The 135,878-nt window shown below is 40.0% G+C and overlaps 1 protein-coding gene across 4 annotated transcripts; it reads right to left on the bottom strand.

The window, feature by feature from the left end:
* Positions 1–36,017: 36,017 nt before the first annotated feature.
* On the bottom strand, positions 36,018–135,068 carry LOC140200154 (mitochondrial intermediate peptidase-like). 4 transcript variants are annotated; one of them, XM_072263036.1, is made up of 20 exons: positions 134,861–135,068; positions 130,489–130,662; positions 127,788–127,876; positions 111,718–111,804; positions 110,725–110,788; positions 108,644–108,826; positions 104,723–104,879; positions 104,591–104,639; positions 101,216–101,276; positions 97,995–98,047; positions 92,969–93,122; positions 91,283–91,360; positions 89,847–90,051; positions 88,430–88,539; positions 84,895–84,969; positions 80,662–80,781; positions 69,305–69,426; positions 66,799–66,872; positions 61,923–62,053; positions 36,503–36,579 (listed from the first exon to the last, which is right to left on the bottom strand). In XM_072263036.1, the coding sequence occupies exons 1-19, from the start codon at positions 135,008–135,010 to the stop codon at positions 61,965–61,967; spliced, it is 2,094 nt and encodes a 697-aa protein (XP_072119137.1). In that variant the 5' UTR covers positions 135,011–135,068; the 3' UTR covers positions 36,503–36,579; positions 61,923–61,964. The 4 variants fall into 4 exon arrangements, with proteins under 4 accessions (XP_072119135.1, XP_072119138.1, XP_072119137.1 ...); XM_072263034.1 differs by lacking the exon at positions 61,923–62,053 and having other exon boundaries at positions 36,018–36,579; XM_072263035.1 differs by lacking the exons at positions 36,503–36,579; positions 61,923–62,053 and adding an exon at positions 53,176–53,352.
* Between the last annotated feature and the right edge of the window lie 810 nt (positions 135,069–135,878).

The raw sequence follows: 135,878 nt of genomic DNA, 5'->3' as shown, positions 1-135,878 counted from the left end.
AACGTGTCCAGGCATATGTCCTGGCAACAGCAGAGGCCTAACCAGCAGCCTTCAAAGGGATGATCAACTGTTTATAATTAAGCTACTGGCTGATTTCTACTGTCTGTTGCCACAATTCAATAAATGTTTGGTGTTTTCTACATACTTGTTCCAACTTGCAAATTCGACAAGGAATGCTGTGGTAAATCCGAAGTATTTTCTACAAGCATTAAGGATTCAGTAAAAACTAGCTGTTCACACTCAATGATGCACAGGTGAGGCAAAGTGAGCAGATGCTGTAGAACAGACGAAGAAGAAGAAGATGGAAAGGCTCACAGAAAGAGCCATAAATGCCCAGAGTTGGGTTGTGGTGAGGGGAGAGAGAAAAATACAAAGCCTACTGAGAGAGGCCTCCTGCAGCCTTAGAGACATAGAAACATTGAAAACCTACAGCACAATACAAGCCCTTTGGCCCACAATGCTGTGCCAAACATGTACTTTCTTTAGAAATTACCTAGGGTTACCCATAGCCCTCTATTTTTCAAAGCTTCATGTACATATCCAGGAGTCTCTTAAAAGACCCTGTCGTATCCACCTCCACCACCATCGCCAGCAGCCCACTCATCACTCTCTGCATAAAAAACTTATCCCTGACATCTTCCCTGTACTTACTTCCAAGCACATTAAAACTGTGCTCTGTCTGTTAGCTACTTCAGCCCTGGGAAAAAGCCTCTGACTATCCACAAAATCAATGCCTCTCATCATCTTATACACCTCTATCAGGTCACCTCTCATACTCCGTCACTCCAAGGAGAAAAGGCCAAGTTCACTCAACCTATTCTCATAAGGCATGCTCCCCAATCCAGGCAACATAATTTGAAATCTCCTCTGCACCCTTTCTATAGTTTCCACATCCTTCCTGTAGTGAGGTGACTAGTACTCCAAGTGTGGTCTGACCAGAGTCCTATATAGTTGTAACATTACCTCTCGGCTCTTGAACTCATACCATGATTGATGAAGGCCAATGCACCGTATGCCTTCTTAACCACAGAGTCAACTGCACGGCAACTTTGAGTGTCCCCAAGACTCAGACCTCAAGATCCCTCTGATCCTCCACACTGCCAAGAGTCTTAATATTAATGCTATATTCTGCCATCGTATTTGACCTTCCAAAATGAACCACTTTACATTTATCTGGGTTGAACTCCATCTGCCACTTCTGAGCCCAGTTTTGCATCCTATCAGTGTCCCGCTGTAACCTCTGACAGCCCTCCACACTATCCACAACACCTCCAACCTTTGTGTCATCAGCAAATTTACTAACCCATCCCTCTACTTTCTCATCCAGGTAATTTATAAAAATCACCAAGATAAGGGGTCCCAGAACAGATCCCTGAGGCACACCACTGGTCACCGAACTCCATGCAGAATATGACCCATATACAACCACACTTTGCCTTCTGTGGGCAAGCCAATTCTGGATCCACAAAGCAAGGTCCCCTTGGATTCCATGCCTCCTAACTTTCTCAATAAGCCTTGCATGGGGTACCTTATCAAATGCCGTGCTGAAATCCATACATCTACTGCTCTACCATCATCAATGTGTTTAGTCACATCCTCAAAAAATTCAATCAGACTCATAAGGCACGACCTGCCTTTCACAAAGCCATACTGACTATTCCTAATCATATTACATCTCTCCAAATGTTCATAAATCCTGCCTCTCAGGATCTTTTCCATCAACTTACTAACCACTGAAGTAAGACTCACTGGTCTATAATTTCCTGGGCTATCCCTACTCCCTTTCTTGAATAAGGGAACAACCCTCCATTCCTCTGGAACTTCTCCTATCCCCATTGATTATGCAAAGATCATTGCCAGAGGCTCAGTGATCTCCTCCCTCACCTCCCACAGTAGCCTGGGGTTCATCTTGTCCAGTCCCGGACACTTATCCACCTTGATGCTTTCAAAAAGTTCAAGCACATCCTCTTCCTTAATATCTACATGCTTAAGCTTTTCAGTCCTCTGTAAGTCATCCCTACAATCACCAAGACCCTTTTCCATAGTGAATACTGAAGCAAAGTATTCATTAAGTATCTCTGCTTTCTCCTCTGGTTCCATACACACTTTTCCACTGTCACACTTGATTGGTCCTATTCTCTCACATCTTATTCTCTTGCTCTTCACATACTTGTAGAATGTCTTGGCGTTTTCCTTAATCCTGTCTGCCAAGGCCTTCTCATGGTCCATTCTGGCTCTCCTAATTTCATTCCTAAGCTCCTTCCTGCTAGCCTTATAATTTTCTAAATTCCTAGTTTCTTGAACCTTTCGTAAGCTTTTCTTTTCTTCTTGACTAGACAAGAGGTTACTGGATGCAGGAGTAATAGACAGGAGGGGGAGGGTTGCATATGCAGATATTATGATCATTAAAGATTTTTCCACCGCCAATAGTATATGCTTCTGTGGCACACATCCCTGTCTTTGGGAGTTGATAGATGTAATCATTTTGGCTCTTCTAGGGTGCTTCCTGTGTGCACCACCACGCTGGGGAAGAAAGAGTGATGAGTTTCCATGAGTTTGAATAATGGAGCTCTCATGTATGAACAAGTGTGAGAGCAAGCAAGAGAGAAGAGAGCGAGGGGGAGTGTGCGAGAGCAGAGGAGAGTGCGCAAGAGCGAGGGGGAGCGTGCGAGAGCGGAGGAGAGTGCGCGAGAGCAAGGGGGAGCATGCGAGAGCAGGGGGGAGAGCGCGAGAGCGGTAGGAGGGTGTGAGTGTGGGGAGGGAGGGAAAGCGGGAGGGAGACAGACACTTGATCACTAAGCTTTACAAAGTGCAGCTGTGTGTTGATGATGCAAAGATCTGAATTGAAGTCTGATGACCGACTTATTGAGTTGGGCGATGGGATGTAGTGAATGAGGAGTGGGTGAGGTTACTGGCGCAGTCAGTAAGATGTGGTGCTCATAGACCCGTCATTATATGTTCTACATTCCCTCAAGTCAAGTTGAGTTTATTGTCATGTGCATGTGCACAAGCAGAAGTACAATAAAAAGTTTACTTGAAGTTGCAACTCAGACACATGGAACACTGAGAATATAAATGTACATGAATTATGCAAGACAGTGAAGAGAGAAAGGAAAGCCTGTAAAAATGAGAGACAGAGACAAGTCCAGAGGAATGGAATAAGTGGTCCATAGTGCTCCATTGCTGACGAGGGATTAGAGTTGTGCCGCTCAGTTAAAGGACCTGAAGATTGTAGGAAAGCAGCTCCTCCTGAACCTAGTGGGGTGGGGTTTTTAGGCTTCTGTCCTTCCTGTCTGAAGGTAGCAGCACGAAGATTGGGAAACCTTGATGACAGCTGCCACCTTGATGAGGAAGCACCTCTTGTAGATGCTGTCAATGGTAAGTAGGGCGATGTCCTCTCCTCTTTGCAGCCTCTTGCCCCGGAATATCTGTACCAGGCTATGATGCAAACAGTCAGGATGCTTCTAACAATGCGTCTGTAGAAGTTTGTGACAGTGCCAAATCTCTTTAAACTTTGAAGAAAGTGAAGGAGTTGTCGCAGCCACTTCAAGAAGGAATCTCTTTGCTGGACCCAGGGTAATCAATCCGAGATTTAAATGTGCAGGAATTTGAAGTTGCTTACTTTCTCCACTTCTGACCTACCAATAATATCTGGTATGCAGTCTCCCAAATTCCTCGTTTCTGAAATCAACAATTAGCTCCTTGGTTTTGTTGATGTTGAGCTTGAGGTTGTTATTGTGACATTTTTCAACCATATGTTCTCTCTCACTCCTGTACACTGACTCATCAGTTCCTGTAATTCAGACAACAGTGGGTGTCAACAGTAAATTTGTAGTTTGCACTTCAGCTGTGTTTAGCCACACGGTTGTGGGTGTAATGAGATTAGAGCAGGGGGCTGAGCAGGCAGCCTTGAGCTGCACCCATGGTGATGATCAGCAAGGAGGAGATGTTGTTACTGACATCCAGAATACTGCAGGACTGTCCAAGAGTTAAACTAACAAAGTATTTCATCAACTGAACAATTTACACAGAGCTTAAATAGCATTTCTATTTGTGCTTACACCAGGTTGGTCACATAATATAATTATTTAAGTAATAGCAACCAATACTTTGCAGTATCAAATTGTCAAACGTCTTTCTGTATTGCATCCATATTCTCAAAGGAACACTCTGGTGTCTATCACTGCCATAATCTGTGTTCACTGTGTTCTGATCCTGACTCTGCAGGACCTCCTGAAGTTATAAGGTACCTCTCCATTTTTCCACTTCTTCCATCAGGACTTAGTTCAGTGGCTGAATGTTCCAATTGGTCCCATTCATCTGTTCTTTCTATATAACATTGCAAATGCTTCCTTTTGAACTAGTTATCTAGCTTCCTTTCGAAAGTTGTGATGAAATTTGCTCTCTCCACTCCTCTACTCGCTGCAGATCATAACCCATCACTACGAAATATTGTCGTCATCTAACTGTTATGTTTTGTAACTCTAGAACATAATCAAAGAAAAAAAACACGAGCTGGGATATTTACCTACGTGGTTTTTCTTTTTCTTTAGCAAGGTGCCCACATATAACGGTGTAATGACATACGTCATTCATGTAGTTCTTACATATAATCCATAATAAATTATGTAAATAAACTAAGAATGTTTAATGAAACAATATATTTACAATATTCCTCAAATATTACTGAATTACTAAATCCCTACACTAGCCGTTGTTTCTTTTCATGGTTGCATTACATACTGCTGCTCCTGCCTATTAAAGCAATATCCATCTGTTAATAAACCTCAATTCAGAATGTTCCTAATAAATCCTTCCTTAATTTTATCTGCCTTCAGAGAACAAACACAGTTTCTCAAATCTTGCCATACAACTGAATCTCCTATCCACAAATATTGGAGACAACAGCAACCAACTGGAGATTATAAGTGTGCCCCATGAAAACTATTTGATGCTATGCAATCTAATTTCTAGCCCTGCGTATTTTTTTTAAAATTGGAATTCATGTCAGAATCACAATCGCTTCATTGGCAGTATGGGAAACATAGCAGAATTGATTATGGTTCAGAGCTAAGCATAAGACACAGGACAATACCATAATAGCAACCAACAATTTACAAGACGATGGTACAAACAGCCATGAGCAATAACAATCAGCAGAACGGTCACATGTGCAATCATCAATAATCAAACTTAAATAAATTTGAACATATGAACATAATAATTCAATAATTATTAGTAAAACAAGGAGAGCAGGAAAGATCATTTAACAAATGTTGTGCAGAGACAGTTAAGGTATTACACCTGAGTGAGTTTTGTTAAGAAGTTGGATAACTACAAGAAAGAAGCTCCAGAGATGACGTGTAGTGAAGGCTCTGGTGGAAGACTTTGTCAAATGGTGAGAGCTGAATCATCTGCAGCTCAACATTGGTAAGACAAAGGGGCAGGTGATGGACTTTAGGAAGACTAAGCCTGCACTGCTCCCTGTTATTATTAATGATGAGGGCGTGGATGTGCTGAGGACCTACAAGTTCCTGGGGATGCACCTGGATGACAGAGTTGAGCGGAACATCAACGCAGAGGGTGTGTACAAGAAGGGCCAGAGTTGCCTGTACTTCCTGAGGAGACTGAGGTCCTTTGGAGTATTCAGGCCTCTCCTTTACATATTCTAGCAGTCTGCTGTCACCAGTACAGTCTTCTATGAGGTGGTGTGCTGGGGCAAAAGGCATTAACACAGGTGATGCCAACAGGTTCAATAAACTGATAGAAAGGCTGGCTCTGTTATAGGAGTCAAACTGGACACACTGGGGGGCTGTGGTAGAACAAAGCACCCTCCCGAAAATCCTGGCAATTCTAGAACATAGAGCATAGAACATAGAATAGTACAGCACAGTACAGGCCCTTCGGTCCACAATGTTGTGCCGACCCTCAAACCCTGCCTCCCATATAAGCCCCCACCTTAAATTCCTCCATATACCTGTCTAGTAGTCTCTTAAACTTCACGAGTGTATCTGCCTCCACCACTGACTCAGGCAGTGCATTCCATGCACCAACCACCCTCTGAGTAAAAAACCTTCCTCTAATATCCCCCCTTGAACTTCCCACCCCTTACCTTAAAGCCATGTCCTCTTGTATTGAGCAGTGGTGCCCTGGGGAAGAGGCGCTGGCTATCCACTCTATCTATTCCTCTTATTATCTTGTACACCTCTATCATGTCTCCTGTCATCCTCCTTCTCTCCAAAGAGTAAAGCCCTAGCTCCCTTAATCTCTGATCATAATGCATACCTTCTAAACCAGGCAGCATCCTAGTAAATCTCTTCTGTACTCTTTCCAATGCTTCCATATCCTTTCTATAGTGAGGTGACCAGAACTGGACAATGTTTCTCACCCTTTGCATCCCACCTTGGCTGAATAAAAGAGCAGTTTTAGTAATAGACTAAGACGGCTGTGCTGTTCCGAAGAGCGCTATATGAGGTCATTCTTTCCCTCGGCCATTAGGCTCTATAATGAGTCAACCTATAGCTGAGGAAGTGTTAGACTGTTTGTGGTAACTTATTTTTTTTTATTTTTTCTACTTCTCTTCTAATATTTATACCTGTGCACTTGTAATGCTACTGTAACACTGTAATTTCCTTTGGGATCAATAAAGCATCTATCTATACATCTATCTGGTCCTGGTGGTGATGGACTTGTAGCATCTCCCTGATGGCAATTTGGTGGAGTCAGCAGTAATTTTTTCCGGCTCTTTTCTTTGCTCTAGCGATGAACATGTCCTTTAATGTCAGTAGCTGACAGCCAGCGATCTTCTCCTTTGTGTGGACCACTCACTACAACCTGTACTTGGAGAGGGAGGAGGCAGCAGGAAACCAAATGGTGATAGAGTGACCACAACACTTTCAATGAGTAAAAATTCATCAGGGTACGTGCTGAGATGTTAAGTTTCCTAAGCTGTGGTAGGAAGAATTATTTCTGCTGTGCTTTCCTGGTGATGAGGTAACTCAATTTATTAGTAATAGTAGTCACCAGGAATTTGAATGACTCGACCACAGGCACAGCCTGACCATTAATTTCCAAGGTGTGAAGGGAGCAGTTAAGGGGTTGTCAGCGGAAGTCCGTTTTTATTTCCACTGTCTTGATAGCATTAAGGTCCAAGTTATTATAAGCACACCATGCTGCAAGATGGTCTACCTCTCTTTGACAGCAGGTCACATCATTATCAGTGATGAGACCAAATGCACTTGTGTCCTCTGTAAATTTTTGGATTTTAATTGATTTGTCTAGTTGGTCATTGGTATGAAGTGAGAACAGGAGAGGTGAAAGAACACAGCCCTGGGGAGAGCCTGTGCTTATAGACATTGGATTGGACAAGTAGCAGCCCAGCCTTATATACTGATTCCTTCCTGTCAGGAAGTTCATCATCCACTGACGAACACTGTAGGGTACAGCCAGCTGGGTTAACTCTGGAACAATAGTGTTGAGGGTGGAGCTAAGATCCACAAAGATCCTCACACAGGTGTTGAGGGAGTCCAAACTTTGAAGAATGTGTTGAAGGCACAAGTTAACTGCATCCTGGACTGAGCAATTTGATCTATAAGCAAGCTGCAGCGGGTCAAGGAGAGGATTGGTAATGGACTTAAGCCAGAAGTTTTTTTTTATGTGGTGATGGAAGAATTTGATACAAATGTTTTGTCTGACAAAGTTCAAATCTAAACTGAAATGATATTCAGCCTACTGAGCCTGCCCTATACAGAATCCATGTGAGATTACTTCTTTCACTGACATCTCTCTCACATCATGTTCAGGCCCCTTACATTTCTAGTGTTAGGAGGGTGTGATCATTCTTCAGAAATCATCCACTGAAACCACATCTAGTTGGATGCCAGACTCCTCCATGCAACATGACTCCCATCTCATCCTTATCCAATCAGTGAAATCACTTAAACATTGGTCAGTGATGTTTCAACCATTAAAAATTAGGATGAGAACTGTGTGCAATATCATCAACTGTGTGTGAGGCATGAACCCCAAAAAGATTAAATCCAGCATCTTTAAGGTTTATGATTAATGTTAACCCAGTCTTGAATGAAGCCCAGAAAATCCATCTGGATCCTATACATTCCCACCCATGGCGTGAAAAATACAGTCACAGACAGATTTTTATTGCAAGCAACTTTTCAGTGGTTTATTTATAATCATGTTTAAAACGTACTGTTTTACTAATATACGTTTAACACCCATAATGGATTATGAACCAGTTAATGAATATTTTTAGTTTTTACCCTTTATTATAACTTAAAATGTTTACTTAAACAAAACACAATCAGATACCCCTTGTGCAACTGCATATGAACATTTTCAACGTGATTCTTAACTTTCTTTGAATTGGAGTGATATGTAGCAGGTTTGTTTTGCTCATACGGTAATCTGTCCAGGAGCCCTGTTAATGCACACTGTGCGTAACATGTTAAAATCTGCCCTGAAATCATAAAGCTGTAGCCTAAAAGATGATTACCAACATTTAATTCTGGTGCCATCACTTGCATTGTAAATAAAGAAGAGCTTCAGAAATATGAGACCCTGAAGTCAGAATGAATGATTTTGATGATGTTGCTGTGGCAGAGGCCGACCTGCTGTGCCAGTTTTTGAGCTGTGTTTACCCTGTTCCACCCCCAGTCCCAGTCTGAAAACCTTCAGGTTAAGGTTGAGGACATTCCTTGCAATTAGCTGAAGATGGCAAGAGAGCAACACATTCATTGCCCATTTTGAAGCACAGCATTATCTAAGGCATCTTTCTTCAAAGCTTAATTGACAGCAGGTGAAAATGAATAAAAGTCAGTTAGAAAGGAAAAGTCACAAAACATGAAGAATTCAAGCCTAATTAACTTTGAACATATCCTTCTGAATGTAATAATGCAATTGCTAGCTATGTGTTGACATCAAATAATGTCTTCTTTGTTATACATTTCTTCTTTGAAGTTAACAGTTGGAAAGTGTTGACGAGTAACAGCAGTTTTCATGTGTTTACAGATTCCTGAACAAAGAATGAAGGGCAGGGTGGAGCAGTGTGTTAAAGCACTTTCATCTCTCAGTTCCTAATTTAAATCCAGCAGAAATTAAAGGAATTTCTTGAACCAAAGCTCTCCCTATATTGACTGAATCTTCATAGAATAGTCATTGTTTTTAAGCATGTATAAGCACTATACAGTTATACTAGGTACTTGCATTAAGAGAGGATTTATATTTAATAATATAGGGATAATATAGATATATTTAATAATATAGAGAGATGAGACTTAATGCTGAACAATTATTATACATTAATGTATGTTCTGTGTACAGGAGCGATAAAGCGGGAAAAGAAAAAAACACAGATATTCTTTCATTACAACACCAAAATATACTAACACTTGGAATTGTACTGGGGCCAAGCTCTCCCAGAACGTATCCTGTATAAATCTCAGAGAGCTGGAGAGTGAATTAGTGCTCAGTGTTAACAGATCCTAGCCTGACTTGCAGTTGGCCTGAGATTGCTGATCTGCAGCAGGGAGGAGAAATTATTACCCAAGTTGTTTCAGAATAATTTTTTCTGCAACATGCATGCATGTAGTCAGCCTGTAAGAGTGAGACTGGGACTAGGCCATACTCTTCACGTGCTGAATAATGAAGGCTGGTTTTCCTCTGTGGAACTTCTCTCAACAGACACAGCTTTTAGTTCCCATCCAAATTCCATTGGTTCCTGGTTCAGCGGGTCGTTTGCTGCAGAGTTTGGGCACCTGAAATTAATATCGCTCTCAGTAGGAAGCAGAGACCTGACCATGATTGTGACCTGAAACAGATTCAAAAGGAACATTTCAAAGAGAAATTTAAAAGAGACTAAGGACAGAACAGGGCTGTGAACAAATTCATCACCCCCTTCGGAAAGCTGGGACAGTTATCAGGGTCAGTTAGCCACCTTCACCACTGTGTCATTCTATGCGAATCCAGGTTGGTGTGTCAGCACTGCCTGGCCAGAGGTGTTTCCCCGGATGACCATCATTACCAGCTGAAGGGAATGAAGAGAAAGGAGGAGCCGTCCAAAAAATCAGGTCACTAAAGCCCAGCTGCAGAACTCAGGATGAAGTTTCTCTCATTAAGCCTCTTACTGTTGATACTGGATCTGTCAGCTAACTATTGCATATTTTCCCAAATGCAACGTTCCGTTTCTTACTTTTTCCTTGTTATTTTTGCCCATCTGTTATACAACTGATCAGAATTTTGACAAAATATCTAATCCCAAAACCCAAACCATTCTGTAATGTGTGGATCTATTTCAATTTCTTTTGACACCCACCCCCCAACTTTTTAGCACTACATAGTGATCTGTTCTCTGCGCTTGTTTTTCCCTCTCTCTCTCTCTCACTAACCTTAGAACAGGCATTGACCATTGCAGTATTGTTAGAGACTGCGTCAAAGGGTGCAGCAGAACTACAGAAAAGGAGGTTTGAATGTGAAATGCACAAAGTATCCCAGAATGGTGCAATAAGGCAAAATGTTATTGATGTTGCAAATCTTCCCGTGATGCAAATGACAGGTTCAAAGAAAAAGTCTGAAGAAAGTGTCACAGACAAGGTCACATATAGAGAACATGCAATGCAGACAAAAAGCACAACTGAGTGAAAAGTCTCAAACACAAAACTAGGCAAACTAGGCAAATGCATAAAGTAAAACAGAATCAGACAACATAGAGTTTGACAAAGGTGAACTGTCATGTCTAGAACTGCATGGTACAACTGAAGCAGATCACAGAATCATCTGGATCACAATAGATGTGTCCGGTGTAAAACTGAAAATGGAGATGGATATAGGGTCAGCTTTGTCCATAATTCCAGAGGCTGACTACACAGGCTGTTTTCTAAGGTACCATGAGAGCTGCTGAAGACTTACACAGGTGACAAAGTGTCTCCCAAAAGCAAACTGAAAGTAAATGTAACTAAAGGAGGTCAAGCACAACAGTTAGATTTTTTTGTATTGGAAAGTGGAGGGCCATCACTTTTTGGACATGAATGGTTGAGGAAAATCCAGCTAGATTTGCACTCAATCAAAGCTCTCACTATGGCAACAACAGGCAATGGCAGCCCAAATGGTGGCACTAAACAGAGTCTGTCACAGCTGCTTAATGTTAATCAGAAACTGTTTGAGAAGGGAATAGATAAACAGATTGAAGATGGCTAAAAGCTGTTCAGATGCCAAAAAGTTCAAAGTGCACCTCCACAGGCACCGTTACCCCTGTGGGAGAGGCCATCTTCGCCATGGCAAAGAGTACATACTGACTTTGCTGGGTCATTCATGGACTCCATGTTTCTGAATGCTGTGGATGCTCATTCAAAGTGGCTGGAGGTTAAACCAATGAAGTCAACCACCTCAGGAAAGACCGTCTCTGACCGAGGACTATCTTCACCAGAAATGGCTTACCAGAACAAATTGCGAGTGACAGCAGACCACAATACATGTCAGAAGAATTCTGACAGTTCATGAAGAAAAATGGCAGCAGACATTTCAGTTCAGCTCCTCACCACCCAGCAATGAATATGTTAGCTGAAAGGTTTATCCAAACCTTCAAGAAATCCATTAAAGTGATGGACAAGGAGCACATTCCTCTACAGCACAAGCTGAACAACTTCCTTTTTGTATATCAGAACTCTGTTCCTGCAACAACAAATCAAACACCTGCAATGCTGTTCAGGAGCAGGAACCTGAGATCTTGCATAGACATCCTGAAACCAGGTCTACAGAGGGAAGTGCAGAATAAATAGTTCAGCCAGTGGCCAAGTGAAGCAGCAAGGAGCTTCACAATTGGACAGGAAGTCCTGGTGTGTGATTTCCAAGGAGGCAAGTGGACATCCGGTAGGATAGCTACGAGAACTGGACCACCGATGTACACAGTGAATGTTGGAGATCAGACAGGGAGACGTCATGTGGAGCAGGTACTGGATGCTCAACCGAAGTAGACACCTGAGTCGACTTACATTTAACAAGACTGACACATTACAGTCACTGGACTTGCCTCTCAGTGATGATATCTCTGACAGTAATGTGACACCGGAAACCAAGAATGTTGTCTTAGACAAGACACCTACCAACCTGATGTCACTCCACAAGTCCAGAAGTTCTATCCTGAAAGAAACAGAGCACCTCCCAAGAGACTGAATCTTTAGAACTGTGAAGTTAGTTATGGACTGTTATTGTAAAGCATGTTTATTTGGAATATGGGTTTATGAAAAGGAAATTGAATGTTTTGTACATATACATTTTTATGTTCCATTAATCTAAAGGGGTTAAGTTTATAGCCGGGGGTGGTAATGGAGACAAGCTTCCACTACCTTTTAAATGCTCCCAAAGGCATGTGCCTCAAATAGCCTCTGACAACCAAGTCCAGCTCTGGGCCTTCATGTGCAGCTTAGCTACTGAGCCTGGTGGAACCATTTCTATGACAGGAGAAGACGCGAAGGCAAGTTACTGCTGCCTTAAAACCAGTCACTTCAGGTAGATGGGGCTCGACAGCTGTGGTTGGCAGCTTACCTTGGAGAAGGAAAGCTCTGATCTCAAACCTCCACTGCCTTGCGGCTATACCCACTCATGGGGAAGGCTTCAGGAGTAAACCCTGAGGGGAGAATCCAGAGCTGGAGTCCCCAAGGCAGTCCCACATTGAGTTCAATGCTGACTGGCAACTCCTGCGATACTGCGGGTACCAAACTGCATTGATCTCTGCTGTTCCTTTGGGTTTATCAGATGCGTGGAGAGGGGGAGCTTGCTACATGGGCAACAGCTTGCTCTCCATATTGTACAGCCCAGGCTTGCATCTCTAGACAGCTAGGACACAATATGCATGGTCAACTCTGATTGACAGAGGCCTCAGACAGCTCAGAATCTAAAGGGGGGAGAAGTGTGCTGTATGGATCTATTTGTTTTAGAGCAATGACCTCCCTCTTTTGCACTACGTATTGATCTGTCGTCTGTGCATGCTCTGTTGTCTATGCATGGGCATTGTACTCTCTCTCTCTCTCTGCAGTGTGAATACACCAGGTAAAACCATCCTCTGCATGCATGCTTTTATTTAATCGATACGTAGTTGTGCACAGACACAACACATTCCATCGCTCCACTGATGCTCTCTGACATTATTTCCAACATCTGTACTTGCTGGCTGTTTACTCAATTTAATGTAATATTTATTAAATGTTGGCTTTATTAGATGTTTACATAACCTTAATGGCATTACTATCAAATGAATATCAAAATGAAGTATTACTCCAAAAGCCTGCTCTCAGAGCGTCATAGAAAACTGGAATTCATTGCCCCAGAGGGTTTGAAAGGCAATACCAGTGCAGATATGTCTATATAAGAGGAGTTAAATCAATTGCAAAAGATGAGGGAATTGAGGGCTGTGGGAAAGTGATACAGAAGGGGAGATCATATTGAAAGTGGGGGTGGGGGCAGAGGTGTTTGAGGGTCCCAGTGACCAATGCGTCATTATTATGTCCCATGTTGTATGACGTAGGCAACCATGGTCTTTTGACCATGATTGCTTTTGGCAAATTTTCTACAGAAGTGGTATGCTTTTGCCTTCTTCTGGGCAGTGTCGTTACAAGATGGATTACCTCAGCCATTACGAATACTCTTCAGAGATTGTCTACCTGGTGTCAATGGTCACATAACTAGTATTTGTGATATGCACCAGCTACTCATATGACTTATACTCATACGACCTGCTCCCATGGTTTCACTTGACTGATTGATGGGGGCTAAGCAGGTGCTACACCTTGCCCAGGCTGTATATCACAGCCCTGGTCATGCGACCACTGATGCCAGGCAGACAATCTCCGAAGAGTATTGGTAATGGCTGGGGTCCCCAGTCTCGTAAAGACTCTGCCCAGAAGAAGACAGGTGAGCAGAGGGAAGGAGTGCCTGACACCTCCTTTGGTAAAGATGAATCCCTACCCCCCAACTATCGGCATTTTCTCAGGTACTACATTCTAAATTAAAGAATCATGCTTTTTGCATTTGTACACTTTGCCTTAAATATCTAAGGGTTCTGTGCGAAAACTTTGATTTCCAATTGACAAAAGAGGTTACTTATACACAACTATGTTACAAGGATTCCTCCAATGTTTCCTCATCGTGCTGTTCTGGATTTTCTTCTGCTTATCGCCATGGCATCAAACGCATATTGATGTGCAAGAGGAAACGTTAGGCATTGAGGATTCCTCCTCCCTTTTTTTCCACAAGGATATGACTCACCTATCACTTGGCATCACCACATTCTCCTCCATGGCCTTTAAATGGAAGCTGGGAAGCCAGGCAAGCTAGACCTTTGCTGCTGTCTTCTTTGTGTCATCTGACAAAACAAGGCAGTAGGGACTTGTGAAGTGTGTAAAAAAAATGTCACGCGTAAAGCATCTACCATCATTTCACAAGTCTTAACTATTTGACAGTCAATAGGCTAGCACAGTGGTGAAGCTAGTAGAGCCTCACAATGCAGAGACCCTAAGATATTGTCAGTGTGGTGTTTGCAAGTTCTTCCTGTGACTGTTAGGGTTTCTCCGAGGTACTCTGGTTTTATTCCACATCCCAAAGATGGTGGGTTAATAAGTAATTTGTTCACTGTAAATTGCCCTTGGCGAGGTGACTAAACTCTGGGGAGCTGATGAGGTGGATTAATGTCTGATAGCTGGTGGCTAGAATGGTCTTGGTGGGCTGAAGGGCCTACTCCCTTGTCATATTTCTCTACAATTCTAAAGTAATTTCAAATATTGCCGCTTTCACAACACAGAGAAAGGGAGCAGTTAACTTGTGCAAGGCACAGAACAGTGTTGAGATAACCAGCCAGTGACCCAGAGCATCCACACTCCGTCCGCCAGAACAAATGGGATCTCCCAGTGGCCACCCATTTTCCATTCCCAATCCGATACATCCATCCACTATCGTGATAAGGCCACACTTAGCTTGGAAGAACAGCACCTTATATTCCATCTGGGTAGCCTCCAACCTGATAGCATGAACATCGATTTCTCAAACTTCTGGTAATGCCCCCCTGCCCCCTTCACCATTTCCCATCCCCTTTTCCATCTCTCACCTTATCTCCTTGCCCGCCCATCTCCTCCCTCTGGTGCTCTTCCCCCTTTTCTTTCTTCCATGGTCTTCTGTTTCTTTCACCAATCAATTTCCAAGCTCTTTACTTCACCCCTCCCTCTTCAGGTTTCACCTTTCACCTGGTGTTTCTCTCTCACCTCCCCTCACCTTTCAAATCTACTCCTCAGCATTTTTTCCTCCAGTCCTGCTGAAGGGTCTCGGCCCGAAACATCGAATGTACTTTTTTCCATCGACACTGCCTGGCCTGCTGAGTTCCTCCAGCACTTTGTGTGCGTTGCTCAGATCTCCAGCATCTGCAGGTTTTCTCCTGTTACTGACACAGAGTGAAAGGATAACTGCAAGTTGGGGCAGCAGGATTACCCTGTTCAGGGGATCTTTTGGATTCATCTGGAGGGCAAATGGAGCCTAGGTTTACTGATCATTCAAAAAAGCTACAATGAGAAAATTATTCAAAACACTGAGGTGAGAATTAAAACAGAAGTCTGATAATATTGAAGGCTGTAAAGGATATTTTGTGCACAAGACTAGTGACCCCTCTCCTTCACAATAAAATAAAGAAATTGTGGAGGGGGTGAAATGGAGATGGCCTCCTCCTGTACTGCCCCTTCACGGATGCACATGTATTATAGTGACATTCAGATTCTTTCCTGCTGTGGCACTCTTGTTGTCCCACTACAAATGGTCCAGTGCCAGGATTTAGAATTGGTCTGTATTGGAACAGAATGATAAATGGAACCATTGCTCATGTACAGTTTAATTAGCACAATGATACCAGTATGATTTCTTATAAGGTATGATCTTATTGATGTTTTTGGAGCTCACCAAATGGATTGCTGTGTTTACTATATTACAACATGAACTACTTACAAATGTTGGAAGCTGCATTGAGACAACCCAAGGCCAGGAACATTACTATAGAAATGTGAGCTTTTCTTTCAACATTCTTCATGTGCTTGACAGAAAAGTAATTTTACTACAAAATAATTTATTTTAAGTAAACACTGTTACCAACAGGGCTTTAAGTGTCATTTCTATTATTCATGAGTGTTGAATTCGGGCTCAGCGATGATTAATCAACAAAAGAGTATCTGTGAAACTATTTGGTTCATGCCCATTTTGTTGCCTTGTTGAGTGATCAAACTGAAATTTTCCTGAAGGAAAAATAGTTCTTTGCGTTTAGCTTTAACCAGGCTGCTGTAAGTAACAGCTCTCTGTCAGAAGTTCCTCTCTGTTAAACAGCTACAGAGAAAGTTACAAATGAAGTGCAATGAATCAGATTGTTGAATTATTTTACATCGCTTCAACAGAAAGTGGGAAAACTAATTGAAAATGTAAACATTTTTAAAAAAGCCATGGCATTTTTGTTAACATATTCTGGAAAATAGAACAAAGAAACATGTACGGGAATCAAACGCCAAGTGGGTAGTAATGTTTTTTTTCAGCCTGCATGTCTAATCCTAATCAAAAGCAACAAGAATGAAAATACATTCCATAACCCCAGAGTTCAAAATTCCAATAGGAATCCTGCCAGTAGCTGGATAATATTACAATACCCACTCAAGCAGAGAGAACCTTTCAAATAAAAATATAAACCCTCAGCTATCAAAAGTAGACTGACCCCAATCATCAGGCAGATGAAAGTGCTCTTAGCATGGTCTGTGATATGAAGATCTGTTACTTTGTTGTGGGCTTTTTCAGAGTGCATAGATGCAAATTACGCCTATGATCTGCCTCCAAGAAACAAAAACCTACCAGTGAGTTAATGCTCAGCTAGGACTACAATGACAGAAGTGTAGATTACTACCTGCAGCACATTCCAATTCATAGGCCACTTCAGTCAGAGACAAAACAAAGGGCCTTTATATTTCATGACTAGGTACATGCGACTTCTCATGGCAAGAGAATCAGAACTGTATATGGCACATAGTCCATGGGCAAAACACCATAATGTGCTCTTTGTTTCAGGGACATGCGATCCAACCATTATTAGCTGCTGTATGAGCATCAGCAGCAGCTTTCTGGCACCTGCAGTCCAGGTTTTTCCATTTCCAGCCATTTATTTAGTTATCTTTCTATTCCCCAATTTCTTTCAATGTTTCAAGAAAGAAATATTGTTGGTTATACAATAAACCCCATGCAATTATGTTTTGTTGGTGAAATATAAATTTAATTAGTCTTCACTTACATCATCAAATGTAGTGAAAAAATTCTCTGTATAACCACACCCTTTACTCCTCCTTTGACATTGTAAGTAAAAACCTTACCCTGCCTGAAATCTGTTATAGTTCAGTTCTACATCGGCCTATCACTTCAGACCCCCCAAGCAACTCAGTTTTGCTAATAAGTCTCTTTATGTTGTTGCCCCCAATTCTGTGTCATACAATCTCTTTTGACCTTATGGACACACAATTCCTTTAAAAACCTTCCTCTCCTATCACACTTCCCACAATCTATAGTTATTCACTCCTTAGCATAACTGCACTGGGATTTTCCTTCCTGTTTTCATTTGTTATGACAGACCCTCCTCGTGTGCTTTTGTTCTTCCCATCTTCCCCTAGACTCATTGTCAATTCATTATCTGCACTCAGTGAAGAGCTCTGGGATCTGCCTTGCACTCTGCATGAACTGGCACATGCAAACTTGGGGGAGTGTTTAAACTAAGTTGGCTGGTGGATGGGAAGTGGAGTGATAGGGTTGTGGACGGGGTAGTTGGTATACAAGTCGTGAGACTGGAAGGAATGGCAGGCGGATGACAGGGCAAAACTGTAGTCACTGGGATAAGGCAGTGTAACAAGTGGGAAAAAATTAAAAATCGTGATAAATACAGGACTGAAGGTGTTGTATTTGAATCCATGCAGTATACGGAATAAGGTAGATGATCTTGCAGTGCAGTTGGAGATTGGCAGAGATGATTGTAAGCATCACTGAATCATGGCTGAAAGAAGATCATAGTTGGGACCTTAACATCCAAAGATACACCTTGTATCAAAAGAGCAAGCAGATAAACAGAGGGGGTTGATAGCTCTGTGGCTAAAAAATTAAATTAAATCCTTAGAAAGAGATAACATAGGATTGGAAGATGTAGAATCCTTGTGGGTAGAGTTAAGAAACAGCAAGGGTAAAAAGACCCTGATGGGAGTTATATACAGGCCACAGAACAGTAGCCAGGTGTGAGATACAAATTTCAATGGGAAATAGAAAAAGCTTGTACTTATGGTAGTGTTACAATAGTCATAGAGAATTTTTAAATATGCAAGTAGATTAGGAAAATCAAGTTGATGCTGGATCTCAAGAGAGGGAAGTTGTAGAATGCCTACAAGATTGCTTTTTAGAGCAGGATGTTGTTGAGCACATCAAGGGAAAGGCAATTCTGGACAGTGTGCTTTGTAATGAACCAGATTTAATTAGTGACCTTAAGGTAAAGGAACCCTTAGGACACAGTGATAATAATATGATAGAATTCGCCCTGCAGTTTGAAAGGGAGAAGATAAAGTCAGATGTATCGGTACTACAGTGGAGTAAAGAGACTTAAAGAGGCTTGTGAGAGGAGCTGGCCATAGCTGATTGGAAGAGGACACTAGCACAGATAATGACAGAATGGCAATGATCTTGTGAAAGATCATTACTAATGCCTCCACAATCTCTACTGCTACCATTTTCAGAATCCTAGGGTGCAGTTCACCTGGGCTGAGTGACTTAATTACAGTTAGGTCTTTCATTTTTTTGAGCATGTTTTCCCTTGCAATAGTAACTGCATTCACTTCTCTTCCCTCACACCCTTCAATATCTGGCACACTGCTAATGTCTTCCAAAGTGAGGACTGATGCAAAATACTCATTTAGTTCATCTGCCATCTCCTTGTCCCCCGTTATTATTTCTCCAGCCTCATTTTCTAGCAGTCCTGTATCCATTCTCATCTGTCTTATTGTTTACGTAATTGAAAAAGCGTTTGCTATCCACTTTGGTATTGTTTGAAGGATGAGGGGGGACGTGATTGAAAACTTTCAAATGTTGAAAGGCCTAGACAGAGTTGATGTGGAAAGGATGCTTCTCGTGGTGGAAGAGTCTAGAACAAGAGGGGACAACCTCAGGATAGAGGGGCATCCATTTAAAACAGAGATGCGGAGAAATTTCTTTAGCCAGAGGGTGGTGAATTTGTGGAATTTGTTACCACAGGTATTTGCTACCCTTTTGATTCTACATCCCAAATGCATTGATACTCACCCTGCTGACTGCAATTTTGTCCCATTATCTGCCTGCCCTTCCTGACAGTCTGACTGCACGCTATCTTTGCTTTTTTACCATCCATCCTGTCCTGAGTTCCTTCACTCCAGTTCCATCCCCCTGCCAAATTAGTTTTAACCCTCCCCAACAGCTCTAACAAACCTGCCCACGAGATATTGGTCTGCCTCAGGTTCAGGGGCAACCCATCATTTTTTAACATGTCATATCTCCCCCAGAAGAGATCCCAAAGATCCAAGAATCTGAAGCCCTTCCCCATGCACTGACTTCTCAGCCACACATCAGTCTGCCAGATCATCCTATTTCTACCCTCACTGCCATGTGGCACAGGCAGCAATCCAGAAATTATTACCCTGGAGATCCTGCTTCTCAGTTTTCTGCCTAGCTCTCTAAATTCTCTTTTCAGGATCTCTTTGCTTTTCCTTTCTATGTCATTGGTTCCAATACGTACCGAGACATCTGGCTGCTCTTCCTCCCTCTCCAAAATATTGTGGATGTGATCCGAGATGTCCCTGAATCTAGGAGGCATCATACCATTTGGGTGTCCTATTCACGTCCACAGAATCTCCTGTCTGTTCCTCTGACAATTGAGTCCCCTATCACTACCACTTTCCTCTTCTCCCTCTTTCCCTTCTGCATCATGGACCCATGTTCAGTGCCAGTACCCTGGTCTCTGTGGCATTCCCCTGCGAGGTCATTCCCCCACAACAGTGTCCAAAACGATATACTTATTATTGAGGGTAATGACAGCAGGGGTGCTCTGTGCTAACTGCCTATTAACATTTCCATTTCTCCTGACAGTCACCCAGCTACTCGCCTCCTGCAACTTCAGGTTGACTACTTCCCTGCAACTCTGATCAATTATCTCTTCACTCTCCTGTACAAGCTAAAGATCATCCAGCTGCTGCTCCAAGTCCCTAACACGGTCTTCAAAGAGCTTCAGCCCGATGCACTTCATGCAGATGTAGTTCCCTCAGAGACTGTCTCCCAGGACTCCAACATCTGGCAAGAAGAACACACAATGGCCATTTACTACTACTGCAAGAGAGAAAAAAAGGGAACCATAACAGAAACTTACCCAGTGCAAACATCTCTTTCAAGCCAAAGCCTGACACTCCTACTCTCACCACTGACCCACTCCCAACTATGGCCGCCCCGCTTGTCCCTTCTGCATTTTTAAACAAGCACCACTGACCTACGAGAAACCTCATCAGTGTGACCTGCTCCTGTCACTGGCTGGACCGTTGGAATAAGCCTGAACACCCACGAAGCTCTCCTTTTAAACAAGCGTTGCCGACCTGCGAGAAACCTCATTGCTGTGGCCTGCTCCTGCCACTGATTGGGTCTCTGGAAATAAGGCATTGGTCAGACCACACCTGGAGTATCTTGGCAGCTTTGGGCTCTTTATCCAAGAAGAGCTGTGCTGGCATTGGAGAGAGTCCAGAGGAGTTTCACGAGAAGGCGTCTGGGAAGAAATGGATTAACCTGTGAGGAGCGTTTGATGGCTCTGGGCCTGTATTCACTGGAGTTTAGAAGAATGAGGGCGGGATCTCATCGAAACCTATCGAATATTGAAAGGCCTCGACAGAGTGAATATAGTGAGGATGTTTCCTGTTGTGGGTGAGTCTAGAACCAGAGGGCACAGCCTCAGAATAGAAGGATGTCTATTTAGAACAGAGGTGAGAAGGAACTTCTTTAGCCAGAGGTTAGTGAAGCTGTGAAATTCATTGCCACAAATGGCTGTGGAAGCTAAGTCATTGAGTATATTTAAAGTAGAGGTTGATAGGTCTTGGATAGTCATGGTGTCAAAGTTTATGGGGAGAAGGCGGGAGAATAGGATTGCGAGCGATAATAAAGCAGCCGTAATGGAATAGCATAGCTGACTCAAAGGGCCAAATGGCCTGATCTGACTCCTCTGTCTTCTGATCTTGCAGCCTTATGCAGGCAACCAGCCTCTCAGATGTTGTGCAAATTTAAAAAATCACAGGATCAAAGACCACATTATTTCAATGCTAATTAAATAACTGTGAATTACTTTTCAAAATTTATTTCACTTCAGTTTCTAGTTTTCACTTCAAGTGTTTTAATAAACCTCTTCCGCCAAAACTCAAATGAATTTTACATTTTAAAATCATTTTCTTGAAGGTTAATGTTTTAAAATATCCTGAATGTTGAAGATATTGTAAAAACTATTGGAAATCATACAACTTTTACAATTTGGAAAACTCACAGATGGGTTATTTATGCCAGGGGAGTTTTGGGTCGCTTCATGACACCACTACACCACTGGCTTGTTTGCATCCAGACCATACCATTGGTATCAGGTCAGTGAGGTAGACCTCCAGAGTATAGCCAAACCATGAGGGAAACATGGGCAGTAGATCCAAGCAGTGGCACCAGTTGGCAGTCATCGCAGAAAGAGATTCAGGCACTGAACCTACAAGTAATTTATTTACATTACACAGATTTATTGGAGGACACCATTTGGCCCATACAGTTAGTACCAGCTCTAAGAGCATTCTCCTCAGCCCTTCTCTTCCCCAAATTACTTATAACTTACCATCAACTTTTTCCAGCTTCCCTGCCAGCCAACCACACAAGGGGTATTTTACACTGGCCACTGACTCTAATGTTCAACACAGTTTTGGGGTGTGAGAGGAAACTGGTGGTAACATGCAGTCACGGGGAGAATATACAAACAGCGTAATGGCACAGGAGGTCAGGATAGAATGTAGATGGTGAATCACGTTCTTATGAGACTCCTTGCTAACTAAAATAATAAATCGATTCATTTAATCAAAATATGACGTAGAGGTGTTTCAAGTTACCAGGCAATTCCAAGCCACAGGCTTTAGATAATAAATTACCTCCTTATGGTCCATAGCTCATCCATCTCTCAAAATGACCGAGCCACTCTATTGTTCAGCCAATAAACACAGGCCCAGTTCTTCAACTGCTGCCTGAAGTAGTAAAAAAGAAAATCACTGCCTTTAGCATTATCCTTTAATGAGATGCTGTCTAATATGTCTGAGATGGCTGGAAACATGTTTTCAACAATGTAACAAAAAAAAATCATCTTTGTCTGCTCTGATGTCCCTGATACAGAAGTCAATCAAGCTTCCTGTCCCCAATTTCGTACCAGTTTCTAATCTGAAGCAACTTGATACTGGGCACTTCTGAGATATACTGAAACAGAACCACATCTCTCGTTAGATGAAACAGTCATGACACAGCATCGAATGGATAATTAATCTTTGACAATAAATACGTTTAAAAAAGTGTACAGATTAAAGTGAATCTGAAACATTGATTTAAAATGTGTCAACAAACTTAAATTTTATTTAAGTATACAGATTAAAGTGAATCTGAAGCATTGATATTAGTAAAGGCGTCGAAGGTTACAGAGAGAAGGCAGGAAAATGGGGTTGACAGCAATAATAAATAAGCCATTATGGAATGGCAGAGAGGACTTGATGGGCTGAATGGCATAATTCTGTTCCTATGTCTTATAATGAGTAAATCTATCACCTTCATCTGACCTACATGTGGTTCAATATGGTCAACTAGTAACCACTCTCTGAGGTGGTCAAGCAAATCACCAAAGGCTCAAGAAGACCTGAAACACTGGCATTCCCCACCACCATAGATGCTGCTCAGCCTCCAGCAGATTGTTCGTTGCTCTAAATTCCAGCATCTGCATTCCCTCTGGTCTCCACTCAAGTAGAGAGATTCTGCGATTCACTCTCTGCAAAGGATTTGTGTTCAGCCAGGACCTTTTCCATGCACTTAATTATGATGGGTTAGAGAACCATGCATTCGAGTTTGCCATTGTCATAAAATCAGGAATATTATAAACAGTAAAATTGACAAAGAAAATTGCAGAAATGCAAATGGATCAAGTTCATTGGCAAAACTATGGCAAAAAGAGTTCAAATATGAAGTCATCAAATTTGGTTTTAAACATCGATCAGAACTTAAGTCTTTAAGTTTGGGTATTAGCAGTGAAGGGATGCTTACTCTGTCAATATCTTTCATCTTGAACGCTAACTGAACTCACTCCTTTTATATAAAGAAATACAATTAGATGGGGTGATTAACATATTTGTGATTCAGTTTTAATATTGCCTTTATAAAATGTGAGGCACTCTTTAATATTTGAACTTGTCCCTACACCATGTAATCTATTTGACAGCTTTTGAATTTGCAAGTGAGGCTGATGCAACAGAAAGAGAGCAAAATTAATTTGGTTGAAACCACACAAATTTAGAAGCAGGAGTTGGCCATTTAACACTTTGAGCCTCTTTTAATGCTTAAGGTGATCATAGCTGATCTAATCCTCCACGTATATCTGCCTTTGTCTGATTTTTTGGCAAAACCATTTGCCACAGATTTGCCATTAACATTAATGCTATTTTATTCCTCAATGTAATCTGATTACAATGTCTTACTTTTTTGTGTCAGTGGCAAATCCACTTACATTGCTTTCAACCTCATTTTGTATACTGTTTCTAAATACTAGCTATCACACTAAAACTGATCTTATTTTCTATTTCCCACTCCTCTGCCAAATTCCTAACTTGGTTATAATTTTTTTAAGCTGATAAAGGATTATATCAAATGTCTTCTGAAGTTCCATATAAATGATATTCATAGATGATGCCATAATGACCAATTCTGAAAATTAATTTGGGTATTCTGCTGATTCAGCCATTATTTTCTTTATTGCTGTTACTGTGCTTGCAATAAGTTTGGTGAAGATCCTCTCCCAGAGACACAAGGTTCAGTGGGAAACAAGAATTTTATTTCTGTTGAAGGGTCATTGACTTGAAACATTCACTCTGTTTCTCTCCATAGGTGTAGCCTAGCCAAAGCATCTCCAGCGGTTTCTGTTTTTATTGGTATATTATTGTCACTTGTATCAATCATGATGGTGAAAAGTTTCCATTTGTGTTGGTGATCTAAACAGAGCATGCCATATATAATTACATTGCCGTTGTACAGTGCCTACAAAAAGTGTTCACATCCTCCCTCCCCGCCTTGGAAGTTTTCATGTTTTATTGTTTTGCAACATTAGATCACAGTGGATTTAATTTGACTTGCTGGACACAGATCAACAGAAAAGACCCTTTTGTGTCAAAGTGAAAACAAATCTCTACAAGTTGTTCTAAATTTATTACAATTATTAAACACAAAATAATTGATTGCATTATTACTCATCCCCTTCATGTCAGTATTTAGCAGATGCTCACAATGCTCTTTTCCTTCCTAACCTTATAACCTTCAGTAATTTTGATATCCCCTCCACATGACCTTGCGGGATCAATCTTTGTAACTAGCTCTATAAAAAGAAAAAGTCTACTATATTTTATCACTTCAATAAGAAATGCTTACTTTACTCTCTTTAGTAAGATGCTAGTCTATTACTAAATTAAAAGTTTTCTATAAGGGCCGTTCCTATAATTATCTTAAGTGCCTGCAAAATTGCATTAGCAATTAACAAATGATTTAAAGAAACCTGAGATATTTAATGTGTATTCCAGCCTTTGGCGTTCTTTTTGATTTACTAGTGGAGAATAAAACACAGCCTTTTCATTATGAAATGCAAGTGCACATGATAGAAGTGTGGCACCGAGACATGAGGGAGGCGGAACGAAAGGCCTTTAATATATGGTTTTTAACTTACTAAAGTGGAATTTGTTTTATGTTGTTTGTTTTCTAAGCTCAACAGTAACAATGACGAAACTGGTTGGTTTGGATCCTGTGAGCATGCAAGTGGCTGACAAGGCCAATTCTTGCATCGGGAGATGCCTGCTTCAGTTGGATGATTAACAGCTACATACTACTCTCATGACCGGAACACTGTCCACAACTCTGCTCTGCTTCAATAGCTCAGTTCTACTATCCAATGGTAGCTTCTGTATGGGTGGAGATTCATCAGATGGAATGATTATGAGGGAGATACTGCCATACTCTGTCAGACTGGAAAAAGATGGCACTAGTGAACAACACAACCGAAAGCAACGGGCAGTTCACAAAGCTAGTACTTTTACTAGCTTTCGGTCGACGTTTCGGGCCAGAACCCTTCGTCAGGACTGCCCCAGCCTCTGCCCCTTCCCCCTACAGTCCTGACAAAGGGTTCCGGCCCGAAACGTCGACCAATCTTTTCCACTGATGCTGCCCGACCTGCTGAGTTCCTCCAGCGTGTTGTGAGTGTTGCTTTGACCCCAGCATCTGCAGATTATTTTGTGTGAACATTCCTAGACTGTTTCAATGATTCTGTGCTTTGAAGTTTTATATTCTCCGCTTTTTGTTCCTTTTTTGCCATTTATGCAATTTGGTTTTTTTTTGTGCATTGGGGGTTTGATGTTTTTTTTGTTCCATGGCTGTCTGTGAGAAGATGAGTCTCAGGGTTGTATGCTGCATACATACTTTGATCATAAATATACTTTGAAATGCTTCAAGGGTGACTTATGGTGGTTTCTGAAGCATTTCTTCAGGCTTCCCTGAGAATGCTTTCCTACTTCAGCCTGTCATGGAACATTTTGTGGGAATTGTTTGTCTGAAGTCCTGGTGATGTGACCTGGGACCTTATTGGCAAAAATTGTCAACTCATCTGAGAACCCCAGTGACAAAGCCTTATAATGGCTTCTTGTCCTCAACAGTTTCCTCAGACAGTTCATATGTAAGTTGTCCATTTTAATGAAATGTGGTTTCTACACTGTTTGGATGGCTTACACAATGGCTTTGTACACCTCCAGCTTTCTTTGTTGACAAAAGTCTCTTCCACCTCCATAACATTAATATGCTAATTCCAGTACAATTTCAACATTGCTTCCTCAACACCACCTGCCCCTTTACCCATCTTCATATCGTTCGCAAACGTGGCCACAATGCCATCAATTCCATCATCCAGGGTAAGAAGAAGCAGTCTCAACACCAACCTCTGTGGAGCTTCACCAATGACTGCAGCCAGTCAAACAAGACTCCCTTTATTCCCACTCTCTGCCTCCTGCTAATTAGCTAATGCTCTATCCACACTAGTTACTTTCCGGTAATACCATGGGCTCCTATTTGCTAAGCTGCCACCTTGTCAAAGGTCTTCTGAAAATCCAAGTACACAACATCCACTGACTCTCCTTTGTCTGTTCCACTTGTTATTTTCAACAGATTTGTCAGGCAAGATTTCCCCTAAAGGAAACCACGCTGACTACAGTCAATTTAATCATGTGCCTCCAAGTACCCTGAAACCTCATCTTTAACAATCAACTCCAACATTTTCCCAACCACTTAATTCAGGCTAACTGGCCTATAATTTCTTTTCTTCATCCTCCCTCCCTTCTTGAAGAGTGGAATGACATTTACAATTTTTCAGTCCTCTGGAACCATGCCAGAATCTATTAATTCTTGAAAGATCAATCCTAATAGCTCCACAGTCTCTTCAGCTACCTCTTTCAGAACCTGGGATGTAGTCCATCCGGTCCAGGTGACTTATCTACCTTCAGACTTTTCAGCTTCCCAAGCACCCCCCCCCCTAGAAATAGAAACCACACTCGCTTCTGCCCCCTGACACTCTCGAACTTCTGGCATACTACAAGTGTCTTCAACAGCAAAGACTGATGCAAAATACTTATTCATTTTGCTCACCATTTTCATGTCCCCCATTACCACCTCTCCAACGTCATTTTCTAATGGCCCAATATCTATTCTCACAACTCTTTTACTTTTTATATATATGAAAAAAAATTTGGTATCCTCTTTGATATTATTGGCTAGCTTACTTTCATATTTCATCTTTTCCCTCCTCATGGCTTTTTTATTTGCCTTCTGTTGGTTTTTAAAACTCCCCAATCCTTGAACTTCCCATTAATTTTTCCTCTATTATGTTACCTTTCTTTTGCTTTTATGTAGCCTATGACTTCCCTTGTCAGCCACAGTTGTGTCATCCTGCCTTTAGAACACTTCCTCATCTTTGGAATGTACAGTACCTATCCTGCGCCTTCCAAATTTCTTCCAGATCTCCAGTTCCTTTACCCTTGTCAAATCTGGTTCATTACACAACACCCAATCCAAAATAGTTTATCCCCTAGTGGGCTCAACCACAACCTGCTCTAAAAAGTGGTCTCATATGCATTGTAAAAATTCTCTTTCTTGGGCTCCAGCACCAATCACATTTCCCCAGTCTACCTGCATACTGAAATCCCTTATGACTATCATAACATTGGCCCTATTACTTGCCTTTTCTATCTCCCGTTGCAATTTGTAGCCCAAATCCTGGCTACTGTTCAGAGGTCTGTATATAACTCCTCTCAGGGTCTTTTTACCCTTGCAGTTTCTTAACTCTACCCACAACAATCCTTCTGACCTTACATCACCTCTTTCTAAGGTTTGATTTCACTTTTTAGCAACAGAGCCACATCACTCCCTCGGCTTACCTGCCTGCCCTTTCGATATAATGTGTATCCATGAATATTAAACTCCCTTCTTTCAGCTATGACTCAGTGACACCCACAACATCACACCTACCAATCTCTAGTTGCGCTACAAGATCATCTGCCTTATCCTGTATATGCATAGTCAAATAGAACATATAAATCCTCAACACATTACAGGCCCTTCAGCCCACAATGTTGTGCCAATCATGTAACCTACTCTAGAAACTGCCTAGAATTTCCCTACCGCATAGTTCTCTATTTTTCTAAGCTCCAGGTACCTATCTAAGAGTCTCTTAAAATACCCTATTGTATATGCCTCCACCACCATTGCCAGCAGTGCATTCCACACACCCACCACTCTCTGTGTGAAAAACATGCCCCTGACATCCTTTCTGTACCTACTTCCAAGCACCCTAAAACGATGCCCCCTCATGTTAGCCATTTCAGCCCTGGAAAAAGCCTCTGGCTATCAACACAATCAATGCCCGTCATCATCTTATACACCTCTATCAGGTCACCTCTCATCCTCCGCCACTCCAAGGAGAAAAGGCCAAGTTCTTTCCACCTATTCTCAGAAGGCATGCTTTGCAATCCAAGCAACGTCTTTGTAAATTTCCTCTGCACTCTTTCTATAGTATCCAAATCCTTCCTGTAATGGGGTGACCAGAACTGAACACAGTACTCCAAGCGGGGTCTAACTAAGGCCTTATATAGCTGTAATATTACCTCAATGGCTCTTAAACTCAATCCCACAATTGATGAATGCCACAACACCATACACCTTAATAACACTCAAACTGTGCAGCAGCCTTGAGTGTCCTATGGACACGGACCCCAAGATCTCCCAGATCCTTCACACTGCCAAGTGTCTTACCATTGATATTATATTCTGTCTTCAAATTTGACCTACCAAAATGAACCACTTCATCTTTTGTCCTGTATTCAACACCCTTTTAGATTTTGTTCCCATATTACACTACAACTCATCCCACTAACTGCAATTTTGCCCTATCATCTCCCTGATAGTTTGACTGTACACTGCATCTAGCTGTATATCAACTGCCCACCCTCAGCCCTATTGCTCTGGTTTCCATACCCCTGCCAAATTAGTTTAAACCCTCCCTAACATTTCCAGCAAACCTGCCCGCAAGGATATTATGCCCCCTCAGGTTCAAGTGTAACCCATCCCTTTGTACAGGTCATACCTTCCCCAGAGGAGATCCCAATGATCCATAAATCTGAAGCCCTGCCTCCTGCACCAATTCCTCAGCCATGCACCCATCTGCCAAATCATCCTGTTCTTACCCTCACTGTCATGTGCCAAAAGCAGCAATCCAGAGATTACTAACCTGGAGGTCCTTCTTTTCAGTTTGCCACCTAGCTCTCTAAATTCTCTCTTCAGGACCTCTTTATGGGAATTTTCCTTTTTCCCCTCTTTAGGGGAATTAAGGATTATGGGGAAAAGGTAGGTAGCTGGAGATGAGTAAATGGCCAGATCAGCCATGATCTTATTGAATGGCAGACCAGGCTCGACAGGCCAGCCAGATGGCCTACTCCTGCTCCTATTTCCTATGTTCTTACAACCTCCTCCCTATGTCATTAGTGCCAATATGTACCAAGACTTCTGGCTGCTCGCCCTCCCCCCTTAGAATGTCGTGAACCGATCTGAGGCATCTCTGACCCTGGCACAGAAATAGTCCACAGAATCTCTTGTCTACTCCTCGAACTATGGAGTCACCTGTCACTACTGCAGTCCTTTTCTCCCCCCTTTCCTTCTGAGCCACAGCTCCGGACAGAGTTCACAGCCAGAGCCAGAGTTCCGGTTGCTGCAGTCCTTCATCCCCCTCCCCCCCACCCCAACAGTAGGTTGTTCCCCTCAACAGTATCCAAAATTGTACACTTATTATTGAGAGGAATGGCCACAGGGGTACTCTGTATTGGCTGCCCATTTCCTTTCCCTCTCCTGACAGTCTCCCAGGTACCTGCCTGCAACTTAGGGGTAACTACCTCCCTATTGTTTCCATCTATCATCTCCTCAGTTTCCTGTATGAGCCGAAGGTCATTGAGTTGCAGCTCCAGTTCCTTAGCACATTCTCTGAGGAGCTGCAGCTCGGTGCACCTGGTGGAGATATGGTCATCCAGGAGGCTGGAGGTTCCCCAGAATTCTCACACCTCACACACAGAACACAACCCAATCAATGCCTGGAACCAATCTGACTGTACTAACTATATGCTAACAGATGAAAAATGAAGAGTGAGTAAGAAAAAAGTAACCAGGTATTTACTGCACTCAAGCCTATTAATGAACAAAACACACAACTAATTATTAATTTCGTATAAAATCATAGAAATGCGATCTTTACAGCCCATCTTTACCAGAATTGCTTCTGAGAATTTCATTCATTTTAGGTAGGATTTTTGTATATCATAAAACATTGGAAAGGCAACAAAGTTGAATGTGAGACCCTCAATATGGATACTGACTGAGCAATCTTTGGGCTGCTTATGGTACGGAATCATTTCAATCTCCAGCATGTTATGCCCATGTACAATTAGTTCCAAAATGATTTTTAGGTAAGTAGTGATAAATACAGCAGCCACCGAATATTTGATGTAACATGGGTGAGGAAGGGTAGAGATAATCGTCTGGGACAATATATATTGACATTTGGATAAGTACAGGATAATAAATGAATGACAGCTCATATTTATTAAAGGCAAATAGTATATAATTAACAATTGAATTCCTCAATGAAATAACAGAGAAGCTAGAGAAGGAATGTTGTCCCCATATGCTTTCAAAAGACTTGATAAAATATCAGAGTGGAAACATTAATAAATTTAAAGCCCATGAATTGTAAGAAGCCATAACAGCATTGTTGCAAAGTTGTCTTAGTGACAGATACCAGTGGATAGAAGTGGAGACCAGAAGTAAATAAACAGTGATATACCTCAAGAGTTTTAGAATCAGGCAGTTGTTCCTACTTATATAGCATGACCTAGGGAGGTGGTAGAACCATTTAAAGTTTGCTGATGATAGAAAACTCATAGATAGTACAGAATGAGTTGGATAATCGAATGATATGTTGTGAAATATATAAATGTGTAATAAATGAATTTCAATGCAAGTATGTACTAAGTGATATCCTTTAATATGAATGATAACAAGCAAAATAAAATAATAGGCACAATTCTGACATGACTGTAGAAATGCAGACATCCTACATCTCCCGGAAGTTCCGGGAGTCTCCCGCATATAAATAGTGGCTCCCTGATGCCGGCAAATTATACACAATATCACAGAAATCAATTTTTTGAGAGCGAGCAAGCAAGAGCGCGAGAGTGACGAGAGAGCGCGTGCGTGAGGAAGTGAGAGTGCGTGAGCGAGAGAGCGTGAGACAGAAAGCGAGAGAGCGACAGCGCGCCATGGCAGTGTTCCAAAAAAATATAAAACGTACGTCACCCCAGACTACACTAAAGTGTACCCCTGCCTAATAGGGGTCAAGATAATGACAGTGTTGTTCGCTGCACTGTTTGCAACAATGACTTTCCTATTGCCCGTGGTGGGTTAAGACTGTAAAAGACACGTTGAGGTCAGTATAACAGGTGTCATTCGTTCATTAGCATAGCTAACGTTATTTAAACTAGCTGGGTAGCTGCTAAGGAGCTACTCTATTGTAGACATTCCACCTCTCCCGGAAGTCTCCCGCAAATTGATGGTGCTTCCTCCCTGAAATGAGTTTTTGCAGGGTGGGATGTCTGGAAATGTGAAAGGTATGAACGCAGTGTGTCTGGACATGTATCTATATAATTGGATGTACTATGGCTTGAGACAGGAAAGTCATGTTATGTGTCTGCTTTCTGACATTTTTATCAGTCTGTAACTGCAAATTAAAGATTCTGCCTGGTGGAATATTGACAGTACCTCTTTTGCTACATTAAGTTGTGACTGCAAGATAGAAGGGAGAAATTAGTAAGTACATGCCTTTTCTTTTGTTGGTGTCTTATGTGTATAGACTGGAGGTTGAACCATGGTGATGCCACACTCTGGTTGGTGGAGCAATACTGCGTATTCCATTTGGGTAGCCTTCAACCTGATGACATGAACATCGGAAACATCTCAAACTTCTGGTAGTTTCTCCTCCCAGCGGTCCAGTATCTACTCTCACCTCTCTTTTACACTCATGTATCTAAAGAAACTTTTGATATCCCTTTTAATATTATTGGCCAGTTTACGTTCATATTCCATCTTTACCTTCTTAATGACTTTTTACTTGCCTTCTGTTGGTTTTTAAAACCTTCTCAATCCTCTAACTTCCCACTAATTTTTGCTCTATTATATGCCATCTCGTTGGCCTTGACTTCTCTTGTTAGCCATGGTTGTGCCATCTTTCCTTAAGAATACTTCTTCCTCTTTGGGATGCTTCCAGAAATTCCAGCCATTGCTGCTCTGCCATCAACCCTGCCAATGTTCTTTTCCAATTAATTCTAGCTAATTCCTCACTCATGTCATTGTAATTTCCTTTACTTCACTGTAATACTGATGCATCTGACTTTAGCTTCTCCTTCTCAAACTTCAGGGTGAGTTGGATCATATTATGACTACTTTCCCCTAAAGGTTCTTTTACCTTAAGCTTTATTCAATTCTGGTTCATTGCACAACATCCATCCAGAATAACTGATCATCTAGTGGGCTCAACCACCAGCTGCAGTAAAATGCCATCGCATGGGCACTCTAGAAATTCTCCCACCTGAAATCCACCACCAACCTGATTTTCCCAATCTACCTGCATATTGAAGTCCCCCATGACTATTGAAACACTGCCCCTTTGGCATGCTTTTTTTAAATCTCTTATTGTAATTTGTAGGCCATATCCTTACTACTATCTGGGGGTTTGCATACAACTCCCATCAGGGTCTATTTTTTACCCTTGCAGTTCCTCAGGTCACTCTACAATGATTCAACATCTTCCAAACCCATGTCACCTACTTCTAATGATTTCATTTCATTCGTTACCAACAGAGCAATGCCACTCCCTCTGCCTTCCTGCCTGTCCTTTCGATACAATGTGTATCCTTGGACGTTAAGCTCTCAGCTATGATCTTTTTTCAGCCATGATTCAGTGATCCCTACAGCATCATACCTGCAAATCTGCAGCTATGCTGCAAGTTCATCTACCTTATTCCGTATACTGCACACATTCAAATACAACACCGTTAGTTCTGTATTCATACTTTTCGATTTCGTCCGCCTTTTATGTTGTTACTTACCCTGTTGACTGCAAATTTGCCTTATCAACAGCCTCTCCTCACTACACATTGCATCTGTTTGTAAACTAGCTACCTCATCTTCAGCACTATTATCTGCCTTTCTTATGCTACTTCTTGCATTGAAATATATGCAGCTCAGGACACTAGTCACACCATGCTCAACCTATTGATCCCTAAATTTGTCTGAGGTCTTAACACATCTGCTTCCACAACCTCTCCACTATCTGTTCAGGCATTCTGGTTCCCATCCCCCTGCAACTTTAGTTTAAACTCCACCGTGAAGCATTAACAAACCTTCTCGCTAAGATAGAGTCCCCCTCCAGTTCAGGTGCAACCATCCCTTCTGAGCAGGTCCCATCTTCCCAGAAGAGAGCCCAATGATCCAAAAATCTAACGCCCTCCCTCCTACACCAACTCCTTAGCCATGTATTAAACTATATAATCTTCCTAGTTCTAGCCTCACCAGCACGTGGTAGGGTAGCAATCCTGTCCTTACAACCCTGTAAGTCCTGCCCTTTAACTCAGCACCTAACTCCCTGAACTCTATGCAGAACCTCATCGTTCATCCTAACATGTCATTGGTACCTACATGGACAATGACTTCTGGCTCTTCACCTTCCCACTTAAGAATGCTAAGGACTCAATCCGAGATACCCCAGACTCTGTACCTAGGAGGCTACATACCATCCAGAAATCTTGTTCTTGCGCACAGAACCTCCTGTCCGTTCCCCTAATGAATCCCCTATCACTACAGCATGTCTCTCTTCCCACACCTTACCTTCTGAGTCACAGAGGCTGACTAAGTGCAAAGACCCTACCACTGTAACTTTCCTCTGTTAGGTCAACCCCCCGAGAGTTGTTGAGTGGGATGGTCACAGGGGTTCTCTGCATTGACTCCTTAACCCTTTTCCGTTCCCTCTCCTGTGTCCTGCACCTTGGGTGTAACTACCTCTCTATATGTCCTATCTATCACGCCCTCAGACTCCCGAATGATCTGGATTTCATCCAGTTCAAGCTCTGACTCATTAACACGGATTGTTAGATGCTGCAACTGGATGCACTTCTTGCAGTTGCAGTCCTCAGGGACACTGGAGGTCTCCCTGCCTTCCCACCTCCCAAGAGGAACAGTTCACTATCCTGCATCTCCACTATCCTAGCTGAGCAGATTTAAAAGAAGGGAAGGAGGGAAAAAAAACATAACCTGGAGCTTTCCTTTTCTACTGCTGACTCTGACTCTGTCCACTCCAATGACGGCCACTGTTCTTGCCCCTGCCTTACTTTAATTTGCTCTTGCTAATCAATCCCAAACGCCAATTGGCCACTTGTCAAAGCTCTCTTTCACCATAGTGACCCGTTGTTGCCTTTTGTACTCGGGCAGCGGACCTGATTGAAGTCCACTCCTCTCAAAACTTCCAAAGTCCAGATTGGCCACTGGTCAAAGCTTTTTTTGACCCCAGAACATTCTCTTTAAGAAATACTTGCTTCTCTCTCTGATTTCTCTTTGTCTGTTTTACCATTCATCCTGAATCATTTCTATTTTTCTCCCTATTTTAGAAAACATAGGTCAAAAACTCAGTTCCACAGTCATACCTCCTTCCTTAGCAGATGTATCTGGCTCTAATCCTTCCCTTCCTGAAATACTACGCTTCACATTTTGGATCCACCTGTTAGAAAAATTATCCAGCATTTCTCAAATTATTGATCACACCACAATGTGAAATCCATGCTTAATGCCCTATATTGTATAGTATATGTTCCTGACCACTTTACAGAACCACAGTATTTACATATTCTCTTCAAAACCTCTGTGTGTTCCCATTTCCTTGCACATCCGTAGTGTAGAATAATAGCAAAAGCTATCAAAGAGGTGAATGGGAGAGACGGGATTGCTCCCTGGGAGCCAGCACAACACTGTCTCCTGTGTTATACATAAAAAGCATACAATGTTTCAACAAGAGTTTCTTTCCTTTCTCTCAGAAATCAGAGAATACAAGCTTTTAACAACTTTTGAACTCCACTTACCCCTCTCACCCACCTTCAATTTCTTCACCCAACAACTGCAGCCCCACCTAATGCTGTTTTCCCTATCCCTTTGACTCCCAAAAAGGGGAGACTTGCATTTCAGCTTCCTATGTCCCTATCTTAACAAAACTTCCAGACTGATGATACACTGGTTCCCCCAGGGCCTGCATCTCTATCCCCACTTCTTTGGCCAGATATCTTCACACAAAATGTGGATTCCTAATGCCATTACCAGAATTCTCAGTCTAACCCACTATCTCCTAGTCTCCGAATCTATTCACTGCTAACTATTGCTATTGCATTGTCTATCCTGATTTTGACATCATCCTTTCTCAGTCTAGTCTGCCTGTTTCTAAACATGCAGCCATCTGCTCAATGTCTTCAAACCTGCCTCCAGAGGCTGATTATCAGCTCTCACACATCTCCTTGTATTATCTCCCACCCACTCAGTTGCATACTTTGTTGTCTTTTGCACACTGGTTGAATGCCCAAGTTGCGATCTTTCATTGACTCTATTATGGTCAATATTCCATTGATTTATTGAGTATGCCCTCCAGAAAATGAATCTCAGGGTTGAATATGGTGACGTTAATGTACTTTGATATTTACTTTGAACTGAAAAACCTTTTATCCTTTCCAACCAGCTCATCTTGGCCATGGATGTTGAAATGTCTACACTCCATCTCACATCCAGATAATCTGAGGGGGACTTTGCTCTATCATTGAAAAATGAATGTTCCACCACCATGCTCATTCACCTGACAACTTGTATATATACTGAACAACATCTCCTTCAAGTTCACTCAAGTCAAAGGTGTAATGATGAGAATCTGTGTGGGTCGAAGTTATGCTCATCCTTTTGTGGGATACATGGAATTCTACTTGTTTCAGTCCTCACCCTCCCCACCCCCACACCAACCCACATCTCGCAAGCTCTTCTTTCCTGGATATCAATGACTATACTGGTGCTCTTCAGGTGTCATCATCTCTTCTGCCAATTTCTACTCCACTCTCATCTTCACCAAATGCATATCTGACTCTTCATTCCCTTTCCTGATATTGATGGATATCAACAGAGGAGGAGCTGGTGTGACAGATGGGTGTCCAACAATAAGCTGTCCAACATGCAAATATACTGGGCCACAGACAGCCACAGTTAGGTGATGTAAAACACTTTTTTACAACTATTTAAGCATAATAAACTTTTGAAGTGTGTTCAAAATAGCACATATTTTAATGAAAACTGAAATTAAATAAGGTTGCAATTAATATAAAATATGTTAATAACATTGAAATTAGTTTTTATAAATCACATTATATACACAAGTGCATGTATAAATTCTATAACAAATGTAATTCAAACATCCTGGAGGTATCATTTTTAATTATTCAGAATCAAGAAAGAATGTTTCAAAGTTTAAATCCAGATCTGACACCAAAGCATCAACAAAGTCATCCATTGAAGGTTTCTTCTGAAGCATATCTGCAAATAAAAGATTGCAATTACAAATTCATTCCAGCATTGTTCATTAAGTCTATTAAATATTCTCTAACATAAATCATTTCCTTTGAAGATCAGCTCTAGTTGTACTCTGTTCTACTTAACAAGTGCAATTTGATCCCAGATTAATCACCTTTTTGTTTGCATTAAGCTTTTGTCCTTTTTTGGCAGATCTTGTTTGGTTCTTTTGATTTTATTGGGATCTGATTAAAAGGAATAAGAATGACGACCAGTGTATCATATTGAAATCTAAAATGAAAATAACAGAACTTATTTTCAGGCTCTGGAAAATAAAATGCTACTGCCATAAAACTTGCACCCCCACAATGGCTCCTTCCACTTGAAAACAGAAAATTCTTTAGGTAAAAAATACAAGGTACTTTAAAGTAATAGTGTGGGGAAATGCTTTTCATTTAAAATTCATTCTTTCTTTCAGCTACCCTTTTTCCACAAGTGTCAGGAAGGAAATGTAAAAAAAACCTGACCAAACTTGTACCTAGTTGCTCACATCACTGAACAGTCAATATGCTTCAGTCATTCTGATAGCCATTATCTTATTCCATACAATTTACAGCAAATGAGCAATTAGGCAGGAAATATCCAAGGCAGATTTATCACACACTAAGGAAAAACAAACAGTTTCATTTTGTGCTATTCAAAATCCACTTTATATGAACCATTATAGCAACCAATTATAAAGCAGGTCATACTGTCAATAGATAAATCTATCATAGTTTACTCAAAAAGCTTTCAGAGAGTTTACATTAATATGAAACCTTGACTTGCTGAAATGTTTATAGTGCTGATTAATATACTCTAAGTATATAAACACTGCAGCAATTTCCATGAGACAGTAAATATTAATTATATTTTGCACCCATTATGAACAAGACAAATATGGACGATAGCTTTAAAAGGATTCAATATTTTATGTTTTTAAATCTTCAGATTCTATCGCAATGATTAATGGAAGCTATAAATATGACAACTAAGAATGTGCTTATGACTTTGCCTCAAAAATAAAAACATTTGTAGGGATAGAATTAGTGCACTGCCATACGGTTCCATACATCTTATTTTTGATAGCTCTGTATATACACTTATGGTTCCCACTGTACATAACAATCACATTCGATTTAAAACAACTAACTCTCTTATAGGTCTAGGATCTTTCTTGCTAATGTGGCACTGAGTTACGAAGATAGCACAGACTCTCACAAAATATATCTCTATTTGCTTCTTCATAGGAGTTGTGATTAACCATGTAACAATTACAGCACGGAAACAGGCCATCTCAGCCCTTCTAGTCCGTGCCGAACTCTTACTCTCACCTAGTCCCACCGACCTGCACTCAGCCCATAACCCTCCATTCCTTTCCTGTCCATATAACTGTCCACTTTAACTTTAAACGACCTCAACCACTTCTGCTGGAAGCTCGTTCCACACAGCCACCACTCTCTGAGTAAAGAAGTTCCCCCTCATGTTACCCCTAAACTTTTGCCCTTTAACTCCCAACTCGTGTCCTCTTGTTTGAATCTCCCCCACTCTCAATGGAAAAAGCCTATCCACATCAACTCTATCTATCGCTCTCATAATTTTAAATACCTCTATCAAGTCTCCCCTCAACCTTCTACATTCTAAAGAATAAATACCCCACTTGTTACAACCTTTCTGTGTAACTTAGATGATGAAACCCAGGTAACATTCTAGTAAACCTTATCTGTACTCTATATTGTTGACATCTTTCCTATAATTCAGTGACCAGAACTGTACACAATACTCCAAATTTGGCTTCACCAATGCCTTGTGCAATTTCAACATCACATCCCAACTCCTATACTCAATGCTCTGATTATAAAGGCCAGCATACCAAAAGCTTTCTTCACCACCCTATCCACGAGATTCCACCTTCAGGGAACTATGCACCATTGTTCGTAGATCCCTCTGTTCTACTACATTCTTCAATGCTCTACCATTTACCATGTATGTCCTATTTTGATTAGTCCTACCAAAATGTCGCACCTCACATTTATCAGCATTAAACTCCATCTGCCATCTTTCAGCCCACTCTTCTAACTGGCCTAAATCTCTCTGCAAGCTTTGAAAACCTACTTCATTATCCACAACTCCACCTATCTTAGTATCATCTGCATACTTACTCATCCAATTTACCACCCCATCATCCAGATAATTAATGTATATGATTCATGATCGTACTGAATGGCGGTGCAGGCTCGAAGGGCCAAATGGTCTACTCCTGCACCTATTTTCTATGTTTCTATGACAAATAACATTGGACCCAGTATAGATCCCTGAGGCACACCACTAGTCACCGGCTTCCAATCTGACAAACAGTTTTCCACCACCACTCTCTGGCGTCTCCCATCCAGCCACTGCTGAATCCATTTTACAACTTCAATATTAATACCTAGATTAGATTAGATTATGAAGACATGCAGTCCTCTTTTATTGTCATTTAGTAATGCATGCATTAGGAAATGATACAATATTTCCTCCGGTGTGATATCACAAAACACAGGACAGACCAAGACTGAAAAAACTAACCAAACCACATAATTGTAACATATAGTTACAACAGTGCAACAACACCATAACTTAATGAAGAACAGTCCATGAGCACAGTAAAAAGTTCAAAGTCTCTCAAATGTCCCACATCTCATGCAGACGGGAGAAGGAAGGAAAAACCTAACGATCGAACCTTCCTAAACTAAACTAAAACTAACTTCTGCTAGTTTACAAGCTCAGTAAGACATCTTCTAGTCTGCCCAAAACTTGCTGGTCTTCCAGTGTCTTTCACTGATTCTGTTATGCTTATTATTCTACAGATTTATTGAGTGTGCCCACAGGGTAATGAAACCCAGTGTTGTTATGGTGACATACATGTACTTTGATAATAAATTTACTTTGAACTTTGAGCTGCCACAAATGAATGTTGCTGACTGGTCCAACGGTATACAATGGTACAAAGGCACTATGGAGAAGACCAGACAAAGGGCCACCCGCTTCTGCTCAACGAGGAACTCATTAAAAAAAATCCTCAGTTTGTTTGCTCAGGAATGGAAAAGAAAGATGTCATGCTGACATAATGTAAATGAAATGATATGCTTTGCATGGAGAAGGGCAATATATTAAAGTATATGAATGTATTACATATTTGCAAGTTCTGAGTAAAATGCTATTTTTGAAGTTAAAAAAACAAGTATCTACGGCAGCAGCATTTCTGTCCCTCATGGTGCCACTAAGGAATTTACTTTTAACTTCAGCAGTCTCAATGGTTTTCAAGTTTTAGCAGCACCATGCTGAGGAATGGGTTAAAATGTCATTGGAATCCCATGAATGTCACGACCCTGATTTACATTTACTAATGAGGCTACCCTAGTACCATTCCACCACCCATAAGACCATGAGGAGGTTGTCGACTGCCATGTAAATTGGCAGGAACACAGCGAAGAACCTGCTCCATTTCAATTTTCCTGCACTTTTCTTACCAACCAGAGTTAACATTCCTAGGTTGTTTAAAGAAGCACTTACAATCACAAAAAGCCTTTAAACATGCAATACAATATCGTAAGTATGCAGCATTGCCTTTGTACAGATCAACAGTGAGACCATATTGAATTCATTTCAACTTCCCCGTATGTTTCTCTAGATCTTTCCTAAAGTGTACAGGTACTTGTGCCCTGAAATTCCAATAAAAGAAAGGTTAAAATATTATACTTGAGGTATTTCTTTTTAACACCAACATGACCAAAATGAATTGAATAAAACTGACCCTTGCCTTAGAACCAAACTAAGGAGATCTGTACTATAACCAAGCATAATACTAACCTCTTCACATCAGTTTGTTGTTTTATAATACAACAGGATGCAGACTGGCTGAAAGATGAAAACTACATGAGTTTTTAGCTTTTTGATAACTACAAATATTAGACTTACAATTAGCAATTGAATAAGGTGAAACTAACTTACTCTGGTTAAGTAAGGCACACGCTCAGTGATTCAGGAACAGCTTCTTCCCCTCTGTCATCTGATTCCTAAATGGACATTGAGTCTTTGGACACTACCTCACTTTTAAAAAAATATATACAGCATTTCTGTTTTTACATGTTTTTAAAAATCTATTCAATATACGTAATTGATTTATTTGTTTATTTATTTTTTTTCTTTCTGCTAGATTATGTATTGCATTGAACTGCTGCTACTAAGTTAACAAATTTCAAGTCGCATGTCGGTGATGATAAACCTGATTCTGATTATAATGGAACATTAAAGCTTTAATCAGTTGAATAGAATGCAACCAAGCTCAAGACGCCAGCATCAATTGCATTGTTATATTCTTCCTAACCATTTAACACAAATTAACATGAAACTATGTGTCAATGTTGAGTTTACTGTCAAATGCTCAAGTACGTGTATGCACAGGTGCAAGAAAAAAAAACTTACTTGCACACATAGCACCAGATTAGCTGCATTCACAAGAACAGACAATAAACATGATTACACACAAATTTTACAAGAAAACACAATTTAAACAGAATAAAAAGTTCTGGTGCAGAGTTATCAAGGTGATTGAACTTTTGCAAATGATAGTGATTAGGCTTTTGCCAGTTGAATCAAGAACCAAATGTTTGAAGGAAAGTAGCTGTATGTTGTCCCAATATCTAACTATATACTCCAAGGTGATCTACATCTGTTTAATCAAAAACACTTACTTTCTTATCTAGCAGTTCCTTTATAGCAGGGGTCCCCAACCTTTTTTGCACTGCGGACCGGTCTCATATTGACAATATTCTTGCGGACCGGCCGACCCTGTGGGGAGGGGGGCGGGAGGGGTGGTTGCCAACGGACAAGAGTAGCAGTCAAATACATTGCCTTTGCCCCGAGAAAGACTACAATGACCATGAAGCCTTGCGCGGGCATCAATGCGCATGCGTGACTTGCACATGCTGATTTTTTTTACAAATCGTTTTTGGCGATTCTGTTCGCGGGGGTGGGTGTTAATCACGACTGGAATATCGGTGATAAGTGGCTAATACACTCAATTTTGTTTCTAAAAGGGTTTATCTAACAAATTTAATATTAAACACACAACACATATTTTCCTCGCATGAATATAGCAATAAGTCAATTATCAGGGGAGCTTGAAGTCAGTGTTGAATGAACGTCCAGTAGAAGTGGTAGAGGCAGGTTTGATATTATAATTTAAAGAAAAATTGGATAGCTATATGGACAGGAAAGGAATGGAGGGTTATGGGCTGAGTGCAGGTCGGTGGGACGAGGTGAGAGTAGCGTTCGGCATGGACTAGAAGTGCAGAGGTGGCCTGTTTCCGTGCTGTAATTGTTATATGGTTATATAAGTAAGTCAATAGCATCATAACATTTTAAGTAACGTTTGGATATTAAACACACGGCACATATTTTCCCCGTATGAATATATAAAATCATTGCAACACACCAATATCGCTGAATCAGTGGGAGCCCTGGGCTTGTTTTCCTGCAACAAGACGGTCCTATCGAGGGGTGAGGGGAGACAGCGATACTCGAAGGGGGTTCCTTATGTCCAGTCTATTCCGCAATTTAGTTTTTGTTACATTCATTGCAGAGCTAGGTTGGAAATGGAAGCAACGTTTTCAGTGCTTCCGTGGCTATCTCAGGATATTCACCCTTGACTTTGATCCAGAATGCCGGCAGAGATGTTATGTCAAACATACTTTTCAGCCCGCCGTCATTTGCAAGCTTGAGGAGTTGATCTCCTTCCCGTGTTGACATGGATGTCGTGTGCGTTCAAGCTCAACAGTGGGCGTGACAGGGAATGAGGAAAGGTGCAGCTGACTCATATCACCAAATCATATTGTTTCCTCGCAGCCCGGTAGCGCATGCCTTGCAGCCCGGTACCAGTCTGCAGCCTGGTGGTTGGGGACCGCTGCTTTATAGTATTTAGATGGAGGGCATTACTGAATTCTGCACTATGTTATCGTTGCAATGAATTGATTGGTATGAATGTAATGCAAGACAAGTTTTTCCACTGTACCTTGGTACATGTGATGATAATAAACAAATTTACTTATTATTTATTCATTCTTATGAACATATACAATGAACGTTCAATACAGATGATGCTGACTAAAACCCTTTAAGGAAAGAGACATAGCACCAAACCATTGGGAGAGTTAAGACAATAAATAGTTAGGAATAGAATGTGGAGGATGTTTCTGATTTCATGAATAAAAAATGAAATTACAGGGCAGGTGAGGTTTCTTCATTCTTTGTTAGAAAAAAAACAAAGTACTGAAATTTAGAGACGATTGATATTCTTACTGGTAGAAGAAAAAGCTACTATGCTTGAAATGCAAAAAAAAATCAAGACGTACATTTCAATGATGTTGACTATTCAAGACATTTTTGAAGATCACTTGCACAAACAGTAGCAAGGGAACTTTGAATGTTGGAAGAGGTGGTGAATTTAATCAAGAAAGAGGAAGCAAATGTTAAGTTTAGGAAGCTAAAATCAAACACAGCACTTGAGAAGCTGGAAAACTCAAGAACAGAATTAGGAGAGATAGGAGAGGCTATGATAACTTTGGGAAGTAGGATTAAAGAGAATTCAAAAACATCCTGTACAAACATCAAGAGCAAGAGGATGACTAGGCAGCAGGTAGGATAACTCAAGGATTAAGGAGGGAACATATGCTTAGATGTGGGTGAGGTCCTAAATGAGTACATTGCATCAGTATTTACCAAGGACATGAAGATAGAGATGTCATTATGGAGCATTTTGAAATAAAGGAGGTTGTATTGGATATCATAAACTACATCGAAGTGAACTAAGTTCTCAGGACCTGATGGGATATACCACAGGTTATTGAGAAGGCCAAGAAATGAGTGTACTGGGGCCTTGACCAGGATCTTCGTACCCTATCTAGCCACAGGCAAGGTTCCAGAACACTGGCGATTAGCTAATATTATTCTATAGTTCAAGAAAGGAAACAGGAATGATCTTTAAACTAAAGACAAGCAACTCTCACATCAGTGGTAGGGAAGTTACTAGAGAGGATTCTTAGGGACAAGATATAAGAGTGTTTAGAAAACCATGGCCTAATTAGGGATGGTCAGCATGGCTTTCCAGGAGTCATAGTTTACTAAGATTTACTAACTTGAGTTAGTCTACTTCACTACCTTGAGTCAAGAAGACTAAAGTTGACTTACTAACTTGATAGAGTTTTTTGAGAAGATATCAAAGGTGATTGATGACTGTGGGTGCTATCTACATGGATTTTTACGAAAGTGTTTGACAAGGTTTCTCCTGGCAAGCTCATCCAGAAGTATAAAATGCATGTGATCCATGGTGAATTGGCCATTTGGATTCAGAATTGGCTTCCCTATAGAAGACAGAGGGTAGTGATCGATGGAATTTTTTCTGGCCAGAAGTTTTAGAGTAAGTAGTATTCTGCAGGAATCTGTACTGTGACCTCCGTTGTTTGTGATATATTATATATAAAATGTAAATGAGCACACAAACAATACTGGTGGTGGTGTGGATAGTGTGGAAAACTGCCAAAGGACACAGCAGGATGTAGATCAGCTGCAGATATTGATGGAGGAATCTCAGATGAAATTTAACCCAACCAAGGTTGAAGAGTTGTACTTTGTGAGATCAATTGCAAAGGGATAGTACAATGGTAAAGGCAGGCATTGATGTGCAGAGGGATCCTGGGGTCTAAGATCATAATTCATAGAAAGTGGCTATACAGGTTGGTAGGGTGATAAAGAAGGCATAGGGCTGCTTGCTTTTATTAGTTGAGGAAATGAGCTCAAGAGTCAGAATATTACATTGTATCTTTATAAAACTCTAATTTGGCAGCATCTGGAGTATTACATTCAATTCTGGTTGCTCCATTATAGAAAGGATGTTAAGGATATGGAGAGTGTGCAGAAGAGGTTTACCAGGATGGTGCCTAGATTAGAGGCTATGTGCTATAAGGAAAGACTGGACAAATTTGGATTATTTTCTGTGAAGCTGAGGAGGCTGATGGAGAGCAAGCAGGTGGTACCGAAGCATTAGGACAAGAACTGTTAAGATGGAAAACAGCTTCTTCTCCCAGGCCATAAGACTGACCTGCTGAGTACCTCCATTAGTTTGCGAGTGTTAAACTTGCTGCCTTATCTGCTCAGTTCCTCCAGCATTTTGTCTGTGTTAAACATAAGATTTCTAGTATATGCAGAATCTCTTGTGTCACTTTTACGTGGCTCTTTTGAAGCACCAGTAGTGTTATACTGCTTACTTTTTAAACTTATGTCATAAATACACCTTGTTATTTGTTAATTTATCTGTGGTAATAGTACTTTCTGTGTTGTGTAGTAATCTGAAACAGAGCAAGGAAGTCTTCCATATCATTGTGGGGTTAGGTAACAATTTCAGTATCCTACAAATTAAAGAGTTTCCTCAATATATTATTTCACCATGTTGTTTCTCAGAGTTCTTTTTTTCCCCAATGAATTTTTGCAGTAATTGACCCAACATGGCAATTGTGTGAACTGGGATGACTGTAGCTCACTTTATGCAGCAAAATGCAGTTAGATCAGAGCAGGAGAGACACACCCTAGCCTGGAGCTACTATGCAGCTGACTTTCCTCTCTTTGAAGTGTAGCACTTAGTATAATCAAGTATAAGCTATTTACATTTAAATGACGCAAATTCAACAATTTATCATTTACATGGGAAAATCTATTTAATAAAATGGAGGACCATCTGCAAAATGCATAGTTAATACGTGTGTTGAAATTGTGGAATGTCTCTTATGTCTCTTGAAATTCTGGAAATAATGCAAAGCATATTTTCACCACCAGTAATTACATTTTGATGTAAATGAAACCAAATGTCAGGAGCCAAAAACAAACCAATGATGAATAATCTTGAAACTAATTCATATCATAACTATTCACAACCTCTATAACTCTTTTATAGACATATATTTTTCACAAATCATTAGATGCAAGGTTATTGGACTGTTTTGAATATAATTATTGGTACTGTAAACGTTTCAGTGGATGCATATAAAGCAACTAAAATATAAGAGATGCACAAGAGATCCTGCAGATGCTAGAAATTTTATGTTTAACACAGACAAAATGCTGGAAAAACTCAGCACATCAGGCAGCAAGATTAACATCTTCATAGATGCTGCCTGGCCTGTTGAGACCCTCCAGAATTTGCAAGTGTTAAACACAAGATCTCATTTCATGAAAAAATAACAAAGTAAGAATATATCTTAATCCATTTTTTTTCAAATGTGGTTTCAGATATTACAAAAGGGAGAAGTAAATACTATTGTTGGAATGTCAAATACATCTTCTGGATGGTACTATTTGCTTTCAAGATGGTCAACAACGCATGTCATGATAGCTTAAGGTTGAGTATATGAAATATGAGCGTATTTCATCAAAACAATTCACAAACATTTGAATAAGTGGTGTTAGTATATTATTTGTGCACTTCAAAGCAGATATGTTCAGATAAAGGATGCCCATGAAGTTGAGGAGAACGAGAAAAGTTAATGCAAAAGGCAGAGAAGTATTCCTCCTCAAATATTGTTATGTAATTATGCTGCAGTTACCGAAGGATAAACCTGGACCCAGTTGTCATGTTGATCTAGATATGGATTGCTTTCATTTTTAACTTTTGAATTTCTGATTCAAAATTGAAAACACAAATTTTTAACTAGAAAAATTTTGAGTGCTGCCAAAGCACTAAAGTAAATAAATTCAAACTGATTTAAGACTACCAACAGTTACATTAATTCTTTAATCTCTACGAAAGCTAAAATAATTTACTAGAATTTTAGCTTTGGGATTTTTAAAATTGCAATCTTCAAAACAAGTTTCAGATGATCATAATCATTGGCAGACAAGCATTACTTAAACTACCTTTCAATAAATGTTTCCGTTTATGGATTCAGCAGACAGTTAAAACAGAAATTTAACAATTTACTATATATCTGCAAATATTCAAGTTTTGTACAGTGTTACAAAAACTGGTCATGAATTTATTGATTCAGAGTACTGTAAACCATGGGAGTGCTTTAAAATCTAACATGGATGATAAAATTGAATATTTGTATGCTAATAGTCCACAAAATAACATTTATGTACAAGTTTAAAACAAAATTCTGGAACATAATTCAGTTGATTAAGCACTATCAAAATGTGTACTTGACAGTTAAACGTTAGAAGTTGTTCCCAGTGAAGCTTTGCAGTTATTAAAGATAGAAGATTGTTGCTATAGCAGCAGATTGCAAAGGCTGCCATTTTCCACTTTGTTGCTCTTAGCAATGAGGATCTCTGATCCAAGTAGATAATGACAAATGATCCAAAGGTCAAGAGAGAGGCCAACCCTAACCCACCACCCACTCCTCTGTAAACATGAAACTTTCACTGTTGGTTTCCTTGGGTAACCAATAAGGTCACACCTTTATTTTCTACAGACTCAGAAATTTAACCCATTTCTGCCTGAACAGCAGTATTTTTGTTAAGAGTTACAATAATTGAATAGAAAACATTTTTTTTACTCCAAGGAACATAAAAGTTTTGCTAATTAACCCCAGATAACTGTTTCAGTAGCTTCTTTTAAACTCAGGATTCCAAAACCCCAATCAATATCTACTCATGCCACAAGTTCCACAAATCAGTTAATGTCAGACATCTGAATAACCTTCCAAAAGCTAAATATCCACTGTAAATTATTGTATTACATTAGTTAAATATTCATAAATATAAAACATTAGCAATACATATTATATATATTAGTAAAAATCTAATACCTGTAGTGCACACCCCTAACAGTTATCAGTGCAGCCCACTCAATTCAGACTGCTGAGCAGATGGTGGGTGTGCAGTGAGAGGGGCAAGGACTGGAGGGCCAGGTGCAAGGACTTTGGTGGGGGGGGCGCAGAAGGTGTGGGCAAGGACTGAGGAGGCGAGAAACCAGGTGGGGCAGAGGCACTTGGGGTAGGTGAGCGACAGCAGGGGCAAGGTGGGCGAGAGCAAGGGAAAGAGAGTGGAAGAATGGGGGGAGAACAGGGGAGGGCGAGATGAATATCCCCTTCTGTGAATACATAGCTCCTTTGTAGAGAGAGTTAAGTGCACCAAGTTCCTGAGAGTTCACATCGTGGATGACCTCACCTGGTCCCTTAGTATCACCTCCCTGAACAAGTTGGCACAGCAGTGCCTCCACTTCCTAAGAAGATTGAGGCAAGCGAGGCTCCCCCCCCATCTTAACTGCATTTTACAGGAGCATCATTAAGAGCATCCTGACAAGTTGTATCTCAATCCAGTATGGAAGTAGCCAAGCATCGAACCGAAAGTCCCTATAAAGGACTGTAAGAACAGCTGAGAGGATCATATGGGGTCTCCCTACCATCCATTGGGATATTTATCAGGAGTGCTGTGTACGCAGGGCCCTTAGTATTATTAAGGATCCCATCCATCTATCCAGCATTCTCTGACTTTCTACCATCTGGAAGAAGACTACGATGCGTAAAAACAAGAATGGTCAGGATGAGAAACAGTTTCTTCAGGCCATTAGGCTTCTGAAATCCTGGCTGCATTATATTCGAAGAGTCACTGGCTAATCTGTTTCACGCCTTACAAAATTTAATATTAATGCACTTTAGTTTGTTATTTAAGTATGATTCACCTGTAAATTTTACCTTTATCTTCAAAAGTTATCATGTGTTATGTGTGTTTTGTGCTTTGCACCTGGCCAAAAAAATGTTTAGTTCTATATACATTATATGGTGATATACATTATTTACAAATATGCAGTTAAATGACAATAAACTTCACTTGACCTGAGTGTGGAGAGGGACCTGAGAAGGGCAGGGGAGAGATACATCACAAATTTACACCCAAAGCTGGGGGGTGAGGCGAGAGATGGCTTGGGGCAGAGGGATTAGAGTTAGGTGGACGAGAGCAGTGTTCAGGAAAAGTGGGGAGAGAGCAGGAGATAGTGAGGGTGGTAAAGAGAGACCAGAAAAGGGCAGGGGAAGAGATACACCCAAAGATCTGCGATGAGCTTTCCAATATAAAAAAATCATTAGAAACCATATACTTTAATATGAATCATTAGTATGTTAACGCATTTGTTAATACAGTATTTCTAAAATTATAATGTCGCAGCAGCTAAGTGTAATGCTGTCAATTTTGACAAAAGCTAAATTCAAATTCATAATGATTATACTGAAGTTTGCATCGCTTCTACCTGGCAGAACTCACTACAGTTATGATCAATTACTGCAACTTAAAAAAAATATAAAATAATAGTACTGACAAAGAATTGTGAGAAACATCTCAATAAATTAATTCCTTTAAAAAGGAATTTTCAGAACTTTAGACATATATGAAATACCAAATGGCTTGGAACTATAGATTTAATGATGGTAATACAGCCACCATTTCCTGTTATTTATGTAATTAAAAACAGAAATCCACATGTTGCTGCCAGAATATTCTTCTTTGCAGTCCGCATAATTGCAACATTTGTTGTTTCAAGTAGAATTAGTAATTTGATTTGAACTTCCAACATGTGCTTTCTTGCTATAAAAAGAACACTTTAAATATTACGTCTCATTAGACAAGGCATATATGAAATGTTAAGGCTAGATTAAGCTATAACATTTGTCAGTAACCTCTGTGGCTGGCTCTGCAAACATTTTTATTTGTGTGGAATCAAATTCACTCAAATCATTGATTTGAAAATTCCACAGATTTTACATAAAATATTTTGATATTTTATCTATTTATCTATCATGTGCAATTCCCATTTCTGCTTTGTGCTCTTTAGAGTATAAGAAATTTAAGACAGATACATTTTTATAGTTGGCTTAATACTTGTAAGCAGCTTTCCTTATTGTTCATATCAAGTAATACTGTATTTCTTCACCTGACTCAATACTTTGAGTAATTTGAACTGGCCCAACAGATTACTAAGAATCTGCTTACTGCATCCATCAGAGTAATCAGAATCACAAGCAATCTTATAGGTCAAAAGACAGAGTTATAGCCTTGTATTCCCATGCTCCATATGCATCCTTCTAATTTTAATTATTTATATTTAAATCTAATAGCAGCTATTATGATTTGAACGAGAAATCAAGACAATTTAGCCTTCGTTATCAAATAGTTGCTATAGACTTTTTAAAAAAACAATTCTTATAGGATATATGTGTTACTGCACAGAACTTTCTTGTTCCTGAGAAAGTGTTGGTAACTAACTCTCCCGAATATTTAGCCTCTCTAGTCAAAGTACTTTGAGTGTTGTAGGGTTGCTGGGGGAAAAGCTCTATTCAATGCAGGTTGGCAATTCCATTGTATCCTGAATAATGGACTACCTGACTGGCAGACCACAGTTTGTGTGGCTTCAGAGCTGTGTGTCAGACATGGCTATAAGCAGCACTGGGGACCCACAGGGGACTGCACAGGCTCCCTTCCTGTTTACCCTGTCTACCTCGGACTAGGTGTAACACTGAGTCACGCCATCTGCAGAAATCCTCTGATGATTCAGCAATAGTTGGGTGTATAAAGAGAGGACAGGAGGATGAATACAGGGCCCTGGTGGAGGACTTTGTCAAATGGTGCAAGCTGAATCATCTGCAGCTTAACATCAGTAAGACAAAACAGATGGTGATAGACTTTAGGAAGACCAAACCTACACTGCTCCCTGTTACTATTGATGATGAGGAAGTGATGTGGTGAGGACCTACAATTACCTGGCGGTGCACCAGGATGACAGACTTGAGTGGAGCACCAACACAGAGGCTGTGTACAAGAAGGGCCAGAGTTGCCTCTAACCTCCAAAGGAGACTGAGTTCCTTTGGAGCATGCAGCCTTTCCTTCATATGTTCTACCAGTCTGTTGTCGCCAGTACAATCTTCTATGTGGAGGTGTGCTGGGGCAATGGCATCAACATGGGTGATGCCAACAGGCTCAATAAACTGATTAGAAAGGCTGGTTCCGTTATAGGAGTCAAACTGGACGCACTGGAGACAGTGGTAGGACAAAGGACCCTACGGAAAATCCTGGCAATTCTGGACAATGCTTCTCACCCTCTGTACGCCTCTTTGGCTGAACAAAGGAGCATTTCTGATACTAAACTAAGATAACTGTGTTGCTCCAAAAAACGCTCGCTATATGAGGTCATTCTTACCCTCAGCTATTAGGCGCTATGAGTCAACCTAAAGCCACGGAAGTGATGATTCCACCTCCCCCCCACCTCCTGTTAGACTGTTTGAGGTAACGTAGTTTTTTTAAAATTCTTTCTTACTTCTCTTCTAGTATTTTTATCTGTGCACTTGTAATTACTGTGACACTAATCTCCTTTGGGATCAATACAGAATCTATCTATCCATCCATACATGCAGATAAAAGAGAATTCTATGAAACAAGTAATTCACTGCATGATACCCAGAAGCTAATCAGTTCTTATGTGACTGGCCCAAGAAGTGACTGGCGAGGAATTTGGTGACAGTAGCTCTGTGAAATGTCAAGAAGAGACAGTCAGACAGTCACTAACCGGTACTTGTTCAGTGCAGATGTCAATTATTAGACTATGCCTGAATGTAATCTAGGTTTTTCAGCGTGGAAGCCTGGACTGCTTCATTTGTAGAGGGATTATGAATAGAATTGATTGTTGTGCAATCACCCATGTTTACTCCCATTTCTGACTTATAATTAAGAGAGGGATTAATAATATATAATTAATTAAAACAGTTGAAGATAGTTGGGTCTATGACAAAGCTCAGAAAAAATTCCTACTAACTAGCTGTGCTGGAGGTGCTTGATCTTCAACAACCACAGCCATCTTTCTTTGTGTAGATTTTTTCCAAAGTATCACAGAGAAAATACAAAATCCATCACTGAATCATCGATTAAGAAAATATCTATGCCATACCTGTGGGATTCTTTAGCAAACAGATAGGTAGAGCTATGAACAGAATATCTTTTTAAGGCAATAAGCTCATCTAAACTGCTGTATCTCCATAAATCAATGCACCCAGAGCTAAACCATATGATGAAAACTACCCTAATGATTGCTAAAGCTACTCTACACATACATAGGTACAATATACTTCTTACAATGCATTACATTACTAGAAAAAGAAACATTCAAAGCTGCGGACTGTATATTCCCTTAGTGCCTCAAGGTACTACACCGATAGACAGAAATTTGTAAACAGTTAGCAATGGTTATTTTAATAATTAGGATAAGTTAGTCATAGAACAATACAGCACAGATACAGGCCCTTTGGCCCAACAACTTCAAGCCAACCACAATGCCCACCCAACAAGTTCCAATTTCCTGTGTTTGCGTCTCTAAGCACCATCCCTGCCTTAACCACTTCCTCTAATAGTTTGCTCCATTTGCGCATTGACCTCTGCTTGAAAAGGTGTCCCTCAGGTCCTTTATAAGCCTTTTCCCTCTCACCCTAAACCAATAACCTGAGTTTTGGATGCTCCTGCTCTGAGGAAAGACCGTTACCATCCACCTCAACTATGTCTAATATAATTTTAAACATTTCTTTAGGATTGCCTTTCATTTCCCTAATTCCCAAGAAATGAAGACCTAGCCTGGCTAACCTTTCCATGTAACTCAGGTCCCAAAGTCCTGGCAACATCTCCCTAAATCTTTTTTGTACTCTTTCCAGTTTAATCACTTCATTCCTATAACAGAGTGATCAAAACTGTGCACAAAACCCCAAGTTTGGCCTCACTAAAATTTATACAACTGCAACATACTATCTCAATTCCTTTAACTCAATGGCCTGACTGATGAAAGTCAGTATGCTTAATATCCTTTTCACCACTCTATCTACCTGTGACACCACTTTCAATGAACTTGTACTCCTATGTCCCTCACATTACATTCCTTAGAGTCGTACCAGAGCCTTTCTAAAATGTCCTTGGGAAAAAGTAAGTCCTAACACAGATCTCTGTGAACACCACTAGACACTGCAGTACTAGAAAAGGTTCCCTTTATTCACACTCTTTGCCTCCTGCCAATCAGCCACTGCTTTATCCATGCTAGAATTGTTCCTGTAATACCACGGGCTCGTAGCTTGTTAAGCAGCCGTGTGTGTGGCACCTTGTCAAAGGCCTTCTGAAAATCCAAGTACACAACATCAACCGATTCTCTTTTGTCTGTCCTGATTGTTATTTCCTCAAAGAATTCCAATGGGTTGGTCAGGCAAGATTTTCCCTTGATGATTATGGCCTATTTTATCATGTGCCTCCAAGAACCCCAAGACCGCATCCTTAATAATCAACCCCAACATCTTCCCAACCAATGAGGTCAAGCTAACTAGCCTATAGTTTCCTTTCTTCTGCTCTTCTCCCTTCTTGAAGAGTGGAGTGACATTTGCAATTGTCCATTCTTCCAGCACTATTACAGAATCTAGTGATTCTTGAAAGATCATTACTAATGCCTTCACAATCTCTTCAGCCACCTCTATCAGAAACTTGGTGTGTACACCATCTGGTTCAGGTGACTTACCTACCTTCAGACCTTCCAGTTTCCCGAAGAACCCTCTCTCTAGTAATGGTAACTTCACACATTTCATGACCCCTGATACCTGGAACTTCCACCATACTGCTAGTGCCTTCCGCGGTGAAGACTGATGTAAAATATTTCCTTGTCCCCCAAACCACTTCTCCAACATAGTTTTCCAGCTGTGTAACAGTTATCTGCAAAAGGCAAGTCATCCTGCTTATCCAACCAGAACAAAATACAACTACAAAGCTCCAAACATATAGAATTATTTGTTAATTCTATTCTAACAATGTTTATTAACTTAGAATACATACTTAAAGTTGCTGCTGGCTAAAATGATTGCACTTCATAAGACTTTATGACTGTAAAGTATTTCCAGGTGCTTATAACCATACTTGTTTTGTTCCTCATTCAGGCTCTTCTTTCTTGCCAGGGCAAGTACAGGTCAAGAGTTTAAAATGTATAAGTAACTCAGCTGTATTTTTAATATAAAATGAAATAAAAACTATTTAGAGAACAGATTATCTACAAAGATAATTGTAGATTACTGTATTTTAGAAAGGAAAAGGGGCTTCCCAATTAAATTTAATTAGATACTCTTCTAAAGTTATTTTCATTCCTTCCTTAATGGTTCAGCCCGAAGGGATGCAGGAATTTACAAATTCCATTTTACAACTGACTACGGATAGTGTATAAATGCTGCTTGAGGCAGTTTTTTTTTTTTGCTCAAAGTTCACTCAGATCTTACAGTTGCACAGCTAAGACCAGGGGAAGATTTAAATATTGAAGCCTTGGAACAATGCTATGTTTGATATGGAAAATAAAAACAACTTGCACCATGTGAACTCTTTCACAACATGACCGTACTCTAAAAGAACATAGAGCAGAGAACAATGCGGCATGGGAAAAGGCCCTTGGCCCAAGATGTTGTACAAAACTAATCAAATTATTAATTAGGTTTCGCACTAAACTCATCCCATCTGCGTACACAAAGTCCATATACCTCAATTCTCTGCACATTCATATGCCTATCTATGAGCTTAAATTCACATTTATTGAATTTGCTTCTACTACCAAAGGACGAAGAGACAACTTTGAATGAGGGTGGAGGCAGCATCGTATGTACAACAACTTTGGCAGGGTTTGCAAGACAAAACTTCATACAAAGCAAAACCCAGTATCATGAATGGCAGCAATGCTTCACTAGCAGATGCCCGCTTTAAAAGGGAGAATATAACTACAACTGTGAAGATCCCTGATGCAACTGATGACCCCATGATCTCTGTCTCAGAGGCCGATGTTAGGCTGTCTTTAAAGAGAGTAAACCCTCATAAGGCGGAAGGTCCCGATGCAGTACCTGGTAAGGCTCTGAAAACCTCTGCCAATCAACTGGTGGGAGTATTCAAAGACATTTTCAACCTCTCACTGCTACGGGGGAGGGGGAGCAAGTTCCTACTTGCTTCAAAAAGGCAATAATTATACTAGTGCCTAAGAAGAATAATGTGAGCTGCCTTAATGACTATCACTCAGTAGCACTCACATTTACAGTGATGAAATGCTTTGAGAGGTTGGTCATGACTAGACTGAACTCCTGCCTCAGCAAGGGCTTGGACTCATTGCAATTTGCCTATCGCCACAATAGTCCAATGACAAGTGCAATCTCAATGGCTCTTCACACGGCTTTAGACTACCTGGACACCACAAACACCTATATCAGGATGCTGTTCATCGACCGTAGCTCAGCATTTAATACCATCATTCCCATTATCCTGATTGAGAAATTGAAGAACTTGGGTGTCTGTACTCTCTCTGCAATTGGATCCTCGACTTCCAAACCAGAAGACCACAATCTGTGCAGATTGGTGACAACATCTCCTCCTTGCTGACGATCAACACTGGTGCACCTCAGGGGTGTGTGCTTAGCCCACTGCTCTACTCTCTCTATACCCATGACTGTGCTTAAATACCTTCTATGATGATACAACCATTGTCGGTAGAATCTCAGGTGGTGACAAGAGGGTGTACAGGAATAAGATATGTCAACCAGTGGAGTGGTGTCGCAGCCACAACCTGACACTCAACGTCACAAGTTAGGACAGGTGACGGAAGTGTGTGTAGGGGAACACTTTGGTTCCAGTGATCATAACAACATTAGTTTCAACTTGATCATGGATAAAGATAGACCTGGTCCTCAGGTTGAGGTTCTAAACTAGAAAAAGCTCAAATTTGAAGAAATGAGAAAGGATCTAAAAAGTGTGGATTGGGACAGGTTGTTCTCTGGCAAGGATGTGATTGGTAGGTAAGTGGGAGGATTTCAAAGGAGAAATTTTGAGAGTGCAGAGTTTGTGTGTTCCTGTCAGGATTAAAGGCAAAGTGAATAAGAATAAGGAACCTTGGTTCTCAAGGGATATTAGAACTCTGATAAAGAAGAAAACAGAGATGTATGACATGTATAGGAAACAGGGAGCAAATAAGGTGCTTGAGGAGTATAAAAAGTGCAAAAAAGAGAAATCAGGAGGGCTAAAAGAAAACATGAGGTTGCTTTAGCAGTCAAGGAGAAGGATAATCTAAAGAGCTTCTACAGGTATATTAAGAGCAAAAGGATAGTAAGGGATAAAATTGGTCCTCTTGAAGATCAGAGTGGTCGGTTATGTATGAAACCAAAAGAAAAGGGGGAGATCTTAAATGGGCTTTTTGCGTCTGTATTTACAGGAAACTGGCATGGAGTCTATGGAAATAAGGCAAACAAGTAGTGAGGTCATGGAACCTATACAGATTGAGGAGGAGGAGGTGCTTGCTATCTTGAGACAAATCAGAGTAGATACATCCCCAGGGCCTGACAGTGTATTCCCTCAGACCCTGAAGCAGACTAGTGCTGAAATTGCAGGGGCCCTGGCAGATACATTTAAAATGTCAGTATCTACGGGTGAGGTGCTGGAGGATTGGCGGATAGCTCACGTTGTTCCGTTATTTAAAATAGGCTCTAAAAGTAATCCGGGAAATTATAGGCTGATAAGTTTGACATCGGTAGTAGGTAAATTATTGGAAGGAGTACTGAGATAGGATCTACAAGTATTTGGATAGACGGACTTATGAGGGAGAGTCAACATGGCTTTGTGCATGGTAGGTCATGTTTAATCAATCTATTAGAGTTTTTCAAGGAGGTTACCAGGAAAGTGGATGAAGGGAAGGCAGTGGATATTGTCTACATGGACTTCAGTAAGGCCTTTGACAAGGTCCCGCATGGGAGGTTAGTTAGAAAGATTCAGTCGCTAGGTATACATGGAGAGGTAGTAAATTGGATTAGACATTGGGTCAATGGAAGAAGCCAGAAAGTGGTAGTGGAGGATTGCCTCTCTGAGTGGAGGCCTGTGACTAGTGGTGTGCCACAGGGATCAGTGCTGAGTCCATTGTTATTTGTCATCTATATCAATGATCTGGATGATAATGTGGTAAATTGGATCAGCAAATTTGCTGGTGATACAAAGATTGGAGGTGTAGTGGACAGTGAGGAAGGTTTTTAGAGTTTGCAGAGGGATTTGGAACAGCTGGAAAAATGGGCGGAAAAATGGCAGATGGAGTTTAATACAGATAAGTGTGAGGTATTGCACTTTGGAAGGACAAACTAAGGTAGAACATACAAGGTAAATGGTAGGGCACTGAGGAGTGCAGTAGAACAGAAGGATCTGGGAATACAGATACAAAGTTCCCTAAAAGTGGTGTCACTGGTAGATAGGGTCGTAAAGAGAGCTTTTGGTACATTGGCCTTTATAAATCAAAGTATTGAGTATAAGAGTTGGAATGTTATGGTGAGGTTGTATACGGCATTGGTGAGGCTGAATTTGGAGTATTCTGTTCAGTTTTGGTCACCAAATTACAGGAAGGATATTAATAAGGTTGAAAGAGTACAGAGAAGGTTTACAAGGATGTTGCCGGGACTTGAGAAACTCAGTTACATAGAAAGGTTGAATAGGTTAGGACTTTATTTCTTGGAGCGTAGAAGAATGAGGGGAGATTTGATACAGGTATATAAAATTATGATGGGTATAAATAGAGTGAATACAAGCAGGCTTTTTCCACTGAGGCTAGGGGAGAAAGGTGAGAGGTGTATGGAGGGATATGGTCCAAGTGCAGGTCAGTGGACTAGGCAGAAAAATGGTTTGGCACAGCCAAGAAGGGCCAAAAGGCCTGTTTCTGTGCTGTAATGTTCTATGGTTCAGTAAAATGAAAGGCTGACTGGACTTCCGGAACTGTAAGATGAAGAAACACATACCAATCCTCGTAGAGGGATTAGAAGTGGAGAGAATGAGTAGTTTCAAATTCCTGGATGTCAAGATCTCTGAGGATCTAGCCTGGTCCCAACAGATCGATGTAGTTATAAAGAAGGCAAGGCAGCAGTTATACTTCATAGGAGTTTGAAGAGATTTGGTGTCTGATATTGGGGGGGGGGGGGGGGAAGGGGGTGGCTACTGCACAGGACCAAAAGAAGCTGCAAAGGGTTATAAATTTAGTCGGCTCCATCTTGGGTACGAGCCTACGAAGTACCCAAGACCGAGTGGTGTCTTAGAAAGGCAGCATCCATTATAAAGGACCTCCAGTACCCAGGGTATGCCCTTTTCACACCGTTTTCATCAGGTAGGAGGTACAGAAGCACACACTCAGCAATTCAGGAACAGCTTCTTCCCCTCTGCTACCCGATTCCTAAATGGACATTGAACCCTTGACCATGACCTCACTTTTTTAAATATATATTATTTCTGTTTTTTTGCACGATTTTTATCTATTCAATATACATATACTGTAATTGATTCACTTATTTTTTTTTCTTCTAGATTATGTATTGCATTGAACTGCTGCTGCTAAGTTAACAAATTTCACGTCACATGCCCATGATAATAAACCTGATGCTGACCTCTGAAACTGCATTCCAAACATCCACCACTCTCTAAGTCTAAGAACGTGACCTGCACATCTCCTTTGAACTTACCTCTTCTCAACTTAAATACATGTTCTCTATATCCATAATTTTTTTAAATAGATCATTGGGCAGTTTTCCAGGGAAGGTGGGACCCTGTTCCAGTGGGACGGTTTACATCTGAAATGGAGGGGGACAAATATTCTTGCAGGGAGGTTTGCTAGGGAGGCTCCAGTGGATTTAAACTAGATACAAGGTGGGGGGGAGGGGAACCAGAGTGCAGGAACGGATGTGGGGGAGAAGGAAGAAAAAGAAAATAGTAAAGTTGTTTGCACCGTTAGTGATAAACAGAGAGTAAGAGGTGCAAAATTTCTTAAATGCATTTACTTTAATGCTAGGAGCATTATAAGAAAGGTGGATAAGCTTAAAGCATGGATTGATACCTGGAAGTATGATGTGGTGGCTATTAGTGAAACATGGTTACAGGAGGGGTGAGATTGGCAACTAAATACTCCTGGATTTAATTGCTTCAGGTGTGATAGAATCGGAGGGACAAGAGGGGAAGGAAAATATTACAGCGGTGCTCTGGCAGGATAGATTGGAGGCCTCATCTAGGGAGGCTGCTTGGGTGGAATTGAGGAATGGGAAAGGTGTAGTAATACCTATGGGGATGTATTATAGACCACCAAATGGGGAGCGAGAATTGGAGGAGCAAATTTGTAAGGAGATAGCAGATATTTGTAGTAAGCACAAGGTTGTGATTGTGAGAGATTTTAATTTTCCACACATAGACTGGAAAGCCCATACTGTAAAAGGGCTGGATGGTTTGGAGTTTGTAAAATGTGTGCAGGATAGTTTTTTGCAGCAATACGTAGAGGTACCAACTAGAGAAGGGGCAGTGATGGATCTCCTGTTAGGGAATGAGATAGGTCAGGTGACGGAGGTTTGTGTTGGGGAGCACTTTAGGTCCTGTGATCACAATGCCATTAGTTTCAATATAATTATGGAGAAGGATAGGTCTGGACGCAGGGTTGAGATTTTTGATTGGAGAAAGACCAACTTTGAGGAGATGCGAAAGGATTTAGAAGGAGTGGATTGGGACAATTTGTTTTATGGGAAAGATGTAATAGAGAAATGGAGGTCATTTAAAGGTGAAATTTTGAGGGTACAGAATCTTTACGTTCCTGTTAGGTTGAAAGGAAAGGTTAAAAGTTTGAGAGAGCCATGGTTTTCAAGAGATACTGGAAACTTGGTTCAGAAAATGAGAGATATCTACAATAAATATAGGCAGCATGGAGTAAATGAGGTGCACGAGGAATATAAAGAATGTAAAAAGAATCTTAAGCAAGAAATTAGAAAAGTTAAAAGAAGATATGAGGTTGCTTTGGCAAGTAAGGTGAAAATGAATCCCAAGGGTTTCTACAGTTATATTAATAGCAAAAGGATAGTGAGGGATAAAATTGGTCCCTTAGAGAATCAGAGTGGACAGCTATGTGTGGAGCCAAAAGAGATGGGGGAGATTCTGAATAATTTCTTTTCTTCGGTATTCACTAAGGAGAAGGATATTGAATTGTGTAAGATAAGGGAAACAGGTAGGGAAGTTATGGAAACTATGATGATTAAAGAAGAGGAAGTACTGGCACTTTTAGGAATATAAAAGTGGGTAAGTCTCTGGGTCCTGACAGTATATTCCCTAGGACCTTCAGGGAATTTAGTGTGGAAATAGCAGAGGCTCTGACAGAAATATTTCAAATGTCATTAGAAACGGGGATGGCGCCAGAGGATTGGCGTATTGCTCATGTTGTTCCATTGTTTAAAAAGGGTTCCAAGAGTAAACCTAGCAATTATCGGCCTGTGAGTTTGACATCAGTGGTGGGTAAATTGATGGAAAGTATTCTTAGAGATGGTATATATAATTATCTGGATAGACAGGGTCTGATTAGGAACAGCCAACATGGATTTGCGTGTGGAAGGTCATGTTTGACAAATCTTATTGAATTTTTTGAACAGGTTACTAGGAAAGTTGACGAGGGTAAAGTGGTGGATGTTGTCTATATGGGCTTCAGTAAGGCCTTTGACAAGGTTCCACACGTAAGGTTAGTTAGGAAGGTTCAATCGTTAGGTATTAATATTGAAGTTGTAAAATGGATTCAGCAGTGGCTGGATGGGAGATGCCAGAGAGTAGTGGTGGATAACTGTTTGTCAGGTTGGAGGCCGGTGACTAGTGGTGTGCCTCAGGGATCTGTACTGGGTACAATGTTGTTTGTCATATACATTAATGATTTGGATGATGGGGTGGTAAATTGGAATAGTAAGTATGCAGATGATACTAAGATAGGTGGAGTTGTGGATAATGAAGTAGGTTTTCAAAGCTTGCCGAGAGATTTAGGCCAGTGAGAAGAATGGGCTGAAAGATGGCAGATGGAGTTTAATGCTGATAAATGTGAGGTGCTACATTTTGGAAGGACTAATCAAAATAGGACATACCTGGTAAATGGTAGGCATTGAAGAATGCAGTATAGAACAGAGGGATCTAGGAATAATGCTGCATAGTTCCCTAAAGGTGGAATCTCATGTGGACGGGGTGGTGAAGAAAGCTTTTGGTATGCTGGCCTTTATAAATCACAGCATTGAGTATAGAAGTTGAGATGTAATGTTGAAATTGTACAAGGCATTGGTAAGGCCAAATTTGGAGTATTGTGTACAGTTTTGGTCACCGAATTATAGGAAAATTTTAACAAAATAGAGAGAGTACAGAGAAGATTTACTAGAATGTTACCTGGGTTTCATCTCCTACGTTACAGAGAAAGGTTGAACAAGTTGGATCTTTATTCTTTGGAGCATAGAAGGTTGAGGGGGAACTTGATGGAGGTATTTAAAATTATGAGGGGGATAGATAAAGAGTTGATGTGGATAGGCTTTTTCCATTGAGAGTGGGGGAGATTCAAACAAGAGGATACGAGTTGAGAGAGGGCAAAAGTTTAGGGGTAACATGAGGGGGAACTTCTTTACTCAGCGAGTTGAGGCAGGTTCAATGTTGTCATTTAAAGTTAAATTGGATAGCTACATGGACAGGAAAGGAATGGAGGGTTATGGGCTGAGTGCAGGTCAGTGGGACTAGGTGAGAGTAAGAGTTCAGCATGGACTAGAAGGGCCGAGATGGCCTGTTTCAGTGCTGTAATTATATGGTTATATATCGATACCAGTTGTTTACATCTATACCACTCAATCTTATAAACTTCAATCAGATCTTCCCTCAGTCACTTCAGAGAAAACAACCCATGTTTGTCCAACCTCTCCTGGTAGCACATGCCCTCTAATCCAGGCAGCATCCTGGTAAACCTTTTCTGCATCCTCTCCAAAACCTCCACAACATTTTTATAAAGGAATGACCAGAATTAAATACAGTACTCCAGATGTGGTCTTAATATAATGAGTTTTATCAAAATGCAATACAACTCCTTGACTCTTGAACTTGGTTCCCTGACTAATAAAGGCAAACATGCCATACACCTTCTTTCACATCCACAACGCATCCTGCCGTTTCCAGGAGTTACCAAGTTGGACTCCAAGATCCCTTTGTACATTAGCACTGGTAAGGGTCCTGCCATTAACATTAAAGGAAGTCCCTTTACATTTGATCTCCAATTGACACTTGGCCTGATTGAACTCCGTCTGCAATTTTTCCACACATATCTACAACTGATCTATATCCCACTATACCATTTGGCAATCTACTACATTATTCGCAATGCCACCAATCTTTGTATCATCTGCAAGCTTATTAACCCACCCATCAACGTTTTGATGCAACCAACAGAAATCCCAGGAAGAGTCACTTCAGGTTACCTGTAGTCATGGAATTCCAGTCAGAATAATTCCTATCTGCCGCTATCCTCTGTCTTCCATGGGCAAGCTAATTCTGAATCCAAACAGCCAAGTCACCATGGATTCCATGCATCTTCTTCTTCTGGATGGACCTAACATGAGATGAGGTAATGTAGTACACTAATGTAGGCAGAGAATTAGATGTGTGGTTTACAAGGACTTCAGGAAGGCTCTCAACAAGGAAGACTAGTTCAAAAAGGTTAGGGCCCGCTGGATTCAGGCTGTTGGCAATTTAGATCCGATAGTGGCTTGATAGTAGGAGACAGAGGGTGAAGATAGGGGGTTGCTTTTGTGAATGAATGCCATGACTTGTGTTTTAAAGGGATCCGTGCTGAGACCCTTGATATTATATGTGAATGATCTGATATAGATGGAAGTGACATGATCAGCAAGTTCTCACAATTGGAGAATTATTGACAGTATGGAAGGTAATCTTAGGGTACGAGTGCTATTGATCCAATAGTGAAGTCAGTCAAGAAATGGCAGATGGAGTTTAATCCTGTTAAATATGAGGTGATGAGTTTTGGGAATGTGGGCAGGGCATACATCATGAAGAGCAAGATCCTAGAAACTATAGAAGAACAAAGGAGCGCGTGCAAGGAGCAAAGATCCTTGAAAGGGCAGTGCTGGTCTTCATTAGTCAGGGTATAGAAAATAAAAGCAGGAGTGTTATGCTTCATCTTTATAAAACATTGGTCAAATCTCAGTTGAAGTATTATGTACAATTCTGGATACCACTTTATCTGAAAGATACAGTAGTGTGGTGGTTAGCGCAACCACTTTACAGCGCCAGCAATCACAGATAGGGGTTCAATTCCTGCTGCTGCCTGTAAGGAGTTTGTTCATTCTTCTTGTGACCAAGTGGGTTTTGTCTGGGTGCTCTAATTTCCTCCCTTGTTACAAAGACATACAGTTAAGGTTTGGGTTAATGAGTTGTAAGTATGTTGTGTTGACAAATAAAGCTAACCTCATTACACTGGAGAGTATGCAGAGGGGATTCATTAGGACAGGGGTCCCCAACCTTTTTGGCACTGTGGACCGGTTTAATATTGACAATATTCCTGCTGACCGGCCGACCCGGTGGGGGGTGCGGGGGTAGGGTTGCCAACGGATAAAAGTAGCAGTCAAATACATTGTGTTTACCCAAAGAAAGACTACAATGACCATGAAGCCTTGCGCGGGCACCAGTGCGCATGCGTGTACGTGCCGATTTTTTCCTATAAATCGTTTTTGGTGATTCTGTTCGGGGGGGGGTGTTAATCATGACCAGAATATCGGTGACAAGTGGCTAATACACTCAATTTCATTTCTAAAAGGGTTTATCTAACGAATTTAATATTAAACACACAGCGCATGAATATGCATGAATATAGTGATAAGTCAATTATCAGGGGAGGACAGGGGAGCTTAAAGTAAGTGTTGAACGAATTTCAAGTAGAAGTGGCAGAAGCAGGTTCGATATTATCATTTAAAGAAAAATTGGACAGGTATATGGACAGGAAAGGAATGGAGGGTTATGGGCTGAGTGCAGGTCGGTGGGACTAGGTGAGAGTAGCGTTCGGCACAGACTAGAAGGGCAGAGATGGCCTGCTTCCGTGCTGTACGGTTATATAAGTTACTTAAAAGTCAATAGCATCATAACATTTTAAGTAACGTTTGGATATTAAACACACAGCACATATCTTCCCCGTATGAACATATAACATCATTGCAACACACCAATATCGCTGAATCAGTGGGAGCCCTGGGCCTTTTGTCCTGCAACACGACGGTCCCATCAAGGGGTGATGGGAGACAGCGATACTCGAAGGGGGTTCCTTATGCCCAGTCTATTCTGCAACTTAGTTTTCGTTGCATTCATTGCAGAAAACGCCACTTCGCAGAAAAATGTTGGAAATGGAAGCAACGTTTTCAGTGCTTTCATGGCTATCTCAGGATATTTAGCCTTGACTTAGATCCAGAATGCCGGCAGAGATGTTATGTCAAACATACTTTTCAGCCCGCTGTCATTTGCAAGCTCGAGGAGTTGATCTCCTTCCGGCGCTGACACGGACGACGCGCAGGTAATTACCTCGCGTGCGTTCAAGTTCAACAGTGGGCGTGACAGGGAATGAGGAAAGGTGCAGCTGACTTGTATCGCCAAATCATATCGTTTCCTCGCGGTCTGGTAGCACAAGCTTTGCGGCATGGTGGTTGGGGACCGCTGCATTAGGATGTTGCTTAAGATGAAGCCTTCCCGTTATGAGTAGTAACTGGAGAGGCTACATCTGTTTTCCCTGGAGCAGATTAGATGAAGAGAGGATGTGATTGAGACGTATAGAAAGGGTAGATTTTTCCCCTTTGAATAAAGCCAAAGGACAAGGAAAGGGGTAGGAAATTTACAGGGGATCTGAGGGGAAACTCAAAAAAGTGGCAAGTACAAATGCGCACCCAGAGAAAGTTGTAGAAAAGTGCCTTTTTCTTAAAAAATCTAGGCACTGAGTGCCAGGGCCAAATGCTGGAAGATGAGAGTCATAGGAATGGGTTTTCATTTATTGGCATGGATGTGGTGGGTTAAAGGATCTGTTTCCATGCTGTATGGCTTTACAACTCTCTATCAAAATGAGCTCTTTTATAGTAAATAACATGAGATCTTTTACATCCTGAGATGGCAATTGGGCCTCGAGCTTTATTCTGAATAATGCACAATTGGCAATATAGCAGTGTATTATTCTACTCTGTCAGCCTAGTTTTAAAATGTTTGATTACGTGCCTTCATGTGTTAAACTACAGTTCTTACAATTCTAAATACATGCCTTCAACATATTCCTATAAAAGAAGTTTGAAGAATTCAGATCTGGGGATTACACTTCATAACTGTGAACCCTCATTCCATCATAAAGTTACTAATTTTAAGTATACACTTGACTTGATACAGAGGAAAGAAAATCCGAAGCTTAAAAAAAAGTTCCAGTTATTACCTTAAGATAACACAAATGACATGTTTGCATTACAATTCAAAGATTTTCCAATCCAAACTTTTTCTGAGATTTAATACCATCCTTTAGAGACTAACTTGAACACAAAAATTTTCTGGGATTTTACAACAGATGTCAATTTTGCAATTCCATTTACTGAGATTTTGTGGTAACAGCAATAAATACCAATCAGAACCATCTCTCCACTAATGTATGTATATATAATTACTATTGTGCAGCCGAATTTCCAGTTTTAGTTACTGATTACAGCTTCAATTTGCCACTTTCCTGAATTTACCATTAATGCTTCTATCTTTATAGGGCATAACTATAGTCTCATCCTAGAACGGGGCCCTTCAGAAAATATGGAAGGATTTCCTACTTGAAACTTAGCTTCACCTTCAGCAGAAAATTAGAGATTTCTACCAGTCCTTCTCAATATACATGAATTCAAAATAAGGCTCACTGATGCAATTCAAAGCATGGCAAAAAGTCATTTATCAGTCTTTTAAACGTGATTTCATCTATCTATCCATAACACCCACAGTTGACTTATTAAACAATGTCAAGGTCAATGTTACAAACTGTAGTTTGTGATACACATCTACCTGCAACCAGTGACAGAGTCTTTTGTAAGTGAGCTGTAGTACATTTGTGGTGACTATTTACTCATCTGTGCATTTCACCATATGTATACTTCTTGTAATCTGCTGAATGAGGTGTATAATGGTATACTAAGCAATTATTTCTGCTCAACAGAACTACCTGACACTAAAAAAAAATTTAACTATTGCCATTCTGTCAAAATACTATTAAAATTATTATAATTATTTTTAAATACAAGGTAAACTTTAAAAGTATATTTATATTTCAGCTTTCTCCATAACCACATGTGTGCTTAAAACATCATCGAGCACGCCACAAAATATTTCACCATTAATTAAGCTTGAGCATTAGCTTCTTCTTATACAGTCTGTTGGAAATTTATGATCTGATACGCTGCTTAGCTGGCCTGATGACATCATGGTTTTTGGAAGTCAGATCTCTTTGAACTAACACATCAGCGCATCATTCTTCAGAAAAAAGAACAATTCTTGCCAGAAGGGCAGAGACAAAGGGAAAGGCAGACACACACAAACATACTAATAACATCTGAGAAAAAGAGCTGGAGAGATAGGCAAAACCTGTACAGTTCTATAAATGGACAGTAGGCTCAGATCAAAGTTGACTTCTTTAGTCAAAACTCTTTTCCAACAGGTTTGTTTGAAGTGCCTCTTCATTGAATGGAAACTATTGTATTAGGAGGCAAACAGCCATGAAATTAGAGATGGCAAACTGATTTATAAGAGCTCCCTCATTTGATGGCTCTGCTTTCATGTACTTTGCCTCACTTCCAAAATTTGAAAAGGTTCCTGATTTGGATTTGCTCTCTTCTTTAAACTAACTTTGACCTTAACAAAATATGAAATTTATAAAATAAAATACTGTCAGTTAAAATTCCAAAATGTTAGTGCTATAAATGTGCAAAATATTACTACTGTTGATCAGCATAGAAATTTGAAAAATAAGCAGTAGAACAGAAATCATTACACATTCTGGATGTGGTAGCACAATTAAGACTGTGCCAGTCATTCTGTCACATACAGAGTCTAATCTAAGAGCTCCCAAGATGTCTTTGTCAATCTGACTAATGTATACTTTCCGCTAACATCATGGAAGATCCATCGTTAGTAAAGTCATTCTGATTGTGTCTTTTCAACAACTGCGCATAGTTTCATTCAATACAAACTGGGTGGAATCCTGAAAACCAAGAGCCTTGATACTGTAATGTAAGATAACATAATGAAGTGGAAAGCAACTTAAACTAGATTTTATTTTACCTTCCACCATGAACATAGGTACTTTTCCACCACCATGAGCCAACATCTCTTTGCGGTAGCGCTCTCCCATAGCCCTGAGGGAACAAAAGGTAATATTACACTATCTGCATTCATAGCTTGTTCGGAAACAAATGTCCTGAACAGTATTTTCAGAGGGGTGCAATCTGGCAACAGATGATTAAGACAGACCTAGGCCTCAATACCTCCTTGTACTACTGGATGCTCAAATTCCTCACTTGCAAACCCCAGTTAGTCTGGATTGCCAACATCTCCTCTGTAATCACCAGCAGCACAGGGTCACCATAAGGCTGTGTGCCTAGGCCCCGTTCTACTCACTTTACACTTATAGCTGAGGTTAACTACAGTTTCAATACCATATTTAAGTTTGTTGATGACACCACTGCCATTGGCTGAATCAAAGGTGCTCTCTTCTTGCTGCTGCTATCCAGGAGGAGGTAAAAGAACCTCAGGACCCACACTACTAGGTTCAGGGACAATTATTACCTCTGAACCATCAGGCTCTTGAACTAGAAAGGATAACTTCACTCACTCCAACACTTACAACTGTTCCCACAAACTATGGACTCACTTTCAAGCACTGTTCATCTAATTTTCTTGATATTTATTGCTTATTTATTATTAATATTTTGTTTTCTTTTTGTATTTGAACAGTGTATTGTCTTTGCACACTGGTTGTTTGTCTGTCTTGCTGTGTGCAGTGTTTCACTGATTTGATTGTGCTTCTTTGTATTTACTGTGAATGCCTGCAAAAAAAATTCCCAGATTAGTACATAGTTACATATATCCTGACCCTTGATTTCAACATCATTGAGGCTGCCTGGGATTACCTAGAAAGACAGAAACAAGCAAGACAGCCAAAGTCAACAGAAAAATTGTAGCAAGTTCTCCAAGATGCATTGAACAAACTACCAACTGATTTTCTTATAAAACTGCACAACAGTGTATTTATAGGAATTGATGCAGTTTTAAAGGCAAAGGGTGATCACGCTGAATATTGATTTGATTTAGTTTTTTTCCCACTGCTTACTGCTCTTTATAGTAATTTTTTTGATATTTAGAAACTTATTATTTCATTATGTTTGGAAGTATCTTAAGCTGGTGGTAGACCTAAGGAGGGCTAAGGTACTGGTGACCCCTGTTTCCATCCAGGGGGTCAGTGTGGACATGGTGGAGGATTACAAATACCTGGGGATACGAATTGACAATAAACTGGAGTGGTCAAAGAACACTGAGGCTGTCTACAAGAAGGGTCAGAGCCATCTCTATTTCCTGAGGAGACTGAGGTCCGTTAACATCTGCCGGACGATGCTGAGGATGTTCTACAAGTCTGTGGTGGCTAGTGCTATCACGTTTGCTGTTGTGTGCTAGGGCAGCAGGCTGAGGGTAGCAGACACCAACAGAATCAACAAACTCATTCGTAAGGCCAGTGATGTTGTGGGGATGGAACTGGACTCTGACAGTGGTGTCTGAAAAGAGGATGCTGTCCAAGTTGCATGCCATCGTGGACAATGTCTCCCATCCACTACATAATGTACTGTTTGGGCACAGGAGTACATTCAGCCAGAGACTCATTCCACCGAGATGCAACACAGAGAGTCATAGGAAGTCATTCCTGCCTGTGGCCATCAAACTGTACAACTCCTCCCTTGGAGGATCAGACACCCTGAGCCAATAGACTGGTCCTGGACTTATTTCCTGGTATAATTTACATATTATTATTTAATTATTTATGGTTTTATATTGCTATATTTATATTCTATTCTTGGTTGGTGCAACTGTAAAGAAACTAAATTTCCCTCGGGATCAATAAAGTATGACTATGACTATACTATTTACAGAATTGTTTTTACATGTACCCAAGACATTTGCACAGTACTGTACTTTTTGAACTTTTTTCATTTTTATATGATAGATTTATATTACAAGTTAGTTGTTTAAAAGCATATCCCTTTTTATCTAAAAATGCAAAATGCTCACCATAGTAACTTTTTTTTCCTAACCTTGATTGGCAAACACCATATTTCCTTAAAGCACATATCTGGAGAAGGGTTAAAGATCATCGCAAAGGCACTGAACATACCTTGGAGCTCAGTGCAATATTTTCTTAAAATTTGGAAAAAATATGAAAACACAGCCACACTTGCCTCGGTCAGGCTGCCACTCTAAACATCTAGAATGAACTGCCACAGCAAGTAGCTGAGAGAGGTGTAGTAACAACTTTTAAAAGACATTTGGAGAAGTACATGGATAAGAGGGGTTTAAAAGGATACAGTAGGTGCCAAATGTAGCAAAAACGATGAACATTGTGGGTACTGTAGCAGACAAGTTGAGCAAAGGATTGTTTCCATGGTATTTTAATATATGGATCTATTACATTTACGATCGTCTGAATCTGAATCCCCAATTCTTCCTCATAATTCTTTATTTCTTCGCAATTGATCAAACAAAGAATGCAACATAATTTAGTTCAATTTTCTTTATTAACCTGTTAAGTGGGTCCTTCATGAAGCACTGCTTCCACACCATAGAGGCTACAGCTCTTGACATGAGGTAGGAATAATATTTGGCACCATATCCAACAAGGTGACTAAAACGCAGCTGCCATGCCTGAAAAAGAAAACAAAACTTCTGAATTTTCTGAATTCATCTTCTGAATTATCAATATACAATACATACATATTGTATATGTATGTATACATATACAATATGTATGTATATGAATGAAGTTAACACAGTAAAATATTTCAGACTAAACATCTTGCTTCAAATCTAAATAATTATAATTTGAAAAAGTGAAATAATTTCTGACTTGTACCTGGGTACCTAGAGAAACTTAAATGTTTCCCCTAATATGCAGGAGAAGTGAATCACCAGAATGATTTCACAAAATGAAGGGAATGAAGTGAGGAACGATTATGTAAATTCATTGCCTATTGGGCATGTTTTTACTGAAGAAAGAGACAGCTGAGAGATGATATAATTGCTATTGGCAGTATTTTAAATAATGAACAGAGAATGTAAACCACAAAATCAAAGGCAAGTTACTTCACCCTGAGCAGAATTGTGAAAAATAAAACAACTGAGCATGAAACAATCCATGTATTAGGTTTCCTAAGGAGATAACGTCAATAATTCAAATTGACTCACTCAAAAACAAAGTGTGTGTATGATTGTGTGTATGTACTTGTATGCAATGAAACATGTATAAATACATAATACTGGCATGTATTTACAATGTGAACACTGATCACCAGCGTGGGCAGTGAGAAAGCAAAGAAGGTCCAAGGGAGAATCAAATGAGCAAGGGAATCTTTTTGAAGATTGGATTGAATCTTTTTGAGGATTGGAGGGTGGCTAATGTAACCCCACTTTTTAAAAAAGGAGGGAGAGAGAAACCGGGGAATTATAGACCGGTTAGCCTAACATCTGCTGGAGTCAGTTATCAAAGATGTGATAACAGCACATTTGGAAAGCGGTGAAATAATTGGACAAAGTCAGCATGGATTTGTGAAAGGAAAATCATGTCTGACGAATCTCATAGAATTTTTTGAGGATGTAACTAGTAGAGTGGATAGGGGAGAACCAGTGGACGTGGTATATTTGGATTTTCAAAATGCTTTTGACAAGGTCCCACACAGGAGATTAGTGTGCAAACTTAAAGCACACGGTATTGGGGGTAAGGTATTGATGTGGATAGAGAATTGGTTAGCAGACAGGAAGCAAAGAGTGGGAATAAACGGGACCTTTTCAGAATGGCAGGCAGTGACTAGTGGGGTACCGCAAGGCTCAGTGCTGGGACCCCAGTTGTTTACAATATATATTAATGACTTGGATGAGGGAATTAAATGCAGCATCTCCAAGTTTGCGGATGACACGAAGCTGGGCGGCAGTGTTAGCTGTGAGGAGGATGCTAAGAGGATGCAGGGTGACTTGGATAGGTTGGGTGAGTGGGCAAATTCATGGCAGATGCAATTTAATGTGGATAAATGTGAAGTTATCCACTTTGGTGGCAAAAATAGGAAAACAGATTATTATCTGAATGGTGGCCGATTAGGAAAAGGGGAGGTGCAACGAGACCTGGGTGTCATTATACACCAGTCATTGAAAGTGCGCATGCAGGTATAGCAGGCGGTGAAAAAGGCGAATGGTATGCTGGCACTTATAGCAAGAGGATTCGAGTACAGGAGCAGGGAGGTACTACTGCAGTTGTACAAGGCCTTGGTGAGACCACACCTGGAGTATTGTGTGCAGTTTTGGTCCCCTAATCTGAGGAAAGACATCCTTGCCATAGAGGGAGTACAAAGAAGGTTCACCAGATTGATTCCTGGGATGGCAGGACTTTCATATGAAGAAAGACTGGATGAACTAGGCTTGTACTCGTTGGAATTTAGAAGATTGAGGGGGGATCTGATTGAAACGTACAAAATCCTAAAGGGATTGGACAGGCTAGATGCAGGAAGATTGTTCCCGAAATGTTGGGGAAGACCAGAACGAGGGGTCACAGTTTGAGGATAAGGGGGAAGCCTTTTAGGACTGAGATTAGGAAAAACTTCTTCACACAGTGTGGTGAATCTGTGGAATTCTCTGCCACAGGAAACAGTTGAGGCCAGTTCATTGGCTATATTTAAGAGGGAGTTAGATATGACCCTTGTGGCTACGGGGATCAGGGGGTATGGAGGGAAGGCTGGTGCAGGGTTCTGAGTTGGATGATCAGCCATGATCATAATAAATGGCGGTGCAGGCTCAAAGGGCCGAATGGCCTACTCCTGCACCTATTTTCTATGTTTCTATGTTTCTATGAAACGGGGTATCCATCTTGGCTGAGCTGCATTCAGGAAGCTGGGCTATTAAAGCATGGTTGCTCAGACAGCATTCAAAAATAGGTTCACCTTGTCCATATCAATCACGTTTGACTTGGATATCATGTCATCAGTCAAAATGCAATTCAGACAAACAAAAGTATCCCAATTTCTGGTTCAACCAGAAACTGTCAAAAGTGCAATCCACATTCTATAGAATATTTCATGTGTATACCATTGTATCTGATCAATATAAGACTTGACTTGTAATAAGTTTAAATTAGTTGGAATTTATTCAGCCAATCAGCCTCCACAATCCTGGATAGTGAATTCCAAAGATTCAGCACTGAGTGAAGAACTTACTTCTGAACTTTCAGTGAATCATACACAAGGATTCAGGTTCCTCTGAATACCAATACCTTTCAATTGCTCACCACTTAAAACATTTTTTTCCAATCAACGTGCTACTTTATTAGGTCTACTCTCTACATCTCCCTCAAAGCTCACACTGCCACCTAGCTTTGCTTCATGTTATACTACATAACATTAGATTCCCTTTAGCCAAGCTATTGTTATAGATTGTGAACTGCAAAAGCATCCAATGATCTTTAACTGTTCTGGTCACAGTCTCCGAAACAAAAAAATGATCCATTCTTCCCTGGTTTCTGTTCATTAATCAATTATTAATTAACACCAATATATTAACACCACTGTATACCTAATTTTGTTCGTACAACACTAGCTTATTACTTTCAAAAACTGACTAGATGTTCACCTACACGTTCATGGCAATGATTCAGATTGTCAAACATGTTTTTCCTTTCAATAATTCATGTCAACTTTATCCAATCAACTCTTTAATAAAAGTTTCTAGCATTTCTTTACTAATGATGTCAGACAAACTGATTTAAGGATCCCTTTTTTTTACATTTCTCCTTTCTTAAATAGTTAGGTTACATTTGCTACTTTCCAAGGTATGGGAACCATTCTAAAAACATGGAAGACAACAAGCAGGGCATCCACTGTCTGCATAGCCACCTCCTTCAAAATTCAAGGACACAGGTCATTAGGTGCTAGTACATTCATTAATTTCACCAATACTCATTTTATTTAGAGATTCTAATTTATTTGAAATCTTCATATATGCTAGATTTGTAGTCCTCTAGAATTTCACACAACTTCCCGTTTCTTGAAGATTTTCACAGAATTTCTCCTGCCTCGGTCTCTAAAGAACCTACATTAACTTTTGCTAATCTTATCCTTCTTGTAATTTTGTAGTAGGACCTAAAAGTTACTTTTACTTTTCTTGTTAGCCCTCTCTCATGTTTTATTTTCCCTTTCCTATCAGTGTTTTGACCCTCCTTTGCTGAATTCTGAAATCTTCCTCATCCTCGGGCTTATCCTTTTCCTTTCCCAATATCATCTTTACAGGCAAAGGCTGAACAACTTCTATTAGGTTTTTTTTACTGTATAGGGATACATGTTAATTGCCTATTGTGTGTTAACTCAACTGCCTCTGGAGTATTGCACAAAGCTCTGCAGTAACTTAAACACCTTCTCCAAAGATTATCCCAGACTGAAGCTTTCTTCACGGTTTTTAAAATGAGATTTTACTTGTGAAACTGCAGAAAGTTAAGGAAAATACGTATTAAACTCAATAGAACATTGTCGCACCAGAACATACTAATATTGTCAACTATTCTCACGATCAGTGATAACCAAGGCAATATACATACACAATATTCCATAACTATACCGTGTAACAAGAGTAAACTTTTAATTATTAAATGATATCTTAACAACCATAAACAGTAAACATACATCTTGAAGGAAATATTATCTACTAAATGTTTAGCAATATCAACAAAAAGGCCCACAGATACTGCTGTTTCAAGGGCATATAAAGAGAGGATGGAGGTGGATGTCTTCCCATGTGCACTTCAAATCGAATCCAAATTAACCAGTGCAGGAAATAATATACAAAACATCTTACATACAAGAAGTGATGCTCATGCAAAATAAACTGTGCCTCTAGAGGCAAGAACATTGACATTTCAAAAATTAGCTTTTGTTAGCTTATTGTCATAGCTTGGAATTTAGTTTCACAATCTACTCAGCCAACTTGGGCTTCCTGTCCTGCCTTTGCTTTATTCAGATTTTTTATCATGGGTTCAGACTGCATCCAATAATTTTTAATCATTATATAAAATTGTACCATTGCTTTCCACAGCAATGCTCACCAAAATGCATTATTATCACTTAATCATTGTACCTGTACCTCACTGTACTTCTTTCATACCATCAATCCTTTTCAAAGTATTCTGCAATCAATATTGTGAATTTTAGTCAGTGTTCTCAAGTGGGAAATGTTAACTAATTTGCAAAGATCTCACAAACAACAATTACATAACAATCAAATAATCTGATTTCTTACTTAAATAAATCCAATTCAAGTTTCAATCACATTCTCCTGCAACCACATTTTAGTTCACTTACCACATAAAACATCTGCACTTAATGATTGATCTAGACTTAATTATTCCAATGAATTTTCACTAGCTTATCTTATTCTAGCATCGTGAACTTCAAGCCTACACTGTACACTATTCTGCTCACCCATCATCCCCATACATTCTGACCTGCGTTATCTCCTGCATAAGCAACTCTCCATTTTAAAGTTCACAATCATTCTTTCCTGAAACACACACTTTCTCTTTAATATGCAAGATCCTCTAGCCCTGTGATGCCCAGAAGGCAGATGAAGTACTCTAGAACATACATAGAACATTACAGCACACATACGCCCTTTGGCCCACAATGTTGTGCCGACCTTTTAACGTACTCTAACATCAATCTAACTCTTCACTCCCACATAGCTCTCCATTTTTCTATCATTCATGTGCCTATCTAAGAGCTTCTTAAATGTCCCCAATGCACCTGACTCTATCAACAGCCCCTGGCAGCATGCTCCATGTACCCACCACTCTCTGTGTAAAATCCTTACCTCTGACATCCCCCCCTACACTTTCATTCAATCACCTGAAAATTAGTAATTTCCGCATTGGGCACAAGTCTCTGGCTATCCACTCTATCCATGCCTCTGATCATCTTGTACACTTCTATCAAGTCACCTTTCATCCTTCTTTGCTCCAAAGAGAAAAGCCCCATATTGCTCAACCTCTCTAATCCAAGCAGCATCCTGGTAAATCACCTTTGCACCTTCTCTAAAGCTTCTACATCCTTCCTATAATGAGGTGACCAGAACTGAATACAATATTCCAAGTGTGGTCTAACCAGGGTTTTATAGATCTGTAACATTTCCCTACTCAATCCCCCAATAAATGAAGGCCAACACACCATACGCCTTCTTAACAACCCCATCAGCTTACATGGCAGCCTTGAGGAATCTATGATCTCCAAGGAGAGCATGCTGTAGCTTTTTAGATAGTTGTGGATAGGGATAACACTGGACCGTACAGCAAAATGCTAAATTGAAGAAGGACTAAATATAATAGCGCAAACACAAGGAAATCTGCAGATGCTGGAAATTCAAGCAACACACATACAAAATGCTGGTGAACGCAGCAGGCCAGGCAGCATCTATAGGAAGAGGTACAGTCGACGATTCGGGCCGAAACCCTTCATCAGGACTAACTGAAAGAAGAGATGCAGTTTCCCCCGCCATCCGAAGGTAGAGGGTTCCTATGAAACGGTTTGTAAGCCGGAATGTCGTAAAGTGAAGAAGCAATTACCATTTATATGGGAAAAATTTGTGAGCGTTCGCAGACCCAAAAAATAGCCTACCAAATCATGCCAAATAACACATGAAATCTAAAATAACCGTAACATATAGTAAAAGCAGGAATGATATGATAAATACACAGCCTATATAAAGTAGAAATACTTCTCTACAATCATTGCTGCACTGTTCTCCGTAGCGAAAATCTCACGCAAGTGCTCTCGGCAAAAACACGGCGCAAGGGCTCTCGGCAAAAACACTCTCTCGTCTCTCCAGTAACCTTTAAGCTATGAAGCTGCCAAATCATACCAAATAACACATAAAAATACACAGCCTATATAAAGTAGAAATAATGTATGTACAGTGTAGTATCACTTACTGGAATCGGGAAGACAGCACTGAGCACACTGATGATGGTGTGTTAGGCTGGGTTGTCGGCGGTTGGGGTGGTGCAGTGGTCCCCGACCTCCGGGCAGTGAACCGATACCGATCTGCGAAGCATGCAGGGATGCAGCGGTAGCCAGGATGCACCCAGCACATCTTTAAGAAAAAAGCCAAAATAAACAAGCTAATTAATTAGGTGCTGCCCGTAAATGTCAGCCCAGATCAGAGGCAACGCAATCGGCAATCACCTCTGATCTGGGCCGACATTTATGTGCTGGGTGGCACCTAATTAATTAGCTTGTTTATTTTGGTTTTTTCTTAAAGATGTGCTGGGTGCATTCTGGCTACCGCTGCATTCTCCGCAGCAATGTATCGGTCCACGGCCTGGGGGTTGGGGTGGTGGGACACTGGGGTGTCATCTCATCTTCATCTGTTTCCATCAGGGCAGGCAGGTCATCTTCTTCTATCTCTGCCTGCCTCGATGTCGAAGGTCGAGGTTCATTGTCTGCTGTGGCTGATGTGGAAGGCTTAAAAAACGACAGTATGCTTGACTGCTAGCCTTGCGCATTTTCCGATCATACAATTCTTTGTAAGCACTCAAACCATCTTGCAAATATGCCCTAAACCTACGTATCCTTTCAAAATTAAAGGCGTACTTTTCTGCAATCATTGCAGCAAAAATCTCACGCAGTTGCTTCACGTTTACTTCCTGGACGACTTCACTTTCGGTCCGTTCACTACTGTATTCAGTTTCGATTGTTATCCTTTCCTCTTCCAATTGCATCAGCTCTTCATCTATCAGTTCTTGGTCATGGGATGCCAAAACCTCTTCAACATCATCTTCGTCAACTTCCACAAGCCAAACTCACTTTGTCCTTACTTCGTTCACCAGGATCGAAACGCTTAATTATGTCTAGCTTTACGCTAAGTGTAACACCCTTACAAGCTCTTTTAGGCTTTGTAAGTTACTTTAGAACTCAGCTTGCTAACGGCTGCTCACAGGCACGTGTTTAAGCAATGCCAGCTAAAATGCAGTTCCAGGGGAGGAGTATGGCTGCTCGGGATGCGTGTTGCCTTTTTTTGTAACAGTGAAAACACCTTCTGTTAGCGAAAACAGGTAACTAATGTAGGTCTTTCGTAACAGCGAGGTTTCGTAAAGCGAACATTCGAAAAGCGGGGGACAACTGTAGTAAGAGATTTGAAAGTGGGAGGTGGAGGGAGAGATCTGAAATGTTACGAGAAGACAGGAGGGGGAGGGATGGAGCTAAGAGCTGGAAAGTTGATTAGCAAAAGGGATATGAGGCTGGAGAAGGGAGAGGATTATGGGACAGGAGGCCTAGAGAGAAAGGAAGGTGGGGGGGGGGGGTACCCGGAGGGTGGGCAAGGAGTTATAGTGAGAGGGACAGAAGGAGAAAAAAGAGAGAAAAAAAAAGGGAAAAGACAGAAATATATTAATAATAAATAAATAAGGGGTGTGGTACGAAGGGGAGGTGGGGCACTAATGGAAGTTAGAGAAGTCAATGTTCATGCCATCAGGTTGGAGGCTACCCAGACGGAATATAAGGTGTTGATCCTCCAACCTGAGTGTGGCTTCATCTTGACAGTAGAGGAGGCCGTGGACAGACATATCAGAATGGGAATGGGACGTGGAATTAAAATGTATGGCCACTGGGAGATCCTGCTTTCTCTGGCGGACAGAGCGTAGGTGTTCGGTGAAACAGTCTTCCAGCCTGCGTCAGGTCTCACCAATATATAGAAGGCCGCATCTCTGATATGTCTGTCCACGGCTCCTCTGGGATTCCCCCCCTTCCCTTCTTTCTCCCTAGGCCTCCTGTCCCATGATCTTCTCCCTTCTCCAGCCTCATATCCCTTTTGCCAATCAACTTTCCAGTTCTTAGCTTCATTCCTCCCTCTCTTGTCTTCTCCTATCATTCCAGATCTCCCCCTCCCCCTCTCAAATCTCTTACGATCTCTTCTTTCAGTTAGTCCTGATGAAGGGGCTTGGCCTGAAATGTCAACTGTACCTCTTCCTATAGATGCTGCCTGGCCTGCAAGATATAATAGCATTGGGCAGGAGCTTAGGAGAGAAGATTAGAGGATGTTGTTATTGGGATAGGTCCTCCTCATTGACACAGGATTCATTTAAATGCCAGCTGGTTAGAATTCAGAATCTAAATTCTCTGCAAGGAAGAAAGACAGGGACACAAGGTTCAGAAACCTTGGATGACAAGAGATGTTGCACATTTTGTCAGAGAAAAGGACAGAAATGTAAGGTTTAGGAACTTGAAGTTGGACATAGCCCTTGAGGAATGAAAAGAATCAGGAAAACTTAAACAGGGAATCAGGAGGGCTAAAAGGATCCATGAAATGTTCCTGACACATAGGATTTAAGAGATTCCCAAGGTATTTTATACATACATTAAAACAAGAGGGTAACTTGGGAGAGGGAATGATCACTCAAAGACAAATGAAGGAAATTATGCCTGGAGCCAGAGAAAATGGGTAAAAGTAATTAATGAAGATTCTTAGGGATAGGATTGACACACATCTGGAAAAGCCTAGCCTTAATAGCAATAGTCTGTGCAGCTTTGTGTAAGGGAAGTCACATCTTATGAATGACAGTTATTTTGATGAAGGTACGGCAGATGTTGTCTGCATGTACTTTCATAAAGCGTATGACAAGGTTCCTGATGATAAACTGATGCAAAAGATTTATGGACACAGGATCAAAGGAGACTTGATAGTTTGAATTCAAATTTAGCTTGATGAAAGAAGACAGAGGGTGGTGTATGAGGGGTGTTATTCTGACTAGAGATCTGGGCCAGTGGTGCTCTGTAAGGATCAGTGTTAGGATCTCTGTTGTTTGCGAAATATAAAATGATCTGATGAAAAAGTAAGTGAGCTGATTAGTAAGTCTGCTGATGGCACAAAAATAGACAGAATTGTGGATAGTGAGGAAGGTTGTTAAATAATTCAGCATGGCATAAGCCAGTTGGAAGAGTGGACAGAGAAATCAATGTGAGGCTTTGTACTTTGGGAGGTCAAATGTAAGGCGAAAGGATACAGTAAATGGCAGAGCCCTTAGAAGAATTGAAGTACAGAGGTGCAAGTCTATTGCTCCCTGAAAGTGACAACACAAGTAGGTAGGACAGTAAAGAAGGCATACAGCATTACCCATTGGGGTGCTGAGTATAAAAGTTGGGAAGTCATGCTGCAGCTGAATAAAATTTTGGTTAGGCTTCATTAGAAGTGTCGTGTCCAGCTCTGGCCACTGCATCACAGGAAGGATGAGGAGGCTTTGGAAAGAGGCCAATAGACTTCACTAGGATGCTGCCTCGATTAGAGAGCATTAGCTACGAGCAGAGGTTGGACGCCTTGGATTGTTTTCTCTGGAGCATTTGAGGTTGAGACGCAACCCATTAGATGTATATACAATTATGAGAGGTACAGATAGGGTAGATGTCAGAGTCTTTTTCCAAGGGTAGAAATGTCAAGTACTAGAGATCATAGCTTTAAGATGAGAGTGGTAGTTGCCTGGAACATGCTGCTAAGAGAAGTATTGGAAGCAGGTATAATAGCATCACTTAATAGGCACTTAGGCACGCACATGAACAGGCAGTGACTGGAGAGATACAGACCGTGTAGGCAGATGGAATTAATTTTGATTGACATCATGATCAGCACAGACACAGTGGGTTAAATGGTTTGTTTCCATACTGTACTATTTTCTATTTCTGGAGATATGAATACACTAACCTGCAGAAAATATATTTTAAGGGTGAAAGATGAGATGAAGACCATCCATCCTAGCGTATGTGTTGTAGCAGCAGCACCTGCTGGACAATCATGTAACTAATGGAAAGTGAAGGTTTCAATATATCCAGTCCCAATTTTGGTTAAGCTTATGAGTTTACTTTTATCAGATAGATGGCAGTGTTGTCAATGTATTGGTACAAATAAGCTAGGGTGCAGAATATGCTAACTCAAAACTAATACAGACTTAGTAATTGAAAGTACAAGGCATGGCTGCAGTGACTGCAAATTGCCTCAGCCCAAAGTGTTAAGTGAATGACCTTATTTAGCCTTCCCTTGACGCCCATCCAGCCAATTTTCTGCACTTCTAGAAGCTCCAAAGAAAATAATACAAAGAGTCCCATCAATATCCTGACTACAGCAACAAGGTAATTACAAGTAGCCTGGGATGCAGAATTTAGGGAGATTTAAGGTAGACTGAACACATAATGAAGATCAGGGAAGAAGCAAGGATGGATATTGGGACCTGGGAAAGTAATGGATTGTAGATAATGTTAATGATTGTGAGGTATGTGCTTGTCATCAAGAGTGGCAATTATTGCACAAGTGCAGCATCATTGGAAGAAAACAATCTCCAAGGATCAGGGACACTATGAAGGCTAACCAGTTTGCTTGGGCAGCAAAGGAGAAATCGACAGCTTCCTGAAATATATCAAAAGACCAACAGGGAAAATAAGCTGAAACACGATGCCTCACTATTTAGAAGAGCAATCACTGAAAATTTTGAACACCTTGCCAAGTTTAAATAAGCAGTTTACTTCATGGGGTGGGAAGTTCTTGATTTAAAAGTAGTATTTTTGCTTTTAACTGTTCTCTCACCTTTTTTCCTCTACATTATACTCTGAAGTTTAAATATCTACTCAAAATATCTAGTCAATCATAACGATCATACTGTTGTATTCAAGCACTCCAAAGATTGCCAAAATACTATAATTTTAAGGACAAATAAAATTTACCCTTTTAAAAATTTGATGCATTGACAAAGAAAAGAGCAGATAACGCATGCTTTAATGTATAAATAAATTCCATATAAATCATTGCATATTTATTTCAGACTTAGCCCATAGATTCTGAATTTCAGATAATTCAATATTTATAAGATTTTACCGTATTTTGTACATATGGCAGTCCATAAAATTTCTCCTGCGTTTCCTTTAATATTTCAGTCGTTGATTTTGGTAGAGGATATTGTCCATGGTAGATCTGATCCAGGACTGAATAAAAGATCTATTTTAAAAGAAAGTGTTTAAAAGTGTTGCAGAAAGGCTAATTTTGTGTGATTCAATGCCTATGTATTCACACATCAAGAAACATTCTGCTATTACAAGATCCCTTAACAAATAAAGCAAACAAAGCTGGGTGTCACTGGTTTTTAAAGCTTTCAGGAGCATTTCAGCTATAATTAGCTCCTCTGTTTGTAACTAGATGTCCAAACTGTCAACTAAGGCCACCAGGTTGGAGTCTGAAACACTCTGAGCCCTCTAGATAAGTCATTCTTATCAAAGCAGATATACAACAATGAAGTATGGCTGTATAGAATAATTTTACTTCACTATACAATGCTTAGTGATGAGTTAAAGGGTACGCACGCAAGGAATGGCAGCTCAACCCTGGTTAGAGAATTTGCAGATGAGTGGGGGACTGGGGGGAGGAAGAATCCAATTAAATAGTAAATGGTTAACAATATTAGTTAAAGAAGCAAAGCGAAGTGGATGACATGCAAGAAGGATTGCCAGATGAGGATAAATTGGTTGAACGGAAAAGCAAAATGGAACAATCACAACACAGGAATTGTAAAATAGGCACCCAGAAAGACAGGTGATCCAAAAAGTAGGCATATTTTTGATGGTATGAAAACAGTTAAGGATTTATAGAGAACTTCAAGAACCTTAACCAGGGTACATTCAGCACAAAATACATCAAAAGGTCAAAAGTTCTCGAGAGGTATTCAGATTAATTTTTGTTAGCAAATAGTAAACCTAAGATATAAGTAGATTGGGATTTCATTTTACATAATGGAGCTGGAAAAAAAAAGAATATCTAAAATAGTAATCATCATGACCAGCCAATTTCTCAAAATCACTGAAAGAACATCAGGAGCAATTGTCTTCAGTTGGAGGAAAGCCAATTTTACTGAAACCTAAGTACTGCGAGGCCAACTCCTTGACTTTGTAAGTACCGGCATGCTGTCCCTCATTATGAAAAAGAATGGGTTTCTGAAAAGGTACTGAAGAACATGAAGGAGAATGTAAGACAGCATGGGAAAAAAATGGAAGCATTTCATCTGTCAAAACCCCAGTCCTGAAGAGAGCAGCAAGTAGCATAGAAAGTGCAGGAGTGAAAATAAAAAAAAAAAGAAAGCAAACGGGGGATCAAGAAAAAAAAAAGGAAAAAAAAGCTTGAAGATTTTCTTTAAATTAAGAGACAGCAAGAAAACATACTGGGGAGCAAAAGTTCTTGAAGATTAAGATATGCCTATGGTTCTTAGTTGATACTTTGCATTCTTTGTTTTTTTTAAATAAAAATACACATTGTAGTTAAGGAGGAAGTTTTTTTTAAATATTTTAAACAATTAGGTGAATTTAAAAGGGGTTTTAAATGTGTGGCAAGTGGCTTCTTTAACTCATATGTTTTGGAGGGTTAGCAACCACCTCAGGAGATGGCTGGGGCTGCCAAAGAGCCTGAGCAGCATTGCACTCTATGGACACCACAACAAACTGCAACTGCTGTTCAAATCCTTGGAGAAAGAATTCAAGATAACAAGAGCCAGAGAAGTGCTACAGTATAGGGACTCAAGTGACCCGAAGGTGGCTAGAGCAGGGATCCAGGTAAGTACTGGCAAGAAGTGGAGGACAGAGGAAGCTGTTCAGGAGGCAGAGGCAAGACTGCGTAACAGGAGGCTGGTGGGAGTGGTCACACGAGGCCGAGCTGGGCTAGGATCCTTTCCAACTCCCCAAATGGACACCAGAGGGAAGGAAAGGCGTCGTCTAGTTCAGGAGGAGTAGTAGTGGAGAGCAGTAGTGGAGGAGATGAGAGCCTGCAGGACAGTGGGAATGAAGCACCAGGGAGCTTGGACAAGATGGGAGAATGCGGTTGAGAGGAAAGTGACCTAGGCTGATCTTTGGAAAGCCGAACCACACCGCATCCAATTTCTCATCCAGGCAGTGTACGATGTGCTTCCAAGCCCATCAAACCTGCACACATGGGGCAAGGCAGAGTCATCTGCGTGCCCACTGTGCTCCAAGCGAGGAACCCTGGAGCACATCCTCAGCAGCTGTGCAAGGGCACTTGGTGAGGGATGGTACAGGTGGAGGCATGATCAGGTCCTGAAGACCATCGCTGAAGCCGTCAGCGCAGGAGTTGAGTGGGCGAAGCGGTCCCGACCCTCCAAGCAGACCATTGCCTTTGTCAGAGCTGGGGAGCAGCTAATACCTGCCAAACGGACATCTGCAGGCATTCTGACCACTGCAAGGGTCTGGCAGCTGTTGGTGGACCTCGAATGGCAGCTGAAGTTCCCCAACCATATTGAAGCCACCACCCTGCGACCAGACATTGTCCTAGTGTCTGAGTCGACTAAGCAAGTGGTGCTGCTGGAGCTGACAGTCCCATGGGAAGATAGTTTGGAAGAGGCCTTTGAAAGGAAGCTCTCCAAGTATGCAGGACTGGTCAGCAACTGTCCGCAGGCTGGATGGACAGCGAGGTGTCTCCCAGTGGAGGTTGGTTGTAGGGGATTCGTAGCCCGTTCTTTAGTAAGAGCCTTCAGCATTTTGGGCATCGAGGGAGAGAGGAAGAGGAGAGCCAGCCGCAGTACCACCGATGTGGCAGAGAGGGCCTCAAGATGGCTGTGGCTCAAAGGAGGGGAGCCTTGGAGTCATAAGTAGCTAGCCACCTGGACACAAGCTGGGGTCTGATCAGCCCCGGCTGGGTCACCTGGAGGAGGTTGTATGATGTTGAAAGACCCGAAACACCCGATGATTCTAGGAACATCACTGAAGATGTGTCCAGAAGCATCAGTGGATGTATGTACACAGCAGGTCCTATCCTCTTTTGGAAAAATATTGGAAAGACATTTTTGATATTATTTCAACAGTTCTACGCTTCGATTTAAAACCCTATCCTATTACGGCAATCTTTGGATTGCCAATGGTAGAACATAGATCTTTGTCTTCTTCAGCCTGTCGAATGATAGCTTTTGTTACCTTAATGGTGAGAAGATCTGTTTTGTTGAACTAGAAGGAAACTAATCCACCCACTACATTCCAATGGTTTTCTCAAACCATATTAAGTTTAAATTTAGAAAAAATTAGAAGTGATATTTTTGACTCTTCGATTAAATTTGAAGAAACTTGGAAACCTTTTATGCAACATTTTTCATATGATGTAATCTGACCTTTTCAAATCTTTTTTCTAAACTTAAATTATATGATGAGAGGAGCGGAGTTAATGACATTATTCAACGTGTCTGATACAAGCTGTTGGTCTAGCCCTGTCTTGCTTTCTTTTTGGGTTTTTTTTTTCTTTTGGGGTTTTTTTTTGTTTATATATTTTTTTTCTTTTTATTTCTTTTTTTAATGATTAATTTCATTATGAGTTTGGAAGTCTTTTATATCTATGTTACTTAAAATTCATTTTATATATGCTGATGAACATTATTTCAATCTCTTTGTACTAACTTTGTTATTGAGTTTATAATTTTGAAAAATTAATAAAAAGATTTAAAAAGAAAATGTGTGGCTAGACTGAAAAGGCTAGGGTTATTTTTAAAGGAATGAAGGTCATGACTGGATATAAAAATAGGAAGGATATTCACGTTAGATAGAGAAAAGCTGCTCTCTTTTGCTTGTTTTGCCACCCCACCTACTTCTTGCTCCGTCAGCCGAAGTTATGAATGGCAAATAGTTAGGGTCTGGGATGCACTGGTAGGATAGTGATGGAGCATCTTTAATTGTGGCCTGCAATAGAGAGCCGGATACGTTTCTCAGCTGAGAGTTTAATGGGAGGGAGCAGGATTGCTCTTGCATAGAATAGGTACAGATTTGAACAGAACAAATTGTCTCATTCTGCACTGTAAGCATTCTGTGATACATTTTATCACAGTGGACTAACAACAGCCTATACAAAGGACTTATTTGCTCTGCAGTCTTTATTCACTATGCCTTTCTTTCTCTACATTGAGTGCCTCGCAATTGTATAAAAATCTTTACTCAGTTAAGAAATTTAGTTCTACATGTGGGATTAGTGCTGTTTCTGTATGGTTAATCAAATAGTTACACATAATCATCACACTGGATTAGGTTAGAAACCTTTAATCTTAGATGACACAATTATGTATCTCCTTACTTGAAGTTGAAGGTCTGCAGCAGCACAAACTTTCTTAGAGTCACAAAGCCGGGACACCATACTCTGAGGTAATGGCTGAAAAGAGATTTAAAAAGTGCATATTAGTTATTCACAACAACCTCCTTGGAGATTTAATCTTTAATTCTGTTAAAATATTTCCATCTTCCATATTAATATCTTATGCTTCTATTTCTTTTGACTGCATCATGTTGTGTAATCAGCAAAACAAGTGTGAACAATCAGCATGGCATTATTTTTCAGGTAAAGGAATCTGGTGTCTATACATGGTCCAGCCTATGTGTGTTCTAGACCCCATCAAGATAGCTGACTTTTAACAGCTTTCTCAATATAGGGACAGTTGAGTTTGACAATATATTGCTAAAGACATCTGCTTTCCATGAAGAAAAAAATAAATTAAAACCCAAAGTACGAATATTCATGTAACAAATATCCACAAAAATGCTAATTCCTGCAGGAATTGAAAACTTGAGCATCAACATTCCCCTGCTAATAGCACTGCAGTTCCTGTTTTGCACTTATAAAATGTTTATATTTTCACAGCTTTTCTTTCCAAAATAAAAGCACCATTACTCCCCCTTTCAGGTTTTCCAGAAGTATTTTACATTCAATGAAGTACTTTTGAAGTGGAGTAACTGCTGTAATATAGGAAATGTGTCAGCAATTTACATATATAAAGCTTGCATAAACAGAAATATGATAATAACTAAATCTTCCATTTTGATGCAGTTGATATTAAGATATTGAAATAAATATCTCTTCTTCCCATATCTTTTTTTTATCTCCTATAATCTACAAAATGGCTGAGTTAATCATTGAGGTAATCAAAACCGTAATGTTTCCTTGGACAGTAGTTGCCAAGGGCTTTACTAATTAAAAAATAGCATGCTTAAAATGGACATATAATCGTACAGCACAATACAGGCCTTTTGGCCCACAATGTTGTGCCGACCCTCAAACCCTGCCTCCCATATAACCCCCCACCTTAAATTCCTCCATATACCTGTCTAGTAGTCTCTTAAATTTCACTAGTGTATCTGCCTCCACCACTGACTCAGGCAGTGCATTCCATGCACCAACCACTCTGAGTAAAAAACCTTCCTCTAATATCCCCCTTGAACTTCCCACTCCTTACCTTAAAGCCATCCTCCTGTATTGAGCAGTGGTGCCCTGGGGAAGAGGCACTGGCTATCCACTCTATCTATTCCTCTTAATATCTTGTATACCTCTATCATGTCTCCTCTCATCCTCCTTCTCTCCAAAGAGTAAAGCCCTAGCTCCCTTAATCTCTGATTATAATGCATACTCTCTAAACCAGGCAGCATCCTGGTAAATCTCCTCTGTACCCTTTCCAATACTTCCACACCCTTCCTATAGTGAGGCGACCAGAACTGGACACAGTACTCCAAGTGTGGTCTAACCAGAGTCTTATAGAGCTGCATCATTACCTCGCGACTCTGTCCCTCGACTTATGAAAGCTAACACCCCATAAGCTTTCTTAACTACCCTATCTACCTATGAGGCAACTTCAGGGATCTGTGGACATGTACCCCCAGATCCCTCTGCTCCTCCACACTACCAAGTATCCTGCCATTTACTTTGTCCTTCCATAGTATACCACCTCACATTTCTCCAGGCTGAACTCCATCTGACACTTCTCAGCTCACTTCTGCATCCTATCAATGTCTCTCTGCAATCTTTGACAATGCTCTACACTATCTACAACACCACCAACCTTTGTGTCATCTGCAAACTTGCCAACCCACCCTTCTACCCCATATCCAGGTCGTTAATAAAAATCACAAAAAGTAGAGGTCCCAGAACCGGTCCTTGTGGGACACCACTAGTCACAACCCTCCAATCCGAATGTACTCCCTCTACCATGACCCTCTGCCTTCTGCAGGCAAGCCAATTCTGAATCCACCTGGCCAAACCTCCCTGGATCCCATGCCTTCTGACTTTCGGAATAAGCGTACCATGTGGAACCTTGTCAAATGCCTTACTAAAATCTATGTAGGTCACATCCACTGCATTACCCTCATCTATATGCCTGGTCACCTCCTCAAAGAACTCTATCAGGCTTGTTAGACATGATCTGCCCTTCACAAAGCCATGCTGACTGTCCCTGATCAGACCATGATTCTCTAAATGCCCAGAAATCCTATCTCTAAAGAAAATATTCTTGTACTCTGTTTCTAACACAACCCAGTGCTAATTGCACACATGTACAACAGTAATTTTAATTTCTCTCCTCAGAAATGCAAAGAACAGACAATTAATAAAAGGAAAACATGAAGAAAATTGTATCAGATTTTGGGACATGACATCTTTCGAATTCAAAATTATGAAGAAAGATTTTGTTTTTAGTATGGACAACACATAGGCTGTACCTTTATTCCAAGTTTTGTAGAATTACAATCCATAGCCTTAAACTGCTTTTACTTTCAGATTTTGATACAAGGCATACAATATTGAAATCCCGAAAGTTGGGCATAATTATGAAAAATTTTAGAAAAACACAGACACTGAACAGTTGTACATAGACCATAGAAAAATAGACAGGAAAAAGCCCCGTGACCTACAATTTGTATACCAAGTTTACTGTCAAATAATAGAGTAGAAAAGAATTGTAAATAGACATATTCAATTATTCATATCATTCCATGCAAACAGATAAACCCAAGACAAAAGATTTTAGGATGGAGTTTTAGTGAGGTTTTATATTCATTTAAGTAAGCTTTTATTGCCCATCCTCAAGAAGGGATGGTAAACATCATCTTGAATTACTGCTGTTTGTGGTGAAAGTATTGTGACAGTGGGTAGAGAGTTCCAAGATTGAAACAATGATGATGAATGAACAGTGATATACTTCAAATTCATGATGACATGCGACTTAGTGAGGAATCTACAGCTAGTTAAGTACGAACAGAGAAGCTTTAAATACAGAGAAATGTGTAATTTTCAGCATTCACTGACATAAGAAAGAAACCAAAGAATGCCACAGATTCATCAAGCAGATATTAGGGATGGAAAGCATCACTTTGGCTATAACAAACACTTCTGTAGTCATGCAGTCACTGACTCTGACATGTCCCATGTCCACTGTATAATCAGAGGCTCCTTTCATTTCACAAATTCAACAGCAAGAAGTAGTTTCCTTGTACTTATTTTAATATGCTTAAATATTTTTCAGTAATTCACGAGTTTTTTTTAATGTTAATTATTTTATTAAAATAGAATTACCTTCACAGGTTTTGATAAAAGACAAAGTTCCAACTTCAGATTTACTTCCTGTGAAAGACTGTTTAAGGCATTCTGAATTTGCAGCACCACCACCTGAAGCTTACAGCACAATCCTACCCTACACTCACAAGAAAAATGTTCACATGAAAATAGCAATTCCATCATTGGTTTTGGTAATAAGATTTCTTATTCGTTTTAACACTATATTTTGGTTATTTTGTAAGAGATATGACTTAATATATGAAACTGATGTTATGCTATTCAATTTCTGTACCTCTCCTGTCAGGTAATGTCTTGCAAACTGTTTCACCACTCGATAGTCACTTGCAAAATATTCCATTAAAATTGAAGGAACTTCTGCAAAATCTGTAGGACATCTTGTACCTGAAAAATGAAACTTCCACAGTAAATATCACTTAGGCACCAAACCAAAGAACTAATCAGATGAAATTAAGGATAACATTGGAAATATTCAGCAGGTCATACAACATCTATAAAACCAAAATGGAATTAATGTTTTTTTTTTAAAAATGATGTTCCATCATTACTGGAACATACACAGCAGGGTTGTCGAAAAGTTCAGCCATAAGGCTATCACAATCAAAGATGGATTTTCTGTTGACCAGCCAGACTCCCAAGCTCAGTCAGCATCTCCTGCTCTTGGAACACACACTTTCTCAGACCAGGCCTACAGACCTACAGACCTAATTCTCTAGTTAGAAACCAGAAACCAACTAACCAGTGAGGTCACTTGCTACACAGCCCCTTTGAGCATGAATGCACTTGACAGCCAGTAAAAAAAACTACGCTGTTAAAAAATTCAAATTTACTCAAAATTCTATTAAAATAACTATATATGTCAAAAATGCAAAATTAATGAAATAAATTTAAAAATTAAGTACACTTAAATCAAAATCAAATTTAAATGAAAATTTCTTCTATTACAATTCTGCTGGCAACTATTTCTACCCATTGAAATAAATAGGCCTGCTGGCCTTCCACCAGGCTTAGGAAGACAGAATTCTCAATCTAAGTTTTGGAAAATCAGCAAAATTTTGTATATTTGGTGAACTACAACAGAATTCTAAGTGCATTGTAGGTGCCCCAGGGCCCTCAGACAGGTGAGGAAGCACACAATGGCAACTGTTGAACAGGTAAAACCCAAGCACATCAATCCTTTAAATATAAAATCCAGCCCCACTAATAAAGATAGCAGAACGGTGTTTACAAGAAAAATATCCATTGTATGCACTCCATTAAAGAGCTAATGGAACATATCCACTTAGATCCGAGTAGGAAATCGCAGTTTCAATATAAATTGTTCATAGGTTATTAAATTCTCAATGTGGAGCCACCCGTATGGGGTTCAAAAAAATATATAAATGTGCAAAAAGATTTGCAATATTTTAGTAAACTTGCTTCAAATCTATTAAGGGATTTGAGTGAATAAAATGATTTCTACAAGCAGGCAAAAAGGAAAGAAGCTTTGAGAAGTACAAAAAAATACTAGAAGTGAAGCTAGCCTTATATTTCAAATTTCTCAATTTTTCTGATACGAAACAGAAATGAAATGAGAAAACCCCCACCATTATACCATAATCATGAATATTATCATCTTTAGTATGTTGTATTACAAGGAAAACAGCAGAGCAATTATTTAATAATTAATATCCTGAATGGAAATTACCTACCAGTTACATGTTGATATCTGGTCCGGCCCAGCATGGAATGCATCGCATGGCCCATTTCATGGAACAAATTCTCCATCATACCAGGTGTTAGAAGTGTTGGGGACGAGTTTGTTGGATGAGGCAGACTAAGCATCAGTACTACGATAGGAAGCTGATACTCTCCATTCTCCATTAATCGTCCTCCTCGAATTGTAAAGTGACAGTCCTTAAATGAATGCACATCAATGCTCTTAATTTTTCGATGATACCTCTAATATCAAGAAACTCAAAAGCAAACCAAAAAAAACATTAAGTACATTACTATAGAAATTGGAAATCTGAAATAAAAACAGAAAATAGAAATAACAGATCTGACAATATCTATGTTATGGGAAACAGTGTTCACGTGAAAAAACAACTACAAATGTTCAAAGATATGTTTTTCACTCTCTACAAATGCAACTTGACTAGCTAGAAAAGATTCATCTTCCAATTCATAAAACTCTCTGTGTTCCATGGGAACGTAATACAATGGTAAAAATAGATATTAGGAGAAGTCTGAATTGTAACACTGACATCTACATATAACTACTTTCCACATTTCAACACTTGGATTTGTTGCTGCTTTACCTCCTTTCCTCAACTTCAAACAGGTTACTTGAAGTGGTACGTTCATCCCTGTGAATATCTACAGTCTCTAAATGAAAATCAATACCTTTAAAAAAAAAACACGATGCTCTGAATTGTACACAATATTTACAATGAAGTTCAGCCGAGCTCAATTAAGGTAAAAATAGTTAATTATTTGTTATTACAAATTACAATAAAATATTTAATTGGCTATTGATGTTCATTTGTGTCATTTATCACCGTGATTCAAAGTGCAAAGGTATCCAGCCTTAGAATACCGTTTATTTTTGAAGAAAGTTACTGGACTTGGCTATGGAGGATCCAGAGCCTGTAACACCAGTTAGCTCATGCTAATTCATATTTTAATTTCATCTACATGCTATATTCCATAATCCTTAATGCTATCACTTAAACTGCTAATGAAAATTGTTCTGAAGCTTTTTTAGTAGCTGTGATTACATAGTGAAAGTTTCATCCCTCTCCCCCAAATCACTATCGTCTGCTTGAACAAGTATTCTCAGAAACAAAGGCTATATTCTTAGAGTAAATGGAGTACGCGTTTAACACAGGAAACTGCTTTTTGGTGTAAAATAGAGAGAAAAGAATTATGATGCAAGAGAATATAGATGCTGTAATATGGAGCAAGAAAAAAAGACTGCTGGATGAAACCAGGGAATCAGCCAGCATCTGTCGAGATGGTGGGATGCAGGATCTCAACCCAAAACATCAACTGTATCTCTGACTTTGCAGATGGTGCCTGATCTATTGAGTTCATCCATCAATTTGTTATTTGCTTATTTTTATACAGAACATTAGTAAGAACATACCTGATGGGGTTTGTCAGGTCTGTGGAAGAAATCACAATAAATATACCCCACAAGTCCATCAGTTTCATCAACCACTGCCTAGAAGAGGAATATCAGAGTTTCACAATGACTGACTTTAAAGTACAAACTTTCGGTATATATCAGTATCATGAACTGGCAATTCAGAAGATGCCACTAGGTGGCAAAATAGGTAGGGGTCATGTTAGACTTTGCAGTCTCCCAAATTGAAATTGTGGCAATCTTGGAAATATTAAATTGTAAGAAATATGACAAACAGCAGCCACAATACCAAAGAAAGTTCAGTTATGAAATCTCTGCTGGTTTACAGAGCAACCTTATTCCAACATCAATTTTCCCAATAATCTATCTTCACCAAATCCCTGTCAACTTCTTCCTGATGGTACGATTCACCCATACATCAGAAACAATATATAGTAGCCAATTAACCTGCAGCTAGCAGATCTTTGGGATGTGAGAGGAAACCAGAGTAATATCTGATGGAAGCTCTGTGGTCACGGGAAACGTGCAATATCCACACAGACAGCACTAGCAACTGAACCCATGTCACTAGTGTTGAGACAGCTGCTCTACAAGATGCATTACTGTGCCATCCCTCAGTGAGTAGTATAATAATGACCAGAAAATCTGTTTCAGTTGTATCGATTAAGCAATAAATGTTTGTCAAGACAATGAATGACTGCTTCAATCATTTTTTTAATTTTCCCTTCAAAGTGTCTCAATCAAAAAGTGCACCTACAATGGTGTAATAGAATTTTAGCGGTTACTTTGAAACAAACCAAAACTGTTGAGACTAAGCCAGGAGACCTACACTGCACTATGTGCTTCCAAGTAACGAAGTTCGAAAGTCGAAAAAGGTACATTTGATCTTCAGTTAGGAAACCAGCAAAAACAAATGATCTTGTAGTGATAAAAAAACTAATGAAACTAAATTAGCAACATAGTGATCTTAGTGCTCCAATTTGCAATCAGAATTAGTGTTCTATATGTATTTAAGCGGTTTGATAATGTTTCAATTAGCGCAACTAAGCGTTTGAACTAAATTAGCGATCAACAAAAAAAAACTCATTCTCCCTGGCTCAACCCTCTCCAACAGACTAATCTAAACTAACATTTTTCTGTCATTCATTCTTTGGAGGTTTTCTTCTGCTTCGTGGATGTCTGTGAAGAGTAAGAATTTCAGATTGTATACTGTATACATTCTCTGATAGAAAATGGAACTAGTATGAATACGTAACTATATTCACTTGCTTCTACCACACCCCAACCCATGTGACACATTATCATAATAAACACACCACAAAATGCAATACAGACACATTAGATACATGGATCCAACAAGAACAAGTGACATACACTCAGCAGTTTAGTAAGAAAAGGATCAAGAGAGCATAAACTGATCTCTTAAATTTGACAAGTTGACAAGAGGAAACAAGGGATGCACCATCCATAAATTTTAACAAAATAATACTTAAACAACCATAATAAGCATAAAGAATATTAAAATTACTAATATGTCTACCAAATCTCTACAAGTAAACATGTCTTCCTATATATAAAGTCCAAACTTCCCATATTTGTGATCTTTACAATAAACGAAATCTCAAAACATTAGACCTCAGCTATCAAAGCACGAACTTTAGTATAGGTACTTCAGTGGTTACTTACCAGCTTTCGGACATCTTCAGACCATACTTCACCTTTTCCTGGTTGTTCTACACAGAGTGAGACACCCAAGAGCTTTGTGAAAAGTAGATTTAATCCATCCATGCAAGCTCCCAAAGAAAAATATGGGCTATAAAGACTAGGTTCTATGTTGTATCTAAAATGGGAGCAATGAAAAGTTATTCTTTTAAAAAATATAATAGATTTAAAACACTGAAATGCTGGAGAATTGTGTTAGACATAGATGAGATATTGTTTCTTACTTGTACTAAATATGACACAATTACAATTTGCTTCTTATAAAATGCAAATAATGTGCAAAATATGTAACCTTTTTTCTTTATTGCCCCCTGTTCTATCACAATACTGCTAAACTGAATCAATTGCTGGCTATAGCAAAAGTCCTGTAAGGAATTCTTAAAAGAGCAGAATGATAGTTATGGTTTCCTTACATAGTTATTAAAAAAATGTAACAAAATAAATGCTTTAGATTCCATCCCCAGACTTTCAAAAAAAGTGTGGTGGTCACATCTTCCAGTTCTTTTGTGGATAAATGCACCTGCATAATTAGATTGGTAAAAATTACTAAAAAGATACTGAAAATATAAGCAAGTCAATGTCCTCCCCCAACCAAGTATCTCCAATCTTAGTTATACTATGTGGAGTTCTTGGACAAACCACAACATCCACATGCCCAAGAACAGGATACAGAAAAAGCCTGTCATGAGGAGAGACTGCCAGATACAAGGATGAGAAAATTCAAGAAAGGTTTCAAATCATCTTCTTCGAAAAAAAACCCATATCTCCATCAACTCTTGGGAATCCATGATCCTGGTCCAGAATTGCTTGAAGAAGAAAATGAGCATTTTGAATAATATCCATAAGACCATCGATAAGCAATAGTTGATGCATTGGGAGCTCATCGAGCTGCATATAGGACGAAGGGAGAACACCATCTACCAACTATCCAAATGCACTGTCAGGCACCTTCTTTCCCCCTTTGCTGCTCCCACCTCAGAATCCACAAAATTGGAACTGTACCCTCATGAGGGATTATTCAGGAGGACTACTAGATGTATTAGCCAGAATTTCCAAATACTTGCATCCGCTCAGAAGATTGGTATCATCTCATCCACATTTCATTATCAAAAGTTCCACACAATGAACTATTGGCCATTTTTTTTTATATATAAAAAGGATTTCAGTTTGATTGTTTTTCCAATTACATCTGTTTCTCTTCTAAGTCTATTCATGCACTTGATAAAAAAAGACACAGAAGTTTTCTGTCATTTTTATCTGCATAAAATAATAATGCTGAAGGTAAAAATCTCATTATTATATATTATTCCCCTCCCCCACCCCACATTAGGAAGAAGACCTTTAAGAAAAAAAAGGAAGCTAAAGACAAAATAGAACCCAACCGAACCAACCACGCAGATTCCCACTGTTCTTTTCCTTGGACTATATACAAGGCATCTAAGCAACCAGTCAGAGAAAGGAAGGGTACTTAATTTTCTTATTTCATACTAAAAATGACTATTGATTCACTGTTTTCTGAGCGGAGATAAAGGCTGGGCACTCTCAAAATCAAGAAACTGGTTATTTGGCATGATGCTTGCATTAACTGGCTGAGGGCTAAAGCATTCCAAATAACTTTAGACAGCTTTACACAAAAGTCCAAATAGGGAAACTAGAAGGTCTTTCGAATAGTTAAACTGAAATTAATAGAGTTTCAGGAGTAGTTAAACTTTGGCATGGGCTTCATTGTCCACATTTCTGAGGTGGAAATAAGTAATCACATTAGTGTAGCTATCTGAGAAACAACTCATCATGGTATTGAAAATGACAGAGTGAGGTTGCTAATAGCATCAGAATGATGCCAGGAATAGAGATAGAGTGAGCGTCCAAGGAAGAGTTTATGATGAGAATCAACAACAATGACTGCAATTATCCTATGATGTTTGAAGGATCACCCAGCACTGTACTACATTGAAGGAATCTGACAATTTTAATATAAAGAAAGGTCAAGAGAGTCAGTTATGTGATGGATCTAGGCATAATCATGCATGTACAGAAAATGCCCCTTTTTTAAATGATTTACCAATAATCAGTATGTAGATAAGAAACAGATTTGGGCCACCAGAGTTAATACTACCAGATGAGAAAAGCCATCATTTTAATTATACAATTGCATCACCATGAAAATAAAGCCATTAACAATAACTCATCAAGCCCACTGTGCTTTATTTACAAGTTCAAGTTTAATTGTTATTCAACCATACATGAATACCTAAGAATACAGCCAAACAAATCAACGTTCCTTCAGCGTTAAGGTAAAAAACACTGTACCAACAGTCAAATACAGCACCAAGCACATATAGGATATTAGAAAAATACAGTTACACCAAAAAATACAGTCCAAGTCCATGAATGTTGCAGCAGTCTGCAGTTGAACACAATACGGCTTGTCTCCTACTGAGCGAACACTGGAGGCAGCACCAACTCCAGCATGGACACTGCACCACACCGCCTTTGGTGGAGTGCAGTGACTCCAATGCCTCTCTCTGAGTGGTTGTAAACAGGCAACACCTCAGCTCCCCCATCAGTGAATCAGATGCAGCACTCCACACCACTGATGTCTAATAGGGTCTTGAGATCTTAAGAAAAGTGACCAAGACGATCACTTAGCCTGCGCACTGTCTTCACACACCGATGCCTCTGATACAGGCAGCAGCACAATCTGCACCAAGTCCAGCTCCCTCTGCCCGTGAGCAACTTGCTAATAGGGTAGACTTGCAGAACTTTAAGTTCTTAGTATCCAGCAAGGTCTTGTGATCATAAAAAAAAAACGTTTAACAAAGAAAGTAACACCTTTGGTTAGTCCTGTAGAAGCTGCTGCATCCGCGCATGCTGCCATCTTACCGGGAACCAACATTCTGGGCTTAATTCCCGCTGCTGTCTTTAAAGAATCTGTACCCTATCCTTGTTATATGCGTCTTCAGACAATGCGCATTCACAGTTATGCATCAAATCTACTTCTACCAACTTCTCCTTATACGCCTCCAAAACTCAAAGTTATGTGAGGCTGCTGGGACGAGAAGCACCGCTTTCCCGCCAATACGAGTCACATGCGCATGCCTCACAGTCTCACTCCCGGCTCCTGCCAGTCTTGCATTGGTTTTGGCAGCGTGTGGATGTGTCATCTTGCACTCTTAAACTTTTGTTGTTTTCACCTATGGGGCACTGTTTTCGTGCTTGAAATATGTAACTATGCCTCCCAAGCGTCCTGTGTCAAGTCCTGAGCCATCAGCCAAGTGGCAGAGAACCACCTTAACACTTGGAAAAAAGTTGGAAATTATAAATAGGGCCGTGTCAGGTGAAGGTAACACAGCTCTGGGATGCTACTTCGGCCTGGGTGAGTCCACGATCAGAAACAAAGAAAAATGCAGAGAAAATAAAAAGTGCAGTGATTGATTCACCACAAGTGTCTTCAAGGATTGTTACCAAAGTGCGTAACCCGATTATGACAAAAATGGAGAAAATGTTGAGTTTGTACATTGAGCATGAAACAAAGAAAAAAACACTTAGTTTCAATCATCTTCATGTGAAAGCTTTGGAAATTTATGGTCGCATTTGTTCAGAGGCTAGTGAGGAAGTGTCAATTGATACTGTTAGCTTTAATGCAAGTAGGGAATGGCTTTCTAAGTTTGTTAATCTTCACAGGCTTCACAACTTAGCTGTGCATGGTGAGCAAGCTAGTGCTGACCACAAAGCTGCTGAACGCTACCCTTTGCAGTTGCGGGCTATGATAGCTGAGTTAGGCATCACACCAAAGTAGGTGTTTAATGCAGACGAGACCGGACTTTTTTGGATGCGTATACCGAAACACACTTACATAAGTAAGGATGAAAAGACTGCGTCAGGTTTCAAGGCAGCAAAGGATAGGTTGACTCTGCTTATGTGTTCCAATGCTGAAGGAGACTGTAAGATGAAGCCTCTCTGCTTCCTGTACACTGGGCAGCTGCCAAGCAAACAACCCTCACCACTTTCTTCAAACCGGTGTCATCTCCTGCTGCCAGCAGCTCTGAGAGTTCTGTGAGTCTTCCTTCACCCCTTGCTGTCCTTGATGATCCTGACAATCCACAACCATCCACCTCATCCATGTAAAGCTGCCCGACACCACTGCACAACCACTCATCTCCCGGAGCCAATACATCTGTCACTGTAGGTGAGTACTGTACACCTTAGTATGTTAACTTTCTATGATTTATTACATTGAATATTACCTTAAATTGATGAAATATAATATGAATGTTGCCTTGTGGTACTGCTTTTGTGTCGTATTGGTATGAAAATATGAATAAATTACAAATAAAACATATTTAGGAAGCCCTCCAGAACACATCCCTATTTTCTCCATTTGAATAATTATTCACATTATGCGTTTTCCATACTATGCGTCAACTGCGAGGAACGTATCCCCCGCATATAACGAGGATAGGGTGTATGTACTCCCCATACCACTTGGGTTTCCTCCGAGTAATCTGGCCCCCCCCCCCCCCACATCCCAAAGACAAACGAGTTAGGGTTAGTAAGTTATGGTAATGTTACGTTGACACCAGAAATATGGCGACATTTGTGGGCCGTCCCAAGCATATCCTCTGACTGCATTGGTCACTGACACAAACAACACATTTCAATGTACGTTTTGACGCACGTGTGACAAATATTGTTAATCTTTAAGGAAATATAGAGAATTTGGCTTTGATTTGACAGTTCTTAGCATGAAGTTAAATTTAAATGTTTTGTTGAGAATGACAAGGAAAAGAACAATTGACTAGAAAAGACAGTCTTCTGCAACTACTCATAATTTTCAACATCTTCCTTGTGCCTTCCCAACAAATGCAACAATATTTATTGCTCCATTACACAACAAAAGATAACTGAAATGAATGCTGTCATTTCTAAATTCTGAATAAGTAGCAATAGTATTTCAATTTCTGGAAAACCATACATCATCACACCTTACCTTTCTGCACGAACAACACCACTATAGTAAGAGTGGTCCCATGGCATCAGTTCCTGAAATGTTAACAAAGCTGTTAACAAATATTGTTATGTTGTATTTTGCCTAGTGTTTCATTAAGTTTACAATAAACATAATGCAACATTTGACAATTTACATTTCATTACACAAAAAACAGATATTAATGCTCTCATATGTCTTCTAAATATTAAAAGCAGAAACTCTGGGAATCACTGAATTTCTTGTTTCCTTGTTTTCCAGTCTGCTGCTGTTCTGCTTCCATAATAGTTAATTACCTAACCTAGAAACCAACAATTTTATACTCTTTGACAGCAGTAGTGCTTTGCTATAGCTTCACAATGAAAATGAGTTTTCATATTTGCCTCTACAAATAACAAAAACGTATCACAAATTTACCAGATTAGAGGGATTAATCAATCAACAGCACTAACCTAGTCAGATAACACATGCTATTATAAAAGTTGCTGCTTTTTCTCCAATTTGCGTAATACATCTGAACAGGTACTATGCATAATCTGAAACAACCACAATTTGAGATTAAATCAATGCTGGCAGTGACTTAGCATCTCGTGTAAGAATATGCTCCACTGCCTTCTGTGTTTGGCATAAAATTTCAATTATTTGCATAACAAATTGGATGGACTTCAGAGATTGAAGCAGCTTCTGATTTTGTTGTGGTTTAGTATTTAATTTTGGATATACTGGCTTCTCTTCTTGGATTTCCAAAATTCTTATAATCTTTGTAGATTGCTGAAATTTAGAATTGCAACCAATTCAGCACATTCATCTGAAGAAACTCTTGTTACATCAAAAATTATGGTGCCAGAGACTTTTTCCCCCATATACGCATGAACTGTGGGATGGCACCTTTGAGATAAAACTTCTCTGTGTGGAAAATGAATAAAAGAATTAGGTGTAGGATAGGATACTTCCAAACAAGGGTGACACCATGCAGTTATTTAACAGGATCACAAATGCTTGCCAGCTTGCAACCTCTGTTATCATGTACAATAATCTCAACTGCATTATCTGAAGTAAGCACTTTTAGCCTCCGCTGTGATTCAATCTATTAAAATCCCCTTTGATTTCTGTGGCACCCAAGCACATATATTTAGGATTTTTCTGAAACAGTAAAATTATTTTCCATAATTTAGTTTACTGCAGTCTACGATGTGGGATGTAACACTGGACAAATGTTTCCTTCAGGTATAAACAGAATTCAGGAACCAAGTGATATAATATGGATAAAACTTCTATGGTTTGTAGAAGAAATAGCATTGATAACCACGTGACATCTATTTCATTCCTCATTTCTGCAAATGTTTTCCATCAAGGTTCATTCAGATTTAAATATGTTTTATATTATATAGGTTTAAAGCACAGACCACAGCACCACTTGCAGCAATTTAAAAACAAAATTAACGAAGTGAAGAGTCCAAATTTGCATAGAAGTGGGGCCAAAAAATTCTCAAAGATAATGAACATAAAATTAGCAAAAGGTTGCAACCAACTTGTACTAACTTGCTACCTGCTAGCACTACAAGTAGCTAAGCAAGTTTATCATTTGATGACTCAGACATGGCGCAGCCTTACAATAAAAAAAACTCTAAATCAGATTCTGATACTTTATAATAACATCTAAGTTTTTGATCTTATTACATATGTTCTTGATGTTTCTGCAAAAATCAAACATAATATGGCAGATGCTGAACTATCAGCCAGAATAATCAGAAAAAATTGCTCTCTATATGGAATACTTACAAAAACTGAAATAAATGCAGCACAGTTGTTCCAAGGCAGACATGCCTTGCCATATTTTTATTTAAAAATGACAACTAAATTTTGAGTCAGGTTTCTAATTATCCCCCCAATAGTCAATTTTACTTAAGGTGGAGGCAGATACTCTCATTGAAGAAGGATCTAGACAAATACTTGAATCGCCAGGCACATAAACTTACAGATTTAATACATTTAAAAACAATTAGCGGAGCATGTACATAGTGAGCTAAAGAGCCATTTCTGTGCTCTTTCTCTTCTCTGTGACTCTTAGTTGAGGAACTATAACTGTTCAGAACATTGCCACCTGTGCGCATTTCACTCTCTCCTTCTACACTACTAATTCCACAGTTACAGAAATGTCTTAAGCAACTCTAACAAATCAAGAATGTTTTCATGTTGGTACTATCAGGCTCATTCAGTAAAAACAATACCAATCTATTCATAAACAAAACTTCACATTTCACCTTCTTTTGCCAACCTCAGGTATCTACTCCAAGTGATTCCAATGCATATAGTTTCCTCATGTGAAAAAACTCCCCGTCTGTGTTGCCAAAATCCAACATTTACACCTTCTTTACAGTAATACAAGAGGTAACACTGAAACTAATTGCCAAACTGTTTACTCAAAGTCTGCACCCCAAAATGAATTCAAAGAAGGAGAAACAATTTGGGGCATGATATACAACTGTTCAGGCTTCTAACTCCAACTAGTACATAGTTGCTTATTTTTCAGCTTTAAAGATAATAAGCAATTAAAAATAATGAGGAAGACATGAGAAATTACTCGGTCAATAATACAGAATAATAGAAAGTTGTGAGACAGTGATCATCCAACTCAGTGAAAACAGTGGATTATCTTGCTCTTAGGAGGCACATTGGCAAGAAATTAAAATGCCAGGTCAGAAGTGACCTGGCATAATATACCTTTCAGCTTGGACTTTGGGTACCTGCTGATTAACACCTAATGTATCAGCTGAAATATTACCTTCAAGGCAGCCAACAATCTTTCACTAAACCATCTTCTCTGGAAGATCCTGAAAGTAAGCTTTAACATTCAATTTTGCACTTCCATTTTAATGTGATGACTTTTGGGATGTCCCTGACACATATGGAGAATAAATGAACACAAGGTATGTAACCCATCTCTAGTATTGCATTTTGCAATTGATCATCTGCATTACCAATTCTCATTTTCTTTTCTCAGTACTGTTTGTTGATTTGGGCAGGCAGATTGGTTAACTTGAAAACTTTTTGACAGTAGAGTCTTTTCAAGTGTCTCCATAAAGGATAGGGTTTCTTTTAAAAAAAATGCTCCAACAGTATCTTGACCTTACAAGCCCCTCTATTGTTCTGTGACTTTATTTTCCAGTCAAGGATTAAACAAAGCAGTGTCATTGGTTTAAATAATATACATTAAAACTTACAAAATTTGTTGGGTTTATCTTTTTCTTCATTCCTTTCATCATAAGAAAATCTTTTTCAGTTCTGCAAAACAATGGAATGAGATTCAGTGCCAACGGGCTCTAATGCAGGCCAAGATACAAATAATGCTACAAAAATAAATGAAAACCAATCAATAACCTGCACTTATACAACATTTTTAACATGAATATTGTCAATTTTGATTTTGTGATCAAAATTTTGCATAAAGCGTCAAGGAGTATTTTAAGTGAGAGAAAACCACTATAATTGGGTTCAAACATAGTGCCAGAATGGAAGGAGCACAGTAATTATACAAGTTTGTGGTTAGAGATGGGAAAGGCAAAAGAAAGTCATGGAAGCTTTGGAAACATTAAAAAAAATTAAAAATTGAGACCCCGCTACACTTATAGTATGTCAGCAAGAAGATTGATAGTGTTAAGGATAAAGACTGTAAGACTATCTAAGGGAATAATGGAGCAATCAATGGCAGGGACATGGATGAAGAGTAGTAAGTACAGGAATGGTGAAAGTCTAAGTTACAGGACCATATGTGATTCTACACCCACTCCACATGGTTGACTTTGAAATGTTTTCTAAAATAACGAAGCCTTGGGATAGTTGTCCCAATTTAGACACCAGTCATCACAAACATCTGAGGGCTGGTATCTAAATTGAGAGTGCTGTTCCACAGGTTGGTAAAGTGACAGAATGACATGAAAACAGACAGTACTTCAAATACTCAGCAGACAATGAAGTGTTCGTGGAGATAGAAACAAACGTTTCAGAATTGGCAAAGTGAAAAAAGTGTGCTAACAACTGCAAAGAGAAGGACAGAACAAAGCAAATTTAGGAGGTGAAACGGCTGATCAGTAGATGAACGAGGGCATTAGAAGAAGAAAAAAACCAAAAGAAAATGTTAGAACTGTAAGATCCAGAACATTGCTGGAGATCTGAAATAACAGTGAATGCTGAAAATACCCACCATCTCTAGAGACAGAAATACTGTATTCATGGTGCAGGTAGATGACTTTATATCACAACTGGCTGTTTCAAAATAACAGGAAAACTGTATCTGAAAAGTTAAGTTCAGTCTTGTGTTCCAAGGACTATACCATGCCTGCAGAGAAGACAGGGTGCTCTTCCTTCTGCTTCCACTTTCCTCTTGCAGGACTACACTGAATTCCTGTTAATTGGGCCATCGATTAAATGGAGCAGCCATTTATTTGGGACAACTCTTAAAAGAACAAAAACTAAATCAAGAAATAACTGGGATTCCCTTCATTTTATTTGGGACACTATGCCGCTTAATTGGGACAGAGGCCATTGCCGAACAGTAGCGTCAGTTGTGTGTCTTTGTGTTCAAAAAGCAGTGATTTTTGTCACTGATTGTTGGTGAACAAATAGTATAAGACAACTCAGAACCGTTTTGTTCACTGTGGTTTCAAGCATTCAGGCTTGGAGATGCCAGAAGTGGCTGAGAGTGAAAATAAAACTATTTCACTACTTCAATAAATTAGGATCTGTGAAGAATATGAAGGTATTGACAATCATCTTGAATGTTACAATGAAAATGAAGATTTGGAGGCTGCAATCGTCGAAAGGATTATATAAAAGCAGTCCATTACCTACATTGGTTTTGTTCATTTACAGTCAAAAGAACACAGCAATATACACTGAATGAGTTCCTACATTGCTAACTATTAGGAACTAATACAGTTTTATTGTACTCTAGCAGTATTGGTAGTGTTCCAATTTGTTCTGTATTTCATTTAAATATATAATTTGTTACCAGTTTGTCTTTTTATACCTTTTTAAACTATTTCCACGAAACTTCAGCTGATTAGGGCAGCTGCTTAATTGGACTAAAATATATTGTTCCTGATGTGTCTCAATTAATCAGAATCTACTGCATTTAAAATTAAAGGTCATTGTTTGCCAAGCACTGGTCTCCAGTGGTCTCAACATCAGCAAAATGTGATTAATTTGTTTTCTACCACTAAATGACTGAGCATACTATCAGCAAAAAAAAAAACCCCAATAGTATATCATTATGCTTCAGAAGTAACCAAGTCTCAACCAACGCTAGTACAGCAATGAAATTGGCATTTACCTGATAGTATGTAAGAAAAATTGCCTAAATACAAACTATTTATGAAAAAAAAACAGACCTCTTAAGACACAATTGATCATTAGCAATGAGATGGTAAGCACCAAAGACTGCATGGTTATGCAGCATCTATGTACCAGAAACCAACTTGCTAATGCTTAGCTTGGTTCTTCCAGAAACATTTGATTTCTGGCTTCTTGATCCAAACATAGACAAAAGAACCTTGTTCCAAAGGTGAGATGAGAATGACCACTCTTAATAACAAGTTATCAACCCGAGTGTAATGTCACAAAACCTCAGTTAAATTGAAATCAATCAGGATCAGGAGAAAATAATCTCTGGTGGTGGTTATATATCCCAGCACAAAGAATATCAATTGTGCTTGTTGAAGGTCAATCATGTCACTCCAGACCTTTCTTGTGGTGATTCTAAGACCCAACCATATCAACCACTTGAAGCAATACTTTTCCTCCATCAGACGCTTGGATGAGGGCATATTCATTGACGACCATGGAGTTTTATTCACAAACACCTGAGTTAATGAAGCAGTTAATTTTTGCACACAACATCTGGACAATATTCAGCCTTTACAAGTGGTATGTAAATTTCAAAACAACTGCCAAGTAATGCCATGTCTAACAAAAGAAAATCTAACTACTTCTTTCTGATAATTAATGTCACTGTCATCATAGATTTCCAAAACATGAACAGCCTAAGATGTCAACAATAATTAGAAATTAGACTGGCCATATCAGCAAAAGAGAAGCAGTGGGGTTTGACGTTGACAATGTACACCAGACTCCCAAAATCTTTTTGACTACCACAAGGCTAAGGACCTGCATAATTGGCACCCAATCCACCAAGACAAACACCACAGGTTTTTTCAGCAATGAACCATGAACTTATGATATTTTTTCACCTAGAAGAGCAAAAGCAGCAGATACATGGGAATGCCAAGTCATATATTGTCCTGACTTATTCCTGACATTTATCATTGTTGAGTCAAAAACCTGATCTACAACTCAGTAGTACATGGGAATATTTTCAAAGCATAAATTACTGTGATTTATGAAGGTACATCAACACTACCTTAACAACAAATGTTTGACACCAAAACCCACATTCCAGTGGAAAATTAAAAAAAATACTTCAGCAATGGCCTAACTTTAAGGAAGTCCTACAAACTTAAATAGAAGTACTCACTGAGTAACAATTAATAATGATGTATAGGTAAACACTGAAGCCTATTCAAACTACCAATAAAGCTTACCTTTCAGATAGCTTTTCTGATAATCTTGTGAGGAAATACATCACAGTTTCTGAAAGAATAATGAAATTGCAACTAATAATAATAAACATAATGCTACTAAACAAAAACTCTAAAAACTACTGTATGCATTACCTGGGTCCTTGGCCATTGTACCCTTTAATGCTCTGTGTGCAAAGCTTTTATAACCAACTAGTTGTGCCAACTCATTCCTACATGCTAAAAGCTGGTCTAGACAGCGTAACATGTCAGGATTGGGATAAAGGAAGATCTTGTAGGCAGCTTCTCGCACCTAAAGAGATCACATATAGGAATATTAGACATTAAGAGAAAAAGGAGCAATAAGGAATACCTGGAGCAACAAGTAGTAGACAGTACATTTTAGCAATGCTACACCCACTAATAAACAATCAAAATCCCTCAGCATGTCATGTTGAATGGTCATTACACTGCTGCATTAATGATTATTTTGATCTTGGGCCTACTGCTTGGAAATCAATAAAACCATGGACTACAGTTTTTCCCTTGCACACCATCATATAGGAAATTAAGTATTTGCTTGTTTTGGAGTGTAGTGGGGGAAGGAAGGCCCAAAGGAAATATTGTTGATCAGAAATTGAGCTTGTTAGCTTGGCAGCAATGAAATAAAACTTCCATCAAGTGATGAATTAGAACTAGAAACTTGTAACAGCCAGTCAGAACAAGGTCAGGTGATCTGTTTGACTGATTATAATAGCCTTTTGATCAAATCTACTTATTACAAAAGTTAAAATCTCTGCTTGGATCCCCATTTCTGCCCGTTATTCTTTTGATCCTGGACACTGCCCAGATGAAAATTACAGGGGTGTAGCTGCCTCCTGGATCAATCTGACCAGGTAGCTTTTCTCGATTGATGTACTGTAATGCTGGCAATTCAAAATTCAGCTGAAGAACCTTGAACCAAAACTATAACCCATCCCTTGCCATGATGCCCCTATTAAGTAAAGCTCTATTGATATATTCAATTACTTCAAATTTTTGTTTTCTTGATAGTGTTTATAATTAGTAACGTTGTCTAACTACATTACTAGTAAGGAGTCTAAACAATATTTATTTAATTCAGGCCTTTCTAAATATTAACTAAAACCTTGTAGCAAACACAAACAACTACAAGTAAAGCAGAGACAAATGTATAACCCAATGTATGAAGTTGTGTAGACAATAATGTCCCTGCACACTTTACATGAGTATTTTCATTTTGTTTTCCACATATCTCATTGGGAGATTACCCGCTTCTGATGTCATTCTGATTGTAAAACTATCTGACCAACTATTCACCTAGATCTTCTTTCATTCAACTTTTCTTTCTCCAGAGTAGTATATTTATTTGTGATTCTTCTTTATCCATTATGAATTTCTCCAAATTTAGCATAGTTATTTTTCTGCAGTCATAATAACCGCTTATCCCACAATTTAATCAAGCAGTGTTATTGTTCAGATCAACAAAAAAAAAGGGTGGGGGGAAGTAATCATGAAAGTGTGCATTAAAAAAAAATTCCACATACAAAACTTTCCTATTTATTTTACAAAATTTGCATCATTGTTCTTAACAGTTCTAAACTGTCAGCAGGTTTCATAATCGTATTACACTACTTTTAGATAGCTTACAATACCCGTCAATTAAAATAATTATCTTCTAACCGATTGAAGACATTGAAGTACATTCAATTTTAATTTAGCATTCTGGTCATCTATGGTCTGATGCGAGGTGGCCAGATAAAATTGATTAGGTGTGCTTGCCTGTCAACAACATTGCCCAATCAGCAAGAATGGTGATAGTATCCACTGCAGCAATAATAAAATCAATCAACTTGATTTTAAATGAAGGAATGAGAATATAATTATTGACCATAAAAATGCTCAATAACATTGTCAGTGTTTTGCTACAGGGAGATTATGGAACGAACTCCAATGTACTAAAACCAATTTGCAGGCTAGTTACAAGTACAGTATAGAAGCATGCTTGTCTAAATTCCGAAAATTGTTATGTTAATATATTAAAAGCAGCTAAATTCATCTGCCATTCGAAAGCAAAGTTAAAATGAGCCAAAACTGAAATTATATACAGATTAATTATGCTGCTGCCTTTCTCTCCAAGCCCAAGTGCATTTTTACAATTAAGAAATATTGCAAAGGTACATCCATTTCTGTCACAGAATGATGCTGAAAATTAATTCACACCTTTATATCGCATAGACTAAATTACTGCAATGCACTTTTTACTGGCCTTCCAAAGCAATCTATTGACAAATTTCAACTCATTCAGAATGCTACTGCCAGACTTTTAATCAAAACCACGATGAACATATCACTCCCATCCCAACTGCTCATCATTGGCTTGCTGTACCTTTCAGAATTGACCTTAACATTCTCTTACTTGTTTTTAAGGTTCTTAATAGTCTGGGACCACAGAATTGTTTGATTTATAACCCTGCTCGATCTCTCAGGTCTTCTTCCACTGGTCTCTTATATTAAACAATTTCCCTCAAAAGATAATTGGTATGTCAGCATTTTTTTTAAATTATGCTCTTAAATGGTGGAATTCAATATCTAAAACTCTAAGGGATGCAGACTCAGATGACACTTTTAAACACCAGCTCAAAACCTATTCGTTTCGGATTGCTTTTAACTAACACCTTTTTTTGTCTTTTATTTTCATGTTTATTTTTAAATTTTATTTTCATGTATGCACTTTATACCACTGTAAAGCACTTCGAACTGCATTGTCTGTATGAAAAATGCTCTATGAATAAGTTGTTATTATTATGTTTAATAGCTCAGGCTCCATTCCGATGCAGCACTTCTTCCTTTTATTGTTCCTTTCTTTTGACTGGTCCCTTTCACTCACCAATGGTACACCCTGGCTATGGTGGAATGCTCTCTAAATGCTGACCATTACCTAACTAAATAACTTTGTCAATATTAAAGACTATATGATTTGGGGCTATATCCCCAGTAATGTGTTAGTCTTATCTTTTTTTAAATAAAGCACATTTTCCAGTAATTTTGGGGGCTGCATGTCTTCTGCTGCAACTAGATTCAAGGATATGAATGGCTGATCTAAAAACATGCAAAATGGCAGGCAGGAAAGTGACGGGTAGACTGGAGGAACTTGACTTTGCAGTGGGGCACTATTTTAGTGTGTTCGTGGCCAGATTTCTAATCCTAACTACTTCCAAAAGACATTCACAAGAAACAAAGTTCATTTTGTCAAGAACATCAAAAACTAAATAAAAGTGAAGTGTTTGTTCTAAATAAACCAACTTCATACATTTCCATCTGAGGGCAAACATTTCTCATTTCCTCGAGGTGAGTTAGACACATTACATCCCCACCAGTACGAGTGAAAGATCTGTGCCCAACAGTACCATATCTAGGAGGTTATACAGTAAAGGAACACTGGTCATAATGACAGGCCCACCAGTACCACCCACTTCTAGAGCTGGATATGGACCTTGATCTGAATTCAGGCCCCAGAAATCAGACCAGATCAGATATGGTCCCTTTGTATATCTTACCAACTGGGCAAAAGGATGTGATAGATGAGGAGAAATCCTCTCTCAGGTTTCTAATTAGACCCTCCAAAACACTCTCCCCATTTCTAATGCACTGTTGTCAATTATGTCACAGACACCCTTTATATAAAACTGGGGCTCTCCTGGGATTCCAAAAAAGAAACTACAGATGGGCAGCCAGCATGTCAGGCAACAAGACAGAACAAAAGCAGACTCAACAGGAATACAGGGCAGCATGTGGCTTCTAGCCAAATGGATCCATCCTTTGACTGGATTTATCCTTCTGGCCAACTATTGCACACTCTGGTTGTGGTGGCAGACCAGAAAGCTAGTTGCAAGATCAGAATTTAAGAAATGGAAGGCTGAAATTCCATCAAAAGGCCAAATCTTTTGTTGGATTTTATTTAATGGTTAGAACTAATGTTTTAAACTTATGAAGCACATTAATATCATGATTGAAAAAAGAATTCACATTTAACACTGCCCAATATAATTAACCTACCAGATCATCAGGTACATCTGCATGAAGTCCATTAACATGAATATAATCCTTATGTATTGAGAAATGATGACGAATGTGCTCTGGGAGAGCTTTCCTCTCTATCTTGTTAGGAAGATGAGTACCAAGTAAAAAATTGTTGTTCAAGTCCAACATTTTAACATTAAGGTTTACCACCTTTCTGCGCTATAAAGAGAAAAGATACAATATATTCAACTATTCATTCCCATTCCAATATGTCTATCCATGACCATATCCACTGTCGGGATAAGGCCACACTTATGTTGGAGGAACAACATCTTATATTCCATTTGAGTAGCCTCCAACCTGATGGCATGAACATCGATTTCTCAAAGTACCAATAAAGCCTCTCTCCCCCTTTCACCATTTCCCATCCCCTTGTCCCTCTCTCATGTTATCTCCTTGCCCACCTATCACTTCCCTCTGGTGCTCCTACCCCCCCCCTTTTTTTCTTTCTTCCATGATCTTCTATCTCCTTCACCAATCAGCTTCCTAGCTCTTTGCTTCATTCCTCCCCCTTCAAGTTTCACCTATTGCCCGGCATTTCTCTCTCCCTTCCCCCACCTTTCAAATCTACTCCTCAGCATTTTTTCCCTCCAGTCCTGCCGAAGGGTTTCATCCTGAAATGTCGACTGTACTTTTTTTCCCCATAGATGCTTCCTGGCCTGCTGAGTTCCCCAGCATTTTGTGTGTGTTGCTCGGATTTCCAGCATCTGCAGATTTTCTCTTGTTTGTGCTATATTCAATTATGTTTGCGAAAAGTATAAGATACAGATATAACAAAGGTAAAAATAACCAAGATGCTTGAAGGCAATTGACAGAACAAAAAGATTTATTTGATACATGTGATTATAGAATTTCATGAATTCTAGTCCACTAGCTCCATTAAATAAAAATGAATCAGTGGGGATTTCTTGGTTCATGCATAAAGAACTTGTCAGCATGTCAATATTACAGGCTTCAATGCATGTAGTGCTTTTAATGGGAGATACAAGCAAGCAGGTAATGTTTTTCAAAAGAAAATTTCAAATGTAAGAAACTCTTGCATCACCATGCAACTACAATGACATACAAGATTGTGTGGGAGTGGAAGTAAAAATGAACACAATGCAGTTAGATTGGTACATACAATTCTCTGGAGCAGTGAAAATGTATTTCTGGGTGTTCTTGCCTGCCCAGTGCCAGGGTTAAGTATGCTTCCTTAGGGATGTAGAAAAAAAAGGTGGTACTGCTGAAGAAATGAAAGTACCAAGGAACAATTAAAAATTAGGAAAATAATAATCTGTGTATTAAAACCCACGTACAAAATGTTACTGGGTATAAAAGATCAGTGAACTGAAAATGTGAGCCAAATATTCAAGTTTAATTGCCGTTCAACCATACCTATATGCCTAGTCCACGCTGAACTATTATTCGGCCTAGTCCCATCAACCGCACCTGGACTATAGCCTTCCATAACCCTCCCCTTCATGTAGTTATCCAAACTGCTCTTAAAATGTTGAAATTGAGTCTACATCCACTACTTTTGCAGGCAGTTTTTTCCACCCCCTCACCACCCCCTGAGTAAAGATCCCCCTTATGTTCCCCTATGACCTCTAATTCTAGTCTCACCCACCCTCAATGGAAAAAGCATGCCTGCATTTACCCTAACCATATCCTTTATATACCCTGATACAATTTTAAAAAAAAATTTCTTTTGAATAGTTTGAGATAGCACCTTTCTGCTTCGTCTACTTCCTTCTTTCAAGAACAGCAAGTTCCAATACAGAGTGCATGCAGCAGAGCATTCCACATCAATATTTAAACTACAGTCTTACTTAGTGTTCTAGGCATTGGCCAATATTGCATCCTTAAAAAAAATCAAATTTTTGGTCATTATACTTGGCAGTTTGTTTTAACTTCATATGAATAAGCTGTCTATTACATTGCATTTTTCCACACAACTACAGTCACTACAGTTCAATAATCAATTTGAAGTAAAACCTAATTTAAATCTGAGTCAGATAATTATTTATATCTTGTGCTGAAAACGTTGCAATAGTCAATACTCTTATAACCATTACCTTTTCCTCACTCAGATGAATTCCACTGATTTCAAAATCAAACATAAAAAGCTCTGCCACTCTCCTGCAACATGAAGAAACAACAATGTAGTGATATAGTGCAATTATTGACTGAAGTTTTTTTTTATAAAGCAAAATATTATGACACGTCTTCCATCTAGTCAACATAGTACATTCTAAATATGCACATTACATTCAAAACTATATTAAAGCCTGGGATACTATTGAAAACACAGATTCTGAAGGGTGGGGGGGGGGGAGGATGCACGGTCTTTCATAGGATCAGAGACGTACAGCACGGAAACAGGCTATTCAATCTAAGACAACAATTAACCGCACATTTTCACTAATCCTACATTAATCTCATATTTATTGCCCCCCTCCAGATTCTACCATTCATCTATACTCCAAGGGCAATTTAAGTGGCAATTATTTTACTAATCTGCAAATCTTTGGGAGCACCCAGAAAAAAATCCACAGAGTCACAGGGAGAGCATGCAAAGTCCATAGAGATAATGAACACAGTCTCTAATCAGGCAGCGGCTGCATTGTACCACCATTTCATTGTTATATAATTCACAGATTTTTGGATAGGGATATTTGTCTGGGATTTTCTGAATATTGGGATCACAGGAATGTCAACTTACACAAAATATTATGAAATTAGACCGCCAGTGATTTTTGCAATAATTTCCAGGATGTCTACATGGTTTGGCCAACAAGCTTAGGTCATGAACTCACTGATTCAATTTTGAAAATTTTAAAAGTTGGTTGCCAGTTAATACCCTTTATGTCATCCAAGATTCAAAATTTGGTTACACAAGTGCCTTGACTTTCCAAGAGTATCTAGTGAAATAACCCAAAGATACTGCAGTACGGTTTCTGGAAGGCAGTTTTCAAAACATTCTGATCTTCACCTCACCTTTAGAAAAAGGTTCTCAATTTTCATAGAGATTGAGATAAAATGAAATACAAAACTGAACTTAAGAATACCTTGTATCTGGATCTAGTGAATTCATGGCTTCTTTATCATTCAGTAGGTTTTTCAAACTCTTGCAAAGATCAATATTAGTGTTCAGTCTAAGAAGGGGGAAAAAATAGCTTTTAATCACATTGTGAGAGGTTTGATTACAATGGTTGTATAGTCTACTTAACCTAATTTCTTTTCACTCTTTTGATATAGTCCTCATTATTTCAATCTCATCTTGACTAACTGTCCCTGCTCCTCCATGTACAACACAAATGATTCACTGAACTTTGCACAGATAATACATTTCACCAGCTCAATAATGAAATTTCCCACTCAAGAAACCCACCAACAAATTCTGTCATGGTCAACCTCAATGTAATTTTAAAAATATAGTTAGACCATCATGTTCATCAAATAACAATCAAACTATTCCAAGAATTGCAAAAAAAAACATTAACCTCACTGTTGGCATGGACACGGCCTACTTTAACATGGGATCCAATATTCCACTCTACACCAAGCTCAGTGTGGGGAATTCTACAAAATCTCTCTCCATTGCAGAGAAAATAAGTTGGAGACAAGATGACTGACAGGACATGCACGTGGTCAGTCAGGTTCTGGTGTATTGCATCCAGGCAGATTATGGTGGGTGGAGGTGTAGCACAAGAACTGGGGAACAGACATGGTAGGGAATGTGGTCGCACAAAAAGGGAGACCATTAAAAATGTAAGTGATGAGGCCAATAGAGGAGCAAGTGACGGGTGGGTGGGTGGAAGAATAGGCAGAGTAATATATCACAGAAACAGGCCATTTGGCCCATCTGGTCCATAGTGACCACAGCATCATTCCAGCTAGTCTCAGTTGCACGAGATCATCTCATAATGCTCCAAGTCCTTTCCCTCAATGCATCTACCCAATCACCTCTATAAGTGTTGCTCTACATGCCATCCTACACATCTGGAGAAGGATGCTTATGTGAGAATGCTGATCTTGGACTATAGTTCAGCATTCAACACCACAGTTCCATCCAGGCTCAACAAGAAGCTCAGAGACCTTGGCTTTGACCCTGCCTTGTGCAGCTGGATCCTGGACTTCCTGACGGATCGCCAGCAGGTTGAAAGAGTGGGCTCCCTCATCTCCAACCCTCTGACTCTCAATACAGGAGCCCATCAGGGCTGCGTACTGAGTCCCCTCCTTTACTCACAGTATACCCACAGCTCCAATCTGCTAATTAAATTTGCCAATGACACTACATTGATTGGCCTTATCTCACAATAACGAGGTGGCCTACAGGGAAGAAGTCATCTCTCTGACACAGTGGTGTCAAGAAAATAACCCTGCTCTCAATGTCGCAAAAACAAAGGAGCTGGTTATGGACTACAGGAGGAATGGAGACGGGCTAACCCCGATTGACATCAATGGATCTGGGGTTGAGAGGGTAAACAGCTTCAAGTTCCTCGGCATCCACATCACTGAGGACCTCACATGGTCTGTACACACTAGCTGTGCAGTGAAAAAAGCACAACAGCATCTCTTTCAACTCAGACAGTTGAGGAAGTTTGGAATGGGCCCCCAAATCCTAAGAACTTCCTACAGGGGCACCATTGAGAGCATCCTGACTGACTGCATCACTGCCTGGTATAGGAACCGTACCTCCCTTAATCGCAGGACTCTGCAGAGAGTGGTGCAGACAGCCCAGCGCATCTGTAATTGTGACCTTCCCATGATTCAGGACATTTACAAGGACAGGTGTGTGAAAAGGGCCCATAGGATCACTAGGGACCCAAGTCATCCCAACCACAATCTATTCCAGCTGTTACCATCCACGAAGGGATACTGCAGCATAAGAGCCAGGACCAACAAGCTCCAGGACAGCTTCTTCCACACGGACATCAGACTGATGAACTCACACTGATCTGAGTGTACTCTATATTACATTGACTGTTCTATTTATAATAAAATCATAAATTACTATGATTGCACATGGCACATTTAGATGGAGACGTAACATAAAGATTTTTACCCCTCATGTACGTGAAGAATGTAAGAAATAAAGTCAATTCAATTCATTGTACCTGTCTCAACCACTTCCTCTGGCAGCTCATACAAGGTACTCAGTACACTGAGCTGCCTTTTAAATCTCTCACCTTTTACTTTGCATCTATGCCCTCTCATTTTACACTCCCTAACCCTGGGAAAAACACCATGACCGTCCATCTTATCCATACTTCTCATGATTTTATAAACTTCTACAAGGCCACCCCTCATTCTCCTGTATTCGAAGGAATAAAGGCTCGGCATGGCCAACTTCTTCATATAACTCAGGCCCTCTAGTCCAGGTGATATTCTTGCAAATCTCTTCTACATCCTCTCCAGCTTTCCTATAACAGGTGACTAAAACCATACGCAATACTCCAAGTGCAGTCATACTGATGACTTGTACAACAACAACAACAGAATGTCCCTACTCTTAAACTCTACCTGATGGAAGCTGGTATGTTAAACACTTTCCACACCACCCTGTCTCCTTGCATGACTGCTTTCAGTGAACTATGCACTTGCACTCCCAGGTCCCTTTCTTCCACAACACCTGTCAATGCCCTGCCATTCCCTGTATAGGTCTTACATGGGGCTGAATGTGCAAAATGCATCACTTCACACTTATCCAAGTTGAAATCCATTTACAATTCTTCAGCCTATTTCCTTGGTTGATCTTTGTATTTCACTGTAACCTGCTTCACCACCAAGAACCCTTAATTTAGTTTTATCAAACTTGCTAGTTATGCCATATATATTCACATCAAAATAATTTACATAAGTAATAACAGAGATTCCAACACTGACCTCTAGGACACTCCACTAGTCACAGGTCTCCAGTCAGAGAATCAACCTTCAACAATCACCCCATTTCCTATCATTAAGCCAATTCTGAATTCACCTCGCTAGCTTCCCTTGAATCCCATGTGACCTAATCTTTCAGATCATTCTGTTATATGGGATCTTGTTAAAGGCCATATAGAGTACAACCACTGCACTACCTTCATCTACCCCCTTTGTTACCTCTTCACACAACTCCAAAAGATTAATCAAAAATAACATCCCATGCACAAAACCATGTTGACTTATGGTAGATATTCTGTTTCTGGGCCAGGGGCCTCGTGATTTTTGCCAGGCTCAGCTTTCTAAATACAGCATGTGACGTGTAAAGATCAAGTTGTTTTTGAAAAAGTTAAACTTCCAACTAATATTCTTGTTTAGCTTCTGGTCCAAGAGATACTACTTATTACCCATGTTTCTTTGACATCCATGAAATCCTCCTTATTAGTAATTACAAAGGAAAACTACACATTAAAAATCTCAGCCATCTTCTTCGATTCCACACACAGGCCTGATTGCCTTAAGAAGGGCCTAGTCACCCTTTTACTGCTAATAGAACTGAAAAACTTTTTGAGATTATTGTTAATCCTATCTGCCAAATCTATCTCACACCCTCGTTTCATCTTCCTGATTTAACTACTTTTAATATTTGTCAAAATCAGGTTTATTATCACTGGCAGGTGACATGAAATTTGTTAACTTAGCAGCAACAGTTCAATACAATACGTAATATAGAAGTTAAAAAAATAATAAGTAAAACAATTGCAGTATATAGTCAGCCCTCCTTATCCGCGAGGGATTGGTTCCGGGACCCCTCGCGAATACCAAAAACGCGGATGCTCAAGTCCCTTATTCAACCTGTCTAAATACGATGGACCTTAGGACCCAGCGGAACCCCGGACCTTATTTAACCTGCCTCAATGCGGTGGACATTAGGACCCAGCAGCGGAGCTCTGAATCCGCAGTGTTTCTGTTCACAAAAATAATCACGATCACGATTGAAAATAAACTGGAAATAATAAAGCGATCGGAAAGAGGTGAAACGCCATCGGTCATTGAAAAAGCGTTAGGCTACAGTCGGTCAACGATTGGAACAATTTTAAAGGATAAAGTGAGAAAGGCCCTGCCCCGATGAAAGCTACAATTATTACTAAACAACGCAGTGGTTTAATTATTGGGTTTTGGGTTTTTGATCTGCCACATCAACCCGGCATGGATGGAGAGCGTGCTCGGGAGTGGTCTGTCACTGGATCAAACTTGGGAATTTTCATTCCCGAGCCCGGCACTGCAATATATGTTTCCTAAGTGTTTTATATGAATAGGAAGGTAAAATACATCTATATACTAAGACAAACGTTTGACTAACTGACGCTAAATACCGGATGTACCTGTTCCGACTTACTTAGTAAGAGAACTTCCGGGTTTTTCTCGATCCCGATACATGATAACCTACGCATACCCTCCTGTATACTTTAAATCATCTCTAGATTACTTATAATACCTAATACAATGTAAATGCTATGTAAAATAGTTGTTATACTGCATTGTTTAGGGAATAATGACAAGAAAAAAAAAGTCTGTACATGTTCGAACAACAAATGCTGGAAGATCACTTCCGGGTTTTCTCAATTCACGGTTGGTTGATTTCATGCATGCGGAACTCGCCGATAAGGAGGGCCGACTGTACGTACATAGAGTGACATAGAACGTGCAAAAAACAGAAATACTGTACATTTTTAAAAATGAGGTAGTATCCAAGGGTTCAATGTCCATTTAAGAATAGGATGGCAGAGGGGAAGAAGCCGTTCCTGAATCGCTGAGTGCGTGCCTTCAGGCTTCTGAACCTCCTACCTGATGGTAACAGTGAGAAAAGGGCATGGCCTGGGTGCTGGAGGTCCTTAATAATGGACGCTGGCTTTCTGAGACACCAATTCATTTGTACACAGCTACCTAACAACAATAAACAATTCCTTCTTTTATCTGACCAAGCTTCAATATTGTTAATCAGTCAGAGTTTACTGAACTTGGTATGTCCACTGTCAACCTAACAGGAACATATTACCCCTACGCTCTTGATCAACCCTTTTAGAAGTTTTCCATTTGCCAACTTGTCCTTTGCCATTAAACACAGTCACTCAGTTGACCCCAGCTCGATCCTACCTACTATCCTCAAAATTGACCCTGCTCCAGTCCAGGACTTTAATCTGTGGACATGTTCTATCATTTTCCACAATTATTCAAAAAGATACATAGGAAGAGAGGATGGATAAGGTAGAATAGAACATAAAAAAAACCTACAGCACAATACACACCCTTTGGCCCACAATGCTGTGCCAAACTTGTACTTACTTTAGAAATTACCTAGGGTTACCCATAACCCTTTTTCTAAGCTCCATGTACCTATCCAAGTCTCTTAAAAGACCCTATTGTATCCACCTGTACCACCATCACCAGCAGCCCATTCCACGCACTCACGACTCTCTGTGTTAAAAACTTACCCTGACATCTCCACTATACCTACTCCTAAGCAACTTAAAACTGTGCCCTGTCATGTTAGCCATTTCAGCACTGAGAAAAAGCCTCTGACTAGCCACACGATCAATGCCCCTCATCACCTTATACACTTCTATCAAGTCACCTCTCATCCTCCGTCACTCCAAGGAAAAAAAGCCAAGTTCACTCAATGTTCCCCAATCCAGGCAACATCCTTGTAAATCTCCCTTGCACCCTTTCTATGGTTTCCACATCCTTCCTGTAGTGAGGTGACCAAAACTGAGCACAGTACTCCAAGTGGGTCTGACCAGGATCCTGTATAGCTGGAACATTACCTCTTGGCTCTTGAACTCAATCCCATGGTTGATGAAGGTCAATACACCATATGCCTTCTTAACCAGACAGTCCACCTGCGCAGCAGCTTTGGGTGTCCTATGGACTCGGACCCCAAGATCCCTCTGATCCTCCACACTGCCAAGAATCTTACCATTAATGCTATATTCTGTCATCATATTTGACCTACCAAAATGAACCACCTCACACTTATCTGGGTTGAACTCCAACTGCCACATCTCAGCCCAGTTTTGCATCCTATCAATGTCCCACCCTAACCTCTGACAGCCCTCCACACTATCCACAACATCCCCAACCTTTATGTCATCAGCAAATTTACTAACCCATCCTTCCACTTCCTCGTCCAGGTTATTTATAAAAATTACGAAGAGAAAGGGTCCCAGAACAGATCCCTGAGGCACACCACTGGTCACTGACCTCCATGCAGAATATGATCAGTCTACAATGACTCTTTGCCTTCTATGGGCAAGCCAGTTCTCCATCCACAAAGCAATTTCCCCTTGGATCCCATGCCTCCTTACTTTCTCAATAAGCCTTGCATGGGGTACCTTATCAAATGCCTTGCTTAAATCCATATACACTACATCTACTGCTCTACCTTCATCAATCTGTTTGGTCACATCCTTATAAAGCTCAATCAGGCTCGTAAGGCATGACCTGCTTTTTACAAAGCCATATTATGCCTCTCCAAATGTTCATGATTCATGCCTCTCATGATCTTCTCCACCAACTTACCAACCACTAACGTAAGATTCACTGGTCTATAATTTCCTGGGCTATCTCTACTCTCCTATAAGGAAACAATATCCACAACCTTCCAATCCTCTGGAACCTCTCCCGTCCCCATTGATGATGCAAAGATCATTCCTAGAGGCTCAGCAATCTCCTCCCTCGCCTCCCACAGTTGCCTGGGAAAACCTCATCTGGTCCCAGTGACTTATCCAACTTGATGCTTTCCAAAGGCTCCAGCACATCATCTTTCTTAATGTCTATATGCTCAAGCTTTTCTGTCCACTGTAAGTCATCCCTACAATTGCCAAGGTCCTTTTCTGTAGTGAATACTGAAGCAAAGTATTAATTAAGTACCTCTGCTATCTCCTCCGGTTCCATACACACTTTTACACTGTCACACTTGATTGGTCCTATTCTCTCAATAAGTTTGCAATTGCATGATGGGGAGATTAACTAAATTGAGAATAGGAGTGGGTTAGGCAGATGGAAAGGTAATTGAGTATGATTTTCGAGAATAATGAACCCAAAGGTCCAGAACTTCTTCACACTGTAGATGATACACTAGCAGACAGAGAGGATTTAGATGAGTTTCGCAGTCAGATTTTTCCCTTTTAAATACTCTGGGTTGATGGTCTCTCACTTGCACAAGAGGAGAAAAGAGCTGTGATCAAGGGTTCAATTATTATAGAAACAGATAGTCAATACTTAAGCCACAAACACAACTGCCAGATGGTGTATTTCCTCCATGATGCCAGATCAAGGATATCACTGATCAAGGATAGCTCAAAGCATCATGAAAGGCAAGAATGCATGGCTTGGACAGGGAGTAGAAAAAGGGATTAAGGCTATCAAGCACAGTTTAAGGAACTAGGAAAGCAGTTAAAAAGCAGGACCTCAAAGATTGCAAAATCCAGATTATTTATTTTTATTTAGAGATACAGCACAGAGTAGGTCCTTCCTGCCCTTCAAGCAATGCTGACCCAGCAACCCCTGATTTAACCCTAGCTTATTCACGGGACAAATTACAATAACCATTTAGCCTACTAACTGGCACATCTTTGGACTGTAGCAGGAAACCGGAGCACTCTAAGGAAAACCCCGCATCCCACGGGGAGGGTGTACAGACTCCTTACAGGTGATAATCAGGATTGAACGCTGAAGCCCTGAACTCTATTGGTGTCACACTAACCACTGCACTACCATGGTACCCAATATTCACAGTAACATGTGTTAATATGCCCTGAAGTAGGAGGCCAGAGCAGATGAACCAATTGCTGAAGAGATGGTGCAGGAGGAACGGGGTTAGATTTCTTATACACTGGGACAGTTTCTGAGCAGGTAGAATGTGTACAAATCAGGCTGGTTGCCATATAAAAGGCTGGTGTGCAAGTCGAGAGCTCATCTGTAAAAGCAATCAAATTATTAATATTGAAAGAGACTACAAATGATTGAAGGACAGAGGGTTCCAGGTGTTCTGGTCCACAAATCACAAAAAGTTAGCAGAGGAATACAGCAAGAAGAGGGCAAATTGCATATTGTTGGCCTTTCTTACAAAATGGTTAGAACTTAAAAATAGGCAAGTTTTGCTGCAATTGTACAGATAGTTGATGAAATCACATCCTGAGCACTGTGCACAACTCTGGTACCCTTACCAAAGAAAAGAGAAGGTACTTTAGACAGTCTAAAAGAGGTTCACCAAGCTAATTCCTGGGATGAGAGGATAGCAGGTTGAATTTTATTCTTTAGGACAGATAATATCCTAAGGAAGAATGACAAGGTACTTGCCAGAATGTTTTCACCAGCAGGACAGTCTTGAACAGGGAAACAGTTTCAAGATAAGGGACCTGTCATTTAAAACCAAGAAGTTCTTATCACACATCAAAGTCGCTGGTGAACGCAGCAGGCCAGGCAGCATCTCTAGGAAGAGGTGCAGTCGACGTTTCGGGCTGCGACGTTGACTGCACCTCTTCCTAGAGATGCTGCCTGGGCTGCTGCATTCACCAGCAACTTTGATGTGTGTTGCTTGAATTTCCAGCATCTACAGATTTCCTCGTGTTTAAGTTCTTATCACATTGGATTGTGAATCTCTGTAATTTTCTATCACAGAGAGCCATGGAAGTTCACTTAAAGGAAGCATTTCAACTGCATGTAGATAAAAGTTTTGGAAGATCAGCAGATTGGGGATTATGGAGATGTGGCACAGATGTGGCCTGGGATAGATCTATCAGAATCATACTGAATGGTCGAGCAGAATCAAGAGGTTTGCTCCTGTTCTATTTTTTGCATTCTGGGTTATCAGAAGTCCTAATAAAATACAACCTAAGAGACTTGTGTAAAATAATTAAAGTATAGAGTGCTGAGGATAATATTCTGATATGGATTGACAGCAGGAATAAATGAGTCTTTTTCAGGATACCAGTGATTAATGGGGTACTGCTGGAATTCTATTGGAATTTGAATTTGATCCCCTGCTGCTCACAATGGATAAAAATACTTGCATGAGGAAACCAAATGTATTATGTCTAAATCTGCTGACAACACAGTACAGAGTGGGATTGCAAGTTAGAAACATAGAAACCCTACAGCACAATACAGGCTCTTCAGCCCACAAAGCTGTGCCGAACATGTCCTTACCTGAGAAATTACCTACGGTTACCCATAGCCATCTACTTTTCTGAAGTCCATATACCTATCCAGGAGTCCCTTAGAAGACCCTATCGTATCTGCCTCCACCACCATTGCTGGCAGCCCATTCCATGCAATCAACACTCTCTGCTTAAAAAACTTACTGCTGACAATTGCTCTGTACCTACTTCCAAGCACCTTAAAACTGTGCCCTCTCATGCTAGCCATTTCAGCCCTGGGAAAAGGCCTCTGACTATCCACAAGATCAATGCCTCTCATCATCTTATACACCTCTATCAGGTCATCTCTCATCCTCCATCACTCCAAGGAAAAAGGCTGAGTTCAGTCAACCTATTCTCATAAGGCATGCTCCCCAATCCTGGCAACATCCTTGTAAATCTCCTCTGCACCCTTTCTATGGTTTCCACATCTGTCCTATAGTGAGGCGACCAGAACTGAGCACAGTACTCCAAGTGTCCTATATAGGGTCCTATATAGCTGCAACATTACATCTCGGCTCCTAAATTCAATTCCACGATTGATGAAGGCCAATACACCGTATGCCTTCTTAACCACAGAGTCAACCTGCACAGCAGCTTTGTGTGTCCTATGGACTCGGACCCCAAGATCCCTCTGATCCTCCACACTGACGAAAGTCTTACCATTAATACTATATTCTGCCATCATATTTGACCTAACAAAATGAACCACCTCACACTTATCTGGGTTGAACTCCATCTGCCACATCTCAGCCCAGTTTTGCATCCTATCAATGTCCCACTGTAACCTCTGACAGCCCTCCACACTATCCACAACACCTCCAACTTTTGTGCCATCAGCAAATTTATTAACCCTTCCCTCCACTTCTTCATCTAGGTCACTTATAAAAATCATGAAGAGTAGGAGTCCCAGAACAGATCCCTGAGACACACCACTGGTGACTGACCTCCATGCAGAATATGACCTGTCTACAACCACTCTTTACCTTCTGTGGGCAAGCCAGTTCTGGATACACAAAGCAATGTCCCCTTGGATCCCATGCCTCCTTACTTTCTCAATAAGCCTTGCATGGGGTACCTTATCAAATGCCTTACCTAAATCCATAAACACTACATCTACTGCTCTACCATCACCAATGTGTTAAGTCACATCCTCACAAAATTCAATCAGGCTCATAAGGCATGACCTGCCTTTCACAAAGCCATGCTGACTATTCTTAATCATACTATGCCTCTCCAAATGTTCACTGTGATGAGAATGTAAATGACAAGTTGCAAGATGATGTAATTCACTTTGATAGGTAAGACAGAAAGGCAAAATATTATTTAATAGTGATAGATTGGGAAACGCTGATGTGGAAAGAGATCCGAATTCCTTCAACACCAATCACCAAAAGGGCACAAGGTAGTGAGTTTAGAAACAGTTAAATGCATGGCTAAGGACCAGATACAGGACAGAGTGCTTCAAATGTTTGGTATCTTTTCTGGGACCAGAGTGATCTGTTCAAGGATAGGTTGCATTTAAACTAGAGGGGGACCAAAGCAGAGTGGTTTACCAGTGTTAACCAGGGTGGTTTAAACAAGTTTTGCAAGGGATGTGACCCAAGCTGACAGTGTAGCAGGAGGCAAGAGAAGCATATGCAATAAATGCAGCAGGCATGTCTAGTGAGCAGAGCAGCTAGATATGGTTGGGGAAGCACAAGAGGGCTAGTGGGTTTAACTGCATTTACTTAATGCAAGGTGCATTGCAGTTAAGGCAAGTGAGCTAATTTTATAATATTACAAATCATAATCAGCACACTGGATTATGATATTGTGGCAATCACAGAAATGTGGTTGAGGGATGGGAAGGATGGCAGCTCAGTGTTCCTGGTTGTTGCATTTCCAGGTGGGGGTGGGGATGGGGATGGGGGTGGACTCCCCAAAAGGAAAGGTTTTTAGGAAGAACATTACTGCAGTACTCAGGATTACATCCAGGAGGGACCAACAAATGAGGCTAAAAGAACAGAAGATCATAAGAAAGGGATATCACAGAATTATCATGTCCCTGTAATAAGCAGCAAAGATACTCAGATTAGGAAATCCTGGTTGAGAAAGAAAGTGTTATCAAACAAGAGGATATGCAGAGTATCCCAATATTAAAGAGGATAGCAAAAGTTGCTTGAGATACATAAAGAGAGTTGAGAATGGATGTTAGATTGCTGGAAAACAATGCTAGAGAGGTAGTAATGGGGGACAATGAAATGACAGATGAAATGAATAAGTACTCCGCATCAGTCTTCAATGTGGAAGACACTAGCAGTATGGTAGGTATTCCAGGTCTTAGGGGGCATTAAGTCTATGAAGTTACTATATCTAGAGGGAATCTTCTTGGGAAACTGAAAGGTCTGAAGGTAGATCAGTCACCTGGACCAGATGGTGTACACCCCTGAGTTCTGAAAGAGGTGGCTGAAGAGATAGTGGAGGTAATACTGTAGTAATCATCTTTCAAGAATCACTAGATTCTTGAAAGATGATCACTAGATTCTTGAATGGTTTCGGAAAAAATTGCAAATGTCACTCCACTCTTCAAGACAGGAGAGAGGCAGAAGAAACTATAGGCCACTTCTCAGTGCTTGGGAGGATGTTGGAGTCCATTAAAGTCTCAGGGTACTCGGAGGTATATGATAAAATAGGCTGTAGTCAGCACAGTTTCCTCAAGGGAAAACCTTGCATGATAAATCTATTGGAATTCTTTGTCTATTCTGCTTGTTATTTCTTCAAAGAAGAACCAATTGATGTTGTGTACTTGGATTTTCAGAAGGTCTTTGACAAATTGCCACATGTGAGATTGTTTAACAAGCTATGAGTCTGTGGTGTTACAGGAAAGATTCTAGCATGGATAAAGCAGTGGCTGATCAGCAGGAGGCAAAGAGTGAGAATACATAGAGCCTTTTCTGGTTGGCTGCCAGTGACAAGTGGTGTTGCATAGGGGACTGTGTTGGGACAGATTCTTTTTACGTTATATGTCAGTGATTTGGATGATGGAATTGATGGCTTTGTTGCTAAGTTTGCAGTCGATATGAAGACAGGTGGAGGGCAGGTAGTTTTGAGGAAATAGAGGGGCTACAGAAGAACTTAGACAGATTGGGAGAATAGGCAAAGAAATGGCAGCTGGAATGCTGTGTTGGGATATGTATAGTCATGCACTTTGGTAGAATAAATGAAAGGGTTGACTATTTTATAAATGGGAGAGAAAATACAAAAACTTGAGGTGCAGCGGGACTTGGAAGTCCTTGTGTAGGATTCCCTAAAGGTTAATTTGCAGGTTGAATCTGTGGTGAGGAAGGTAAATGCCATGTTAGAATTCATTTCAAGAGGACTAGAATACAAAAGCAAGGATGCAATGTTGGAACTTTATAAAGCACTGATGAGGCCTCACTTGGAGTATTGTGAGCATGTTTGGGCCCCTTATCTTAGAAAGGATGTGCTGAAACTGGAGAGGGTTCAAAGGGGGTTCACGAAAATTATTCCTGGTTTGAAGAGCACCTGATGGCTCTGGGCCTGTATTCACCAGAATTGAGAAGAATGAGGGGAGACCTCATTGAAACCAGTCAAATGGTGAAAGGCCTTGAGAGAGTGGATGTGAAAAAGGATGTTTCCTATGGCGGGAGAGTCAAAGACCAGAGGACATAGCCTCAGAACAGAGGGGTTTCCTTTTAGAATGGGGATGAGGAGGAATTTCTTTAGCCAGAGAGAGGTGAATCTGTGGAATTCTTTTCCATAGGCAGCTGCGGAGGCCAAAGCTTTATGTATGTTTAAGGCAGAGATTGACAGATTCTTAATTAATCAGGGCACGAAGGAATACGGGGAGAAGGCAGGAAATTGAGGCTGAGAGGAAGATTGAATCTTCGTGATGAAACAGTAGAGCAGACTCGAAGGGCCAAATGGTCTAATTCTCCTCCTATACCTTATGGTCTTTCGAAAGCTTTTAGGAGGGGTCGAGGGATAATGAACCAGCCCTGGCTAACAGAATTAGAGAGAATTTTAAAATCTTTTACAGATACATTAGAAGCAATAATTGCAAGGGTGACCCTCGATAGGTCCCTCAGAGATCAAAAAACAAGTTTTTGTGTGGAACCACGGAACACGTATGATCCCCTGCCCAAACACTTTGTGTCAGTAGTCATCAGGTAGAAGAATGGGGAGGATGGAAAGTTAGGGAAGGTGTACACTGATTGCTTAAGACAAGCATATTTCAAGAGAGGAAATGTTAGATATATTGATGCATATTAAAGTGGACAAATCCCCATTGGCTGACAAAATCTATCCCAGAGTTTTATGGGAATCAAATAAGATTGTTGGGGTTCTGAGGGAAATTTTTGCATCTTCTGTAGCCCTTAATTAGTAGTAAACAATTGAAATTGAAGCCTGGATGAAAGGCTCTGTGGTATGATAAGTAAGTCTGCTGATGACACAAAGATTAGTCAAGCTGTAGATAGTGAAGATGGTTGCATAAATTGCAGGCATGTGGATCAGATGGAAAGTTAGGAGGAATAATGGCAGATGGAATTTAATCCAGGCAAGTGTGAGATAATGCATTTTGGGTCTTCTAATACTAGCTAGGCACAGACAGTAAATAACGGGGACCTTAGACGTGTGATGAGCTCAGGGTGCAAACTTATTGCTCCCTGTAAATAGGAGCACGAGTGGATAGGTTAGTGAAGAAAACACTTAGCTTGCTTGCATTCATCCGCATGGGTGTTGAATACTAACAACACACACAAAATGCTGGAGGAACTCAGCAGAGCAGACAGCATCTATGGAAAAGGAGTAAACAGTCGACATCTTGGGCCGAGACCCTTCATCAGAACTGGGACAAAAAAGATTATTGAATACAAAAGTCGGGATATCATGTTGCAGCTGTACAATACACTGGTTATTGTGTGCAATTCTGGTCACCACACTGTAGAAAGGGTGTGGTAGATGCAGAAAAAGTGCAGAAGAAATATACCAAGCCATTGGCTGGAGCAAATGGATTTAGTTACATGGAGAGATTGGACAGACTGGGACAATTCGTCAGAGCACAGAAAATTCAATGTGACATGTTATAAATTTATGAGGGGCATAGATAGGGTGAATAATCAGGTCTTTTTCCAAGGGTAGAAGAGTTTAAAAGTAGAGGAGCCAGTTTTAAGGTGAGAGGGGAAATATTTAAAGAGGTATGTTTTCCCTTACAGAGGGCGGTAGATACATGGAACAAGCTGGTCAGAGAAAGTGGCAGAAAGAGGTACAATCACAGCAGTTAAAATGCACTTGGACTGATATTTGGATAGGAAAGGAATAGGAGAATATAGACAAATGCAAAAAAATAGGGTTAATGTATATTACCATAGCTGTCACATGGATGAGTCAGGTTTCATGTGCAAGATCTGTTTCTGTGCAGTACAACTGTGACTATGAAAGTGCAGAAACAGCAAGCAGTTAAGAGGGAAATGGCACGATGGCCTTCTTTGCAAGAAATTTTGTGTGGAGGAGCCAGGAGTTCTTAATACAGTTAAACAGGGCTCAATATAATCAATCTTGGAATACTGTATACACCCACAGATGGCAAAATTGTCATATGAGGAGAGATTCACTTCAAGCTTTCATTCCAGAGCTTACAAAGAAAGCCACGTCAAAACAAAAAAAAACCTTACAGGTTTAACAGAATGGATGAAGCACAAATGCTTCCATTAGCTTGGGGGTGGGGGTGAGTTGTGAAGACATGGGAGGAGGTGCAGAGAATAAAACCAGAAGTCACCCTCTCAGGAAACAGGACAAGACATTTTAGGAGAATTTTTAATTACTCATGGTGGTGAACCTATGGAATTCTCTGCACCAAAAGACCAAAACGCTGAATATATTTGAAAATTAGGAAGGTGGTCATAAGATACAACTGGATTAGAGGAGGAATATGGCATTGAGATAAAAGGTGACTTACAAATGATGCAGCAGGCTCAAACAACCAAGGAGCTTATTCCTGCTCTAATTTTTCTAAACTATGCATCTGTCACTTTTGATCTTGCTCAAGCTGCTTTCCTTGCAAATACTCAAATAACCTTGCCACGCCTTAGGTGATATAACTTTCTTAACCGATGTCTCAAATTTCAGGAATTTTGATTCAGGAGAAACATCCTGCATTTACAGACACACATTCATGTTCTTTGAATGTTCCAAAATACTTTGTTGGAAATAACTTACCTTTGAATGCAATTTATTCATTTTGTAGGCAAATATGACAGCTACATTGCACAGCAAGTTCCCAAAACTACAGTAAAAATTTGAATTTCTGCTGCTTTCTATAACGAGGCTTAGACTTACTTGTGGGGTTTCTTGGTCAACTCTACTGAAATTGCCTTCTCTGCTAAGCAAATCTGTAGCAATTGACTTCAGTATGCAGACTTTATGTTTACAAATAAATGAGTAAGGGTGTGAGTAGGATTTTTACTTTAAAGGTGAGCTCATTTTGTAAAAGGCAATAACTGTGCTATAGTTCCAGCAGGCACTTCACTCAGGGTTCTCCAGAGGAAGCAAACAGAAACAAATGCCTTTCACCAACAATGAGGGAATAGACTATGGGTAGCAGCAGTAGTGTGGAGTCCCAACTGTGGCAGTGCACCACAAGAACTACACACAATGGTCGTAAACCACTTGGTGGAATTGAAGGGAGTCTGAAAATCAACTGGATGGTACATTAAAACCTAAGAGAATTAGAAACCATTTAAATTATTGGCAATCAAAGGCAACTAATCTCCAATTAGACAACAGCCAAGGACAAAGTAACACTTGTGAATGGCAATCTACTTGTTGAATAACCCCAAGTGAATTGTCACTTGATTGATGGACCGACATTACACATAAACCTGAAGTATTCTCCACTTTTTCTTGCTACATTTAAGGAGAGGAACGAAGTTTTTGATTTTCAGTAATTGCATAGAAGTAGTCTTCAAACTACACAAACAATTCTCAGACTCTAAATTCTGAAAACATACTTTTCCACCATCGTGCCAACAGTCAGACAGGCAATCTCTGCAGCTTCACGAAACAAAGGATCTGGATGTGCTACCTTAATGAAATCTGCCTAGTAAGAAAAAAATAGAGCAATTAGTAAAATAAATCATGTTATTTCATCTAGAATCAGAAACAAATTCCATAAAAATATGTAATCCTTGATTTCTCTGTACAAACACATCAAACTTAGCATTAAACTCTCCAGTTTGTATTTCTCACAAATGCAGAGAGGAGGTTATATCACTTCCAAAAAAATAAATTGCGAAAGGAGAACAGAGTGGTCAAAATTTAAAACAATAAGCTGTTAATGTTTAAAAAGAAGTATTAAATAACTAGGCAACAAAATTAATTGAAGACATAAAATGCAAAAACAAAAATTTTTAACAAAGGTCGAAAGAAAACTTCATCCAGGCATGTCAAATAAATTATCAATGAGAAATCCAAACACCGGGAACTGTTTAACATCAAGGTGCATTCTCAGGGACAAGAACGTGAGTGGAATCAGCTCTAAATTAGGTCATCAGAAAGAAAAGCCACTGATAGTGCTATGTTCCCTTGAAACTTGGAACCAAACCACTGACTCCACAGGTACTTTCAGAGCAATGAATTGCCAACAGCTCAGTGGTGGATGAGAGTGAGCAGTGTGGGTCTTAGCACACTGCCCAGGTGAGTACTGGCAATTATAGGGAATAGTAGCATCTGCTATGTCCCTTTGCAGACTCCACTGATGCCACAGTTCCTCTCATCACTCAAATCCCAAGCACTCGATGGCAACATGTTAAAAAATCATCACTGGCCATTGATTTTGTTACCAAAAATCAGTCTCAGGACTGTAGAAAATGTATAAAAATGAATAAACAGTCGACGTTTCGGGCCAAGACCCTTCATCAGAACTCCAAGCCAATTTGACTTTCCACTCCACCCCTGACTAAGTACTCATTATAGTGCAAATCAAACCTGCTGGCTGTTAACAACTCTCCAATAATGAAGTATATGGTTGCAAGAATGCAAAATATAACTACCTGTAACTTATTGTTTCACAATAGAATCATTAAAAAAGCCTTTTGCCCACTAGAGTTAGAATAGTATGATATTGGAATGGTGTCAATACTTCTGATTTGAAGAAACAGTATCAGTTAATAGAAGTGGCCACTATGCAGGCAGCAGCTTACATTCCTACAAATCAAGATCTGAAGAGTTCCAAGGTAATGCAAGCTTGTCACCAATTACCACAATCATTTTCTATCTAGATTATTGTGCGAGATGGTGCTGGTAAACCATGGCGATATTCTGTGGGCTACATACAATAAGTTTACTTTGAACTATCATTCACTTGGTCAGCTCTTCAATTATGCAAACAAAATGATTTTATAAGAAGCAGTGTAAACTTATGAAACAGGACGATCAACTATTTGATATATTGTCTCCTGTCGTTTAACTCTTAACTCCTAATATTTAAGGAGTTCACAATAAACTACTTTATTGTTAACCTGAAATGTAATTAGCCTGAATATAAAGTTTGTTATTGTGCTGGCGCATAGCCAAGTGGTTAAGGCGTTCGTCTAGCAATCTGAAGGTTGCTAGTTTGAGCCTTGGCTGAGGCAGCGCGTTGTGTCCTTGAGCAAAGCACTTAACCACACATTGCTCTGCGACGACACCGGTGCCAAGCTGTATGGGTCCTAATGCCCTTCCCTTGGACAACATCGGGGCAGTGGAGAGGGGATACTTGCAGCATGGGTAACTGCCAGTCTTCCATACAACCTTGCCCAGGCCTGTGCTCTGGAAACCTTCCAAGGCACAAATCTATGGTCTCACGAGACTAATGGATGCCTATATAAGCAGGAGGAGAAGATGGCAGCGCGACGCAGCTTACAGTGGCCACTCCGGTGGTGACGTCTGTTATTTGTCAAGTAGGGTGCCGTGCACAATCCTGATTTGATGGAGACAGACGTGAGAGCACGGAGGAACATCTAGTGAAACTTCTGAGACGCCCGCTTCGCTGCTGCTGCTACTGTGTGGTCCCCAATCTCTGGAGAAGGCCCCGAGTTCTCGGCTTCGCCTGTTGCTCGGCAGCCGGGGCGGGGTCAAAGCGCTCAGCAGAGGATGGTGCTCGGAGAGGCTGTGTCGGAGGGGCTGGTTGGAGGCTCGAAGTTTTCGGATGGACTCAAGAGTCCACTGCAGTTGGGTGCTTCCAATGGTGCTGCATCGGCAAGTTAGCAGCGCTTGGAGATTCATGGCAGGGAGAGTTCCTCCCTTCTACCGTCTGTGTGAGATGATAAGTCTATCGGGACTTTGAGACTTTTTTTTAACTGTGCCCATGGTCAGCTCTTTATCAAATTATGGTATTGCTTTGCACTGTTGTAACTATATGTTATAATTATGTGGTTTTGTCAGTTTTAGTCTTGGTTTGTCCTGTGTTTTCTTGTGATATCATTCTGGAGGAACGTTGTATCACTTTTCAATGCATGCATTTCTAAATGACAATAAACGAGGACTGAGTGTCCTCATAATCTAATCTAATATTGTGTAGCTTTCCACTATTAAGTTTCAACTGCACAGCTTCAAGTTTTTAATCAGCACATTTCTAATCAAAGGACAAACAAACTAGTTTAAACTATAACATAGATGATTGCCAGATTGAATATCACCTAATATAATTGAAAAGAGGTTAACACTACTCACCAGATCAGCAACTCTGCAAAGACAGTCTGAAAGTTTGTCAAAGATCTGAACAATCTGGGGACCAGGTGGAGTGATACAAGCCTGTTCCACTAGATGTTCAGTTTCCTTCAAAGCATTTTCTTGAGCCACCTGAAATCCTTCTGGGCAGCTCAGCTCAGGTACACCAAAAAGACCCTTAAAATAAAAGTATGATAATTTAAATAAATTACAAACACACACAACAAACTATATGTCACATGAGCTACAATGCACTGAGCTCTTAAAGAACTACAGTACTGGCTCATCTAAGGTGAGCAGCAGGTTTAAAATACAATCTGAAAAACATTGTTAAGAGAGCAAGCAAACAGCTATAAGAACAAAACTTTGGGATTAAACGCAAACATGAGAAAATCTGCAGATGCTGGAAATTCAAGCAGCACACACAAAATGCTGGTGAACGCAGCAGGCCAGGCAGCATCTATAGGAAGAGGTACAGTCGATGTTTCGGGCCAAGACCCTTCGTCAGGACTAACTGAAAGAAGAGCTAGTAAGAGATTTGAAAGTAGAAGGGGGAGGGATGAAGCTAAGAGCTGGACAGTTGATTGGCAAAAGGGATACAAGGCTGGAGAAAGGTGGGGCGGGGGAGATCATGGGATGGGAGCCCAGAGGAAGATGGCGAGCAGGCAAGGAGTGACTGTGAGTGGTACAGAGAGGGAAAGAGAAGAAAAAGAAGGGGGGGAAATAATAAATAAATAAGGGATGGGATACGAAGGGGAGGAGGGGCATTAACAGAAGTTATAGAAATCAATGTTCATGCCATCAGGTTGGAGGCTACCCAACCTGAGTGTGGCTTCATCTTTACAGTAGAGGAGGCCGTGAATAGACATATCAGAATGGGAATGGGACGTGGAATTAAAATGTGTGGCCACTGGGAGATCCTGCTTTCTCTGGCAGACAGAGCATAGGTGTTCAGTGAAACGGTCTCCCAATCTGCGTTGGGACCATCCATGATCTTACTGAATAACATAGCAGGATTGAAGGGCTAAATTGATACTTAGCCTTGCATTCTTAAATAGCATTGAGTGAACATAACTACAAGAAGTCTCAGTTTTCAAAGTACTTGGCAAAACTGTTGGCAAGGCTTTGCCAACTCAAAGATTTCCAGAATTTATCAGATAAGACTTGCTCAGACCACTAAACCTTCCTGTCCAGACATTTGAGACCTATTATTTCTCAAGGCTTTACTGATTAGCCAAGAAAAATTGGCCTTCCTGGTTCAGAGAAGGAGGTTTAGCAGCAGGTGTGAATGATAGGCCTCATTCAGTAAAATTTATTCGTCAGTATGTTCAAGCTGTAAAATGGAATTAGGTTGTAGAATGCAATGTTACATTTTAATTTCATGCTATCATGGAAACCTAGGTATTGAAAAAAATACTTCTGTGGATATAACACATTTCACATCCTGATTATTTCCAAATAATTTGCAAATAATTAAATACTATTAAATGGCAATTATATGAAATTTAAACAGGGAATGAACTTTCATATAAAGAATCTGTAATTAACAATGAAATAAATTAACAGAACTTTTCAGTTGTGGAGATTGAATGACAGATGTTTGCCAGGCCATCAGGAAAACAGGTCTGCCCTCCTTCAATGACGATGTGTATCTTAACATTCATTCAGATTTGGCATTCAATTTCAATAACTAAATGCATAACTTCCTGAGGAATGCATTTAAACCCCAGTTTAGATTACACATAAACATATTGCCCGCCCCTTATTAGAAGTAAACACAGGAAATTTATAACACCAGAGGCCATTCAGCCCACCCTGTCTGCAAGTAAAAAAAAGAACTTCCAAGGCTAATCCCACCTTCTGGCATTTTATTGAAAGCCCTATAGGTCAGAACTCTAATGTACACATCCAGGTAAGTTTTAAAAAGTTCCAGGGGTTTCTGCTTCTAACGCCATTCCAGGCAGTGATTTCTAGACCCCAACTTCCACATCTCTACCACCCTCCAAAAGAAAAGGTTTCTCCTCATCTCCTAGCTAATCCTTCTATCAATTTAATGTATGTTCAATATATTTAATTCATGTTCCCGTAATTTAATCCCATAGTTATGGCAATTAAGTCCTTCCTATTTATCATACCTAGGCCATCTCGATTTAGTCTCCCCTCAGTGTTCTATCCCAAACAACATAAATCCCAACAACATAATCTATGAAATCTTACCACAAATAAAATTTTCTAGTACTGGTAACAATGTTGTATATTTCTTCTGCAACATACTATACTTTTCACCTAGTGACTAGAACAGTTCACATTACTGAAGCTGTGGCCCAACAAGTATTACATGCAACTTTTTAAAACCTCAGATGCAGAAAATCTAAAAAAAATACAGAAAATGCTTTCTGGAAAGGTTGATGGTTTCCAATAGATACTGCCTGACCTGAGGAGTTTTTCCAGTATTCTATATTTTTGTTCCTGCATAACCCTTCTGTTTTTTATATTCTATGCATCAGCTGAGGCATGAAATATAAAAAGTAATTTCTCCTATAGCCTAAAATAATCTGGCAGTTAAGTTCCTTTGCCTTTGTAATGTTGATAAGGATAGCCTACTGGGACGTGCCCAGCAGGCCAGGCCATAGAAACGAAAGAAAAAGAGAAAATAGGTATTGCAGACAAAAGTGGCCGGTCCTAATAAATACAGAAAGAGGTGGAAAATTTACTGGAGTCCTGCACGCTATAATGTGCCCAGACAAAAGACGAAATGTTATTCCTTGGCCCCATTTTAACAGTGCAGGAGGTCACTGAAAGGCGGTCAGAATGACAGTGGGATGGCAAATTAAGGTGACAGGTAATCAGAAACTCACAGAGAATCGCAAGTGCTCTGCAAAGCAATCACTCAATCAGTGTTTGGTTTCTCCACTATCGAAGATGCCACATTTTGAACATCAAATGCACTTCTTTCAGTCTACTGAACTGCATAATTACCAAAAAAAAATGTTTAGCTCCTGGCAAGCAGGGACAGAAGATTGAAGGGAGCAATCCCTACAAAAAGCTGAAAGGAGAGAGGAAAGTGAGTCTGGTGGTGGAACTTACCCCTACATTCAATTGAATTTGACCCAGTGAAAGCAGAGGTTGATGTGGTGGAAGAAAAGAACCAGAGTTCAATTGTTACTCCATCCTGATGCTAGAAATATACCAGCACTCATAACGTGTAGGAAAATCATGCACGAGTAAATAGTATCAGCAAGAATAGGTTGCTCAGAAAGGAGACTGATTGAATTGCTCTGATATCTGGCATAGACTTGATGAACCAAATAATCTCCTATGTAATAAGGAAACATGAAGTAAAATTTGTGTACACTTACTTTTATGACCAGCTTGCAATGAGAACAGGCTTAATGAAAGCCACATAGACTACATTAAATGCATTAGGTTTGTTGACCTGTCTATTTCCTTCTCAATATTCTGTCAAATTGTTTAGCTATGACCTTCCTTAACCAAAATAAAGCATAAAGTGCCAAAAATACTCAGTAATTTTACGGAAAGAGAGACAGAGTTAATATTTTAGGTTTACAATCTTTCAAACTTTTTTAATGAACGGATCATTTGTTTCACTGTCTGTTCTGAATAAAAGTCATCACTTGAAGAATCAAGTGTCTTTCACCACAGTACTGCCTGATCTGCCAAGATTTTCTGGCTGTTATTTCAGGTTTCCAGCATCTGCAAGCTCTTGATACCCATGAAATTTCTAATAGTTGATTAATTTGCATCTTTCTGAATGACGGCTCACATTGCTCTCAGAACTGATTTGAATAATCTATCCACCCCAAGTTAAACTGACCTGTTAGTGGCTAACGTAATAATGAAATCGTACAGGAAACGGACACTGCTCTCTGCATAATACACCTTGCCCGCTAAATCCATCAATCGCAGCTGAGCAATGAATACAAGCGTATTCGCGTCCCTCTTCCTGAAGCATGAGATGCTATTTCCTCAGCTTGAATCAGTCCTACTTGTTCTGTCAAACGAACTGTAGGCTTCCCACGCTGAGCAGTCATTCCTTGTCCATAGAATAAAACAAGGTAACTGATCTGTCGAAAAGTCATCGACTCAGCAGTAACTTTTATTTCTTCGCACTCACTGCGTAAGTGTTTCCATTTTTTCATTCGTTACTCATCCCATTAGTTTACTGTCCCACACACCAGAGTGTGCGATGTTTAGATGGCCATTAATGGCTCGGTGGCGCGATTGAAAGGCCTGACCGGCTGCCCCTGATCACACGTTGGTCTTTCCATTCCGGGATCTTGCCGTGTGCATTGTCTGCAACGTCCATTTAACCCACACCAAACTCGCACCCCTTTCTAACCTCTGCTCTACTCACCACATTTTTCCCAAAAAAGTCCACTTTGCTCGACGTAGTGGCATTGAAAGCCGCCCCCACAGGAGACCATGAGGTGGAAACCTTTCTACGGGTCTTCAAGCGACAACTCCGAATGTATTTAAAGACCGTCAGGATCCTCCGGTTCAACATCTCCAAGACAAGTGCAGCGGGACCTCGAGGTGACCGGAAGTTAGTGCATGTTCGCGTCGGAAGCTCTCTCCTGAATGCGCGTGCGCCTGCGTGACGAAGGCGAGCATTATGGGTGTCGTAGTTCAACGACGTGACCGGTTCGATGCATGGTGGGTTCGAGGCTGCAGTCCGATGTTAAAAAAATCTCGGTCCGTATTCTAGATTCAGAAGCATGGGTTGCCGTTGTAAGGTCTTGATCAGGTTTCGCAGAGCCAGAACTCTGCTTTCCCCCTTATACAAAATATGTAAACTGCTGAATGTTTCCAGTATTTTCTCGCGCTGTTGCTTAAGTAAGACCGCCTTGCAAGGGAGAAAGAGAATTCAGGGTTTTTGAAGCTGAGATAAACGGTGAGAGTCCACTTTGAAGAGGGAGGGAAAAGATTAGGAGTTGAGATTACGCAACAAAAAAAAAGAGAGGATTGTGTATTGGGAACAGAAGGACCGGGGATGCATGAAGAAATCGGTTGATGATTTGGGGAAGATAAGGAGATTTGGTGCTCTAGACCAGTGGTCCCCAACCACCGGGCTGCAAAGCATGTGCTACCGGGCCGCGAGGAAACGATATGAGTCAGCTGTACCTTTCCTCATCCCCTGTTACGCCCACTGTTGAACTTGAACGCATGCGAGGTCATCAGTTGGTCATTAATGTACAACTACTCGATGAGTAAAAAAAACAAACGTCACTTGAGAGTTTCTTTGAAAGAACTGGTAGGGGACATAAAAGGCCTAACACTGATAACACAGAGACAGCTGAGGCTGAAACTGCAAAAAAAAAAGAAAGCTTCCTTCAACAGAAAATACGACGAGTCATACATAAAATATGGCTTTA

The sequence above is a fragment of the Mobula birostris genome, chromosome 7 (genome assembly GCF_030028105.1).
Source record: "Mobula birostris isolate sMobBir1 chromosome 7, sMobBir1.hap1, whole genome shotgun sequence".
Classification (NCBI taxonomy): domain Eukaryota; kingdom Metazoa; phylum Chordata; class Chondrichthyes; order Myliobatiformes; family Myliobatidae; genus Mobula; species Mobula birostris.
Note: the sequence above shows the minus strand (reverse complement) of the source record. Positions and strands in the feature narration are given on the sequence as shown.

Coding starts and splice junctions, on each gene's coding strand:
- LOC140200154 (XM_072263034.1), bottom strand. CDS start 135,010: ATGTTGAACCGGAGGATCCTGACGGTCTTTAAATACATTCGGAGTTGT. Junction 104,640..104,722: donor TACAATGGCCAAGGACCCAG/GTAATGCATACA, acceptor TTATTCTTTCAG/AAACTGTGATGTATTTCCTC. Junction 91,361..92,968: donor CTGAAGATGTCCGAAAGCTG/GTAAGTAACCAC, acceptor TTCCTCTTCTAG/GCAGTGGTTGATGAAACTGA.